The sequence below is a fragment of the Clarias gariepinus genome, chromosome 14, assembly GCF_024256425.1.
Source record: "Clarias gariepinus isolate MV-2021 ecotype Netherlands chromosome 14, CGAR_prim_01v2, whole genome shotgun sequence".
NCBI classification, from domain to species: Eukaryota; Metazoa; Chordata; class Actinopteri; order Siluriformes; family Clariidae; genus Clarias; species Clarias gariepinus.
In genome coordinates, this window is record NC_071113.1 from 27,084,689 (window position 1) to 27,216,839 (window position 132,151).

Here is a 132,151-nt window from a genome sequence, read left to right on the forward strand (position 1 = left end):
TTTGCTACAGTCAAGTGAAAATGTTTGTATCCATTAAAAATAACGTATTATTATATTAAAATGGAATAAGGGTGTATCCTGAAAGATGGTTTAAAAACAAGTTTTGCCTGCTAGATTGCCGACCTGATTACAAGAAGGCAGTGTTTAACAAATATTTCAAAATATAATGCAAATTAATGCAATTAAGCTCTTCAGAGGATTAGAAAGAGGCTGGAGGTTATAAAGGCAAAGCGTGAGAATGAAACTTACAAGTGAACATTTAAATGAGAGTCAGAAAGAATATGAACAGAAAAGAAATAATATTACTTAATGTTATTGTTTTCAGTATTATTATGGTTGTATACAGTACACTATGTTACCATATTTGTTACCTTGTATAATGAAGGAAATGTAAAATCGTATCTAGTAATATTGCTGTAAATGCATCTTTGTTTTATCCTAAGAACCAAACTGTGTCATTTGGCTAAAGTGGTAAATGTAGTGTAACAATTAAAGTGTCCAGCTGTACCAAGTGGTCCAATCTGTTATGTTGTGCAGTGATGGCAAGTCATAGTATTGAAAAAAGATCTATATCTATAAATACTTCTCGCACAGCATGAGGTAGCATCATAGGCATGAAAATCACTCCCTCACTCATTGTCTATATAGCTTATCCTGTACAGGGTCGGGGGAGGCCTGGATCCTGTCCCAAGGGCCTCAGAGGGGTTTACACGCTTGATGGGGTGCCAATACATCTCAGGGCACAAGTATGCCCATATTCACACACACTATGCCTAATCTGCATGTCTTTGGACTATAGAAGGAAACTGGAAATCCAGCAAAATAAATAAATAATAGCAGAAGCACCCTCATTAAATTTAGTGAATTTAGAATAAACAGCTGGATTGAAGAACAAAAAAAATCTGATGATGCAACATCTTTATCATCTGTTACCCTCGTTTCATGTAGGATGAGAAGAAAAGGCACCGACACGTGCACCTATGGCTGAGGAAATGATGCTGCAAGTTATTTTAAATCCAGAAGAAGCTAATCAAGGCTGGTTTTCCCCAAAAGGAAGAGCGCAGATTCAGGAAAAAGACCCTACTGGCATCTACGCAGATGTTACACGTACAACTCAGCATTATTCACTTTTTTTTATCTTTGTCTATGATATCACATGATGCACATTTGTCGTAGAGCAAAGAGAACGGAAGGTAAAGAGCTAAATAGAGAGGAAAGAAAAAAACGGAAGAATGTGAAGATAAGCGAAGCTGTGGTGCAGGAACTCGTCACACCCTGATTCATCGCTTTCCAAATTTCTACCCAGAAGGCAGGAATAGCCACACACATATACAAACAGTCAGGGGATTGCGCAACAGGATGTTGTTCGAGATACAGATCCTGTTTTTTTCCCTTTTACCAATAAGCAGCACGACTGCAGGTGCACAGAGACAACTTCCCCCTCCGCTGTTTCCAGCAGCCCAACTCATCTCTTCTCATCTGTGGAAACTGCAACTCTCGTAAGGACACACACACGCCATACAATGGCATCTATTCTTGGTCTACATTGTAATGTAATCTAATGTAACGACTGCATGTACAATTCACAGAATTTATGTACACACACACACACACACACACACTGATCAACCATAACCATATGCATAATATTGAGTAGGTCCCCCCTTCCACAACCAAAACAGTAATGATGTGTGTGAGTGTGTGTTCTGACACCATTCTATCACAACAAGCATGAACATTTTCATGAATTTAAGCTACACTAGCTCTTCTATTGGATCACACTACACGTGCCAAACTTTCACTTAAACTTTCACAAAGTTTCCAACTTTCACTCCCACTGTGCATCAGTGAGCCTTGGCCGCCTATCACGCCTATCACTGGTTCACCGATTTTTCCTTCCTTGGACCACTTTTGGTATGTCCTGACCACTGCAGACTGGGAACATCCATCAAGAGTTGAAGTTTTGGAGTTGCGCTGACACAGTCGTCCAGACATCACAGTAGCTGCAGTCGCAATAACGTATCTTGTTACAGTTGCGCCTGGAAGTGGGTGGGATATATTAGGCAGCAAGTGAAGTTGATGTATTGGAAGCAAAAAAAATTAAATAAAAATTGTAAGCATGAGGATTTAATCGACAATCGACTTTAACAGGGACAAATTGTGATGGCTGGATCAGCACAACTCTGTTATATCTCAGTACAGGTGCATCTCAATAAATTAGAATATAATTAAAAAGTTGTTTCTATTCATTGATTGAATTAAAAAAATAAACAAAGAATCTTGTTTTAAATATTTACTATTTAAATATATATTTAAATATTACTTAGGACTAATAAAAAATAAAAACTTTTAAAAAGATTGTCCAAAATGTCTTGGTATGCTATCACTGTTTTTACTTTCACTGTAACTAAGGGGCCAAGCCAAACTCCTAAAAAACAACTCCACACTAGTTCCAACATGACTGCGCATCAGTGCTCAAAGCAAGGTCCATAAAGATATGGATGAGCGAGTTTGGTGCGGAAAAACTTGACTGTGCTGAGCTCAACCCAACTATACACCTTTTGGATGAATTAGAGTGGAGACTGTGAGCCAGGCCTTTTCATCCAACATCAGTGACCTCACAAACGCGCTTCTGGAAAAATTGTCAAAAATTCCCCTAAACACACTTCTAAACCATATAGAAAGCCATCCCAGAGAAGTTGAAGCTGTTGTAGCTGTAAAGGGGGCGGGGCCAACATGGTATTAAACCCTATGGATTAAGAATTGGATGTTACTATACAATGATGTATAGTACATATACAGTATAAAAGTATTTACTTTATTTATATATATATATATATATAGTCAGCCAAAAAATGTATACACACTTCAGGTAAAAAACAATAGTTTGATGTATATTATATTAATAATATCATATTATACATTATCATATATATTTATATATATTTTTTCTTTTCCTGAAGTGTGTATGCTCACAACCCTGTATTTAGGATAAAGCAGTATAAAAGATGAATGAATTAAATTATCGATGTTGCTAATTTAAAGATTTTTTATTTATTACCAAAACATTTTTAAATGCTACATTTTGTGTTTTCATTAAAACATTAAATGTCCTTTTTTAAACTATCTAATTTATTCTATTCATTAATATTAATAAATGCTTTTTAATTTGCAATAAAGTCTTAAACATTTTTTTTATTATTTAACATGTAACATTATGTACAGCTAGTTGTGGATTTTATAATCATGACCCACTTTTCATTTTATTATGGTTATTTTAATTTTTAAAAAAACTAGGCACGTAATCTTGCTTACGTGTGCTTTTCAATCCTAATCACGTCACTCATGTGTCATCTGTCACCTTTACCAGAAGCTTTTAATTTTGTCCACACACCTATAAAACATTTACACCTATTCTAACTAATGTTCTCTTTATGCAATGGTATTTTGTTCGCGGCGGTTATGAGAAATCTCCATTTCCTAGAAGCCCCCTAAATGTTCATTTTATGTTTAGTCGGTGTGGCGTGAGAGTTTGAGGTTTGCGCATCATGGTTCAGAAACTCTTTTGTCCTCCTGCTGCTCAATAGTGCACATACTGAAAAGCAGAGCATATAAACCTTGGCATTAAAGCCTTTTGGTTAGCAAAGGCTCAATAAGATATAAAAAAAAAAAAAATCTTGTTTTGCATGTCCCAGATTCACTAAAGTGGCTGTTATGGGTTACGTAAAGACATAAAAATGCTCAGATGTCAAGGCTATAGCTCAGGTAGATGGACTTAATAAAGGCCGATGGGAGACGACCTCCGGACGACAGAGGGTGTGGGGGCTGCATTTCATTACGACTCACTCTCCCAATTTTTTAAAAAGCACACTCATAACAGTTTCCATGACATCATCAGCTGTCAGTAAGAGAAGCCAGTAGCTTAGATTGCGAAACTCAAACCAGGGCATGGAAAAAAAAAAGCCAACCAGCTGGTCACGCAACAGGAAAGCTCACACACATACACTAAAGTATATTACCATGCCATGCGGTATAGATCTGAATCCAATGGCTCAGATCCCTTTATCTAAATCCCTTAACATTAGGAGAGATTTAGCAAAGCCCGTCTCAGATCACAAACGAGGAACATCCACATGTGCTTGTGTGCATGAATGATGCCAGACAGATATGTAGAAAAGATCTGGAGAGTAAGAGAACTGAATTTTATGTTCTCACTGAGCCAGGAAAAGCTTTTAAATATCATCCATTATCTCACCAGTATTTCTAGTATTTTCTAATCTGCTACATTTATCTGTCACTCGCTTGCACATACAGATCAGGAAGAGGGATTTTCCAATACAAAAGATGAATCAAGGGAAAAGGATTATTACTGGAAATAAATACAGAACAGTGACTAGACTGTAGAGAAGAAATGGACCTACATCATCATTTTTACTGGTTTACCCAGTCTAACTAAGCCAAGTTCTAGTCATGTTATTTTGTGTTGCATTCTTCCAATGGTGACCTTTGGTGCTTGATTATCATTATTAAATCAATTAAAAATAAAAGAAGGAAGGTCCAGGTTCGATTCCCAGCCAATGGCCAAACCCCAGCCACTGGATGCAGAGCCGGGCCCATGCACAGATATAATTGAAGAGTCGTGTCAGGAAGGGCATCCGGCGTAAAACCTGTGGCAAATTAGTCTGGAAAGGAAATGTTTACTCATCAGTACAAATTCCTTCCGCAAATGACTAGACTAGACACCCCACAGGATAGAATTATTAACATTTATATATAATATCAACTTGTGCAAAAATTTATTTACATTATCATTTCTGTATCAACACCAAGCCTTGAAGATGCACACACAAGCATTGCTAGTCAAAACTAATGTGTGCGTGTGTGTGTGCATAAATACACAAATATATGCGAAAGAAATAGGCAGATGTAAAAAAAAAAAAATTTTAAAAATTTCAAAAAAATAAGCAAGAATGCTTAGTTAAAGTAAATAAAAAGGTTCTGAGAATGACCGGTAAAAAGTTCTTAAATATTAATTACATTTAGAATTCCTTTTTAAATTGCTAGCACTGCTAGAATCGCTAGAATGTTGCTTAAAATATGAAAATGTGAAAAAGAGTATGTCTATGTGGCTAAGAGTCAGGGTGGTCAGGGTGCCACGTCACCCTGTTATTGTTTAACTATGAGAGAACAACTCTAAGTGTTTTATTCCTTGCATAAAACATTAAAAAGTAGTGTATAAACCCTGGAAAGCTACAGGACTTACAGTTTACAATCTACGTCTATGAAAAGCTTCTGAGGTCTGCTTGTTTATATAGCAGCTCAAATCTGATTTTGTTTTTCCATTCTGAGGTGAGATTTGAGGCCACAATTTTACCAAATCAACAAACACGCAAGTGGAAAAAAGAAAAATATTTTTTTGAAGGTTACGATTTAGCAAGCATGCATTTCATACTGTAATCCCTTACACTCTACAGAGATCTTAAAAATGAGCAGTCTATGCAGCGAATTGAATTGAAACATCTCATATATTCTCCGAATCCTGGAAGTAGTAAGGACAGTAAGGACCGCGCTCCTATAAATAACCTCGTAATCAACAAGGCCGAAGCCGAGGCTGAGTTCAGAAGTAGAGGATGTGAGTCAAAACACTCGCCGCTTCTAGAACAGGTGGTCGTGCAGTAGAACCCTCGAGTCACAAGGAGTCTCGACAAGCCTTGGGTTCAAGGCCAAATCGTATTCATGGACATCCTCTGCCGCCAAAGCAAAGCTTGTTTTGACAGACATGCTTTTATTTCTGCTCATATATTGGCCTCCTCTCTTTGAGGTCACAGTGGGAAATTCAGGGTCTTCCTTTCTTCAATGCATGTGATATCCTCAGAAGTTCAACAAGTTCACTCACCCTGAAGGGACACGCAATGCTACGTGAGCACTCAAAAAAAAGGTCAGTATAAAATTAGCACATGGTTGAAACACAAAGTGTTGGTTGTTAAATTCTGACTCACACTGAGTTACTATCGTCATGCATTTTTACAAATGCCACCACTTAGTGGAACTCTCAGTAGAACTCGAGTATGGTGACAAAGTACAGTAATGGAGCCTCATTATGATTGGTGCAATGTTTTTCATTATTCTAATCAATCAGCTATAACACTACCAACCAACAGCAGTCGAACTGAATAACATTAATTATTAATTATATACCAGATCATGGCCACCCAAGGCCCTTCCAGCCCATCATGTCCACTCTCACAGAAAAGCCAATACAGCAGAAATCACAGAAAATGTCAATTCTGGCCACAATAGAAACATAGATAGAATGACAGAACAGAACATCCAGTGCACCACAGCCCACCGCAAGCCAAAACCCAATGCCAAAACCCAATTGATCTGCTGCCAATGCCCTGGTGCCAGATACAGCGGCACACCCTCAGAGGCCCTGCGGAGCCACGCCCAGAGGGGCCAGAGCCATCCCGTTGGCACGTAGAGAACCCAACTGATAGATGGTTTTAATGTTACTGGATTTTATGTGTATACAATACAGTAGGTCATGGCTGATTGGTTGCATTTATTGTACATATCAATGAACTCGTCAGTTTATGAGATGGAACAAACTGATTTTAACTAGTTCTGAATATTGAATTCCAAGTGCTGTCAGCATTTTCCAACCCCAGTCAGTCGTCAAGCTTATACAGTACATTATTCATTTATTCCGTCATTTATTTATCATCTAGAATCCATCCCAGGTCCACTGTTTGTCACCTCTAACGGGACACCAGTCCATCTCAAAGCACTACACTCATTTACAACTAGGATCATTTATTTCAGTCAATCTGCTGGCACATTTTTGGGATAAAGAAAGGCTACATGGATCCACATGAAAAACTCCACACAGACAGCAACTCAGGATCAGAATATAACCAGGCACCCTGGAAGACCCTCTGAGGCAGCTCTCAAAAACAAGCCTTGTTGATGCACATTGAGCATTCCAACTATTAGTTTGCTAATAAAGCAAGAAATTAGTCAATCATATGGCAGCAGAACATTGCAAGAGCCACCGTTCATGTTCGAAACCAATATGCGAATATCAGATCAGCGTGTAATGGTTGTTGGTGCCATATGGTTTGAATATTTCAGGAACTGCTCATGATTTCACACACAACAGTGAAAAAAAAAAAAACATCCAGTGACATCTAGTGACAGTTCTGCGGAGCAGAAATGAGTTGTTGAAATGAGCGCTTTTTACATCCATACTGAGCAGAAAAGCATCCCAGAACGCATAACACCTCAAATCTGGACTACAGCAGCCGAAGTTCTATTCCAGTCAGCCGAGATTGTGAATCTGACCCTACCGTAAGCACAAGATCACGGAAACTGAACAGATGATGACCACAAAAAGACCAGGCGACTTTTTTTTTTAGGTCTATTTTAGTATCATCTATGCAATTCTGCCCCCCTACCCCTTTCAAAAAACTCCTAGTTGGTATGAACCCTTAATTATGTCCAATTCCTTACATATTGGATATTGCAATATTAAAATCATGACCTATTTCAGCTTACATTAAACAAATAAACAAGAAGAAAAGGTGAGTTATCAGACGGGATGTTTTTTTTAACACTTCCAGGAAACCTGCTTCATATTTCCTTTAATTCTGTAGATTTCCGACCTTTAACCTCACAACACCTCTATGAATATAACCGCTGTGAATAATTACACGTCTAATCTAGAGTTCCAGTAAGAAGATGATGATTCGGTGACACACTTCGGTGAGTGCAAACGGTTCCTGTAGGGCTTCTTAAATAGGCAGCGACACTGGGGATTTTGATGTTGGATGGCAACAAGGTACTTTTTCCACTGTGACCAGGCCAACACTTTTACATCACTGTAACCAGGGCTATTTATTTTTATCAAAATATTTAGTGAGAGACTTTCATAACACCCTTTCATAAGCATTGCATAGAGTATAGGATTTATGAACGGGTCTACTTCAAAACTTATACAGCTGTATGTAGTAAGTGATTTGGCTTTAAAATAATTTAAAAAAAAAAATGAATACCAGTTATTAAACACAAAACACTAAGCCAATATAATTTTTTTGTCCGTACTAAAAGCTCTGACATCTCTCCTATTTCTAATTTATGTGCATTTATCTTTTTTAATTTGATGCTATGTACCTAACATAATTGCTCTTTTTAAACACTATTATTAAGCACCACAACAGTGTATGTTATGAAATAAATAAATAAATAAATAATTTTTTAAATATAGTTGGTCCCCTAAAAAAATAATAATAATAATAATAATCACTTAACGTGAAAATACACTGCCTGCCCAAAAATAATAATAAAAAAATAAATAGTCACACTCACTTTAACACAAAATTCAATTTAATCACTTTAGCGATCACACCTCGGGTCCTGGAACATGGCCGTGCCATCAGGGAGGAAAAACTTCATAGATGTGATAACTTGGTCATTCAGGTCGTCAGTTCATAACTTCGCTGAGCCTAGACCTGATGAACTAAACCCCAGATCAGAACACGATCATCGCTCTGGAATAGAGTCAATCATAACTCCTTAGACAACCTGACCTTCATCCATTGCTTCAAAGTCCAATCTTTACGCTCCATAGCCTTTGTTCAGTCTCACTAACAAGTGGACACACAGCTGTTTAGTCTCAATCCTGTGTGTGTGTGTGTGTGTGTGTATGCATACAAATGCTCTTTCTTTTACTATTAAACATATCTGTGGTTTGTACTGTAGATTTTTTACCATGCAACTTCACAATCATTTTAAGTGATCTCCATTTACATAATTTTTTCTTCCGCTCAAACAAATTTCTTTTATAGTTCTTGGAGTGTTCTTAACCTAGTTTCTGCAATTTCAAATCTCAATAGGTTTTTTTTTTATACTTTATGCAACCTAATAATTATATATCATATTTAAATATTTATATTTCTTCATAGATTATGTACAGTATATACACACTAATCATTAATACAACTGGTCAGGTAATTATATCCTAATCACCTGCAAAAGTCCTTTTTTATTTTACTGAATAAATTCTATGTACAGTACAGTGTAACTAAATGAAACTCAGGCTGGTTACCAGGTACCACATGTATACCATTCATATCTACTGTATATACCATATTTATATGCATGCATGTGTGTGGGAATGTTTCGGAAACACACCCATTACCTGTCTAAGTGCATCTTACCCCATTATATAGCACATACATTTACATTTTAAAACCACAAAAACTTCAAATTGAGCTTGTAAGCATATGATGAAATGCTTTCTGCTAAACAACCTCTCTTAGTGTAGCAGTTTCTCCGCTTTCCAACAATCTTTCAAACACCGCAGGGCTTATTACCGAACCTGAGTGGAATCAGCTGTGTGTTGGAGCAGCTGAATTGCAGGACTGGGCCTGGGAATTCCCCTCCCCCCCAAATATAGCCACAGTCCAACCAGACGAGGGTTCCATGTGCAAGAAACCACCAGCAAAGCATTCAGAGACACTTCTGGAGACATGCAGATTCCAACACAGGTCCTGGAGTTACAGTGGTTTCAGTACACTACACATCGCAGGGGCAGACACCATCACTCGGTTTGGTGCTCACCTGGGAAGAGAAGGCAAACCGGTGGAGGCAGCATGATGCTCCGCTCAATGACACACTGCAAACATTGTCCGGAGCATGAAAAAGTGATCAAGGTGTTGACTTGGCCTCCAAGTGCTGCAGATCTTAAACTGATTTGATTGATCGTGTCACTGGATTAAAACAAAGAACTAAAAAAAAGGTGGAGGTCCAGTGGAGTCCATGACACAATGAATTAGATATATTTTAACAGCACAAAACCGACACATGGCCTTCACACCAGATATAAACCATTTGAACATCAAAGAGATATCTTAGTGGTGTGTGTGTGTGTGTGTGTTCTTCCCTCCAGTCCCTTAGACTTGAATAATCCTGTTTTGTTTTTTTACTTCTCCTTTTTTATACTAGACTTGCCAAGTACATGTGTAGAGAGAAGTATGAGTATGATAATTGTGTAGAAGGGAGTTAATTGTAATTCAGGTGCAAGACATTATCTACGGTCTGTCAAACCAAATCAACAAAGACGTGACCTTAATTTATGCGTAATACGATAAGCTCATTTCAACTAATTGAATATTTTGATATTAAACGTCTTAATTCAACACCAAACTAAACACAAACATGTTTGGACATCTGTGTCCCAGGTCTAAATGAACTTAGTGAATAAACAGCCTTGACATAACATTTCTATAAGATTAATGAAAAACCTTGTGACCTTTTTTAGACATTTTTCCTTTGGGATTAATAAAGTTAATAAAATTAATATAGTACTCTGTCTAAGATGCATTTAACAACTAGGGGTTATTTAGGTATTTCTACAATACAATAAAACATTAAATACTGTGCCTTATTGTATTATATGCATTGTAGCCTTATTCAAGTATTGTGCGTGTCAAATACAACTTATGCAGTTCTGATACTTGAAATTCATATAGAAACTGGAGTCATTTCACTACTAACACTCATCTTTTCATGTCTATTATAAATCAAAGAGAAATTCCCGCTGAAGCTGTTCGACTTGGTTTCACATTACACATGATTAAAAAACGAACCAAAAAGAAAAAAAAAACTGCCCAAGGGATGTGAAAACATACTCGTAAACTCGTTCACTGGTCAGAAAGACGCAAGACAGAGAAAGGTAAACAAATCTTTTGCAGGTGCACGGAGGAATCGCAAAAGTCATCAGAGCATGGAGAACAGAGAGCTGGCGCTTAAGAAGTGATTAGGTAATTATATAAATAACCAGTTTAAAACACTGTTTATTTCCTTTTATGCTCAGTGATCCAAATATCCAGAACACATGGCATTTCTGTAGCATTACAGCTCAGTTTAGCAGTTCACAGCTACAGAAAGAAAAAAAAAAAAAAAAAAAGGCTGAAAACTAAAATACAGGATGTTTGATTCAATTCCTGCGAGAGTCGATTCAGAGTCGCTTTCTCACTGCAGTCAAACCGAATTAGAACGAGAATCGAGAGCGCCTCAATTAAGCCCCACCCACCACATTTTCCACCAAAGTGAACCATGTGCTAGTGCATGTCTGGAACCTTTAGAGAACCACCAATGCTAAAGCCAATGCCCTCAGCATACAATAAAGCCAGCAGCAAAAACAACGACGATGACGAACTTCAATTTTGCTTTGTGACTAGTTCTTCAAAGCTATTTCGTTAATAGAAAGCATTTGAGCTGCCTGTTGCTTATGTAGTCTATTTTTTAAAGAACAAACATTTGGTTGGTTGTGATAATCCAGCCCCTGACGCAAGTGGTTCTTTGATCTAGAAATGTTGGTGCCACCATGGAAGTGTGTTTTTTCTGTCTGAGGCCTGGTGCTTTGGCTGTCTGAAAAGGACTGGTTCAAAATACGGCATCGGCTTTAAACTATCTCCAGAACCGCCTTGGTGGAAAAGGGGTATTAGACGCCCGACCAGTCTCCAACTTGGACCATTAGGTGAATAAGTTAATCACACTAAAAAGGAAAAAAACACCATTTTTGCTTTAAATTAAATGAAATGTAAATAAGTATGTACTTGCTAAATAAATGTTCAAATGTGAAGAAAGAAGATGCTTCATGCATCACGTGTGTAAAGGGCAACCAAAGGGTAAAAAAAGATTCCTTCCAAATCCTGTAGCAAAGCATGCATCACACAAAACAGTATGGTTTTTGTCATTTTTTCTGTTTAATGTATTGTAGATCTTTTTTTTTTTCTATAAAGAGGCACAAATCAGGCTTCTGAGTCACGGTGAGACTTTCAGAGAAGTGTCAGCTACGTGTGTCCAAACTGTAATACAATATTCACACAGACACACACACTCTCACATGCGCACACACAAAAACACTCTTTCCCGCACGCTCACATAAGCTACATCCGTTCGCACACTCACCTTAAAATTAAAAAGGAAAAAAAAATGTCAAGTTTTCAATGAGAAAAAAAAAACAGCAGTTATAATAAATACAGAAACTGCAAAACACCTCAAGACGGATTAATACGCATGTTTTCATAATGTGGGGATATAATAATAATAATAATAATAATAATAATAATAATGATAATCATCATGACAATAATAGTAATAATTTCCAGTTGAATTGCAGTTGAACACAGAGCGAGAACTCTCTTGATTGGCTCAGAACAGAGGACTAGATGAAGCAACAGACCAAAAAGATACCAATTCCCCAGATAAACTTAATACAGATACAGACGCACACACTCGCACAAACTCACACACACTTCATAAAGGGTCCTGCTGGATTTCTCAGTGAGCCGGATAACTTATACCAGCTTTTCCCCAAAAAAGATGCGTCACATTTTTGCACCGTCCCAGATCCTGATTCAATTCATGGAGAACGCAGATCACATCACCTGGTGCAGGTGTGTTAGGAGGCGGCAGGGTGCAAAAATGTAGCACAGAATGACTGGATCAGGATAATTATATAATTTTTTTTTCCCACTTGAGAAAATAACACGATACTCACAACTTACTGCAAAAGGTGTTTTGTAAAATAATCCATCATTCGTGTTGTCTCGGATCAGTTCCGTGGAATTAGCTATTGACCTTGCATATTAACAGCACATTTAAAAACTGACCGGAGATCAGCTCTTAAGGCTTGACTTATCCGAAGCAACTTTAGCGTCTCAAACAACCATGATTTGAATCCCACCCTATATTCCTCACACCTTTTAATAGCAGACATTTATATAACATATAAATATATTTATAATCGCTTCTTCTTTATTCGTGTTATAATGCTGTAAAGTAAACTGGCATCTTAAATGTTTTCATATGGGAGGGGAAAAAAAATAAAAAATTCATAATGGGACTCGAACACCCTTATTTAATTAACACGTGCACACACACACACTCTCGCACACACATTAGCGCAGAACCCCATCCCCTGCCCATCATTTGTGTGTTCCTAGGAAATGCCCCACCCCTTTTGATTCAGTCTCTGCCCCTTTCCCTGGCCTCTCTCTCTCGTCCCTCTCTCTCTCCCTCTCTCATGAGCCCCCCCCTCCCCCTAAACTACTGCCTGAGGTGGGCGTGGCTTACAGGTGTCAGTCTTGCAAATGGGTGGTTGGTAGATTTTTTTTTTTCCTTTTTTTTTTTTTTTTGTGTGGAATTAGTCCCGCTTTGCCCCGCCTTCGCCAAGAAGAGGCACTTAGTCGCCCAGGATGATCTTGACAAAGCTGGCCACGTCCGTCTCTTTGGAGTCGTGGTAGGTGAAAAAGGGGTGTTGCTGCACAAAAATAGGGATACAGAAAAGAACATCAGTAATTAATAAACAAAAATTTGCAAATTATTTCTTTCCTGTGCTCTGTGGTGATTAATGCGGATGAATTGACCTCTGTTAATGATATGATGCTGACACCTAGTGGTCATAATGTGGGAGTGCAGGCACAATAAAACTTTAAGTGCAGGTGTGAAAACTCACCATGAGTTCTGTGTAGTTTGGCCGCTCTTTGGAATTCTTCTTTAAGCTAAAGTAAATGAAAGGGAAGAAAAAGAAAAAATAATAACTAAATGAAACGATCTTAAATTACTTGTGCATGCGAAGCAGTCTACAGCTTTTCATTACAATAATACGTCTTTTTAATTTCTCGTACAAGATAACGATCGAAATAATTTCATGGAAGCCAAAGGTGACAGGACATCAAAAGACTTATGCAAATCAACTATTTCTGTAATATTCTATTTGTTTACGGATCTTTTAATCACGTGTGTTTGTGAATGAGGCTCTAAATATGAGCAACGTATTACAATACAAAAACCCGCGTGCTTTTAGAGAAGTTGTGGTCACGGTAACACATGCAGTCGTACAGACACAATAAACCGTCGAGAAAAGGATTATTACTTAAAATGTTTTTTACAACAAGGGGCGTTTAAGTCAAACAGGGACTTGTCCAATCATGGCTTCGGTATACTGAGAAAACTCCCAACCTTAATTGTATCCAGTCCAAGCACCAGTGAAATGTCAAGATAAGTGGAGTTTTTACTCTCATAACTGTGTTCTGTTATTCTGTACAATCAAATATCCTGGTTTGATTTGAACGCCCGTTGTAAATTTGCTCCACAGTAATATTTATTATTTAAAGCAAAGAAGGAAAAAAAAATACAATTAAATTTTAATGTTATAAATTATAAGATTATAATTATTAATTTATATGTTTACTCTCTAACAACAAGAAACGTAGTTTATTTTACCTTTTATATTTAAAAGATATTAAAGGTTACCCAGAACAATATTTTATTTTGATATTTTACGGGCCAAGTTCAAATTAATAGCATTTTTTAATCAACATTTTAGTTAAAAGATATCGCAATATACACAATAAGTGCACAGCGACATCAATTAGCATCTTATCAATATTATAACCAGGTTGGAATAGATTTAACCTTCTTTAAAAAAAAAAAAAACAGTTTAGCAAAAGAGCTTGGACTTGTAATAATAAAATCAATTTGGAGTTAAGAATTTTTTCATCCACAGTACTGAGAATGTGTTAAAATTCCTTATTTCATGCGAATCATGCATTAAAAAAAAATGCTGGAGAATTCCTTTTTTTTTTTTTTACAATCCGAAACAAGAATATTTTTTTAAATAATGCACTAGTGTATTTAATATGGTCCAATTTAAAACATATTCCATGTATTTTCTCATGAACTAACGGGCTGCAAGTTGTCATCATCGGATTATATTCAGGTTTCTTTGTCACATATCAATTAATATGGATGTAAATTACTTTTCCAATACTTATGATTCATTTCCGAGGGTATAAAACACTTGGAGACGTGCTGCTTTAGAAGATTAATCAGAAGTGTGGAGGCACGATGCAACCGAGTGATTTATTTTCCAATAACCGTGTGGCACAAAGTGTTTTATCCCTTTCCAAAAAAAAAAAAAAAAAAAAAAACACCCGCTGCTAGCACAGTGACGATCAGGAGACTCACTGCATAAACAATAAATCAACATCTCCTTACAGAAAATATCATATGATTATCACTATTGAACTTCATTCTTATGCAAATCACACTCACACTTTTTTTTTGTTTGTTTTTAAGGTAACGTTAACTGATTTAAGGTCTGCAAGTTTAGGAAGCTTTAATAAAAAGCATTAGCAAAAACAACACAAAACAAATCAAGATGATTATTGGTCCAGGATCAAAGTCAATTATGACTTTTCTAGTCAAAAATACATTTTAGGAATTAAATCATGTGTAAAGCGTGTGTAAAGCTTACCATTGTGTCGTGAAGTCCACAAACTTGGGGGAGAAGCGGTCAGCGGGGAGCTGAGGGGACGGCTCCTCCACCACCTGCTTCAGCTGCTGGAATGGCGTCCCCCAGGAGTCGTACGGGAAACGCAGTATGGCCAACTCGATCTGAACACAAACCCATTATTAACGCACGCATTCTAGAAAAAGGATTTGTGCAATGCATCTTTCATTACCAATTAGTGTATTTTGTTTACAAATGACTACAGTGATCGCGGACGAAACTGTGACTGGCACTTACGTCAAATGTGTAATGTACATGTAATAAACATGTAATGACTATCATGAATGTTAAACGATGTCTCCCGGCAACAGCCTATGAAAATGCTTTACCTGATAAAGCTTTTAATACTTACATGTCAAATAATAATTCTTAATATACCTTCATTACCAGTATCTTATCCCTCACACTAAATTTTTCGTAAGTTGGTTAATAAAAAAAAAAAAAGTGTGTAAATGATAAAATCCTGCCAAAGTTATTACAGACATTTGCATGTGTATATACTGTGCACTTTGTTCATACAGCAATGTGTAAAAGTCATGCAAGTTACTGCTGTAGAGCAAAGTCTCTGCATTCAAAAAATAAATAAGCAGAAAACAAAAATATTAATGAAAAAAAATGTCAAGAATTGGTTTGATGACCCCCTTGTTTAAAATATAGTCTCGTACAATAAGTGTAAAGAAATAAGCTGCTATGTTTTACTGCACATCCTGCAGAACCAGCTATAGACTAAGGACTTCACACCTGCTGCTTTTTTCATGCTACAAAACCCAGAAGCTTTCTTTGTGTGTGTGGTGTGTTTTTATATAATATGCTGCTTTCTTTTCTGGCCTACAGATATTTTCCTGCAAGATTTATTTTTTTATTTTTTGCTGGAATACTAATGTTTAGAAATCAGATTTTTTTATATTTGTGGACAGAGCTAATAAGTCCTAAAACAAACATGCATAAAGAAAGAAAGAAAAAAAAGGGGGGGGGGGGGGGGTTGGCGGAAACACTGGGTGCCTAAGACTTTTGCACAGCACGGCTCGGTATATGTTGGTATAAAAGCAGGCCAAAGTATAAGGACTCTGACGAGACGAGACCTGTTCAAGCTGGTTTATCATCAGATCTGAAGCCGAGTTGTGCTGCTGCTTTATTCATTACATTTACCGAAGACCTGAACCATACTGTATGCCTCAGGGCACGCATCGCACTATTTAAAGGGGACCTATTATGCAAAATTCCCTTTTTAGTCATGTTTAGATATTAGGAAGAGTTTCCCATGTGTATCGAAAGGCCAAAGAGGAAGAATTCCTGTTTCTTGTCCTTCTTTCATTTCCCTGGGAGTTTAAACGAGCCAATCAGATGTTACAACTAATGTGACCTCATATTAAAAAAAAGAAATAAATAAAAATAAAGCCCCAGACCCAGCTGGTTGTTCTGCCCTGATGTTCTCTGGTGGGGTGTAGGGTTCAGCAGCATCTCATTTACACAGAGACTGAAAAAGTTTAATGTGTAAAAAATAAATAATATAAGTCCTTTATTGAGCTTTTTAATCGGCATATAATAATAAAATAGTATTTAGAATAGTAGCTCGTTTGGACATCTTCACGGGCACTTTATGTTGTCTTTTGCATTCTTTGGTATAGTACTACGAAAGTTTGTTAATTTATGGTGTTCATTAGTTTTGTCCTGGCTAGTCTGCTAATTAGGTGTCTTAGTTACCTAGATTTTTTTTTTTTTACTTGATTTAATAAATAAATAAAATAATTAATAAATAAATAAATAAAATGTAAAATGGTGCCTAAGACTTTTGCACACAACAGCAATAAAAGGCTTGCATGTGGTGGTAAAAAGGCAGGCCAAAGTTTAATGAGTCAGACTACTCACTCCATGTGATGCTAAACATACAATATAAAAGCAGAACTTTATCGTATTCAAATTTTGCGTTTTGCTGGAAAGCTGGAGGAAACCTTTGGCACTTTCACAAATTTTGTTTTATTTTATTTGCCGCAATTTCAGTTTTTCCTTCCCCTTTTATTACCTGTTTTTCAGCCACAATTGGTAAATTATTCACTTTTTCCTTACTACTGAACTTTAAAAAAATAATAATAAGAAATCAATCAATCAATCAATGCCGAACCTCCCTGCTTTATTGGGGTTTGATTAATAGAAATGCTCAAAAGCTACTATAGAAACAGTGGTCCGTATCGAGTGCTCTGTACTGTAATAACTCGAGAAAAGAATATATTTCTGCAAAACAATTAATACCATCTAAGGTAAGTTTAAGTAGGGTAAGACATAAAAACTTTAAGGATCTGTGAATGCCATGATATTGCATAAAAGTGTACGATTTACTACAGAAGCACTCCACAAAAATGTACAGGACAGGCAGGGTAAAAATGCTGTTCCCGTACGGCACGGCACCAAGTTAAACAGCGGGTTAATGTGTGTAAAATTAACTAGTTGCAAGTTGCGTAAGGATGTGCACACATTTAAATGCATGCATGAACACCTAGAAATAGGAAATAGAGCCGTGAATAAAAGCTAGACTGTGGATACGATTATATTTTATGCTACTGAGATTATCTTTTAATTAACTTTGATTCAACAGCACTAATACTTATGGTCTGATTAGCCGCAAGCAGCAATATTTCTTACAGCCTTTAAAGTATTAAAAAACAAGTAAATAAGTAGTGAAACGCTTTCTAACATCCTGCTGATTGTTTAAATGCCATGACTCATTCAAATTCGATAATTTTTTTCCCTGACCAGCTTCTGCTCCACACTCCAGTCCAGTGGGGGGGGGGGGGGGGGGGGGGGGGCGGGTTATTGAGCCAACTGGAGTTTAGCTCAAAAAGTAAAAAAAATGTGTGTGTCTTGTATTTTGCAAGTACTTTAAAATGCTGTGGTATATTTTTCAAGTTTGATGTTTTTCACCCATATTAACCTGAATAATAATATTAAAACTGAATTCTGGAATGAAAACATTTCAATGAGTCATAAAAACATTTAGAGTAAAAAACGAAAGCAAAAGAACATTCAGTGAATAGCATAGTGATTAGTATTCATGATCATAATGTGCGTGTGCGCGTGTGTGTGTGCGAGGTATAAACCCACCATGGTGATTCCTAAACTCCAGATATCAGACTTGACGTTGTAGCCCTTCTGATTGGTCTCTGGGTTTATCCGCTCCGGCTATCAGACAGGGAGTGAAAGAAGTAAAAAAAAACAAAAAGAAGCAGAGAAAGAAGGGCGAGAAAGAGAGAGAGAGAGAGAGAGAGAGAGAGAGAGAGAGAGAGAGAGAAAGAGAAGGAGCAAGAGAGAGGGAGAAAGAGAGAGAGAAAGAGAAAAAGAGAGGGAGGGAGAGAGAGCAAGAGAGGGAGGGAGAGAGAGCAAGAGAGGGGGGAGAAATAAAGAGAGAGGGAGAGAGGAGGAGAGAGGGAGGAAGAGAAAAGCAGTGAAAAAGACAAATTAGAAGAGGAAGTAAATGATGTCACTTCAGCATGAACAAAACTCTTCCTCAGACTACAAAGAGCTTCCCTTTTCATTCACAAAGCTGTCAAGCACATGCACACACACACACACACGCACCCACACACACTTACACAAATCCCTGTATGAAGCTTCTTTTCAGCGTTAACTCGTGTAGGCTGCCTTCATACCATCGACTCGTTAAAGGAGCGGTTTGTCAATTCTACAGACTACACGCAAACACTGAACTAGAGCTACTGGAAAGTGGAAGAGCAAGGGCTGAACAGATCTGTTGTGGATGAGGGTGGAGTACATTTCTGGGCCAGAAATACACATTAACAGACGTGCACACACACACACACACTGCTTGAACACAGATTGTACGTAAACGTGAACATACAGACACCATTTCTTGCCTGTGATTCTCTACATGATATAACACGTACAGCACAAGCTGCGTCTTTAACTGGAAATGCGCAAACTTACCGCCATGTAGGGTTTACAGCCAGCGTCCATGGTTTTGGCCACAGAGTCCACCAGGTAGCCGCTGATCCCAAAGTCACACATCTTCACCTGGCCCTGCATGTTTATCAGCACGTTGGACGGTTTCACGTCTAAACGCGGAGACAGAAAGACCACGGAGAAATTCAAAACGCTGAGAAAATCTAAAACTGGTGATCTGGTATGAATTTGGCATTAACTACAGTAAACCCTTGAGTACATTTTCAGAGACTTTTTTTTCCTTCTTTTTCCGCTAAGCACAATGTCCTCTTCTTTGAAGACGATGTGTCATTTTGTTATTTATCACAAGAACCACCTGGGGTTATGGTTACGGATTAGGATTTAAAAATAATCAAGATATATTTTCAAAACAAATTAAGCTTTTTTTTTTTTTTTTTTCAGACTGGAACTTGAAGAAGACTAAAATCTGCAAGTGGTCTATTAAATACTGTACATAAATCTGTGTATGACTTTCTTCTCTCCGCACCAATAAAAGGGCTGGAATTGACCTGATCTTGCCAAAAAGTCTCCTTTTAAACTTACATAATACAGAACAAAATATGAATTTTGCACAAGTGACATAACTGACAACATTACGGGTTTAATTAAATGTTTTCAATTAAATTGAACTTTATCGAAGCAGTTCAATTTTATATATATACAGTGGTGTGAAAAACTATTTGCCCCATTCCTGATTTCTTATTCTTTTGCATGTTTGTCACACAAAATGTTTCTGATCATTTAACACATTTAACTATTAGTCAAAGATAACACAAGTAAACACAAAATGCAGTTTTTACATGATGGTTTTTATTATTTCGGGAGAAAAAAATCCAAACCTACACAGCCCTGTGTGAAAAAGTAATTGCCCCCTGAACCTAATAACTGGTTGGGCCACCCTTAGCAGCAATAACTGCAATCAAGTGTTTGCAATAACTTGCAACGAGTCTTTTACAGCGCTCTGGATTTTGGCCCACTCATCTTTGCAGAATTGTTGTAATTCAGCTTTATTTGAGGGTTTTCTAGCATGAACCGCCTTTTTAAGGTCATTCCACTACATCTCAATAAGATTCAGGTCAGGACTTTGACTAGGCCACTCCAAAGTCTTTATTTTGTTTTTCTTTACCCATTCAGAGGTGGATTTGCTGGTGTGTTTTGGGTCATTGTCCTGCTGCAGCACCCAAGATCGCTTCAGCTTGAGTTGACGAACAGATGGCCAGACATTCTCCTTCAGGATTTTTTGGTAGACAGTAGAATTCATGGTTCCATCTATCACAGCAAGCCTTCCAGGTCCTGAAGCAGCAAAACAACCCCAGACCATCACACTACCACCACCATATTTTAATGTTGGAATGAAGTTCTTTTTCTGAAATGCTGTTACTTTTACGCCAGATTTAACAGGACACGCACCTTCCAAAAGGTTCAACTTTTGTCTCGTTGGTCCAAAAGGTATTTTCCCAAAAGTCTTGGCAATCATTGAGATGTTTTTTTTAGCAAAATTGAGATGAGCCTTAATGTTCTTTTTGCTTAAAAGTGGTTTGTGCCTTGGAAATCTGCCATGCAGGCCGTTTTTGCCCAGTCTCTTTCTTATAGTGGAGTCGTGAACACTGACCTTAATTGAGGCAAGTGAGGCCTGCAGTTCTTTAGATGTTGTCCTGGGGTCTTTTGTGGCCTCTCGGATGAGTTGTCTCTGCGCTCTTGGGGTAATTTTGGTTGGCCGGCCACTCCTGGGAAGGTTCACCACTGTTCCATGTTTTTGCCATTTGTGGATAATGGCTCTCACTGTGGTTCGCTGGAGTCCCAAAGCTTTAGAAATGGCTTTATAACCTTTACCAGACTGATAGATCTCAATTACTTTTGTTCTCATTTGTTCCTGAATTTCTTTGGATCTTGGCATGATGTCTAGCTTTTGAGGTGCTTTTGGTCTACTTCTCTGTGTCAGGTAGCTCCTATTTAAGTGATTTCTTGATTGAAACAGGTGTGGCAGTAATCAGGCCTGGGGGTGACTACAGAAATTGAACTCAGGGGTGATAAACCACAGTTAAGTTATTTTTTAACAAGGGGGCAATCACTTTTTCACACAGGGCCATGTAGATTTGGAGTTTTTTTTTCTCCCTTAATAACGTAAACCTTCATTTAAAAACTGCATTTGTGTTCAATTATGTTATCTTTGACTAATAGTTAACGGTTTTTGATGAGCAGAAACATTTAAGTGTGACAAACATGCAAAAGAATAAGAAATCAGGAAGGGGGCAAATAGTTTTTCACACCACTGTATCCCACTTTTCAGTAACAGCCAGGGTTTTTAACTGGAAGCTGCTGCCTGCCTGATGATTACTGTAAAACTCCACCTACACCCACACCCACCAGTTTACACCGTGACTGCACTGCTTGATTGTAGATTTGCTGACTGGGGCAAGAATGCGAGCAGCATTTCTAATGACTATTTCCATTAATACTGTTTGTAAAGGCTGAGGTTTTACACTTCATTCTTCATTAAACTTTTACTGCTTGGGTTGCAAAAAGTGCCATTTTACAAAGAAAAATGTGTGTGGCGTTGCATGCTTAATAAATAAAAGTAACTTTATTAAAGGTGATGTGAACTGAACACACTCAGGTCCATAAGTATTTGGACACCACCTCTGTACACAGCTGCAATGTATTTAAAGCAAGGAATCAATAATTATGATGCAACTGACTGCGAAGATTGGGATCTACAAGAGTTGTTCATGTCAAACTGGGACTTTTGATTGTGCACATCAACAGTTATGAGAGTTAAAAAATCCCTTTATTTCTATTTTTATTGCTTGGATACCATCAAGGTAGAACGTTCTCTCGGCATGCCGGAGCTATGATCGCCTTCTTGACATCTAAAACGTTAGCAGGAACTACTTTAAATGGCCCACACATGTAGAAATGGCTTGAGGCAAGGGCAGGACTGTACAGGTGATGTGCCAATAACTCCCAGCTGAGTCCTCATAATAAGCAAATAATCCTCGTGAATGACTGTGTACAGTTCCCACAGACAAACACGTGTTTTCCGCAACAAGTTGGTGACAAGTTAACTTTTGCTTTTCAAGGATCAGGCTTCCCGCTTTCTGAACGTTCACGGAAAACCACATGCAGTGTGCTCCGAGCCACCTCAGCCAGGATCGTCATGCACAGACGTACGAGCCTCTTTAAAACGTTTCCACCGCCCAAATATTTTACTGCAGCTTGAAGTCTTCTGTAAATGTCAATTTGTTCACAAGATATTAAGTCCCAGTTTGACACGAACACTTTCCATATATTAAAACAAATAGGACTGTCCATCTGTAGAAATGTTACACCTGAATTTAAAGTAAATAACTACCAATGTGACTAGAAACAGAACATATATAAAAAAAAAAAAAACATAATTAATATCTAAAATACCAAATAATATTAATGTTACGAACAAGTATAAAAAAAAAAAAAAAAAAAAAAATATATATATATATATATATATATATATATATATATATAATAAAAAAATAAAATACTAATAAAAATAAAAGAAATTTCCAATAAAAAAAAATCTTATTTTGAAAACTGCAGCAGATAAAGCAAGTGGTTTTTGTACATTTAAATGATGTACTGGTATCATCGCAGCTTTTCCTATAACAGCTATAAAACGACTATCCATAAATGTGGACGATAAGATACTAGACTGTATTTCCCTATATTTTTAGTTAGAAGTGTTAAAAAAAGAATATTTTTTAAGGCATATAAAAAAAAAACGCACTTGTTTTGTGTGTATGTGCGTGTGTGTGGAAGGGTTAATTTGTCATGTTATAAAAACTGTTTTGACTGAAAAATGTTTTTAACATAATTTTTTAACAGTTTAGCCATTAAAATGAGGGAAAAAATCTACATATGTAATGTATATGTGTAATGAGAAACTACGATTTGTTTATAAAAAAAAAAAAATCAAAGATCACAAAGCTACAATTAAAAGGTTGTGTAAAAACTGCTGTAATGAAAAACGTGCGTGAAAGAAAAATAAGACCTCTGCTGAAAAGACCTCTATATAACTGAAATCATGAAAAACTGATAGCGATGGAGAATATGTTAATTTTAGGAAACCAGAGGCATCTAAATGGAAGTTCAGAGCTGGACTTAATTCACAAAGACAGACAGACAGGGAGACAGACAGACAGGGAGACAGACAGACAGGGAGACAGACAGACAGGGAGACAGACAGACAGGGAGACAGACAGACAGGGAGACAGACAGACATGCTGCTGATTCTCACCTCGGTGGATCACTGAAAGTTTGCTGTGCAGGTGTTCCAGGGCTTTCACAATCTGCAACAGGAAACAAGATTCAGTGCAACAGATACATTTATTTCCTGAATGTGGAGGTCAGTAATTGTGTTTAATGGACACGGCTATGCGCAGGAGTGGGGAATGGAAACAGAGGAAGTCCATTTGTAATTTGACAAAGGAAAACAGGAAATATCTTATTTCTACAGCCTCATTGCTGCCAAACATTTATTTCCACTGTTAGCTGGGAAGGAAAATAAAATGATCTAAAATATAAAATTAAAAGTAAATATGTATAATATAAAAATATAATCTGTGGCAGATGGCTACATTGTGGGGGAAAAAAAAAAAAGAACGATGACACTTCTATTATACACTTCTATTATACACAATAAATATAAAGGGTTGTTCAAGTCAAACCGGGACTTCTGATTGTACAGAATAAAAGAACATTTTTATAAGAGTATAATCTCCGTTTATGTCTCTATATAATCTCCTGCTACACTAATGCAGTTATCCCAGTGTTTCACTAGTGCTTGGACACCATCAACGTAGTAAGTTCTCAGTACGCAAGAGACATGATCAAACTGTCTGATTCACGTCTAAAACGCTTGCCTCCCAGGAACTCCTTTAATGTCCCAAACATGTTAAAATAGCTTGGGGCAAGGTCAGGATTGTATGGGGGCTGTGACTAACACCCAGCCGAGTTCCTGTAATGTGCAAGTAGTGTTAATGAATGATTGTGTGTACATTTAACACAGACGGATAGTCATTTCTGCAAACTGGAAACAAGTTATTCTGCGCTTTGTAAGAATTGGGCGTAGCACTCACTGAATTAGATAGATAAACTCAGGAGATTATTGCAGACTATTGCTAATAATTTATTTCATTAGCTCACCCCAGAACCTGTAATGTGTCATAAAATATGCAGTGTGGCATGATTTATGACAATATTACATAATGCACTTATATTACATTATATAATCATTATCCGGCCGAGCCCTTAATCCCTTGATGTACAGAAAGGGAAATCAGTACCAGCAATCTGAGACCCATCCAAACCGTCTTCCTGTCGGTCTCACTGCTACAGACTTCCCATATTACTCAACACAACCATCTCCGTTCTGTCACCCGAGCGCTCGAGACAAGCTGTTTTTATTCTCACTTACACATACAGTACCATAAGGTTATGTAATGCATACAAGCCAACACTTACTGTAATTCTCTCTTCAAAAAACAGAACACCAGATTCCAAGCTACACTGGTGACTAAATGTGTACAAATCCACATGTATATTTATTCTTAATTATGAATATAAAAGAAAAGTGATTCTTAAAGTCAAAACGTGATCGCCCCATGACGTTCCTCTACATGTCAAAAAGTACAAGAGATGCACCAGTAAAGATTTATTAAATTTATAGGATGTTATTTGTATTTTGTATGTACTTATATTTGTGCTTTATTTGGGCTTTGCAAAAGCACTTTTAATTCAAACTTTATTTCGACCTTTAATTGAATGAATGATTTTTTTTTTTAAAGTTTAATTTATCCACCGTTTTGTTGGAAATACAGATTAAAGACTAAAGTTCCACAGACTACTTTAAGCCAGAAGAAAATTTCTCTGCTTGTATTTTTGTTAAATTCATCATTGTTTTTTTTTTGTAAATCATTTAATTTTGCATTTATTGTTGTTTTGCTAATGTTAACCACTTGCTCTTTTCTATTGCACCAATTTATCTCTCACTTAAAAAAAAAAAAAAAAAAAAATTTACTAAAATGTTAAAAGGTTAGAGCAAGTCTGTGCCAATAATACAAGAGTTATATGATATTCAACATGAACTTGTTATGGTAAATGTGCCAAAATATTATGACTACAACTTCACTTTTTGGATAGAGGGTGCCTGAATAAACAGTTTTATTTAAGTTTTTGCTGATGGCTTGATATCAAGTGGCATTGCAAGCATTCTTTGTAGTCATATCTCAAAACGATTCGATAATTCCTTTTACTGCAGACAGAACGACTTTTCTGACTAAATGAATAATACAGTTACAAGTACAAAATTAAGGAAATGCACTACTATCAGTGTTAAAAAAGAAAAAAGAAAAAAAAAGAAGAAAAGCATTTCGTTTTAACCGGTTAAATTGTTTCATAGATCAATATGAGACATTATTCTGTTAAGTTAATTGCATAAAATTTAGGAAAACTCCCTAGAAAGTACTCCATCATCAGATTGAACTTGATTATTACTTTGTTTTTAAAGATGCATTTATTTGGCTTACATTATCAAATTTTACACCCCTCTAAACTTTGAACAAATAAGCCGTAAAAATATAAGTGCAAAGTTATGTAATAAATGCAATGCAGACACTTTTTATTTACTTATGAAAATTAATTTAAACAAATTTTAGTCTTTCACGCTGCTGTTCTATGTGAGCTCTACTTAATGTTTAGTGCTATTAAGTCCATTCTTTGCAGAAACTGTTATAGTGGTACCTCGGCATACGACCTTACAAATTTTCGCCTTTTTCACAATTTTGCAATAAATTTGACTTGGAATACAAAGGATTATCAGCATGCTTAGACCAAGTCGTGCTCACGTCCGAGAGCGGTTCAAAACATGTTTGCGTCAGTGGAAAGCTAAGCGAAGTGAGTTTACGTATTTTTTGTGAATTTTTCGCATTTTGTTTAAGATTTAGTAAAGACATAGCACCATGGGTCCCAAGAATGTTAGCAAAGACAATAGCAAAAACAAAAGGGCGTCACTTTCAGTTTGGTTTTTGAAGCAGCCAGTGTCAAGAGGAATCATCATTTAAAATTAATGTCCATTAATTTCATATTGTACATAATTTACATGTCTTTTACAAACGTTTTAATTGCTTTTATCTGTAAAAATATGATTTATAGTTATGGAAATTAGTAATATTGGTAATATTTCTGGGTGGCTGGAACAGATTACCTGCATTTACATTGTTTCCTATAAGAAAGTGAGTTTCACAATACGAAATTCCGTTTCTAGAACAGATTCGTATGCCAAGGTACCACTGTATTGTGCGCTTTATTTATTTATTTATTTTTTTTTTATCTTTCTTTTCAACTCAGCCATGTTTTTTTTTTCTTATCAGGTATTAGAATGAGTCCTAGACATGAGAGACTAGGCCTAGACTAAAGCACACATTTTAAAAATAGTTGGAAGTGTGCGAAAAAAACATTTTTTTTTTAGGCATATTCAAAAAATAACCAAGGCACTTGTTTTGTGTGTATGTGCACGTGTGTGGGAGGGTTAATTTGTCACGTTATAAAAATTGTTTTGACTGAAAAATGTTTTTAACATAATTTTAAACAGTTTGGCCATTAAAATGCTTAGACATTATTTACTGTGACTCAGATAAAATATAAGCTGATTACATCTTTAATATGGCAGAATCAAAACAGTTATTAAGTGACTGAAGCACAGACTTTGAACATAAAAGGGCAATCAGATTTTGTATTTGCATTCTCATTTTGCCAGCCATTGTAAGTACAGTATATTACTGGGCCAGAAAAAATGCAAATAAAGGTTTTGCAAATCTGGATAATGTCTCAAATTCCTAAGCATGCTTATAATGAAAATACAATTACAATTTAAGCAGTTTCCCTCTGGGATTAATAAAGTTCTTTAAATCTTGACATAATAATAATGATAAATTATCTTCTAATTAGCATTTGATCCTAAATAAGGTCTGCCTAGAGCTGCATTCACATAAATTGATTTACAGGGTAACTGAATGTTTAGGGACTTTAACTCCTCTTGGCATAACAGTGTATATGTCGTATGACTAATACAATATAGAGACAATTCTTGTGTAAGATACTCACCGAGACGGCAGTCTTGCCCAGGATGTCCTCCGGGATGGTCATACCTTTCTCATGGACCTGCTTGTAAAACTTATCCAGTGAGGTGTCCATCAGCTCCATACAGATCCACACGTCACCCTGGCAACACAGAATTCATCAAACCAGATGAGATGGGCAAAAAGTGCCAAGACAAATGCATATTCCAATATAAGACTCTTGAAAAATGTGTGTGCATATTACATAATGTGAACACTAGAATGATTCTCAAAATATAACTCTTCAGAAATAAGCTTCATTCTGATTTTTATTTTCCTACAAACTGGAAACACTGGATAAATATCTTGAATACCGATATTTAGGGTATTATCAACCCCTATAATTATTCCAGAGCTTTCTAGGAACAGTACATAGTGCACATAATTTATCAGGAAATCAACTTAAAAAATATATATACAAAGGAAGAAAGGGTCTCTAAGAAATGTTGCAGCTGTGTGTAAAAAATGTATACTAGATTAAATTTACAGATAGAATTTAATTGAATGAAATAGAATTTCTTAAAAGCAACTTTCAATTTCACAAACTTGTTGAAAGGAAATCTTTAATACACAAACCAAAACTCTCAGTACCTGAGAAACCGTTTTCCATTCACGGGTTTCCCCTATTATTACTGAGGGCAGTGAGCTTTAGATATCTGTAACTGCTTCGTTTCTTAGAACTATAGGCCACTAATTTGAAGAAAAAGGCGAATTTTTTTGCGCTTTCAGCAGTACAAGGTAAATTTATTAAAACTGAGTTTTACTATAGCTGTAGCCATTATTTATAATTAAATAAAGTTCAAATTTTACATTTTTGTACATGAAATAATAAGTTACTGGTAAACTCAAGTTATAAGTTATAATGAAACTATAAGTTACTTTAACACCCTAAGTTTTCATAGGGCTATAAGTTACTGTTGACACTAAAACATGTAAAGACCGTCACTGTAGGACTAAAATGTTACTGTAAGACTATAAGTTATTAATACTGTGAGAGCATGAGAGCGTTCGCATTAGTTAAATTGTTGGTTACTATAATACTGTTACAGTGAGAGTAGGTTACTATTAAACTATTACTGTGTCCATGTGAGTGTTAAAGTGAGATACTCTTAAACTAAGTTATAATAATTACTATTGCTAATTAAATACAATAAGATTTTGACAAGACACTAAGGTGCTGTAAAACAAAGATATTGTTCAGCTCAAGTTACTTTGAAACTAAGTTAATGTAAAACCTTTACCGTAAAAACATAAGTTTTTAAGTATTTAAGTTACTGGAGAACTAAGCTACATTTAGGTACATATAGGTTACTGTAAAACTAAGCGACAGTCAGTCAGTTACTATTATAGTTGTGTTAATGTTAAAGTGCAAGTTACAATAACACCAAGTTACTACAAGCTTAAGTTATCAATAGACCAAGTTACTGTAAAATTTTAAGCTGTGCTGCGTTACACAAACTGCAAGTTTATTATAATACTTTAATTTGAGAACAAAAGTGTTTAGGATTCTGATAAACTGTTGGTTACTGTAATACTAAGTTAAAATAAGACGAAGTTAATGTTTAAGTATTACTGCGAGACCATACGCTAAAGTTTCATTGTACATTACCATTAATAGTAAGTTATAATAAGTTATAATAAAAACCAACATAGTGTTAAACTGTAGGTTACTGGTATACAAAAACTATGTTACAGTAATACTAAATGTAACAAAGATATTACTAAGTTAAACTTACACTGACATTTTATTTCACATTAATTAACTCTAAATATTTTTCTGTCACCTTGACAAAGCAAAGGCATCAGCCAAAAGATTACTAACATGAGTGTGACTCTTAACACTTATCATTATATCTAACCTCAAAATCCCATCGCTGTAGGCCTGCAAGACTAGGGATGGGCGATACATCGAAAAGTAATCGAAATCAACATTCAGAACCTATAATCGATCAAATTTTCCCACCTCGATTATTTTGATTACTTTCCCTTTAAAAACACTACCGCGTGTGGAGTCACGTGACCTTGCTCTGTTACGTTACAGTATTCCGTCGAGCATGGAGAGCTTAAACACTAAGACAACTGAGCAACAAGAGCAGCTCGTACCAAAGAAAAACGCAGTCTCCGTTGTTTGGACACATTTTGGCTTCAGTAAGGATGACATCGAACAAAATGAAGTCAGATATAGACACTGTAGAAAAACAGTTTCGACGCCCAATGGTAACACCTTTTAGGCCAAATCGCCCAGCCCTATGTAAGACTATAAGTTACTGTTGTTAAGTTGTGTGAGAGCACGAGTTAGCGTCTGTGTAACTTACCGCTATACTAGATGTCAGTGAAACTAAGTCACTGTTAAACTATTCCTCCGAGATCATGTGTTAGTGTTAAAGTCAGAGTTACTGTTAAATTGTAGGTTATAATAATACCTACAATATAATACTTACAATAAGTTACTGGAGGTTAAAAATAAAAAATTTAAACTGCGAGACTCTTATGCCAAAATTACACTAATGCATATATCTAGTGCATATTAATCAAAACGACAAATACAAAATTTCTAAAATACAAGTTTCATTTGAATACAAGATATATTGGAGGTAATTACAGTTCGGATGAGGTCTCAGACAACCAATTTGCTATTAAGCGGATTGTAATTATCAGCTAGATTTCCATGTAAATAAAAGTATTCGGTGACTCATGTAAAAATGACGAGGTTTATTTCCAAAAAGCTCACCTCTGTAATGATCTCTGATGACTAGTTTGATCTTTATAATCATGTACATAATGCTAAATAGGGAACTGCAAAAATATGGTATGTTTATTAATTAATTAACAGTAATTTTTATTACTGTTTATTTATTGTTTTTGCTATTGCTTCGTAACCTTTTTCTGCATTTCAGCAATATAATCTGTGTAATTTATTTACTGTGCAGTACTTTTTTTTATCATGTTTTAGTAGTTGAAATAAAGTCTGCTGTGTGAAAGTTGTCCAGTCTGCTATTTCTTATTTAGATTTTGTGATGAACTACAATGTGTTTATAGCTACCTCTCTGAACAGCGCGCCGTAGAATGTCACTGTGAAAAAGCAGTCCACCGTCCTCATTGAAATATCCAGATCCATCAGCAGCCGCTTTTGCTCCTGGCTGTTCACCGTCGCCCTGATTCTCTGGGAACACATGCATAAAATTCAAAGGTCACATAAGATGATTGGACAGACGTATGAAATATTGCTGCAAAGAGAGAAAAAACAATTAGGACTATGTCAGTTAGCGCTAACTGGTCAGTAATGAGCTCAGAAAGTCGACATCGGTGCAGCTCTAACCTTTACAGCCATGATTATGCCACTGGGCACGTGCCGCATCTTGTCCACCACTCCATATGCTCCCCTACCCAGCTCTCCGATCGGCTCCAGGTCATCTGCCTTCACTTCGAAATTCTACACAAAAAAAAAAAAAAAACAACACTTTATTTAGAATGACTCAACGAATCCAAGATACACTTAAAAAATAAAAAAAAAAGACACTAACAGATGACCATGAAGGAGACAGAACACAGATAAAGGATATTCTGGTTTTAAATAGTATTAATAAAAAGAAAACGTGTGGCTGTTCCAGGAGTGACTCCAGCTCTCGTGGGTGGTGAAAGAGCTCAAGCTTGTTCCTGCCTGCTGCTACTTGCTCTAACTGGTTAACGCCAGAAAGAGCTTGAACCTGAAGGCCACAAAAGCACAGCGTTCGGTAATCCGAGACCCTTTCAGCCCCTGCCCCCCTCATAAAATCCAACCGGCCTTTATCGGACAACCACAATTAAAGCGACATTAAATTGCCGTGACTTTAAAAAAAAAAAAAAAAAAAAAGAAGCCACCAGCTCTGCCAATGGAAAATTCCACTTACTTGACGAGTATAAAAAAATATTTTTACAGCTCAGGAGGCAGTAAAGCACATTCCTGTCTGCCTGCAATCAGTAGGATTCGATTGAGTTATAAAGTGCGCTGGGCCGTTCTTCAGGGCTCAGGGGGCAATTAATTGAGCCAAGCATTTAGAGGCGCTCCGTCAGAACCTTACATCACCAGGCATACAACAACGCATGTTATGAAATATGTTCTTACATATTCCCAGCTTGTAAACCATCACGGGATAAGAGCGCAAGTCTCAAGGATATAAAATTGTCCAAAAACATTGTGTTTTTTAGTACACACATAAGCACCAACTACAGCCACAGAAAAACTAAAAAAATATTCAATAAAAAATTCCTTACAGGAATTACATGATGTCTACACTATTACTGATTTAAATGTTTAAATTAATGTCATTTAAGACTCTAAATATAAAAACTTAAAATCTCGCAAAAAAAAACAAAAAAACAATTATACATAAATAACTATAACTGTATTAAACAGTATTACAATTGACCATAAATTGTTTTTTAAATAATAATAATAATAACTAGAGGATACGAGGGACAGGAATCATCAGGGGTCATCTGATACGATATCACGATACCCAGGTGCAGATTCAATTTGGAGTGCGATTCTGTAAGTATCGTTTTTTTTGTTTTTTAACAGATTTTGTTACAATTCTAGACAAATCATCTCCTGAGATGCTGTGCTGTATGAATAATTTAAATAAAAAAAACTGGCGGCATTTTACCATGTTAAATGCAAATATATCAACTAAAAAAAATAATAATGTGGTGATATACGTATTGCCACATGAATCGTGATACATTACCTTCATCTCTAATGCATTAAAATCAAAATGACAAAAACACAAAGTTTAATATGAATACAAGATCTTTTAAGAGATATATTAGAGTCAACTCCAGATTTGATGAGGTCTCAAATAACCAATTCGCTATTAAGTTGATTATAATTACCTGCTAAGTTTCCACCTAAATCAAAGGATTTGGTGCCTCAAGTAAAAATTACATGGTTTATTTCCAAAAAGCTTACCTTTGTAATGAAAAACCTTCATTATTACTAGTTTGATTGTTAGAATCATGGCGGTAATACTAAACAGGGAATTGCTAACAAATATGGCCTTTTTTTTATTATTTTCTTAAAAAAAAAAAAAGTTATGCATTAGTACATCATTCATTGCTTAGTAACCTTTTTCTGCATTTCAGAAATATAATCTTTGTAGTTTATTTACTGTGCCAGGATTGTATTAATTATTTTTTATAATAATTTTGCTGTTACATTCCTGTCCTATTCTTATTTCTACATTAACAATTTATTAAATATATTTTTTTATAATGCTGATAAATTACTCCATTCTTTGAATATTTTGCTAAATTATTCATTGCTCTACTTTGTTAAATTGTATAACTCCATTGATTTCCAAAAATTTTGTAATATTACTTTTCCATTAAATTATATTACTATTATATTACATTATTATATAACTATACAAAGGGGGAAAAAGTATTTGTGATCTTTTGTATTCAGAAGGCTAAATACATACATACATATATACATACAAACATACATAAATAATATATATAATTTGCAAAAAAAAAATATCATAGCAGTATAAAGAACAAATAAATCAAGTAAATGCATCATAATGGAAAAGCTTTAAAGCTTGTTTTTTCCTTTAATTTTCTAAAAAGGGACAGATTGAGTAACAGGACAGAGACGGACTGAGAGCAGGAGTCCTACCTTCTCTCCAATGGTAACGCACGCTTTTGAATCCAGGTCTCTCGGGGGTCTGAAGAGGAAAAAAAAAAAAAAAAATGTAATCTTATTTAAGGAGGTTAGTCATCTTTAATCACACCCTAACGGTCACTTGAAGTCAGTATATATATATATATATATATATATATATATATATATATATACACATATACATATACACACACACACACACACTGACTTCATCTTGCATCCTGAATCATTTCTTTATAACTGTAAAGCTACGCGAAGACTTTAAAATGCAGGTGTGTTTGGGTGGGACCGGTCAAATTTAAACCGCAACCACACGACTGGAGATAAGAATTAAGGGGAGTGCTTACGTAGCAGCGGCTGGTTGCTGCTCAAACGCCTCCTTAGGGAGCTTGGGCAGCTTCTTCTTAGCTGCACACAGAGAAAGACAGAAAGAAAGCAACATTAGGAAGGAAATATTAAAAAGGTACCTTGCAAACCAGTGCAAACAAAGATGCTGTAGTTTTATTTGAACTGACTGGACATGCACAAGAAGGACAGAAATGAGACGCTCCCCAGAATGACTCTCGAGCTCAGGAACCGCGAGAGCACTTACAATTGGACGGCGCCTGTGGCTCCAGGTCCTGGCTGAGTGAAAGTGACCGAGGGAGTGAGAGCGCGAGCGCACGAGAGAGCACCGGGTCAGCGCGAGTGTTGTACAGGAGCGAGCTGGGGAGACGAGCTAGATGTGATAGATGCATTCTCTCATTTACAGCATTACGCGGACTCCCTCAAGTGCTAGAGCTAAAGGCGGGGACTGTAAAGTGACTGACAGGTGGTTTGGCCAGTAGCAATCCCTAAAGGCAGGGCTACACATGTGATGTAGTGGCTTGTTTAACTCATGCGTCCCACTCCACTGAACAGATATATAATGGCAACGGATGCAGGTACGTTTTGGGCTAAAGCCATGTGTGAGGGGTGTGTGAGGCGTACTGCGGCACGTGTAAGGATGTAGGACTTTGGCCAGGAATGTTTTAAATTCTTCTGAATTAAATGAGTGCACTGTAATATTAATATTTACCTCCATTAAATATATTTACCAGGGACCTTCTGATACGATATTATCGTGATACCAAGGTGTGATTATATTTGAACAAACAGTTCTGTTAGTATCTCAATTTTATAAATATCCAGAATTAATATTCTATTTTTTCAGATTTTTGGTACAATTCTAAACAAACTTTTTTTTTTCTTACAATCCTACATAGCCTGCATGATTACAATAAGTCCCCTACTTACGAACAAGTTCCATGCCAGAAGCACATTTGTAAGTCAGATTTGTTCTTAAGTTTGACAAAGTCAGTCTTATACACCTTTGATATGGGTAAAGCATACCAATCCAATCAGCTAAATCGGAGTGGTGCAATTGAACAAACGGCATTTTGTCTCAGAGCTGGTTTCCACTGTATGGGACTGAATACCCTGTTGTTTTTTTGAGGATTTTCCAAAATTAGGATTATTCACCCTCAGGATAGCCTTACAGGACAGCCATCTTCTATCATCCTGCTTTTGGACTGATTCATTAAAACCGGTGAGGCCGACTCATTTCTCCTGCACCACAACACGCACATGTACAATACATCAGACTTTAGACATTTTAAACATTCACTTACTCACTGAAAATATTGTATATAATGGTGCGGTACAGTGTCTTATTTTTGTACAATGCACATGAGCTACTTCTGTGATTTGTTCACATCTATGAATGTTCGTATAAACCGTGGTCCATTCATATCTGCAGAAACTCAAATGTTCTGAAGTCTGGGACTTGTATAGAGGAACAGCAACTTTTTCCCACCTAATTGCTCTAAACTCTGTCGCTTGCCTTCTTCTTATTATCTTCTTCACTGGTATTATTTCTTTTACAGGTAAGCAACGCACACACCCAGCCATCCAATATGGTGTACAAAATGTCATGAACCCATCAGATTCACCGGTCACCTTCTTACACTGGCCCATGATCCAGTTCTGATGCAGCTATTTGATTTATAACAGCTCTTTTGGAGGGTTTGGACCATGCAATCTATTCTTTGCTCTTTACATGCAGCAATGTGCCTTGGGTATCCATGGCCCTGTCGCTGGCTCAGTGGCTGTCTGTCCTTGGACCCTTTTTAAATGCTACAACTCGCCATGCTCGGACATGAGTTAAAAGACTCATCCAAATCCTTATGCTTGCCCATTTTTCCGTTTCGATTACCTCAAGTTCAAAAGCTATTTACCTGCTGCCTAACATATCCCACCCTTTGAGAGGTGCCACTATAATGAATTCGATGCTATTCCCATTAACAGTCAATACTATACATAAAAACATAAATTATGGCTAAATTGATTCTTCTACTGTAACAATGCTTTACAAAACTACTTACACACAACAAAGCCATTCCTGCTACAATAAAAAAATAGACCACACCTTCACTGGATGTGACAACATAGATTTCACGTACAAGTGACAAAACCACACCTGCTTCACAAAACAGACACTAAGGCACCGCTTATTTATTCTAGCAAGCACTCTCGCCTTGCACCTCCGGGTCCTGGGTTCGATTCCCGACATCATGTCTGTGTGCACCGAGTTTGGAGACATGCAGATTGGGCTAACGAGAATTACTCGAAATGAGTGTGTGTGTGCTCTGCAATTAATGGGCACCCTAATCCATTGGTACCCCACACCTCGAGCCCCGAGTCCCCTAGGATAGCCTCCAGGCCTTCCACAACTCTGTAACTGGATAAAGCAGTATGGAACATGAATGAATGAATCCTTCATCTCATATTTACACTAAAAATATTATTAGTATGGTCAGAGCCGAGACAGTCCTTTTAAAAGTAATGTTTTAAAACTAAAAATATGGCCATGGCTCAAAGTAACAGAACACGTTCCATTAAGACTATTAGATTTGGTCACACTGATGCACTGCACGTACATTTATTCAGTCTGCAACTCGAGTGCATTAAGACATTATTATTCCTTATATACTATACCTATTCAGACTTTTAACAACGACATTTACGAAACAGCATCACAACTCTGGGTTCACGGCATGCATCTTACAAGATTTTAAAAAGTTTTCTAATCCTTATCCAGAGCATCTGTAGAGTATGTGCGATTGCTACAAATATTCCAGACATGTTTCCCCCGCACGGAGAAACGAGAAAATCCATTTACCCTGAACTCAGGTACAACCTAAGAGCAGCTGGATGGATTCCATCCACAAACATTTAAACATGCGACTATGTAATGCAAATCAACATCAGTTTCACAAAAACACTAAAAGGTCAAACAGTTCAACAGCCTATTGAAGCAATGGAATAAAAATAATCAGGTCATTCACGACTTCATGAGGTTGTGATATTAGTGTGAAATAAGGAAGACAATTAGCTGTTTGACTTGAGCGTCTCGCACTGACAAATTCACACCTTCTCATCTCTAAGAATGAGCAATACAGATTAGATATTAAGTTAATATTTAACTGAAAAAAAAGAAAACATTTAATAAAAAAATGTCAAAATTAGTGGGTTTTTTTTAGTTTAAAAAAAAAAAAACAATACAACATGTTTTACTCCTTTATCACCCTGCCTTTTTTAGGACCTTACAGGCAGCTCGTCATGTTGGTGAGGAAACAAACATCCCCAAGCAATTACTGACACTAGAGACTCCGTCAGAAAAGTACTACACCTGTCCATGTGCAGGTTACAATGAACGCTCATGATTTATTGATTAATTTCAGCCAAGAATAAAAAAAATTATAAATAAAAAAAAAACAAGATAAAACATTTGTTTTGCAGAATATTTTTCCGCAGCTCAAATATCTATTTGTACACCAGAAGAGGACACACAATGCAGGTGGGGAAAGTTTTACATTTTTACAGCCTTATGTTGGACAATGTAAAAGTATTTGGGCTTTGTTAATAATTTCTCACAAATTATAAACCTCATATTAGTCAATATTTTGTTGATGGATTAAATTAATTGAGGTTTCAAAACCTCAATTCACATCTATTGAACTATTTAACTTGGTAAACTATCAAATGTTAAACTCGCAAATATTTTAGAAATATATACAAAATATACCACGGTCTCTAAAGAAACTCTTGAGATACGCTGTACTTGTAGAGTTTACGAGCAACTGGTGCACCTACTGCCACCTACTGGACTGGCAGGACCAAAACAACAACAACAACAACAAAAAGATGACGACATTGTACGATAAACACACACATCCACAATCACCCTGATCCACAACCATCTCACAAGTGATCATACCTATTTACCTGAACTGCTCTTTGCAATATTTGCACAATATTTTATTTTACTTGCTATTTGCACACAATATTTTTTTAATCATTGCTGCTACTTCAGAAATGTCAATGTTTACTGTTTTTCACTACCTCAAAGCATACCACATAACAAAAAAAAAAAAAAACTGTAACGTGTTACGTTATTCTGTAGCTCTTTGCACATTTGCACGTGCACTTTCTTTTTTTTTCCCGGTTTTCTTCCTGATTTTAGTCGTATCCAATTCCACAGATCCACAGATCTCTTAGTTAGCTAGCTGGTTCCGGTAAAGTGTGCTAGAGGTCTGCATTCCCGCGGAACCCGACAAGATTTTTTGCGGCGCGGGATTAAATTTACAAACAAAACGCGGTAGCGGCCGGAAACTGGTGTAATTTGCACGGGAGCGGGCGGTCTAATAATATACCGTTCCCGACGTCCTTTCTGAACAGCATATCTGCGCTTTAGTCAATCTTATCGAGCACCTGTATGACTTGCGCTCATGACTGCGCTGCACGCATGGACTGCGTCACGCATTTTATTGGCAAGGTCTGTGCACGCAAGATTTGCATAACGGTCATCAGAGCGGGCTTTACCGAGGATGGCAGAGCAAAGTGTGGATGCGCTGTCCTTAAAGGACGTTCAGCTTGGACTAGAAAATGGTCAGTTTACCGTTAAGAAACCCACATTGGGCAAGTCTGTAATTTATGTTTTCAGCGACACCTTTCCTAAGCTACCGTGTTGACAAAAAATGTCACATTTATATTTTAAATAAAAATAATAAATATGCTACAATTTTGTACATTAATTCTACATTTTCCCCATGCAACACATTTTCCGTATTAACCAATAAGAATAAAAATTATTGTTGTACAACCTATAGTTTTTTTTTTGTTATCCCTCTCTTTCGGTTTAAATGTAAGATTCTGGAAATAGATAGACATTTAGCGGGATCAGTCGGGTCGGAAAGAAAATTATTCTAAGCGGGCAGCGGGTGAACAAAGAGTGATAGCGGGAGCGGGTGGGTGCAAGATAAAACCGGGAGCGGGACTAAAAAAAAAATAAAAAAAACAGTCCCGCACAGACCTCTAAAGTGTGCTGTTAATTTATGGTGTTGCATGTATGTAGCAGTTTGGTCTTGGAGGAACGTTGTTTCGTTTCCCTGTGTACTGAACTGTATATGGTTGGAATGACAATAAAAGCCTACTTGACTTGACAATTCTAAGAAGGTGGAAGTCTTAAGTGCTGATATACCATAGGCCACTAGAAACAACCTACAGAGTAATTATGAACATCCGTTGGGTCACAGTGTCTGGTCTAGCCAAATCCTACTCCAACACACCTGGTCTAGATATCACAGCCAGGTGCGTCGTAACTCAACTCTGTTGATGAATCTCTAGTAATGGATTTATTAATTATTCTAGGCAGCAGAATCAGTCTCTTAACTACTGCACTGTGGGCTGAGTGGAGTGGAACATGATCTATAAAAACAAACGAACAGAGGCCTGAAAACACCTACGCACTTCCTGTCCGACTCATTTTTTTAGATGTTGTCCTCAAAATATTACCTGCGCTCAGTGAAAGATCTGGTTATGACTAAACCAATAACTGTGATTAATCACAAATTATTTAGATACACCTTTAAATACTGCAGGGTGATTGAAATCCTGAATTGGTCAGAAGGTGTCGATTAAATTTCTATAACCCAGCTGTAACAATTTTTGTATTTATCATAATCAACTACTGCAACTTTTATTGTGCTTATTAAATTTCAGCATTAATGTAGGAATAATTTATTCCCTAGAACTTGTAAGGAATAGTCTAGATAGAATCTAAACTTCATAATAAAACAGACGGATCAGCTAAAAAAAAAAAAAAAAAAAAAAAAACATCTTAATGTTGACATGTTATTCAATTAACATTTTAGGAAGGAGTCTCCAGTGTCAAAATTTAACACTATTTTTAAGACAACCCTATTAATTTCTCATGATGATCTTAATTTTTTTTAATCCAATTTTTCATTTTCTTAACTTTTTTTTTTTGTGCCTTGTCACAATTTAAGTTACGAAAGCAATAAAAACATTTCAGGATGTGCCATTATTGGAAATGAATCAACTTTCCATCACACCGCCTTGGCACTGATTACTTTCCTATAACAACATGTCCTATTGTGTTTGATTCCTTCCACTACTTAATCATTCTTGCATTTTAAATCAATGGAAAACAGCCTCCTCCTTTGGCTCCCACACTACAACAGATTTCAAATATGCCAGGTTTATCTTCTTTTTTTTTGCCGTCGATCTGCACTGCTTTCAGTGACTAACCACATTCTCCATGAGGAGGATTTTATAATAATAATAATAATAATAATATTTTATAATAATAAAATTAGATATATTACAGACAACTGCAGGACTTTGATTGCTGTGTGATTCAACAAATCCAACATAGTGGAGGAGTTGATTCAACTGAAGTACTGTGCCTTTTTCTCAGAACATAGCAATTTGCTACAGCAAGGCATCATTCTTGAGTTTCTGATGAACTGAACACATACATACTGCTTACAATGCATTTTAGCATAAAATGGTATTCCCAAATGCATGTGTACCGTATAATTTATAATGAAGTGTATCTAACATTCCTAAATGTTAGTCACACATTACTTTTGTATGACTGAACAGACAAACTTTCCACAAACAGGTAAAGCGCACTGACGGCATTGTGGTAAAGACTGAAAGGCAGAAGTGAAATTTGTTTTGACTTTAATTCACTTCTAGGGCTGCACGATTAGGTTAAAAAAAAAAAAAAAAAAAAAAGCTATTTGTGATTCAATCATTCCAGACGTCAATATTGTTATTAACTGTAGCACTACTCATATCCATATAAAAAATGACTAATATAAAAAGAATAATAATGTGCAAGCATTATATACCTTGATCTTAAGAAATTGCACAGAGACCAACTCATTCTTATACCACTATATTTCTTTTAGCATATTCTTGGTTGTACTCTTAAGCTACGTTTACACTGTCAGTTAAATGTGACCCAATACCGATTTTTTGCCCATAGTGACACACATTGGATATGTTCTATGCCCATGTAAACCGGAAATAACGCATGCATTCCGATATTTCGAAATCGGTTTCAGGCCTACTTTATATGTGGAAATACATCAGATATGTGCTAACGTGATTGTCGTGTAAACAGACAGATCGGATTTTCTGAGGCATTGTATTTTGTACGTCATTAACACGGTGACTTCTTCGCGGTTTAATGATGTAACGTTATTCTCCAGTGGAAGCGCATGTGGAAGGATAACATCGCAGGTGACATGGAAGAGGAAAAGGGCCCCCGCCTTGTGTTAATGCTTATTTAGGCTAAATAGCATTAAGAAATTAGTATTTGGTGAATGAAGCATATGCACAGGCTGCAATTATGGCGTTTTTCCCTCCTTCTCTGTTTCAAAACCATGGTGACGTTTCGCAAACTTTGCATATATCACAGAGCTAGCGTCAAGCATATTTCGCCTTCGTCCATCTTGGCTAGCGTGTAGCGCAAGAACCTCCCTTTAAGTATGCGCAATGTTTCAGATGGTATGGCAAGTATAAACACTTGAATCGGATATGGGTCATAGTTGAAAGAACGTGGAAACAGACGGCCAAAAAAAATAAATATGATATAGGCATCAAATCAGAATTGGGCATCGAGACCTGCAGTGTAAACAGGTCTTTAGTCTCTGAGCTAGTAAAGCAGCATGGGCTATGGATAAGAACATTTGTAAACATAATTATTATTATTATTTTTTTTTTTTAAAAACAACGTACAATCACCCGGGACAACCCGACCCGATATCATAATACAGGTAGTCCCCGACTTAGGTTCTTGAGGGCATGTTCGTAAGATGGATTTGTTTTTAAGTCTGACAACGTGAGTCTTGTTTGCCTTTGACATAAATATACAATGTAAAGCATACCAATCCACTTAACTTAATCTCTGTCCACTTTTCTCACACTGCCATTATGTGGCCAAAAACCATAACCACTGCCTAAGGAAATGAATCTCCCATGTTAAATGTAACAGTGTTGTCTCTGCACCTAAATCGCGAGGGGAATCCCGGTGCGCCATTTTGTCTCACAGCTGTTTTCGACTGTATTGGACTGTGAACTCTGCTTTTTTGAGGATTTTTAGAAATGAAGATTATTCACCATCGAGACCGCTTTACGGGACAACCATTTTCTACCATCATGCTCCCATACTGATTTATTGAAATCGTTGAGGCCGACTCATTTCCTCTGGACTGGACTTGAGACATATTATACATTCACTTCCACACTGAAAATATTGTATACAATTGTAAATATTGGTATCTGGTGCCCTGCAGTGTCTATTATTTTGCACAATACATGTGAGCTACTTCCGGTAACGTTCGTAAAACCGTGGTCTAATCGCATTTGCAGAAATTCATGTCTCAAACGTTCGTAAGTCGGGGACTACCTTTCCCAGGTGCTGATTCGATTTGTATTGCAGTTCTCTTAGCATCATTTCAAAAGATCCAGATTTAATCCTAATTTTTACCTAGATTTTGTTAGAGTTCTACATACACGTATCAAATAATTCGCTTCTACCACACCAGGTTGCTGTCCTGTCTGCCAATGTGTGTGCATATACAACTTTACCACCTTAAATGTAAACGTACATAATTAAAAAATATTTTTTTTTAATTTACAGAGTAAGCGAGGCAAGAGGTACAATGTGTAGCTGAATAGTTTTTTTCCCCTCTCGTCTCTTAAAAAAAAAAAAAAAAAAGACGACTTGAAGTGCAGTAATTCAGGCAAATTTCAATAGTTTTCCTTCTTTTACACACACTAGTGTATAAAGCTTTTCTGATTTTTCAGGATTTTTATAAAGTTTTTGTGTAAATGCTTGACCATATGACTTACTAATAAATCCGCCCACTGATGTCAAACTTCTGAATGTCTAACTTTAGCACAATCTCATCTATAATAATAATAATAATATAATATAATATATATTTTTATAATAATTTTTATTATAAAAATAATAAAAAAATCTATTATTATTATTATTAGAATTAACTTTGTCACTCCAGTAGGAGACAGTTGATCCCAGTGAGGTTAATACAGACAACAGCACAGTGCAGTGCAGAAGAGAAAAAAGAGATAGAGAAAGAGAAACACTATCTCTCTTGGAGAGGAGATGAAGGAATTGTAGGCACAGGTCAGCACGCAGTGTGTTTGTTTTTGCCGAACCGGAGCAGTGTGTTCCTGCCCTTTTATTCCCACCTCCACCCCACACCCCCTCTCATGGTGGTGGCTCCTCTCGTTTTCAGTGCAGCTTTGTTGCCCAAAAGTGAGGAGGATCTCCACCCACCCACATTTACACACACAACAATAATGGCAGAAAACTGACACTCAACTACCCCCACAACCGTCTCTGTACACAAACATGCCCTGAGATATACACCCGGTGCTCAGGTGTAATATTTTGTAAAACCTAATATTTCATACTTTCCCAGACAGAATTTCTTTTTATTCCATTTTTATTATTTGGCACAGTGTTCTGGATTTGGGGCTCACTTGCTTTTACATTTTTGAAATACGCATGGTACCATTTATCATCATTACCTCACCTTCTAACAGGAATTATTTGCTACAATCGCACCTTTTTTTTTTAATACCATATAAATTTAATATTCAGGGTGTAATATAACAAGCAAAACAGTCTGAGATTCAGACACAAAACAGGTTTATTACGTGCATTTTTACACATGCTTAGATAAAGTTTTTTTAGGGTTTTACTCGGCTGTTTGCTCTCATCAATGTGAACATCCCATGTTCAATATTAAACAAGGCAAAAATAAATAAATGAAAATCATTTATGAATAAAACTTTGATTAGTTGGACAGAAAACCACTGACAAGTTCCTGCTAAATAAATAACTTTATAATTATATCAAAAGAGCTTCCCCTACCATCAATCCAAATCTTGAGATCCTAGCGCATATAAATATATTCCTTTATAAATAAATCCATATTAAAGACAAAGGAAGAAAAAATATACATATTTAGTTATACATAATCACAATTATTTGTGTGGCCATTCCTGAATCACCACACTGATTCAAATCTATTATCATCAATTTCTAATTTGAATACGTAATACAAGACGTGTTCGCTTGATAACGTAAAAAGTCGCTGCTCCTCCTACAGGTGGTGCACTCTAAACTAATCAACAGGGCATCTCGCATTGGTAGGGGACGATTATTTGGTTAGTTTGTTAAGAAATATTATAGCAGATGACACCAGCGGTACCTGCTGCTCAGGGAAAAGTTACCATTTTCTTAATCAATTAATTTTAAGTTACAATTTTAAGGCATTTTCTGTTGTTTAAATGCTGCCTTTGGTTTTTAAATGAGAAAATGAATGCTGTAAGGAACAAGATTCATTTAATCATTCGTGCAAATTTAGTTGTCAAGGTGTTAAATAGAACTTTAGAGACAACATTCTTAATGGTTCTTGTTAAGTAATAAATTAACAAATGTGATATTTATAGAGTCGTGACACTTGCACGTAGGATCACTATACAAATTAAACTGGCACAAGGGTATTGGGATAATATTGTATCGGGTGGTACCCTGGGTATGCAACTATTAAATGTACCATTAAGCCTAACAGCAATTAATAGCACAAATGATCACATTAAGAGGGTATTTGCCAATATTCATTTAGCACCTCAAAAAAAATTACATCCAAGTTATTAAAAAAAATACATTTCTGGCTGGGCCTGGAACAAACTGCAGCCTTCAGCAATTAGATAATTGCACGAGTCCATTATCCAATTGTTTGGGTTCTTTTTTAACTATTGATTGTGCAGCACAAATATATATTACACACACAAAAACAATACCACGGTCAAAGTAAAGTTACATAAGCGAAATGATGGAGCTGAAGTCATTCGACAGGGAGCAACTGTGACACGACCAGAGTATGACATCACAATACATATCCCCTCACAGTCACTAATGGAGCAAAGGTACAGACTCAACGCACAAGCACCAACTGTGATGGAGAATCACCACATCACAGTCTCTACCTTTATGTAACTATGATGTAAAACTATAGGGTCTGTGTGTAAAAACCTGTGTGTACTGAAGTCAGTAACACGCGAGACGGGAAAGCGCGTCATCTCGAGGAGACTGATGGTATAATAATTATACGAAGGACTGATTATCACTTGAATTTGAGTTATTTAATATTTGATTTAATTACTATAGTGCTAATTACAAGAGAAAAACTGTAACTTATGCACTGATTGTTTTCATGAATTCACAAGAAACGTAATATGACACGTTTTAAATGTTTCATGGATTAGCACGTGTTAAGCTTGCTTAAATAATTTTGTTGTATTTGTTTACATTTTATTTATCTATTATTAAATAAAAGTAGTGATTTAAGTATTATTTATTAGAAATAATGATGAACCCTTTTGTGGTTATTCATTTAAGGTTATCGACCACTTAACTGAATCCACTTTGAATTATTATTGCGTAACCTGCAAAACTGTCAGACACAAGAATTACAAGTGATTCCAGAGGTGATCCTCATGTCCCCTGTAGTTGACTAATAGCTTTTTTTTTAAGTTTGAAGCAGAAGCTGATGTGCAAATTCCCAGATAACTCGACAGTCAACGCTCTCATACTTGTTGCTTTGGTCCGCCCTTTGTAAAGAACCAAACCCAAGTGGGAAAGACTCCATAACGAAAACTCTAAGGAACACAACCCCACCTGGACATACGCAGGTAAAATGAGCTTGGATCATCAACTTTACTGCCAAAAAGTACTCCACGTAGCAGAAGGTAGCAGACAAGGCCACCTTGTTATCTACAGAAACTACCACTGAAGTGAACATTCCTAATCCTGACAATTATAACCTGTCACGGGCTGACGCCTAATAAGCTACTGCAAACTGTTATCTCAGAAGAAGCAAAACGAGAGGGGAAAAAAAAATAAAGTAAAGTAGATCAGCAGGCTTTAGGCATTCTGCTACTCATAGGGAGCTGAGAAACGGTTATGTAAGCATTAGCGAGGCCAGTCCAGAGCCTCCAAATATAACAGGCGGTGTCGTGCCATGTCAAACGCTACTCAGCTGTCGCTGCTTTCTGGCTACGCGGCCGTTTTTCCGTGCTTCCCTCATAAACCCAGGCTGCCTGGGTAGAGAGATGGAGAGATGAGCTGGAGACGCTGGGACAGGCAGTGGCATGCTTTAAAGAGTAGAGGACAGCTTTCATCTGCGCCCAGCCAGCCATGCAAATTACCAATTCACCCACACACACGTTCACAAACACAAATCAAAAACGACGCTCTCTCCTGCTCTCACACACACACTCGACCGGTACAGACGCTCTGTGATCTGCAGAGACTCTAAACAGCTCCATCTAAACATGGGAAGGAACCCAACCTGGTTGCACAGATGCTACTTAAAGTGATGAAAAGCGGCTCCATCCTGAATTCATTTATGCAACTAGTTTCAAGAGCCAAGATATATTAAAAAAAAAAAAAAAACACTGGGAAAACTGAAGAAAGGCAGATTTGTTTAGTATTGTGCAAAAGAGCTACTCAATTCACTTCTGAGATTCAATATTGCCACTGATTTGATCTGGTTTTTGGATCAAAACTCATCTGGGACCCTGAACATGGGACATTTTGACATCTGACGCATGTCACAAACACATCTGGCTACCGCTATTACTTACAGATGAACAACATGAACGTACCTTCCTTCGCACATGACACTTTGCATAATTTACCAGCAGAAACTTGCACAAAGTCAACCGGTTGCTAAGATGATGGCATTACCAGACTGGCATCGGTCCATGTCCTGAGCACGTGCATCGGTTTCATTTTCAAAAATTGGGGATTTGTGCATCCTTGCTTCTTACACAAAAAGCTATGAACTGGTTCACAGGACTATCCAGAGGCCAAAAAAAAAAAGAATATACTGCAATTAAGACAATGCAGGCTTTTCAGTCATTCAGGAAGCAGCAACTCTCCATGTCGTGCAGCCACACCTTGCATTCAGCGCAGTATCCATGCACAGCCACATGGTACTCGTGCCAAGTTGCCTTCAACCTAACATTTCACCTACAGTGTGTCAACCCAGGTCATGACGAACTTAAAACGAGCTAACTGGAATCAGCCTACACCAAGAAACGCCTATTGGTCAAGGCCTGGTGACGGTATTATTGTTGTTTGGCATGAGTGCGTCTTTTAAAAGAGCGTTCCCATGGAGGTAGAGCTACAAAACATAGCCTGGCCAGTGCGCTGTGCGTAGAAAGGACATGATATGATCGATGGATTATACAACTGCGCACTATTGGATAGAAACAATGGCTAGTGTGCATTGTTCTACAAGCACGGAAAAGGAATGAGACTGGCACTTCCTTAAGGTCTTCAAGAGAATGATGTTCTTGTGATTTTGCCAGTCAGAGTGCTAAGAAGTATATCTTTATTAGGAAGTGCGTGTAGGTATAACAAGCTATTCAAAACACTTCAGGCGTCAGGTCTACTGCTGTACCGAATTCTAACAAATTCTTTTGGGACTCACAAGTAATTAACTATTGGAATGGTTGGGTAACCAATAGATAGAAAACTCCTCAACAGGCTGACGTGTCAAACATGGACAAAATTGACTGAGGTCGTTTCTGATAACACTTGACCCCTAAGTCTGGTTCATCTTAAGCAGTGAGAACACAATCGTTTCAGGCTGGGGAACCCTTCCTGAGTCAGCTTGAAGAGGCGGTCTCAGGCACAAATCAAATCAGATGCAGAAGCCAGTCGTATCTAAGAATGTAAGTTATCTTCATGTGAGCCATGGAGAATCTCATTCTCTGACCTACACTGCCATAGCATCAGGATACATCAGGAAGGTACACAAGAGCGTTGCTCTTGGCATTTCTTCCTAAATATCAATATCAGAGAACAACTTCTTGTGTCTAACGGCACCTCCCAAACCAAGCTAGAGCATACTGCCACCCACTGTTTCGGAGATGTGAATACGCAAGCGTATCCAAGAACGGAGAACAAAAATAATCTGAACCCGGCCCGGTACAAATCAATCGTACCTTGTGTGAAAACTCTGCGTGTGGCTTTTCTATAACATGCCAGACAATAGTGGTTGGTAGCGCCAAACCACTTTTACAGCCGTTTGTACGGTAACAGTGATCCAAGGTCAGACTGAGTACGAAATGCTCACTACATTTATGGCCTGCATGGTGCACCCTACACCCTACATATCACATCATGTGGTGATAGATATAATAAGCAATTAAGGATTAAGCATGCTGTTCAGAATCTTAACATTTGGGTTTGACAAAGGTTGGCTTCTCGTCTGCCAGATAGAAGGCCCAGGTTCGATTCCCAGCCAAAGCCCCAAAACCGGCCACTGGATGCAGATCATCCCTAGTCCCGGTCCCAAGCCTGGATAAAAAATGGCAGGGTTTTTTTTTTTCCTTTCTCCTCTCTCTCTCCCGCTCTCCACGAAGGTCATCCGGTGTAAAACCTCTGCCAAGTTGAATATGTGGTTAGACGGTCCCCAGTGGCAACCCCTTAAAAGGAGCTGCTGAAAGAACATCATTCAGTCTTACCGTTCATATAAAAGAGTCTTGGTCATGATAGGAGCCGAGGTTAATCATTTTGTAGTTAGGCGACTGCTGCTAAGCCAATGTATGATGGGTCTGTTTATGTAAAAATAAAAACTTTTGCAGGGACAGCAGTTCTTTATCTGTGCGTGCTTCAGCGTACGAATTTGATAGGCTGATTTCCCTCAGTACTCCTCTACCAACATGGCAACTGGCTTCTTTTAAATCAACCGGCAGCCATGTTGAATGTTACACTCTGGCTCATTCATGCGTTAAGCAATGAACTCCGTATACTCTATACAGTCTCTGGACATGCGCCGAAAGTGCACACAATCCAAAGCAGATGGTGCCAAGACACAGTAGGTTGGCTGTTCTCGTGAAAGCCAAGCTCCAACTGTACACAGCATTTACATTCAAATGACCCCTAATTAAATCTTGCAAGAAGTCTCAGAGGGGGAAAAAACTTGTAGACTGAGGATAGTAGGTCTAAAATTGCAGCTCCTGATGATGTTGTGCATTTCTAAATGGCTGATTGCTGGTTTAACTTGTGAAGCATGGGAGCCTTTGACTGGCAACTAGCACGGCCTCGGCATGCCTGGAGTTCCTGGGCGAGGACCAGGCAGCTTGTTGTCAACCTTCACAATCCCGCTAACGCACTCTGCCCGGAATTCCAACAATCCCAAGAGTTTGGCTGTGGAATTTCAAGGACCCCGAGGAGGAAGGATGAATCACAGAGCGAGAGGAAAAGAGAGAGAGAGAGAGAGAAAGAAAGAAAAAGAAAGAGAGAATGCGCAGACGCGCAAATGAATCCATTCAGCGAGCAACTTCCAGAGTCTGCAAAAAGAGAGCGAGAAAAAGTCAGGGAGATGAAAATAACTCCTCTTAAGCTGCCGGCTGTTTGCCTGCTACCCCCCACCCCCCATTCCCTGAACACTCTGGCAGTCTGCAAGACAGTGCACACTTCCAAAGATGGCAGACCGTATAGCTGAGAATTGCTGGGGCTGCTAGTTTGGGAAGAGCGTCGTCACTGGCCTGGCTCCTGTCTGCCTGCTTCCTTTGCAGGTCTTTCTACAGAACTTTGATGTTCAGACCAACGCCTCTACCATTATCCTATTTAACATCTTCCCACAAAACCAATCCCTAAACCGTTTTAAAAGAGTCAGGCTTACGAATTACACATGCAAGAAAAAAAAATTCATTGGCTGAAAACCAACTGCAGACACAAGTTCTGCCAAAGATTCCCAGTTTGTCCTCTTTGGTAAGAGGCTTCACAAGGTTGTGCGAGGGGAGCTGTGGAAAAAAGAGGGTTCACTCGAGATCAGATGTCGTCTCCTTGTCCGCACTTCACTTTCAGACTCCTGCTGCTATCGTGAGAAGCAGAACGATTGCTTATTCGGCACTTATCGCATGCGGCGACCTGTAACGAACATTCAACAGGTGCGTTAACGGGATGCGGTCAATTGTGCGAAACTTTCACTTAGTGCTCATTAGACGCTCACCTCTCGCTCCAATCATTTCCTGAAGACGCTGCACATCCACAACCGGTCAAGTGCATCTTCTAACTAGGTCGCGGCAATGTCTTGAGTTTTCTCGACGTGAAATCTCAGAGCTGTTACGCGCCACCTGAATTATGCAAGAGGTCCCTGAGAGCAAAATGAATTGCCACTCTTGTTTCGCATGGAGAAGATTACTTCCTGCATGTGCAAGAGCTTTAGCAAATTGTGCATCTAGGGCCAAGCAAGTATGCCGCTTTAATATCGAACAGATTGTGTGCCGTTGCTCGATGATGACACAAGGCTATTTATTACCTCCAGCAGAGCTCAGGAGAAGGTCAGATGTCACAACGCAACCATCACATTTTCCCTTAAACACGGTATCACAACCTGCTGTTGCTTCTTCTTTCTTTTTTTTTACCGTATTTTGCAGGGCAGATTAAAAGTAGACACTTGTGGCTTTGTAATAAGTCTGTATGATTGGATGCAAAGTGCTATCGTAAAGAGACACCAGAATAGTTTGGAGGGGGGGATTTCCTAAAGACATTTATTCAGAAATCTGGAAAAAAAAAAAAAAAAGACGATGTCAGAACACGGCTTGCACAACCGTGCATAGCTCACACCCTTCACGGTGAGAGAGAAAGAGAGAGAGAGAAAGGAAGAACAGGCAGGGAGTCAGAGTGTGTGCTTTGCCCCCTCTAGGCAGGGCCTCACAGCCGGAGAGCCTGCATACCGAACAGGCTGACTACTCCCAAGAGATTCAACACCAGGGAGACACTATTTGTGCTCGTCTTATTTTCAGCACGCCTCCTCTTTTGCGTGCGTGATATGTGACGTGCGTCGGGCCTAAAATCCAGATCAATGATCAAATCGCTGAAAGCCTCGTGCAGATCCCCGACACGGATTTGCAGCTTGAGCGTTTCTCCCCGTTCAAGGCTGCAGTCGAAAGACATACAGCCTAATGTCACGCCTGCACAACGCAGGAAAACAATACAATTGTTCCTGGTGCATAAAACACTGCAGGGCCACAGAAAAGCCTGTCGGAAAAAAAGGCAGGTTTAGTAGCTTTGTGGCTAAAAACCCCATAGAGTCCATTTGCATGACAAATGCAACAATTGTGCGGCGTAACTTTAGGCCCGGCTGCAGGGGCGAGACATAGTGGGGACAATGAGAACACACAATCGTGGCTAGAGAGGCACATGCGATGTTGCAACTGCATGTAAAAGCAGTGGTCAGGAGGCAAGACACAAGGATATTAAAAAAAAAAAAAAACTGTTACCAAAGATTTGCACCAACCAGTTCCTTTATACAAATCACTGCTTGTTGCAAAATGTTCTGAAAGCTATTTTGTACTGGTGAAGTTGTCCCAGAGTCCTAGTCAGCTACTGTAGTATTTTTTTCTCTCTCTCCTTTTCAACGATGTGCTCATTTGGAACCGGTTTTAGCACGTCTAAAACATTGTGCATAGGCTGGTATTGATTAACTTGCATTAAATCCCGACTCCAGACTTAATGCATGCAAAAGCAATTTCTTCAAGCAACCTCCATATTAGGAATATTTTTGTAATATTCTTTTAATTAACCTTTTGGTCTCTTTAATTTTAGTGCAACACAAAGCATAAACACGTAACTGCTCGCTCTTTCTCTATGCATGTGAACCCTTTAAAACCTGACAATCCATCTTGGAAGGAAGTTTCATTTCATTTATGTAACTTCCTACCACTTGCAAAAAAAAAAAAAAAAAAAAAAAAGGCCCCATGTCCGAGCACTACACGTCTCGCACAGAAACCAAACATCGCACATCGCCTCTCGAAGTGAGATTTGAAATTATTTCATGTTGTTGCGCGAAACCAACTGGAGAACACTTTAGCCAAACGTTTAGGGTGAAGAAAACAGGTGCTGGGTTAAATTTAAACAACGTGCATCCGACTTTAGGTCGAAATCGGCTGCGTATAAAGCCGCCGCAAGCGTCACGCCTAATAGTAGTCAACCTGGTTCCAGTTTCTAAATGAAAATCCTGAATTTCCAGGTAAACAGCGCAGTCACTGCATGCAGCCGCTCTTTGCATGATGCCTATTCTGACTAATCACAGACGCTTTCTCCAACCAGGAAATCTTGCTCAAAAGGAACAAGAATCAGAGATTCTCTGTAAAGCCAGGGTTCTGAGAAATGCTTGCAGGATTATCAGGATTTAAAACAACCCTTTACGGATCTAAAAGAAAATGCCGAGAAGATCCAAGTTCATGATTTCAACTTGGGGGGACTCTTAAATTAAGCCATGCAACCTTGAGGTGCACACCTGAGCAATGCAAGTGTAAACTTTAACCATGTTAGCATAAAAAACTTTTATAATTATATTGCACATACACGTTTGATGGAATACTAGCATTTATATTCACCTTTAACAATCTCTGATTCTCACAAATCACTCAACCAGCCGCTTTACAGCTACACACACAACCAAAAAAAAGAAAAAGTGCTTATACAATGATGATGACACAGCAACTGGAAAACAGAAGCTTCTCAGGAACACATGAACGAAGCCCTGCCTTCCCACAATCCATTTCCTGGACACTCCCAAACAGTCCTTTTGCGCAGGTAAAGAGAGCGAGCAAGCGACAAAGAGAGAGAGAGGGAGGAAGGAAGGAACGCACGTTTGCGTCTGCGCACGTAACTCGGGCCACGGCTCAAACCAAATCTTAAAACCATGGAGCCAGGTGTGTCCCGGTTACGCATTAACAAAACCACTCCTCTTCCGACATGGAAAACATCATGGCAGGGCCCCACATTCTTGCACAACGCCTTCTACTATGCGAACATAGACTTCTGCTGTGGGACTGCAAGCAGGATCAGGATCAGACATGAGGCCATGTTTTAGATCTGTGCAAGCTGGGGAAATTAAAACAAGGGGTGGAATAGAGCATGCATTGAGGTGCAAGAGAGCCCCGAGGTCACAATCAAGTTGTAGAAATCTTGCAGCGTTGCATAGCTACATAGCTGCCTTCCTTGGAAGAGGGGTGGGGGGAAGCAAGCTAAACTTTCTTGCATTTTTTGTTTTGCATTTCTTCTTTAATAAAAAGTTCTCAGTAGAAACACTATATTTAGAATTCTTTCCTTTTTTTTTTGTTGTTGCAAGTCTTCCTATGCAACAACAGCCTGCTACTGGGCCAAAGCTCAGAGCTCAGGGCGTCCCAATCATTTTCCATTACGCACAGTCACAACAAAACTGGCAACTCATAAAACCGACTAAACTCCAGCGTCATTTTTCCAACCTCCTGATTATTAAGCCGTGCAACTATTTTACACAGATATTACACTTCATGTCTGTGATCCACCCCCCACCTCCACCCCTCCCCCTACCTTCTCCCTCCCCTCCTCTTGCCTTTCCACCATCTATCTATCTAGCTCTCCCTGTGCGTTGTTTGCAGGAAGAAATGAAAGTTTATGTACGCATTATTTCATGCACTTTGCATGCAATCTTTCAAAACGAATCGCATGCACGCTCTCCTGCAGCCCATGCAGCCATTGCAAAAGCAAAAAAAAAAAAAAAACTCGACCCACAGATAGGAAAATATACAGGAGATAGAGACATATCAGAAGCTTCTAACCACGCGAGGTCGATGCACAATCCGGTCGGTGCGTTGCAAATAATGATGGTGGTAATAATGCTATTAAAAACAATAATAAGCAATGCCTGTCGAAGCGCTTTGCTAAGGTTACTTAACACGAGCAAGCCCAGGAGGAGAGCGTTTGTCTTACCAGGAAACTCTGCAGAAAAAAAGGCAGATCTTAAAACAGGAAACGCAACTGACCCTTTTTTTTTATAAAACAGAAAAACACTTCCAACTTTGAGATGCATTAGTAATAAAAACCGTGCATGGCGCAAAACATGCAAAAGTGCGTGCAATAGCCGTGTTTTTGCGCTTTTTGTTTTTTTTTTTGCACGGTTCGCTTTTAAAGGCACTCACCTCCTCCTTTGGACACGGACATTTCCCCTTTGCTCCGGTGGGGGGGAGGGGAAGCACAAAAGACTTTGCGTTCGTTCTCGCTCCCTCCCTCCATCTCTCGCTCTCTCTCGCTCTCTCTCTCTCTCGCACGCTCGCGCCCTCTCTCTCCCCCCTCGGTCTCTCACGCTCTCGTGCTTCTTCTTCTTCGGCGGTCTGGAGGACTCTTTCTCTCTCTCGCTCTTTCCCCGCTTTTTTTCCTCTTTTGCAAAACAAAAAGGTGCAGAAAATATATCACAACCCCGTGATCCTCATGCACGCGTGCGATTTCCTCCTGAAGTCAGTTCCGTAAGCGCGAGTCTCAGCTCAGTGCACGAGCTAAAAAAGGTGAATTTCTGTAACCGTTCTGCAAAAAAAAAAAAAAAAACACACACACACACACACACAGAAGAAGGGGGGAAATTAGCTCGGCGGCGCTGTGCTACATGATGGGCCTGAAGCTAAGCTAGCTAGCAGCTCCGCTCACAGCTCCTAACTTGGATGTGCCCCCCTCTTGTAAAAGAACGCGTTCTTCCGGTTTTTAAAAAAGCGCAATGCTTTATGGGAGTTGTAGTTTACGCTCTCGTTTGTTCCCGCGATCAAGGCCATAGGACATAGGGCTTTATGGGAAAATGAGTTTTATTCTCTTTTCCGCTAAAATCGCGCAATGTTTCATGGGAGATGTAGTCTCCCTTAAAATGACCGTTGAAAAAGAACCACGCCTTCAACTACTGAGTTGTAAATGTCTGCCCACACACACACAGTCTGCCACAGTCTCTTTGTGTTTCGTTTATTTCTTTTAATTTAAATGACACCTGACCATCACAAACATGTACGGTACGTGGTTCTTCCCCAAAGTTTTTTCACAAATTTGGAAGTACACCCAATCCATCAATCCAGGCATTCACTTATACATCCATCTGTTAATTTCTCAGTCTGGTCCATCCATCCATCCATCCACTTTGTCCATTCTTCCATTCAACATCCGATTTTTATCTATCCATATCAATCAATATTTGATTTACTCATCCAAATATTGATCCATCCTTTCATCAGTAGTTGGATGGGTGAATGAACTCATCTTTCATCCATCCTTTCATTCATCCATGAATCCATCTATACATACATTCATCTATCTTCGCATCCAGCCCTGTGGTGTTTCATCCATCCATATTAATTCATTCATTAGGTCATTTATCCATCCAACTATTGATCCATTCAGCCAGCCAGCCATTTGTCCATCCTTCCATCCAACATCCATTTTTAATCCATCCATATCAACAAAATTTTGTTCATTTACCCATCCAATTACTGATCCATCAATCTTGTCTTTCATCCATCCATCCACCTAACTATGCTTCCATCTATCAGTACATCGATCCTTGCATCTAACCCTGTAGTGTTTTATTCATCCATATTAATCCATTCATTAATTCATCTATCTATCCAACTATTGATCCATCTGTCTATCCATTCATCCACTCACTTTCACAAGAGACCATTACCACAGAGCACAAATTTACATTATATTCTTTCAGGCACTCTGCTGTCAAAACATCAACTGCCAATCATGAACAAACCACCCACCCATCTATTTGTTTAATAATCACACCATTCATCCATCCATCCAACCATCCATCAGACAATAATCTAACCATGCAATTGTTCAGCTATCCTTCTATTTATCTAATCTATGTATCTTTACATTTACATTTAGGCACCTGGCAGACGCTTTTATCCAAAGCGACTTACAAAAGTGCTTTGTAGTTTCCATCATTGGATAGATCCTTACACCAGGTTACTACGTTACTAACTAAGTACTATCAGTCAAACACTGTTGGGGAGGTTTTTATTATTATTGCTGTATCTATCCCAAGTAATACTACAATGTTAATTTCCTTTTAACATTGTTTTCTTTTGTTTTGTCATTTACATCATGATACTCTTACCTGGGATTTCTGCAGTTGTCTAGGAATAAGGAGCAATAAAGTTTTGACTTTTAAGGTTTGAATTGTTTCCAGCAGGGGTCTCTGTTTTCTATCTGGAATGTTAACATTAATTTACACATGACACCTAAAGTAAATTCTGAAACAGAAGTTCAGCTCTTACTGACTTTCTTTTAGGAAGTAACAAAAAAAAAAGTCAAAGATTGATGAAGTTACAGATTTTCAAACAAAAATCATACTGAAATTAATCATTAAGAGTGTTAAACCTGTACATTAGCATATTTGCATGGCATATTACCAGATCTTGTTTCCTTGGGATTTTTCCGTGGTGTAATTTAAAACAAGCACATTTAAACAACATGTGAGATCACTGTTTAAAATCCTCAGATTGTTAAATCTTATTGACACCTGTTTATCTATTTATTCTACTGTTTTCAATTCTTTTTCATTTTATTTGTTTTCCATAATTATTTAAATTATTAATCAACATAATCAATGAATTAATGAATTGACTGATTATTTAATTAATATTTTTGCTATTGCATGACAGTCAATAATGTTTTGCTTTGTTCTTATATACTGTATAAAGTCAAGTTTGTCAAATGAATTTGCTAGCATAAGAAATTCCACGCTTGAGTCCCGCCTTTGTCTGTGTGCCTGGAGTTTGCATGTTTTTGCTACACTTGGTGGGTTTCCTTCGAGTACTCTGGTTTTCTACCATAGTCCAAATACATGCAGATTAGGTTAAATGGCATTCCCAAATTGCCTGTAGTGTGTGCGTGTGTTCTTGCACGCCCTGTGATGGATTTGGCACCCAGTCTAGGGTGTACCCTGCCTCACGCCCCAAGTCGGCTGAAATATTCTCCAGGCTTTCTTTTGATTTTAAACAGGAAAAGTGGTATAGAGAATTAGTGAGTGAGAGAGAGAAATAACGTCCATTTGGTTTTATTTCATAAAACATTTTATTTTCTCAAATTGACAGTGTGATTTTCTCAGGAAAATACTTTTGATTAGACCTTTACAAATATGCTCAGGTATCTCGAAATAAACATCTTTTTTTATTTTTTTACAAGTTCTGATAAATAACTTTGGATCATGGAAAAACTAAAATGAATTAATTATCATAGGAAAATGTAATATATAAGAAATCCTTTAACCTGCATTTATTTTATTTTTGTGGAGATCAGTGTCTGATAGACGGGTTTGATGATAACATGCAGGTGCAGCCAGCTATCCACCAAATACTCAGAAGTCCCCTGGTATAGGTCGCTCTCAATCAGAAAGTCGCTGTTCTCTTCTGTGCTTTGGTGGAAGTTGTACACGCGCCGTACCACCAGCAGGCCCTGCTGCCGCGCGCACACAATTACTGTTTTCTGGAAAACGACACCAGCGAAGTCTGGGCTGGAGGATGCAGGCGTGATTACGATACGTGGATTACCGTCTGAACGTGAGCGTGGTGAGAACACTGCATTCCAGATCACACGTTTGCTGGAGTCGTGGGCACTCGGGCCCAGCTGTGTATGGAAGGTAGCTGTGCGGTCGTCACGCGCTGGGCTGTTAATCAGCCACATGGTGCCCCACGCTGGTGCGAGGTAGTTGCGTGGGATGAACAGGCTGCAGTTCACATCGAAAAACTTGGCAAGATGTGGTGGGGACGCTGAATGGAACTGGTACGCCATGTACAGGAGGTCACGCACCGACTCGTAATAGCGCAAGAGCACCTGTGACTCACGCTGCAAGCGGAACAGCTCACGTGGCGGGATCATCGGGTAACGCACCGCACGCAAAACATTTTCCACTGTGAGCCTGTCTGGCTCGTTGTGCATCAGCCAGGTCTCAAGGGCCTTAAACAGCTCGAGTTCGCTGTGCAGAACCAGGTCTGAACGCTGCAGTAGCGCCATCAGCAGTTCGGAGCTGACCGACAACCACTCCGAGCTCCGCAACACCGATGTCACGTTGCTCAGCAGGAACTGCAGGCAGCTGGCACGAAGGCTGGCGTCACCCTCTGTGTTCGCATACTCGTACCAGCTCACAAGATGACCGCTCAGAGAAGCACTGGCCAGATTCTGGATCATGTACTCAGTCAGGCCATGCTGGAGAAACGAGACACCGTATGTAGTGGCCAGCTCATGCAGAGCAGTGGCTTCATCCAAATGCAAATGCAGTTCACCAGAATACAAATACCTGCAGAGAGACAATACTGTGTTAGAACTCTACAATAGGAATGCACCAATTACACATTTTCAGTTGGTAATACAATACTAATATCAGAGGTCAGAGGAGCTCTGCCAGCTTCTTCTGATATGTTTTGTGAACTACTGAAGGTTTTCTGATCTATGTCAAAACATGTTCAAAAGTTAAACCTTTGATCCTGAATCAGTATACACATTTTTGTCCCAGTGTCTTTGTGGGATTCTTTCGGTTCTTAATTTTGGTAGATGGACTAGCTACTCTGAATTATACATAGGTATAAACAGGTGTGTGCATGGTGCCCTGCTATGGACTGGTGTCCTCAAGGATGTATACTCATCCCACACCTCATGTTGTCAGAATAAGCTCCATCTTCTCCCTGACCAGGATAAAAAGCTCACTGAAGATAAATAAATCTTTGTCTCTTGTTGTATGAGACCACAATTATGTGGCTGACCACTTGCGGTTTTAGTTGTTACTGTAAGGGAATGTTTACATCTGGTAAGTGATTTAACACTCACAAATAATAAAAAGTCCTACATGGGTTTTTTTTGCGGCTTTCAGCGTTCTCATCCTGGACTTTGGTGTTATATGTTTCTTAAAAGGGCAGCTATTATGTAAAATTCACTTTTCATTTGCAGTCATTCAGACATGTCTCTAGTCTGCATTCCCTTTTATACTTTTTGACCAAGCAAATCAGTTTATCCCCCTATTGTGACCTCATATACAAAGAGACCCTCCCCCTTTAATGCTCTGTGTGCCATTTTTAACAGCTACAATAAATAAGCCTAGGCTAACTGGTAGCATCACAATGTATCAACTGCTAGACTGTAAGATTTCTAACCGCTATAACCTACAGTATCATTCCTTAGCTCTTAGTTGTCTCGCTACTGTGGATGTAGTCATGTATTTACAATCTTACATATATTTTTGGAGACCTCTATGTCTTATTCAAACTATAATATGTGACTTTTAAACCACATTACCCAACCAAGGCTACAAATCTATGTAAAGCCCTCCATCTTCAAAGATATACACATTTTTAATCGATGTGAAACAGTAAACATGTTATCTGCCTTCTAAAATTCAGATGGAAATTGTAATTCCCTTCACCTGATAAACTTGTCGAAAACACTGATGCACTCGGGAGTCTCCCTCAGTACCAGAGCGCTCCCGTTCTTCTTCTCAAGCAACTTCTGGAAGGTGAGGCTCTGCAGAGACAGCATGAGAGTGTGGGCTTGGATCACCTTGACTTCATCCCCGTCGGTCGTCTCTACACGCAGAGACACATCGCTGCTGTTCCCGTGCAACAATAAAGCCTCCAGCTGCGCCTTTAAATTGTCAGAGTGACTGATCCTGGATGTGCTCTTGTCCACTTCTTCATCCAAGCTTACCAGACCTGCATTGGATCGGGAAAAAAACATTACTTTATACATATCTTTTTACTCACCCACTCATTTTTTATACTTTATCGCGTGCAGGGGGTGGGGGGGATCCCAGGAGACTTAGGGCACAGGGCAGGGTACACCCTGGACAGAGTGCCAATCCATTGCAGAGCACACACATTTACACACTATGGCCAATTTCGGTAACACCAATTAGCCTAATTGGCATGTCTTTGGACTGTGGAAGGAAACCCATCAATCACAAGGAGAATATGCGAATTCCATGCACACAGACCCCGAGGCGGGAACAGAACCCAGACCCTGGAGGTGCAAGGCCACAGTGCTAACCACTAAGCCACCGGGCTGCCACCTTTTTTTTTATTTAAAAAAATGTATATACAGAATGTATTACTGTAAAGCTGCTTTCTGCCATTATGCCTTATTAAAAGTGTTAAAAAAATTATACAAAACTGAATTGAATTGAATTCACTGACTTGGGCCTATAGTGTCCACAAAAGGCATTTAAAAATTGGGAAAAGTCTGACTGCAAGATTTGATGGAATGGCTTCCATCCAAATGTTATTCTTACTTGCACCCTGACAAATTATATATGTATATATATCTTAGTACTGTACCTGACTATGTACACTAGATAAAATTTGTGATTTTGGGTTTAGTGTTGCACTAATAGTTTCAATACCGATTATGTATTATGTCACAGTAAACATCATATAGTGTACAGTACATGGTGTAAAGAAATATCGTGTATGTGTACGTGCAATTAAGAAAAACACATCCCCTTTCTGTTGGCACGGTGGCTTAGTGGTTACTCCTGTCAGCCTGCACCTCCAGGGTCCCGGTTTGATTTCCACCTTAGGATCTATGTGCATGAAGTTTGCATGTTCTCCCTGTGCATGGTGGAGCAAGTTCTCCCGGTGCCTGCATTGCATGCTGAAGCAGGTTTGTAACTGTTATTCTGCAATGATTTTCTCCTCAGTTTGAACCTGCTCAACGTTTTAAACAGGACAGATATGGAGCTACATCTCTGCTCTCCACTTCTTAAGTGCTAAAGATGGCTAGGTTAATGGAATATTGATCATTTTATTTTCTCCTTATATAATGTCCTTTTTTGTTAACCAGCCATTTCTGGTGTCTGCATTCTGGCTAGGGGAAAAACAAGAGTGTAATATGTGAACTTTAAATTTAAATTGTCAGCATAACCTTATGCATTATTTTAATGTAATGAAAAATAAACCTTTAACATTACACAAAATAGTCTAAAAACGTAACATCATAATTAAAACACTCACAACAAAACAGTTAAACTCTTTAAGACATTCAGGACTATAAATGTATTCGGCATGCCACATGCACAAAGTTTTCGGTGCACACATGCAAATGTGGTTTGAAGCACGAATCCTTCCTGCCCTTGCTGATTTTCATTGTTAAATTTCCCCCTCTTAAGTACAACTTGTCCTCGCACTTCCATATCTGATTAAAACCAAAACAAGCTTGACTGAACACCCTTCAGGCTGACTAGATTGATTTCTCTGTACTGTGCATGAAGTTTCAAAGTTGTGCACTGGGGTGTGTTAATAGGAACTGGGTCTGTCCATGGTGCATTTGCGTGTGTGTATGTGTATGTGTGTGTGTGTGTGTGCTACCACACCCACGTGAGCAAACTGTGCTTGTGTCCTAGTTACCATTTGCCTGTTATAAATAACCACACGATTGTCAAATAACCGCATGATCATGTCCTATAAAACGAATCATAAACTAATGATCGGGAGCAGCAGAAGGCAAACAGGATTAAATTAATGTCTATATATGTCACAGTTTATTTCAACAAGTCAAAGACATTTTTTTTAGAACTTTCTAAATTCCTATAAAAATTTAAAGGGTTATATTTTTGCTTTAGCGTGCGATGGATTGGCACCCTGTACACCGCCTTGTGCCTGTAGTCTCCTGCAATAGGTTCCAGGATCTCTGAATGGATAAATGAATGAATAAATGAATATTTTACTGTAGTATCTTCACACACACATTCACAGTACACATTACACACGTGTGCTTAAAGGAAAAATCTGCCTGAAACAAAAGTTTCCTACATTACCTACAAAGACTTGCTGATGGCAGTGATGCAAAGACACTTGACCCTTGCCATTCCCAGGCCAAAGAGTGTAACGCAGCAGTGCTTTAATCTTTTACTCTATCCACCTTCCTGGTCTGTTCGTCTTTACATTTACAAAAATTCATTTTTTATGCTTTGAAACAAATAACGATTTACCAATTTGCATCAGGCTCCAGCTTTGATGCACTTTTGCGGATGATGCACTGGCAGATTTACAATTTGGCTCTCATCACAAACTCTCCCATCAGATAAGATGTTAAATCATTAGTTGATAAAATATATTTTTTTAATTAAAATCAAAACATGTTTAATCAGATAATTTACATTCTGATTTTAAACATGTCAATTTCTGACCTTTTTTCCCCATATGTTGCTATTCACCTGTCATTCTGCTGCTACCTGTGCTGTTTGACGAGGAACTGAGCTTGCTGTATGTGTGTGTGTGTGTTTATGCTCACACCAGTGCGTTTCGCTGTTTAGCACATATAATAAAATCTGTGCAGATAAAAAATAAATAAATAAATAAAGGAATAAAAAAATTAAAATAAAAGACAGGAGTTCTCTTATGATGAAGGAAGGAGACAGGTGGTATATGTGAGTTAACGTTTATTTAAACACTCGTTGTGACTTCAACAGTTGCTTTTTAGCTACAGTCATTTATCACACACAACTGGGGTGCTGTGAATGAACTCCCTTTGGCGAACTCTGACATTGCATTACGTCTCATCTTGACCACATCCCTGCTGCTACAGTTAGATTTAATGTCAACTATAATAAACATAATATATTTACATCATGTACAGTATGGTGGCAGTCCAGGTCCGGGGATCGATTTCATTTCCGCTCATGTTCTGTGTGCACGGAGTTTGCATGTTATCTGTTTGTTTGGTTCTCCCCATGCTTGGTTGGTTTTTCTCCGGGTTCTCCGGTCTACAGTCCAGAGACGTGCAGCTGAGGCTAATTGGTGTTTACAAAATTGCCTGTAATGTGTAAATGTGCATGCGCATGTTAACCAGAGGTCCTACAATACAAATGTAAATACCATTGGCCTCCATGGTCCCTAGTTGGACAACAGAGGTTCCTGGCTAGATGGATGGATGGACATACAGTATAATGAATATTTATTGTGTTGATTTTACTGAACATGTATTTCATGTAGATGCTGCCTGAGATTAAATGTTCACTACACAAGCACTAGCATGGGCTCATATTTGACCAGGATTAACCCTGTATACCCACTGGAGGGCTGATAACCACAAATGTCTATTATTTTTGTCTGTGGGAAACTGTCTCCAGTGTTTTTAATGTTGTTGTTTGTGGCATCTCCATGACATGTGGCATTGTTAAATTAAAGACAGATTACTGGAAAAAATGACGGCTGACTTAACTTTACATCAGGTCTGACATCACCAGCAATGAAACATTGGTCATGCTAGCCAGTTGCATGGCATTCTGGGAGATTAGGGCCAACATTTGCACTAACATGTAGTCTAATTCTACATTGGGTTTTTCATTAATATGCTGTTGAACAAATTTTTAATTATTAGCTTGTTTGAATTGTCACTTTTTTTTTACACAAATTTTATACCTCAAAACAAGCAAGTCTATATTATAAAAATGGACTTTACAAATCAGAACTTTTGATTGTGCAGAATTATGTAAAACAACACAGTTATGAGATTAAAAACCCCCTTCTTTTCTTTATTTAATCCCCAGCAACACTAATGCACTTACCCCAGCGTTTTACTAATGCTTAGATACTATCAAGGGAAAAAGTTTTCTCGGTACACGTGATCCGTGATCTGAAATGCACGTCTGAAACGCTGCCCTTCCAAGAACATATTTAATAGACCAAACATGTAGAAATGGCTTGGATCGAGGTCACGACTGTACAGGGGTGGTGGTGTTTTTTAAGGAGCGGTCATTCCACTCGCTAAATGTTCAAGGGAACGACTGTGAGCTCTGTGCCACCTCGTCCGGGATCGCCATTTATGGACGTACGGCCTTCATTAAAATGTTTGCAACGTTCACATGTTTTACTGCGGATAAGAGTCTCATCACTGTACTGTGCGTGATGTCTTCTGTAAACGACAATAGTTTTTTACACCTTCATTCACGAGAAATCCTGTTTTTGACTTGAACGCCCATTGTAATTACCATTTTAATAAATGAGATGTTCAACTGGTAGAAAGTTTATTAAATAGTTAAATATTATCCAAATTTTTATGAATTATCTGTTCAACAGTTATATAGTTTATTAAAAGAGAACATAGGCAAAAACTTTCAAAAGGATGGAAATATAGTTGTTGAAAGAATAAATACATATTGGTGCTCTGAGCTCCTTTCTGGAGTAAGCTCTGATTCTTTCTGCATCTCAGTCATGTCTAGCGAATCCATCTGCGTTTGTTTTATTGAGAAAGTAACTAATATGATTCTCTTACCTCCAGAGAGTGTAGTGATGTAGTGCCACATGGCCATCAGCAGAAACAGCAGGTAGACATGTGAACAGATTCGAGGTCCAAACATACACATTATTCCTCTGTTTCGGTGTAAATTTTCTCTTCTTTCACACAAACTCTTGTTGGTGTTACCCTGGCCAGAATACCAAACAGCGCTCTTACTACTGGATGCTCTGGATTAATTGGGTCAGCTGTTCCCCTGCAACAGTCTAGTGTTTGAGCCTCCACTGAACAAGCAGAACTGAAATTTACTGACAGTTACCATAGTGACAGCTCTGATGAAGATTTTCCTGCCTGTAGGCATTGTACAATATTGATCAGTTAAGGCATCAGCTGTGGAGAGGAAATAGTATTAGAGGATTTTACCATATTATAGTGTATTAGAAGAAGTTGTTCCTTTATCTTCTAAAGCCGCATTAACATGTTTTTGGCCTAGAAGTCTAATTTCCCCTCGGACACTGACACAAATACAAAAACAGCTCAAGTTACCAGTTCGATTATGTTCAAATCCTTTCAATTGTATTGAAGTTTATTTGATTTGGAAGACATTTGGGTTTGAAATCAAAAGATCAGAATTTCATCTTTCAAATGTCCTAATATTTAAATCGAGGCTTGTTGAACAAATTTGAACAAGGACCCTTTGTTTGAAACCCAGCCATGATCTTAAGTGATCAAAAATATTGGAACACACGACTGACTAGTCCCAGGATTGTTTTAAACAATTAATACCACTCAGTGTGTGTTTTTTTGTTGTGAGCTTTTCATTGTAGTGCACATAAAATTGTTGATTATTTTTCTCCAACTGCACATTGCACCACGGTTTATTTTTCCGTTATGGTAAATTGGGAAAGTTTTTTTTTTTTTTTTTTTTAACCTTTTCTAATTATACAAATGCACAAGTATGGAAAACATAGGCTTAACTTTTTAAAACTTTTATTTTCTGCCTTCTGTTTCAGCATTTATTAAAAAAAAAATGAATTCATATATCACGTTCCATTGTATGCAGTTTTATAAGCAGTTATAGCAGACTGTGCTCTTCTTTCTTTTTTTTTTTGCATGTCTGTTACTGTGCTATTTTAAGCCTTACGCTTAAGTGGGCAGGTGGGAAGTCAGAGCTGAGTCAGTGTAATATCGATTTCCTGAGTCTAGTGTGTGTAAGGGTAGCTCCTTTTCTTCTAGTCAAGCTGAAAGAGCAGCAGCTGGAGGAAGCCTCTCTTTACACATAGAGCTTATGTTACTTGGTTACTGCCAGCTAGAGGATCAGAGATGTGCGCTGAGTAGAAAGCAGATATGACACCCAGTGGAAAGAGAGTCTTCAATAAGGAATGAATTGCTATAAGGAAACATAAATGGGACAGGTCTTCTCTTTAAGTTGGAGTCTGATCCAAATCCAAACAGATTTAGTTCTGTAGTTTCACTAAGTAGTTATGTGACTATCTGAGCATTGATTTGATTGAAATTTACTGACACAACTTTTAAGCTCACATTTATGCGTGTGTGCATGTGTGTGATTACATATATATGTTACATACATAAAATGCTAAACTCGATTCTAACGGCACAGACTAACATATTTTTTCATTATTTGTCAATAGCATAGCAGTGTGTCAATGTTCTGAATAATCTCCGTTAAATTCAGTGTAAACACTTAACAAATTAGCCTAGATTTTTAAAAATTATTATTCATAATAACACTTCCCTGGTTATGTTCTTTCACTTGCCATTGCTAAACGTGTTGTCATAAAAATTAAAGCAATTTTTATTAATGATACACAATATACTGTATATATATATATATATATATATATATATATATATATATATATATATATATATACAGTATATTGTGTTAAAGTTTTAAAAAGCGAAAAGAGTGAATTATTTTTAAAAAGTTTATATATATATATATATATATATATATATATAGCTGCACTGCCTATATAGTTTTGAATTGATGGGTCGCGATTTCCTGAAATAATGCAATATTTCACAAGAGGGCAGTGTTCTTTCAAGTAGGATTGGGAACCTTAAATATGCACATACTGTATAATAATATATCATAATAATATATAAGGAGAAGAAGAAACAAAAACGAAGAGGAACAAGAAACTTTTATTTTGTGTTAGTTGTTAATTTTTGTTCATTGTTGTTCGTTGTTCAGCAAGTAATGGTTTTAAATCCACTTCCACAATCCATAAGCACAGTATCCTCAAAGTCAGGCAGATGTGTGAGCACGGCACCCTTGATGCCAGACAGTGGCAAAAGCGGATTTCTTTTAAAGCCACGTGTCAGGGCAAATGCAACCTTCTGAAGCCAGGAGGTACTGACTGAGCAATCTGATTGAACGAGAGGCATTACACGAGAGGCGAAAATGGAACATAACACAACTTGGACGATTAACTATATCACTCCACACATTTAATAATAGTGTCTTCTTAAAAAACACATTGATTCATTAATAGTTGCTTCCAAGTTGTTCTGAATTTCACTGGAACCTGTCACTGTTCTTTTATTTCCAACTACAAAGCTATCTAGCTCCTAACACAAGGCTGAACCTCAGCAAACAAATTTAATTCGTTGCAGAGGCGAATTCTTAAGGAGAAAATTTGTAATGCGAAACGCAATTTTCCATAGGAAATAATGTAAATGCAGATAATCAACCAATATAAAAATATCACCAATATAATTTCTAACACTATAATCATATTTTTGCACATAAAAACAATCAAAACATTTAGAAAGGACATGTAAGTAAAAGATGAAATAAAGTCGTTAAACCTCATATAACGTCTTTATAACCTTAATTTATAATTGCTCATGGCACCAGCTGCATTTTTATTGAAGTTTTTTTCTTATTTTGCCCTGAAAGTGGTTCTCTTTTCTTCTTGCTACCATAACTGCTAACTTTCTTGGGACCCATGGTGCTATGGGTTTACAAAACCGTGGCCGAAATACAAAAATCCCACAAATAAAATTTTGTTTATATGACTAAAATGCAAAAAAAAAAAAAAATGCATGTCCAATCTTAGGGTAAAAATTTGTGAGGCGAGGCATTTGTATGCTGATGTTCCACTGTATTTAGGATTCAACCCTGAAACACAGAAGTTAATGGATCTGATATTCTGAAGAGAAACGGGCAGTTATAAAGACAACCTTATGAAATTTACAGGACTGTTCACCACCTCCATGGTTTATTCTTCTTTTGTCTACATAGTACCGGTAAGAATGTAAAACTACTCTCATACCTGTTAATGATACAAACTGTTGCCAGCTCCACCAGCCGCGGTTAATCAGTTCCTCCAGTTGTGGAAGGATATGTGTTGGCGGAGCAAAATAACTGGTTAACCCTTAAAAATCAGGCACCACAGATATATGCTGGCAACACAGCGTAGGTCAATGATGATTAGAAAACAAAAAGTGTTTATATGGAAGCTTTGCCTGTGTGTAACGGGGAGGCTTTAGACTTTATACTGTGTATTTGCGTTTTTTGGATGTCAGGTAAAACAAAAGTCAGCATTCCTTTTATAAAGGGTCAGTTTTACCACTGCCAGAATAAGAGGAGAGACATCACAAAAAATAACTCCCATATTCTTATTCTTTTTTTGGTCATAGTAAACATCTGAAAACAACCATAAAAACGTCATTTTTGGGTCCTTTGGAGACTGATAAAATTCAGTTTATCATTTTGCCTAGGTTGTGCTGAAAAAAAAGGATACATCACTATATACTGTACAATCCTGAACGATATATGTTTATTAAAAACAAAAAAAGCAAAACAAATGATTGCTAAAATAATCTAGGTTTTAAGGGCTAAATAAACAAATATATCATATGTTGATAATAATTGGTGTGTGCTGAACTGTTGTATAAAAGCAATATCTCACTGAAGAACGTGCTATAGTGGCCTATGATGCACTGGTACAGTACACGCCAGTGAGGATCTGTCTTTAATCTTATTAATTAGGAATCAAATTAGTGGTGGTTCGTTATGGAGAACTTTACTGAAACGCACCTTTGTTCTGCCCAGGAGGACCTTAGTGCATGAGATGGGTTTGGCATCGTCTATGAATAAGGGTAAAACTGAAGAAATGACAAACAGCAGGAAGAGCAGTGTGAAGAAGAAGCTGCACAATGTCACCAGCATGTCCTTCAGCCAGGAGTGTCTGGCTTTACTGTAAACTGTGGGCACTAAAGGAGATGGAGATGGAGGAGGAGGAAAAAGTGGAGAAGGTGAAGGAGGAAGAGGAGGAGGAAGATCCTCCTGGAAAGCCTCTCTCTGAAGACGCCCCACACGTTCCCATTGTCGCAGTGATTTCTCGGCTTCCTCGATGCGCGCTGCGTTCTCCTGCATATGCGCCGCACAGTTCTCAATCAGCTCTACCAACTCCCCGATCTCTGCATGTCTCCTCCTAATGATCTCCGACTTCTCCGTGAGACTCTGTTCCGTCTCGTGCGCGCCGCGATGCGCTCTGAGCAACTCCCGCTTGAGGGTTTCAACTCGTAGCCGCCGGTGATTTTTGGTCTGGATGAGGAAATCCAGATCGGCGAGGGCGTCCAGGAGACACGCGTTCTCGACCCACTCCTCCTTCAGGCGCTCCTTCAGGTCCCGCTCCCTACAGCTCGACTGACGGAGAGCCTCCAGCGTTCTGCGTTTCTCCTCCTCGAACTCCGGCAGGTCGCTCAGTAACACGCGCAGTCGCTCCACGCGCGCCTTCAGCTCCTTGTTCTCCCGCCGGAGCTGCGTGTTCAGGGAGCGAGCGCGGTGTGCGGGGCAGATGTCCGACGCGGTGTGCGGGTGGTCCATCGTCTTGATGATCGGCTGATCCGACAACAAACACAACAACAACATCTATACATATTCCTCACAGTAATCCCGCTTTAATCAAATAAAGCTCGTGTTAATTAATGTCAGTAGGGTTTGCGCACTTGACCGGGACCTTTAATCCACCGTCTGTGATGTAACAATGTGCGAAAAGGTGACATCATCAAGAGCTTTTTTTTTTATAGGTCACACAGGATGATAAATATTCATCTAAATCTGCTACAGGTGGGTAGCTTTTTATAAAGAGTTCTCGCTATAAACTTTATTTAACTTTATAAGTTTATCGAGTGTTAACTTTTATCATTTACTGACTGTGTGCTTGTGTTCATGTTTGAACTTACTATACATATAATTTGTTCTTTTTTATGAATTTGCTATGTCATATATGAACAAAACGCTAAATTTCATTCTGTTACATTTAACTCTACCCTGTTTATCAGTAATTGCATTATTGCTAACTAAGGTATATTTATCCACTTTGGTAAATTCCATGGTAGATAACCAAAGATCAGCTGGTATCTGATATAGTATTATTGTCCATACTCTACTGGTATGGTAAATCACAGCCAGTACTATATTAAATACTCACTGAACTTTAGTAGTACCATGGCATTCACTTATTCAATTATTGGATATAACCTTTTTAGAGGGAACTATAAAAGATAAAATGGCACTGCAGTAGTTATTGTATAAATATTACTATTACGGTACAGAAACATGCATCATATTTTGATGGTATCTTCAACTATGTTTCATAGAAGGGTATGTACTAAAATATGTGACATGGTAAAACCATGTACCATAGTGTGGTACATGTTCTATATCAGCAAATAAATACCAGGGTGCTGTCAAACATATTATATGCTATATACTATGGTAAATTTTCAAATTTTCTAATTGTCAAAATAAAGGTTTTGCATATTAAGTTTGTGTAAAAAGTATAGTTTTTGTGATAGCTCCCATGTATTTAAGGGATTTTAATGCCAATGTCAGGCCTTGGCCAGTATTATGTATTATGGGTTTTTTTTTTTATTACTGTGAAAGGAAACCTAGACAGATAGAATTAGATAGTGCAGACAGTAAAAGTACCAGTGCTGATATTTAATCTTCATAATCCTTGTTGTCCACTGAGCATTTATCAGCATGTTTTATAAAAACTATGTCTGTGATGCTTAATTGAACTAAATGCAAAATAAAAGGGGAAATGCACAAACAAGTTTGAGTCAGCATGGTGTTTTCAAAAAAGGGACCACTTGGATAGATCCGTCATGATCTGACCTATGCATCCCGGCTAATAAAAGATAACCCATCTATACAGGACAGGTCTGCACCCATGAAGAAGGAGAGCATCCTCGCTTCCCCTTGCCGTGGTCAGTCAGAGAGGAGGGGATGTTTTAGATACGACAGAGGTGCTTGGAGAATACATCCTGCAATTAAATAAAAGGGAAAGCCCTTCCGCTGGCTCTTTGAGAACGACATGGGGTATACCATATACACCATAAAGAATCGTCAAAAAGAAGAGGCTGTCGGAGTCTTTATGGCAGAAGGGCATAGCAAAGACAGCTTAGTGTTATTTTTGAGTTATGCTTATACGTTTTAAAGAAATCCAGTCTCTTCTTAACCATGTGTAAAAAAAAACAAGTTGCAAAAACAGCAGCAGCATCAGTGGAAGACAAGCGGACCTCTCTGATTCCACTGAAGTTATGGGTGGGTCTCAGTTGTCTTTTATTTTTCCAAAAGATGTACAAGATAAAATAAAAATATTTTGATACATCAAATAGGATTAAACTAGATAATTTTAATAGTCTGCAGCTTCTTCAGTCTGCACCACAGCGATGGAAGAGGATGAAAAGCTGGAGAAAGCGATGCTGAGCATCTCTCCTTCCAAACTGACTTTGTAGAACTGTAAATAAAAATGCAATTCAAATGAAAAACAGTTACAGATCATTTTGCCTATTATAAAATGTGCATGCTATGAAGTCTTTATTTTATTTTTATTTTTCCATGTTTCTTTCAGCTCCTGCGCTAGGACCAGGAAATTTTTTCCCAAACTGAATCTTCACTTAAATCTTTCCTTCTCATCCCAAATAGCCCACACATTCACACGAGTTTCCCTGGAATCCCATGGAAGTACATTATTGTCCTGTAAAAGCATTATCTTTGTACTATACAAGGATCTTGGCATGGATAAGGAGATGACCTGGAGAAAGTTTCAGGATTCTACAGTTTATAAGATGGAAAGACAAAGATGGGAAATGGATAAGAGAAAGTAAGAAAGGGGGAGACTGACAGTGGTTTCTCAAGTGTGTTTTTGTTCTTTTTGTTCTTTATAGTATTTTATATATTTTTTCACTAACGCTGCCCAAAAAGAAAAAGTGTCTGCTCATCTGATATTTATTTGTTTAATGTATCCATATGTTTATTTATCTGTTTTATCTTTCTGTTAAATCTGTAAGACACTCTGGTGGCCCCATTCATTTTAAACATTCATTCTTCCAAAAAAGGCAAAAGGCAAAACTTTTAAATATCATGTTTTGTAAATTGTATATATGATTAGAATTCAGTTTTATTGGAGTTGCTGTGTTATTGTTGCCAAAAGTATTCAACATTTGTTAAAAATTTTATAATTTCTGCATGCCTTATTAAGAAAAGTTAATAATGTATAGTGAGAAGTAAAACACAAATAAACGAGTGTGGAGTGTGGAGCTATTTCAATCAAAAGTGTTTCAGCTGAATAATCGTCAATGGCATTATTTAATAGCCTCAAGCCAAGTTTTGGATATAACCATGCCATTAAAATATCAAGTTATGCTTCACTACTAAATGCATGTTTGCAACTGAGAAATATTTTTTTCCTATGGTATCAAACACATTAGCACTCACTGTACAGTTGCTATAATTTAATGATAATCATAAGCAAAAAGTGTAAAACAACAGAATTTATTTAATTTTCACCCAGAGCAGGATTCAAACCCTGGTTAAAAGCCAGCCAGTTTCATTGGCTGTCACTGTGTTCCACCTGTACACAACTGGCCTTTGCATGTGAGGCAACAGTGCTTACCACTGAGCCACTGTGCCACCTATGCACACACACACACACACGCACACACACACACGTGTTCATTTTTGGTCTTTGGCATTTTAGTTTTAAGTATCATAACATCATCATAAAAAGTTATAGAGATTCTAGAATGTTTGGTTGTCATGGTGACGTTTATTTATACAAATTCACATTTCATACAAACTTAAATAATTCTTTTGACTGTGTAAAGCTGCTTTGCGGCAATGAAAATTGCTAAAAGCGCTATACAAATAAAATTGAATTGAATTGAATTGAAGTTTACTGTTTAGACAGAAGGCAGAACGGTGGTATAATAAAATAATAATTATTATAATTTTTTGTACTTTTTGTAATTATTATTTTAGCCTGCATTTTGAGGTCCTGTTTTCTGCGCTCTTGTGGAATGTAGCATTAATTTAGGAAAATTGTGAACAAACATGCACAGTAAATTCTCACTCTCAATCATCGCCTATACCACTTTATCCTGTACACTCCCTCGCACACTCATTCACACACTACGGGCAATTTGGGAAAACCAATAAGCCTAATCTGCATGTCTTTGGACTGTGGGAGGAAACCGAAGTACCCAGGGGAAACCCACCAAGCACGGGGAGAACATGCAAACTCCATGCACACAGAGCTGGAATCGATCCTGGCCAGGAATCAAACCCGGACCCTGGAGGTGCAAGGTGACAGTGCTAACAGACAATAAATTATTACATTATAATACTGTATATCCTTATTGTATAGTATTTTGTATATCCTTTCAGATTGTATAAAATTTCAATTTATGTATATTGTTTTTGGGAAATCCAGAAAAGAAAGAAATAATGTAAAAATAGAGAAAAAAAAGAAAGAAAAACTTTATCAGTTAAATTATCTAAATTTACCTAAATTACCTAAATGTCAAGTGTCACTGTTGTTGTTTGTTGTTGGTAAGGGGTTTATAATAAGAATAAATAGGAAAAAGAAGAACAACAGGATTTATATATTCATTTATTTGTTTGTTTGTTTATTTGCTTGCTTAATTAATTTAAATTCAGTACCCTTGTTTATTCATTATGTGACAGCCTCCCATCCAGGGTGTGTTCCCCCAGAGTGTTCCAGGGATAAGATCCACTGTCAACCGGATAAGAGTAAATTTCTCAATTAAAGTGAGTGAGAGAGTATTTATTGTTTATTGATCATATTAGTTTTAGTGTAACGGGGCCCTAAATGTGTAAGGGGGCCCTCAAATCAATTAAACCTGCAGGGCTTCGCTTCCCCCCTCTTCAGTTAGAACCGGAACTAAATTACCCCTCTGTTTGGATCAGATACGGCAGTTCCTGCAACACTGCCCTGAGCACTGGTTCAATGTTCACAAGCTGAATGTGTTGTGTAAGATATGTAGAAATTTGATCCGACTAAGCTGGTTGTAGTAAGGTAATGTTAGTTTGGATGATCAGGTCTCACCTGCTAATCTAATCTTTTTGCCAAGGAAGGCTGCTCTGTCCTTTATGATGGTTGTCCATTTTATCATTCATGTGCTTTAAACTGTTCTTTTGTAAGCGTTCCCTTTCTGCATACTTTAACATAGTGCTCTCTCTCTCTCTCTCTCTCTCTAAAATATTTGGATATTTTGGTATACGGAATGAAGCGGTATAGACGATGACAATGAGTATATTCATATTTTTCTTTGCTTTGTTTACTATATGGATTTATTATAAGTCATGATGATAATTAAATAGAAAGCTTGCAAAAAAAAATCGAACTATAAACTTAGGGTCATAAATCCAGCTGTTGTTAAAATGTTTTACTGATACAGCGGTGTTTTTTGAGCATGGTAAAATGTTTGTAATATAATGACAATTAAATCAATTATATGGATTTTTTCAGTTAATGAAGTGCAGCTGGTCCTCTGTTCAGTAGCTAATATACCCTATATTTGAATATACTGTATATTTAAGCATTTTATGCATTTAGATTTACTTCTAAAATAAATGCTGATAAAAGAGTAACTCTGCTTAACAGTTTTTAAAAAGCACAGTTTCTCGGAACATAATAGAGATGAGTCTAAAGTTGTTTTTAAACAGCAAATACTGTAGATGTGGAGTTTATCCATGTAGTTACAATACATGACTGTGTTTATATGGTACGGAAAGTGTAAAAATGAAGGTAAACTTTTGGATTTTGTTTATTGTTTTAATGCCTCATGTAATCAACAAAGTAGTTGACAGACACAAAATACAATATTCATATTTTGCTTCTATTTTTCTGTTAAACAAGCTCTTACTACTCTTGCTTTTCTTTATTCATATTTAATGCATGTTTTTTTAAAGAAAACTAAACAATGCATATTTTTTTTAGAAAACTAAAGGCAGTTAACAAAACCAACAATGTATCATCTTAAAACATTTTATCTTTGATTATGAGCATGAACACACCACTGTCTGTGTGCTACAAACTGAAAAAAAAAAAAAATTAAAAAGTCGAATTTCTACTACTGATACTTTCAAAATATAGCCAGTAACAACAACCAAACCTAGGAGGAGAAATGGTACCAACCACATGATTAGATTTTTGTTGACTAGTGCTTATTGTGCTTATAAAAAAGGCCCAAGCTGTATTGTACCTATCTACATATACTGTATGGACAAAAGCATTTGGCCAAACCTGTTAATTATTAAATTCAGGCATTTCAATCAGTCCAATTATCCCCAGTAAAGGGCAATTTAAATGCTTTAGCATACCAAGATATCTTGGACAATGCTATTCTTTTAACTTTGTGCCAACAGTTTGGGTAAGGCCCTTTTATATCCAACATGTATTCCAAGTAGAGTGGAAGCTGTCATAGCTGCAAAAGGGGAACCAACTCCATATTGAAGTATATGTATTTGGATACAATGTCATTGCAGGTTTGGCCAAATACTTGTGTCCATATAGTGTATACTACTGGGGTATTCATGTATTATATGGTAATGTAAAAGCATTTTAAAACATAACTTTAAAGCTAATTTGGGGTCAAACTTAGACCTTAAGGAATACTAATATACCCATCTGTAAAAATAGGCCAGTGGGGTCCAATACTACGTACCACTAAAAGATTCATTGGTGGTTTGTGGTATTAGAAAGGATGAAGAGAAAAGTACTGTAGCTGCCTACCCAAAACCCTAAAGGGGAATGAGTGGAGACATAAGGAGAAACTTAGGAGATTTACAGGACTATCCACAACGTCCATGGTTTATTCTCATCTCCTTTCGGCTACTGGCAAGAATCTAAAACTACTTTCATCCCTGCTTGTACCTGGATTTAAACTATTTTTTAATTTAAAATATTAATAAAGTCAAAGATACGAACTAAAGGTGAAAAAGATGCACGCTTAAGGGTACCAACCCAGGAACATAGAAATGTGTATCTACATATATTGTTTTGTTGTTCTTGTTGTTATTTTGTTTTTTTTTACACAATGAAAAAAAAACCTTGCTTGCACATGAACAAGAAGCTTTAAATGCAAAAACAACAGCAAACAGAATAAAAAAGCAAATGCATCAGTAACAATAAAAGCCAAAGCAGCAAAAGTGAAAAAAATGCAACATTCAGTTTTGTTGTTTAAATATTATACAGGTTTATTTCCCCAAGCTGTCATGCAACTATCTAAACTCCCAACAGGTGGATTTACATGCACTGCATTTTGTAGAAGAGGGCTGCAACAAGCGATCAGCAAGATAAATCAGCAACAGACGCAGATGTGCACATGCATCAAGAATCCAGATATGAAGATCTTTGGTTTGTACCATCTCTCCTGGTAAGGATGTCAATCATGTTTCCACACAGAATCCTTCAAAACCTAGTTCCTATCTCTTTTTTGCCACAATAATCATGTATTGCTGTCCGTTACTGCTTCAAATACTGTATATCCACATTCTTTATAACATCCAGTGTCAAACTTGACACGTATACAAACCCTTGAGTCCTTGGGTCAGTCAACGACAGTCACCAAGATCGCCTGAACATATTCATCTTTCATCTTCATCTTTCACAGTTCCATCCCTCTTTTTAATATTTTTTAACCGTTGCTGCCTTTTTTCGACTGCTTAAACAATGTCTGTGGTTGTTCCTTTTCTTGATAGATCCAGTTAATAAAATAGACATAGATAAAATATCCCAGTATTACCATCTTTCATCTTTCTTTTTTTTGCATTACACATTCACAGCAATAATAACAAGTGAAACTACAGGGCATTTCTAGATCAAAGCAGTAGCTATTTAAAGTGATGTACAAATATTTGACAAATAACTCATGTTCTAAAAAAACATTGTTCCTAATGTTCCGGTAAATGAATCACAAACAAAAAGCTGTGTAATACACCCGCTTCAGGCAGGATTGCTGATGTGGTTAGGGGTACACGACTTTTTAAAATGACAGTCTATTGCCTAATAGAGCCTGGAACCTGGTCTCCACACATTGGGCTGCAGCCCCATACTAGAGGTGCTAAAGCGTGGTCTAGGAACTTGCAGATTTTGGCTACTTGCAGACACTGCCGAGCGCATACCACTTGGAGAAAGGGGACTCAGATCTGGGGCACTCTTAAACTGTTTCCCTGCCTGGAAAGGTACATTGGCTTGCATGGGAACAGGTCCTGGGTTGGGCATTGCATTAGCTACTGGGGCAGTGGTAAGTTTGGGAAGAGCTGGCAGGGCTCCTGTTGGAGCAGGAGGTGGTAGGGAGAAGGGTGCAGCAGATTGTGGAGTAAGTGGAGGAGGTGAAGCAAGGTCAGAACGCCATAGGGGCTCTGCCAGAGTGGTAGCAGAGCGTGGAACAATCACAGTGGGGTTCAGAGATGTGGGTGCTGACATTGGGGTTGGAGTGGAAAAGCGTTTTATCTCATATACACGTGGCGCTTTGACAGGCACTTGTTTTGGTGGGATTAGAGTTGTGCTAAATCCATTTGACATTGATGGCTTCTGCTGTTGCTGTAGTTGATGGGTGGTGATAGTCTGGGGTCCCCCACCACCATAACTGAACAAGGAGGAATTGAGTTGATATGGCTGTCTGCTCAAGAAATCAAGGGCTTTGATGCCTTGTTTGTGCTGACCAGGGTTTGTTTTTGTTCCACTTCTTGCAGCTTCATTGGCCTTATTACCACGTTGAGCCACTGGGGGGCAGGACGGGGACAGCAATGGATTGTAGCTTATAGGTGGAGGGGCACGAACATTGGGGGAATATTTCCAGTGAGCTGGAAGAGATGGAGTGGGTGAAGGCTCTCGTGGCTTGGCTGGAGACTTGGGTTGTTTGTCCACCACATAGCGATCCATGCGACTCTGACGACGAGCAAACAGATCTGCTCCTTTTCCTCCCATCTGGGGGATATCAATTGTGCTATTTGCTGGCTTAGGTGCTACCAATGGAGGAATTTTGTTCCTTTGAGCCTGCATGAAGTTGCAAGCCTCAGCACCCAGGTTGAGGTAATCTTCTTCTGGACCTGACTCAAATCCAGGCTCTGCTCCAGGACGGGACCTATCATCCAAGTTCTGCACAAGAGAGAGCAGCTCAGGGTTGTAGGACATTGGTTTTTTCTCTTCAATCTTACTGAACATGGGCTTCTTAGTTCCACGGCGACGGGCTTCCTGCAGGATGCCGGTTCGGGCAGCTGGTACAGATATCCGCTGCTCTCGAGAAGTAATCCCTGTGCTCGGATTTGAAAGGGGATATTGGTGCACTATGGGAGAATCTGATGTTTCAGATGTTGTGGTTGCAACTGAAATATATGGGTTGAAAGAAACTTTGTGTGGTGATGGTGGTGGGTTCAAATTCTGGCTTTGAGTCACTGGTGTAGGTACTTGAACAGGGGCAGGAGCTGGGACATGAGAAAGGGATGAAGTAGGGGTATAAGTGGACAAATATGATTGTGATGACACAGAGGGTGGTGGAGGAGGCTGAGCAGTAGATGGAATAAAAGACATATTTTGTGTTGGTGGTGAAGAAAAAGACTGGGAATTCATAGCTGGGGCCAAGTTAAATGATGGCGCAGGGGCAGTTGTAGGATAGTGATTAGCAGATGTGCCTGAACTCTGTGGTGTGAAAGGTGTTGCATTTGAAGAAGCAGGGGAAAATGGACCAGAAGCCACAGAGGAGGCTGGAGACAAGATAGAACTGGGGCCGTTGACAGTGGATGGTCTAGGCGGGATGTATAGAGATGTACTGGCAATTGCTCTTTTACCATCAGAGCCAATATTAGAGAAAGAAGCTGGTACTGACACTGCTTGGGCCTGAAGTGGGGTCTTTTTTATGGTACTGGGTTTGAAGACGACAGGTGCTGTTGCAGCTCTGTGGCTTACACAGCCTGGGGCAAAAGGCCTTGCAGTTCTGTTAAGAACTGAGTTTCCAGAGCAAGAATCAGATTGCTCTGAAAAGGCTCCTGGCATATTGGGTACTGGAGCCTGGCCTGGTGAAGACAGCACTACGCTGGTTCTGCTCACTACTACAGGGTCTCCATTCACCATGCTGACCTGATGGGAGGACGTTGGGGTCATTGGCATGACAGATGTGTGGGTTAGCATGGTGTCAGGCTGTTGCTGGGGCATGGGAGTGGGTGTAACAGTAACTGGTGTTGGTATATGTTTCTCTGCTTTCTTCCTCTGCTGCTCAAAGAGCTGTGCCCCTTTGCCTGAAGTGCCGCTCAAGCCCAGGCTACCTTCTGCCTCTCCATCAGATAACACACATGCCGATGTCCTCTTCTCTAAAACATCCAGGTAGCCACTGTCCCATGTAGGGTCTGGTGTTGAAGAAAGCCTGTCCTCATCAATCTCTGATTCACTGCCAAGGAAAAAGCTCTCGTCCTCCGTCTCACAGTCTGTGCTGTTGCAACTATCAGCGTCAACACTGCCGAAGCAAGTGAGTGTATATTTTTTGGCTCTCTGCCGACGCTTTTTGAACATAAGCACACCTTTAGAGTGAGGGTTGCAAGCATCTGTCAGTAAAGAGGCAATGGTGCGACACTTAGATCTAGCCTCCTTCACCTGCTTGTCCTGTACACTCTCACTTCTGTGCAGTTCTAGGGATGAAAAGAGAAATTTAGAGTTTCTGAAATAGTGAAAACATATTACATATAACAATACAGTTTTAGGTTTTTAATTTTGTAGTTGTACAGCAGCAAGGCATAAAATATTTTGTACTGATATACAGTATAAGTACTAGTGTGTACTAATGTACACTGAATATTGCGATGTAAAGTGAGATAACTCCTGGAATTTGTAAATGACAGGTGCCTTCCTATAATATCACAGGAATTAATAAGCCCTAAAAACAAAATATATGGGTTTTGTAACGGACAAACTTTATACTAAGGATGAGGCTCAAGTTTAGTGCCTGTAGTATTAATGCCTGCCGATTTGTATTCTCATTGCCCTGATAACTAGAAAAAATCCCATTTATTATTTATTTCAAGTATACATAACATCAAAAAAATTTGTTTAAGCTGCTGTTGAAAATGATTTAAATATTAAGTTTAAAAGAAGAGCAGAAACAGGACATTGTAATGTGGTGAGGTAGTTGTTGAAAGTGTGTCTGGCAGAGATTTGCCTATGATAAATCTATGAGCTCACTCTTTACTACAAATAGCCCAACACATTCTAACAGTAGGAGAGCATGACCTCTAAAGAGAAAAAATTGACAAGCTTCACATTCAACACAACCTAAACATGTTTCCATAGATAAAAAAGGAATTGCCACATGTTGCAAAAATATTTTATACTATACTTTTATATAATACCTTCTGCCTCAATGTAAAAAAAAAGTGAGAATGCTTTAAAAAGACATTACATTATTTAATTAATATAAATCTAATACAATAAAAAAGAAATATTATAATACATATTTAAATTAAATGCATTACTTATCAAATATGGAACAAAACAAAACAACCGTACACATTTAAATGCCTCTGTATTCATTCATTAAAACTTCTATTTGGATAACAATCCCAGTTGTTAAAAAACTCATATTAATTTACATTAATACATAATCCAAACAGCTCCGTAACTATAATCCCAGTAGACAAAAATAATTGCTGTTCACTTAAATTCGGTCCAAAACCTTTTCTCAAACGTAAAAAAAATAGGTCCCCATCCTAAAGTATACCAGGATACTCAAATTTATTAAAGAGCTCAGGTTTTACCTGTGGAGACAGTGGGTGCTACATGCGCAAGCTCGGAAAGTGATGTGCGGTTCTTCATGATGTGTTTGTTCTCCTACCTTCCCAATACCAGTTTTGAATAGAAGGACAGACACACTCACATGCTAGTAGTGATCAGCCAGCAATCCATTGAGACTCCTGAATCCTTCTGCCTAAAGTCTGTGGTGCGACCTTTTAAAGAGCCCACAAGATCCTACCGCAGGCCCAATGAAACCCTATTATGTCACTGAAACTATTTCAGTCGGTGAGTAGTGCTGATGAACCCTGCCCACCTGTCCGGGCACACCACAGGGTACTGTCTGCCATGACTGCTTAGTAATACCCCACTGGCTTTAAGCATTGTTTGATTTGCAGTGTTGTGAAGAACAAACTGCTCATGATTGCCATCGTCATTCTTTACTGTCGTCATTGGTGCCTGTGTTGACACATGATACTATACTGCTATGCGCAGTTTCATCCACCCTGTCCCAGGCCTTGTAAATCAATATGAGTCTAACAACAAGTGAAGGATGTCTTTGAAAATAGAAGACTTAACATTATCTCTTTTCAACAGCATTTGGTCCCTTTTGTTATTCTCAGATGGATTATTCTAATAATAAAAATGCTTCGACTGATCTACATCTTCATTTACGACACTACAGTATATTTCATTGTACCAACTACCCTAACAAATTCCACCAATGTTGCTGATCTTAAATTGTCAAATATATCCGCATTATTTACTTCTAGCTTTTTACAATGGCAGCTGTTAAGGAGTGACATATATTTGGCAGCAAGTGAATAATTAGTTGCTGAAGTTGGTGTTTTGGAAACAAGACAAATTGGGAAGCATTAGAACATTATTGACTTTGACAAGGGCAAAATTGCGATGGCTAGACAACTGGGTCAGAGTATCCCCAAAAAAGAATAACAGGGTGGTCCTGGTATGCAGTGGTTGGTCCCTGGAGCAGGAGTCAGTATGTAAGACATCGAAAAGTCTGATTGAAAGGTCATAAGTTCAAATCCTAGCACTGTCAAGCTGCCACTTCTGCGTTCTTGAACAAGGCGCTTAACTGTCAACTGTTCAGTTGAAAAAATAAGAGAAATGCAAGTTGCTCTGGATAAGGCCATCTGCCAAACGCAGTGATGTAAATGTAGTACATCACTACATTGGGCACTTAAACATCAGGATTGGATGATAGAGCAATGAAAAATGCTAGTCTAGTCTGATAAATCATGTTTTCATTTTGATCTTGTGTATTATAGGAAGAAGGCAAGCAGGCTCAGGCAGTGTGCTGCTCTAGGCAATGGTCTCTTGAGAATCTTGGGTTCATCACCACCTACTTAAACATTATTGCTGACTAGATGTTGTTACACCCCATCATGGCTACAGTAAACAATAATGGCAGTGGCCTGGGGTCCGTTCTTTGTACGTCGCTTGATACATCCGAGATAAATTGACACATCTAAGATGAGATCATCGTGCTAATTACGATCTGGCTAAGTTGCTTCTTCGAGCACACCTGTTGTTGATGATTAGTATAGCTGGATTGAGTTGTCTAGGATTATTGCGTGTTCATGCGTTGGTTTAAAAGGCGATATGCATCGACAGTAGAAACACTGATCACAACCCCTTTGATTGGTTGACGAAAAAGCTGAAAATTTTTTTTGTTACACATGTAATGCGCTGAAATGCCCCCCTGCCATGGATTGCCCCCCCACATAATCGTTATCAAATATTATATTAAAACATAAATTCATAGGTTAATGGTTTACAAATTACATGAGACAATAAAATAAAATAAGCAATATGAAAATAAATATGTTGTATATGAAAAAATAGAAATATTAATATTTATTTCAGATACACGTGTACTTTTATATTGTTTATTTTATAATAAAATTAGTTTCGTCCAATTTTTAATTATAAAAAATATTTATTTTTATTATATTTAAATATTTATTTGCATATTCATGACATCCGCGTCAGTCGTGCTCTTTAACCAATCAGATGTGACCTTGCTATTTCAACCAATCATAACCTGCCAGCCTAAACCCTGTTTACATGAAATAAACCTGCACTCGAGCAGGTTCAAGCTTACAGACATGTTGCTATGACAGCAAATGCGAGAAGCGCATTGAAGAACGAAACAATCCAAGATCAGGACAAATCCACAACAATTAAATCCAGCTAACTGAGTACAAAGAACGGACCCCTGGAGTATTTGGAAACAAACAGACCATGGTTCTATAAACAGTTGTATATGTAAAAACAAATCACGGAAGTAGCTTAAAAAAAATTAGTTCACCTTACTGGTTTCAATTAATCAGTCACGATAATAGAAAATGGCTGTCCTGTAAAGCTGTCCTAATGGTTAATAATTTTAATTGAAGAAAATCCTTTACAAAACAGTGTTCACAGTCCGAAACAGTGGAAAACAGCTCTGATTTAAAGGCACAGAGGCAGCACTTACATTTCACATACCAGTAAAACTATGGATTGCGAGTAACATAGTTTGCGAGTGTTTTGCAGTATGAGAAAACTTTTTAATAAATTTTAACTTAATAAGCGAACAAGGTTTTGCACTAATATCTGAGCCTATGGCTCCTCCCTCTCTCTCGCGCGTGCTGCGGGATTTTGTGTGTGTGTGTGAAAGTCATCCTACACAATAACCTGCTTCCCCCATGTTAAATTTTTTGCGCAGAAAGATGGAATTGTACTCACAGCACTGAAACTCGCACTGAATCATGATAAACCGCGTAGGTCAGATAGGGATATTAATCAAATGGATTGGTATGCTTCACATTATATATTCATGTCAAAGGGTCCCTTTGTCGGACATAAGAACAAATTCGACTCATGAATGTGCTCCCGGAACGAAACTCGTTCGTAAGTAGAGGATTACCTGTATTGGTACTAGAAACCACAGTACACTTTCAGTGGTTTAGTGGGGACCATGCCTCAATGGAGCTATAGAGCTATAGCTGAAAGTTGAAAACCTTTTTAAAAAATAGCGAAAAACTTTATAAGATTTGTCGTATGAGTTGATTGAGGAGAAGAGAAAAAAAATAACAAAAAGAAGAAGAAACATGGTGACATCCAATCAAACTGTGACTGCATGAAAAGCATAATCTTTCCTTAAATTCAAAAAAGAAAATCTACCCAGTGAATCTATTCAGGAGACATATTCCACCTGTTGGTGTCTACCTTTAGGTCATCTGCTTACACAGTGATCTAAAAATACCTAAGGCATAGATTTTACTTTAAAGTGCCGAATAAATAAAATGACAAAATGTTGGAACCATAAATAGATAGAATATAGGTAGAAAATATGTAATTCAAATTTAAAGTTGTTCCAAAACAGAACAACATATGAAACAACATCATTGACAGTGGCGAAGCTCCTAAAACGTGCAACTGACATGGAACACCAACTGGACATGCCATTCTAGGCATGCAACAGAAGTACTTGCATTATAAGACTGAGTCAGATGGAAAATATAGCCTCAGGTTCTTCCTCACATCCAGCCAACCCCCCACCCCCACCCCCACCCTGGCTGCCTGAACCATGAAGCTAATTCAATAGGGTTATGGAGGAACCCCCACTGCCACATAGTACAGTATATGAGTTCACCCTTCAATCATACTCCGTAGTTAAAAAGTCAAAGAAACTCACAGAGTAACCACTTTCAAGCACCATTATTACTACAGGTACTCGAAACGATTTACAGCTGTGTATGAATCATTTCAGATCTTTTTTTTTTTTTAAATAGTAAGTTTCACTTGTACCGAAAGTGTATTTACTGTATTTAAACCCATTACTAATGAAAAACATGTTGGCACAAATGTAGTATTCTAACACCTGAAAACAATGTGTGTCTAGAGATAAATGCTTGTGAATGAGTCTGAAATTCATGGCTGTACTGCAAAATTATACTCAGCCTCTAATAAGTGGCCACTGGGGGGCAACATGAAGATCGCTTGTTTCTAATTACAGTTTATGAGGTAAGACAGGAAAAGACCAAGGGCCAGTCCTTCTCAACCCTGATCCTGGAGTGTTTTAGTTTTTTTCCTGCTCTACTAGACGCATATCAGCTTTGAAAGGGTTGTTATTTACCTGATTAGTTAAATTAGTTTTACTGGAAGTTGAGGAAACACTAACATGTGCAAGAAAATGGGTCCTTCAACCCACTGAAGGTATTATGGAATAAATGGAATTTATTTATTGCCATAGGTCGTTTTTTCACAAGTTAGCTTTCAGTACATAAAAGTGTAGAGAGACACGTGGATTTTACCTTTAAGATGCTGAAGGTTGTGGAAAGAAAAGTGGCATTTACTGGATGGATATACTCAATATCAATGTAATGTGTTCATGTACAGCATGTGTATAAGGATTATACTGTGGGTTTTGGTACTTACTAGCTTCCTTGGCTTTATCCATATACGTCATTGTAAGCTCTTCATCTACGGGGTTATCTACTGGACCCACCATTGGCACCAGTTGTGTGCAGGATGTGCGCATGAGTGCCTCTTTAGCCCGCACTGGGGACACAAGTGGAATCATAGGGGGTTCCTGGAATCCGCTATCCACTTCTATAGCACCTGGTGGGCTTTGATCAGAGTTCTCTGAAGAGCGCTCTGCCTGAAGAGACCACTCATCCCCATTTGGCTGGTACACCACCTCTCTTCGTGCCACTCCAGGTAAATTCTTCTGCAGTGGAAGCCCAATCCCCTCATGTATGCCATTAGGGATGGTCCAGCATTCAATCTGGGAGTATGCAGACATATCACATGTACTCTCATTGCCACTCATCTCAGAGGTGTCATCATGAAGGGGAGAGCTCCACCCAAAGACTTTGGCTGGGGAGCTATTGGGACTGCGGCGTTTCTGCTTGCGATGTCTTTCCTGAGTTGCAACATCTGCATCACTGTCTGTCTCACCATAATACGCTTCACTATCAGGAGGGGATCTCAGCCGTTCTGGGCCATTGGTGGGTGACATTAATGATCCTCTATGGACAGATGACACTTTCGAGGACACTGGAGGAGAGAAAGCTCGCAGTGCTGCGCGGTATTCTTTATCGATGCGAGGAGAAGGGGCTCGATCCAGTAGGACTACTGAGGGAAAACCCACAGGGGCCCTAAGATGGAAAAGTGAAGATTACATTTTGCATATTAATAATGGATAAATAACGTAAAAAATGCCTTACTCAAGCAGAATTGTAAATGATCATCTAACCAACATACAGTATTTAAAATACCACAAAGAAGAAATTAATTGACTCTATGAATTACACCGTGATTTTGGTTACTGATGGCAAATCTATTCTCTTTTAACTACAGAACCAAGAAATGTAAGAAAACAATAACTAATCCTGACTAAGTGTATTTCTCCTAGCTAATCAGAACGTAAGTATTGGAAATGCTTAGAACCTGATCATGTTATCAGAATTTTCCCAAATGCATTTTTGACAATCAAAAACAAGGTCAATATCGCATTAATTCACTATGACATCCTCATTTTTAGTGATACAAAAATTGAAACACAACCAAGAATCACTTTCAAATTTTATATATATACTTTTTTTTCTTCTATATTTCTATATTTTGTAATATTTTTATTATGCCTTTATTTGTACAGTTTATTTTACTAGTTAAATTTATTTTCTTTAGTATTTTCTTTTATCCATATTTATTTCTCACGTATAAGTTTTTATTTTTATTTAAAGGTCACGGGTGGTCAAATAAGCATTTCACTGCATATCGTACTGTGTATTACTGTGTATGTGACAAATGAAATTTGAATTTGAAGAGCCGAAAAAAAGTAAGCAATTAGTAGTTAGCTGCTAAATGCCGCCTGCTAGCCTTGCCCTTTTAAAGAACTATCAAAGGCTTATCTGTTAACGGTTAGGTACCTTCTGACACCTAACATAGCCCTTCTTGTGAGGTAAAAATGATTAAACTGCAGTGGTGTAATTCAAATGACAACTTTCAAATTTTTTTAGATTTGAACAACCATGCTAAATTGCTCTCACTCTGTAAATTGAGAAAAACCTCAATTTGAGAAAAATACACTGAGCTTACTTATTGCAGTGGGAATATATATGATGAAAGATTTGCTTCTTTACTGTCAAAAAAAAGGGTTCACTGAGAAAGAAAGTAAGAAAGAAAGAAAGATTGATCTGATTAGCAAGAGAGTTTGGCTTGTTGCCTTCTGAGAAAAAAATGTGTGTATTTTGTGACACACTACGTGTGTTTATTTTTTAGTGATTATATCTAATTTTATATATACTGTAGAGAGAGAGAGAAAGAGAGAAAGTACTGCTTAGCCCCTTTTCTACAACCGTCTCCATTTCTGATTGAAAAACCTGATACCTGATTACAAAATGCAATTCTACAAAATAGTCACCAGGTGGCGATATTAACGCCTAAAATAGGTGGTAAAAAAAAAAACTTTTTCGGTGGAAAATTTAGAAATAGCTATTCTTAAGTAGTCAAACACCATTATTTCTTTTTTTCCCTTTTTTGTTTTTTAAATACTACACAGTTTGTGAAGGCACTGGCTTCAAGAAGGTACAATCACAAAAGCTGGAGCATACAGTTTGGTATCTTTTTCCTGACAGTGACGTCACATGAGCCTTTATCATTGCGTTGCAGACACACTTATACCTTTTAATCCGTAAATGAAGGGATCCCCGGCCACTATCGATCAGATTCATGGCCTCAGCGTGAGACAGCTCACCACAAAACACATCGTTAATCGACACCAATTCATCGGCTTCACGTAGACCTGCCCGGCAGGCCTTGCTGCGCTTCCTCACCTACACCAGCAGGGGGAGACAATGTCAACACAAATTACACAAATAAAAAAAAAAAGTCCACATTTTTTGCTTTCCTTAGGAAGTCACCCATTTAATCACATCAGTAGATCAGTTCCTGCTATCCGTTATCACCCAAATGAGGATGGGTTCCCTGTTGAGTCTGCTTCCTCGCAAGATTTCTTTCTATTACCATCTCAGGGAGTTTCTCCTTGCCACGGTCACTGTCGTCCTCGGCTTGGTCATCAGGGACAATCTTATTATTTTGATTCATACATATTCACATTTCATACAAACCTAAAATCTTAATTTCATACAAACCTTATGATTGTGTAAAGCTCCTTTGCGACAATGTCAATTGTTAAAAGTGCTATACAAATAAAATAGGATTGAATTAAACTGAATTGTAAAAACAGATAAATTAAATGTTTTTTTTTTTAATATTACTATAATATATCACAAAAGATATCCAAGTCAAGTTACTTTGAGTACCATATGTTGGTCAGCTGTTTTCTCACTGTAGCACCATATGACATTCACTTTAAAAGCTATAATTAGCAACTCCCTGTGTGGATACACTAGAATCAAAATAAATGAGTGGCATTTATCACGTAATTGCCACATCTGATACCTGTAAACCCATCACTGGACTCTGTCAATCAACAAGGGACTTAGTGGAGATAGAATCAATCCAGGTATCTCATAAAATAATTTCAGCAAGTAGATGTTAACGCTATTCTCAGGTATCAGATGCATTGGCTATATAATAATTAAAAAATGTATGTTTAAAAGTCACGTTATTCTCCTTTTTGTCTTCAAACTGTGTTTTTTAATGTTCCAGCTGAAATGCTTGTTTTTCTTTCTGTTTCACCCCTTTTCCAAATGCGCTGTTTCAGTATCTGTAGCTGTAGCTCTTTTGTTTTGTTTTTGTTTGTTTGTTTTTCAAATATAAAGGGCTCAGGATTGTACATTATGGAGTGACATATCTTTTTTTCAGGCAATATGATGAACTGAACATTTTTATCCAACTATACAAACATAATATAGCACAGATACACATGATCACTTGTTTTCATGGGTGTTTTCAGTTGTTTCTTCGACAGAGTTCTGCATTTGTTTTTTTTTTTATATATATAACTCCTATTCTAGTTTTTATTTCAGTGCCAATATGTCATTGTGGTCATAATATTTTAAAATTTAAAAGAATATTTAAAAATAATTGTTCAATCCAACTCTTCAATCCAAATTTGAAAAAATACAGACATGCCTAAAACATCCTTTATATTTAGATTAGAGCTTAGATTATTCTTAAACAAGTGAAATTAGATTCCAAAAAAACTTTATTTTAGATAAGGTTATATGGTTAATTCTGTAACACCAAACAAGCTGTCCTGAAGACAAGGACATAAAGTAACCTTTAGATTACAGGCGGCTCTTTGCTCTGTTTTCCCTTTTGTCATGATGTGTTAGAATCCATCTGTCAGATAGGAGCATGGTATTCTATCACCCACTTCACCAACACATGCCATCATTATCCACCAGCCCTCATATTAGTATCTGCTTCTTACAGGAAGGACTTTTTTTTTTTACAAAGTGCAGCCGTGTGGTCGATAATCTATAAATAAGACCCTATTTTTAGTACTGAAGTATTTCTAGATGTTTCTTGAACAAATATAATTTTCTAAATTATCCAACATAACTGTTTACATAGAAGCCAATTTTGATATGATGTGTTGTTATGCGCTCAAATTATTTAATCAGAATAGGACATTCTTACATATGCAAAGTGGTTTTACCCACTGTGAAGTGTTTAATCTGCTGGGGAAATAATAATAATAATAAGAAGAAGAAAAAGGATTATGAGAAGTATTTTTTCTCTAACTTTGAGGTTAGGTTAGGCTTCCCATCTTTTCAGTTAATCCCACCTTCAGCATTAGGATTAGTTAAAAGAATTTAACCTCATCTGTGATTGGTTAGATGCTTTACTACATGTGAAATGTAAGCCAATCAGTGATCCTTTCTCAGCCAGAGAACAAATGGGTGAAATAAATAGTCCAACCCAAAACATATATATTCCAACAGGAGAAAATGATCAGATTAAGCAACTTTTATGGTTAATATTTATCTTTTCCATGGATTATCAAAGGTTTATACCCACCTCCATTCAGACTAAGGTGTTTTCATTCTGATGTAAATATACATATTGCTTGGCCTTCTTTGATTGTAAAAGATGCCCACTGTAGTATCAGTTTCCATTTTCAGCTTTTTCATTTGTGAGCAATTTGCATCTTATATCTTAAATGAGGTCTTTAACATTAGTTAAACATGCACTTCTGATTGGAAGAAAAAACATTATTCATCATTCACCTTGGCTTGATGTTCAGTTTTACCTAATGAGCAATGAATGTAGATGAAGTGAACAACACAGACACCTAGTGCCAAGGCAGCTGTTCCGTCTCTACATGGAGCATGTCATGAATTTACCATGTGTTACCCATAGGACCTAAATAAAGTTCTCAGCATTTTGTCAGAAGGCAGTTGTCAATCGACTACAACAGCTTGTGGTTTGAGTTGAGACCTGGAACAAACATCAAATGAGCAAAGACTGCGGAGGAATTTACATTGTCTTTGACTCATTGGCACACATCTAAACAAGACTAAAGACAAGGCTTCTTTAAATGGTATGAAAGTTGTTCCACATGCCCGTGTTAAAACAACCAATCAGGACAGCTGGAGGTGATGAATATTTTATTTAGGAACAGTACTGGAAGTAAAAAAAAAAAGTAGATGACCTTGTTTCTATCAAAGGAGATTTAAAAAAACAGAATCGGGGTGGGACGGGGTTCTTCATTTTTTTGGCTTGAAACTAGGATCATTGGAGCACAAGTGCACATTACCATTTATTAACATACAAGTGCAGACCTCAATATACCCAGCTATGGCTCACAACTCCAAAATAGCTCCTAGATCAGGGAAAATGTACCACACATCATCTAAGCCATCCTTTAGCAGATGTACCATGGTGTATAAATATACAAACACAAATATAAACCAGAGGCTGTAATTTTACTCAGTCCTGAGATAACATCCGCATTTAGACAAGCCATTGGAAAGGTTTGGGTTTCAGGGAACACCAAATAAAACGCTGACAATGTGATAAGAGCAAAAAGATATGCGGTAAAGTGCCTGGTTTATCTGGTGCACGCAAACTCTCTGACCCCCGCTCAAGAGTGGAACAAAGGTGAGCAAACACAATGTCCTTCATTTGTAAATTTGTAAATTAATCTGTTATCATAGACGATATATCATATGTACATTACATGAGTGTCCAACTCTGTGGTTCTTCTATAGTTTCATAATAATAATAATTTTACTTTTAATAATAGCCTATGGTTGTTTTTCATTTTATCTTTAAAAACTAATCATTATTAGCTCTCTGATTGACTGATCTTATCTACCTGTACTAATCGCTCTGTTCTTTATGTTCAGCAATATCCCAGGAATGTATAGAACACTGATGGATCAACTTTCATCCTTAAATGTAACACAAATAGCATGTGTTTGAAGATTACACCTGTTAGCTTTATAGATTAATATGAATGGTGTGGGCCTCACTGGTATGGCTTTCTCCCTATATCGCTCACACACACTAAAAACCAAATTTAGCAGGCTGAAACAAGATCTGCGTGCATTATAACCGTAAATACTTTTACAGTAGTGAAAAGGGAAATCAGTAATATTTTATGGCCTCTTACCTTCGACACTTGGAGAGGTTGCTTCTGCTCGGTTCCTCCTTGAAGTCGAAACCCCCAAGGAGCTCCACCTGAGAGGGTGACCACAACTTCTTCTGCCACCATTTTGCCGGTTTTTGTCTGAATACACACCTCTCTGATCTCGCTCAGCCTTCTCTTGCCATCCCTAGACCTGAGGCCGTAATCACGGGCCCTGTGTGATGTGCTTCTGCTGGTTCAGTTCACTATCAGTGTGAGAAGGCGGAATGAGAGGGGGTTAATGGAGCGGGTGGGGGTAATGAAGGATTTCCATGACTGCTCTCTCTCTCTCTCTCTCTCTCTCTTCTCTGGAATGCTGTGTTAGAGTGTGGCGTGTTGGGGAGTATGGTGTGGATCCAGACCCTCCTTCATGACCACACTTGTCCTGTCAATCTGTAGCTAGAGGATGCTGATAGACCTCTAAAGATAGCCTAAAAGTCACCAGTGGGCTTTGGGTTTTGTCTATGATAGCCCTGAGTTAGACACTGTGATAAGGTATTTTAAGTGGTTCAAAAGGCCATGGAGTGAAAACATGTTTGAACCTTATAATATATATTTTATACAGTTGTTTCTCATATTCTTCTCACCTTCTTTTTACTTTAACTACATTTTTTGGTGCCTTAGATAAGATAAGTATATTCACCTTCTTGAATATTTCCTAATATTTTGTGTTACAGCCTGGAACTGAATAGACTTTATTTTGATTAAACACCATTAATGTAATACTGTACATAATATATACAGATATATGGAGGAAAAGTTAAATTGTTTGCAAAAATTTTGTCAGAAAAGCATCTCAAAAGGCCAACATTGACAAAGCCTGAGAGATCCACAGCTGTTCACAGGAGAGCCGTATCCTAGGCACTTGACAAAGCCAGGCTTTTTTGATTTACTGAGGGCCAAGAAGAAATAAATTATTGGAAAACAAAAATTCATGACATCTATAGTTCAAAACTCAGCAAACATCTGAGAAACCTTTTCAGCTTTGTCACAAAGCACTTTGTTCGATTAAAAACACCCCTCATCACCATGAGAAGACAGTCCTGACAGTGAAGGATGATGGTGGCAGCATAATGATGTGGAAAATCATTTCATTAGCAAGGACTGGGAAAGTGGTGAAGGTTAAGAAAGTGTGTTGCTGGAAAATGGAGCTGGAAATCCTAGAAGACAACCTGATCCAAGCTGCACATAACTTAACACTGATGCACATGTTCACCTTACAAATGTTTGACCCTAACTGTATTGCCAAAGCTGCAATGGAGTGATTTAAAACCAAGAACCATGAACCTGACTGTGATCGAAAGCCTGATCAAAGCCAAGATCGCAATCTGATTGTAAATCTGTGCCAGGACTCTGTCTAATCTGATAGCTCTTGAACATTTTTTTCCTAAGAAGAATGGACAAATAATATTAGGGTTTAGATGTGCAAAGCTGATAGACACATAACCCATACATGCATATATCCCATAAACTATGGATTTCCAAAACTATACATTATTTTTTTAAATAAACATATCACAGCAGTAAAAACACATATACTTGAATATTCTTAGCTAAATTGAGGAAACTGACTGATTAAAAACAACAAATCTTAGGTTGTAACATGACAAAATGTAGATGGTAAAGGGAGTAAAAAGTTATGAAAGCTGCTGTAAAGCTCATAATGTTGCATTTGCATAAAAAAAGGCAAAGAAAATCAGTTTTTAACTCCAATATATTCAATGTTACATGTTTTCCTTTATTAACAACTAATAATTTGTTATAAACAACTAATAATTTGTTATAAACAACTAATAATTATGTTCAAATGGTGCTAATATAGACATTATAGTAAGACATGTAATTTCCTACTTATTACCTGACTGATTGGTCAGTTTTTTCAGTTTCATCTGTATTTGACAAACCCTAAATCCGAAGTATAACATATGGTGCCTTGCCCATTTTCTTTTGCTCAGAAATAACTGAGGATGCAAACATTTACTTTTTTTTTTATCTTAGGTGTGGTTTACTATTGGGTTAATAGTATAAGAGCAGGGTTCAAGTGGGACTTTTGATTGTGCAGAATAAAGATGCACAGTTATGAGAGTAAAAATTCCCTTTATTTCTCTATAAACTCCCTGCGACACTAATACCTCAACCGAGATTTAAATACATACGGCCTTCTTTAAAACAGTTGGTCTATTCAAATATTCTATTGTGACTTAGAGTTTTATGACTGTACTGTGCATAAATTCTGACAATTTTAATCAGTTTTACACCTTCAGCCACAATTTTTTCCCCACAAGTCCCTGTTTGACTTAAACGCTCCTTGTATTTAGCATTTAATGTTAGGGGACATTAAAATTAATGGAAGACATAAAACAAGACAAGCAGAAATCTCAGCTTAATCTAAGGTTCTTGTTTAAAGATCTTTTTAAATTGCTTCAATGCTTTGGTTTGCAATATTATTTTTTGATACATTTCAGTTTTTAAGTTAATTCATTAATTTATTTTTTAATTGTGTTTACATTAATACAGACTTTAGGCCCCCTTGGAAAGAAACTCTTGATTTTCAAAAGACAGGCATGTGTTGGTTCAGGGGTAAGTTAAGAAGTTGGTTCACTGTTATGAATTTATGCATTTGCAGTTCACCAAAATTGCAGCAGAGGGCTCTAAAAGGTAAAATAAAGTGCTGCGTCCTTATGGTGATTTTTTCTTCTTCCTGCTTCATATGACCTGCATGACAGTTATTGACTGAAATATGACAAGCTTTCAAAAAATAAATATACTTTGTATATGATTTGGATTTGATCTTAGGATCACGCCTGGGACTCTGGAGCTATGAGAAAAGAAATGACAAATAAATTATCTGTAAAGCATTCGGAGAAGTAACTTATTTATTATATTATTTCTGTACTTAACAGGTGAGTTCCAGGGTCGAGGGGTTGACTCCTGCCTTGGGGTCTGGGTGTGTGGAGTTTGCATGTTCTCCCTGTGCTTGGGGGGTTTCTTCTGGGTACTCCGGTTTCCTCCCACAGTCTAAAGACATGCAGATTAGGCTAATGGGTGTTCCCAAATTGCCTTTAGTGTGTGAATGTGTGGGTTAATGTTGACCTGAGGTCCTACCTCATAAAAAGTGGAAATAAATACAATGGTCACCACGAAGGTTCCTACTGTAGATGGATGGATGGAAATTGCCCCTAGTGTGTGAATGAGCATGTGTGTGCCATGCGATGGATTGGCACCCCGTTCAGGGTGTACCCCGACTCGTACCCTAAGTTTCCTGGGATACGCTCCAGGCCCCCTGCAACTCTGTATACAAGATAAAGTGGCATAGATGGTAAGTGGGTAGTTATAATAATAATAATAATAATAATAATGATGATAATAATAATAGTTAATGTGAATATGCTTTTCCAGGGCAAGTGATCACTTATGCCACTAGAGGGAAGGAAATAATGAAAACCACATTCAGGCTGAGAAGCTCAAACTGTGCCATAAACTTAGTTGCTCTTACTCTCGTAGTACAAGTCACTCCCTAATTCCAATCCACTCACTTTCCTGTTTTTGATCTGCCTACTTACTAAAACCTGAAGTAAGAGACAACTGATGTACAGTTAATGGAGTCTCGTTCGGTCTCTATCCACACGGGGTGTCCAGACTCCATCATCCAGCGTTTTTCTTAAAAAACATCAGAGACATCAGCTGTACAGCTGTTTAGTTATTTCTTCATCGCCGAAAAGCCGCGCGTCCCGGGCGCCAGGTGCGGAGATTTCACCCCCAAACGGACCAAAATGGCAAAAACACCGACGTTACGGATTTATTATCTCATCTTACTGTATTTAATTTCAGACCAGGTGTATGGTGAGTCTGTTGATCTTTTATTCCACATTCTGTTATTTAAGACATTTGAAATTATTGACATTTTTACTAGCACTTTTTTTTATTATTTGAACCAGAAGGCCCTTAATTTATTTTAGATTAATTACTGTTTATTCATAACTGGTTTTAAACTCTAAGTCAGAAGTAAACTTTCATACGTTTCCTAATGTCATGTATAAAATTGCAAAAATATTGTTATGAAAAATGTATATTTGAATTAAGTCTGTATTCTTGTAAAAAAAAAATATATAGGCCTATATATTGTTTAAGGGGTTTTGCTTGTTACAGAAGTTATACGTCTAAATCTTTCCTCATTTACAAACACAATATTTGTAGAACTTTACGAAGAACCTTTTAGGGTTTCTTTACTGAGACGAGCTAAAGAACAAGTAAAAAAAAAAGAACAGGGTGACTTAAACTTATTTATTTATTTATTTATTTATTATTTATTTATTTATTTATTTTCAATGAATATACTTACACCTAGGCTTTTAACACTTTTTTCCTCTTTCTTTACAAAACATCCTCTACATCAGAGTTCCACATCCCTGGTCCTGGAGAACCCCCTGATCTGCACATTGAATGTCAACACACATGATCAAAGCTAATTTCAGTATTTTAAGTGATTTTGAATTTTCAGTTTAAAATCAGTTTGTTTGTTTTTTCTTAATCAAAGTGAGTGTGAGAGAGCAAGGAAAACACTAACGTGTGCAGAACAGAGAGTCATATGTAAATATGTTTATAATTTTATATATGTTTTTAAAATAAATGCAGATTGATGTTATTTATAACATACTCAATCTTCTATAATTGCTTTGGCAAAAATTTTATTTCACACCAATAAAGGGCTGAACTAAGCTGAACTGAACTAATTCATCCAGGTCCAGGATTGGAACCTACTGCTATTCCAGAACATGAGTGCTTGAAAGCTATTTTTTGTAAGCTCACATAGCATCATCTCCCCTACTCGTGATGAACTTGTCCTACCACATCTAGCATTATGCATGGATTTGCCTAGTTATGTCGAGACGTTTAAGGCACCCTGTAGGTCTAAGATCTAGATTTTTTTTGTTGTTGTTTTTGTTTTTTATTCCGAGCAAACATTATTCCAACCTTCAATACAAATCTGACATATACAAATTATATATATTTTTGATGAGCATTTGTACTTGTATTTGGACAGGACAAATTGGTTAAACTAATAAATAAACTGAGGACACCCATTTACTCTAAACTTCAGAATTCATCCAAAAACCAGTCCCTAAAGTGGTAATTAGTGCATGTTAGCTCATATGGACAGAATGAGTGTGTTCTGCTTGACCGAGCTGCTATATAAGCAGCCAAATATAAAATGGTGATTCATGAATTCTAGAGGAAAATCCTTCGCACTCCCAGACTGGTATGGATTGACTGGGTGGATTTCAGGTCACCCATAATAGGTGTAGACTCAAAGCATTTGTTAAAGAATTCTTTCTCTATATTAAAGTGCAATTTTAAAATACATCTAGATGTTAAAAGATTCTATACAATCCTGCTTCTGTACAGCATCATCGGTTTGCCCCACCCTTTTATAGGTGGCTCAGCAAAGATCTCTACTGCGGTGTGAACTCTACTTTGTAGAACCATTTTAAATTACTTAAACCACTTTAAAAAACTTAAAATGTACCAAAAACACAGAACCACAACCACACTTAAAGAACACCTTTTTAATCCATCAGAGCTTCAAAGTGTCCCCCAGAGAAAATTTACAAACATGAATTAAGTTCTGTTATTATTTTCTGGCAATATTTTTGCCCTAATTACCCCATAGCAAATAAAACCATGACCTATTTAAGGAATTAAATAAACATCCCCTTACAGAGAAATGTAGCTCCATATTAACGAGACCATACATTTTTTAATCTGGTAAAGTTTTGCATTCAACATACAGTACAATTCTTTGTGAATGAGCTGTTACTATAGAAAACCATTAAATGAACTCCATTCAGCAGTACTAGTACATAGAAAATTTATCAACAATTTCAGTTCAATCCGATCTGAGCGTTCCTAAGAGCTGTGGGAAGGGTTTGTTTAAATTTACTTACATTATTTTAACTTGTACTGTGTATGTAGTAATGCTATTTATATATTAGTGAATTTACAGCAATATGTCCATGTTAGGTAAAGTTATTCTTAGGTCCTTTTATTTATGGCATCAGGCCAACCTAAAGAAACTGAACAGAAAAGAAACATCAACACTAAACCATTTATTTTGATAGCTCAGATCTAATCGTACTCCCATCTTTTGTTGTTATGCATTTTGCAACACTGTATTTTACTCATTCCAAGATCAAATAACCATTAGTGGGTTTAAGTGCATATTCGACCTTGTGATAGTTTAGTACCATCACTACCACAATCTGTTATTTTTTAAATCATCTGGCTTATCTCAGTTCTACCTCTTCAGCTCTTTTAAATACCACGAGAACTTGTACAAAATGTGCATAATGAAATGCCATTGGGTTTCTCTGTTAATGTATTTTTTTTTTCTTTTATCAAATTACTCATACATCTGGAGAATGTTGTTTGCAGTGGCATGGAGTGTTCCTGGAATATTTCACTCAAAAGTAGTTAAGGGTAGAGTGTAGATTAAGGCATGTGTAAAACAAACAGACTTCAAATGTTCTCTCATCTGTTTCAGGCTCTAATATCTGCACATCTCGGGGAGCCAGCACGTGTCAGCAGTGTTTAGCAGTGCACCATTCCTGTGCCTGGTGCTTCCAAGAGGTGTGGTACTGTACATGCTCACTTCTCTATCAATGCTCAATCATACTCCAACATCTGACCCTGTAAACCTGCAGATACAATATAAAAGCCAAAAAGTAGGAACTGATAAGGCAATGTACAATGTTTACACTGTGGTTCTTATCTAGAAAGAAATGTGATTAAAGATTTAAAGGTTTCCTCCAGGTATTCCTGTTGCCTTCCATAGTCCAAAGGCATGCATAGTAGACTCCCAAATTGGCCATAGTGTAATATTGGCCATAGTGTGAAAATGTCTGTGTGTGTGGTTGTGCAATGTGTGTGTGGTGTGGTTGTGCATTGGGTTTGCTTTCCATTCACAGACTACTTTGCCTTGTGCCCAGAACTTCCCCTAGGATAGACTCCAGGCCCCCTCCAAGTGAGAAGCAATATGGAAATTGGATGGATAATAAGCTGACAAGTTCTAATGCCTGTTTAAGTTTAATTTATTGTAATTTATTAAGAAATAACTTCTGTCTTCAAAAAAGCATTGAGTGAGATAACATGTTATCCCATGTTCCTATATAACAAGGAAAGCCTGATTTATTTATTATTTTAAAAGGATGATAGTATGAAAAAAGAAAAGACCTGTGTTATATTTATGCATTTAATACTGGCCAAAAAAGTCTTGTGTTGGAGTGCATCTACAGTCCAATACATGAATACCAATATAACATATGGTGATCACATTAAACTGTCAGACAGTGATCCAGGACTGCAACTCCCTTGAGCAGATTTTGCACAAGGAAGTGTTAGAACTACACACAAGAGAAACATATCACTGGCATGGCACTTTGTACTATGTTTGCAGCTATTGCTAAACTGTTATAATTCCTGCTTACTTCTTTAGCCTTGAAACTAATATCTTATACGCAGGCAGTGGCGGTTCTACACTGAATTGCTCCCTGGGCGAGACTCCCTCCTGGAGCCCCAAGCCACCTACCCATAAAAAAATATATATATTGTAGACTGTTGTCTACAATATTACTCTTAAAAATTGCAAATCTAAATAAAAACGCCCTAACATGCTTATTAATCTAATCTAATCTAATCTAATCTAATCTAATCTAATCTAATCTAATCTAATCTAAGGGAGAAACAATTAGCTCCTAGATTAATTTACTGCCTCAAATTATATGCTTTGTCACAAAGTTATAGCAAGAGGAAAATGTCTTTTAAACTATCTACACGGATGTAAATTACACTGGCTATGTACAGTCTGTAAATATATTGTAAATACTTTGGCTATAGCCAACATTAACATAACCAATGGAAATAAATAACTGTACTTGCAACAGTTGTGTTGCAAAGCATAATTTTGTGGTTAAATTTAATTAGATTTCATGTTGTATACACTGCTGATAAAAACAATAGAGCCCTGCCCAAAAATAATAGAAATTGTATTGGTTTTAATAGTTATAATGGGAATTGTACTGGTTTTAATGGTAAGTATAACAATGTCTGCTGGTATATGATGGATTCTATTAGTGGGTGGAATAAGGAATTTTGTAATAGTTTCACTGGAAAAAGTTAATGGTTCATAAAGGTATTTAATAGAAACCATTAGAATTTCTGTAATGATTTGTATATTAGGCTTTTATTGTGTGTGTGTGTGTGTTTTTTTTTTAGTATGGTAAGCATTTGTTAGTATGGCAAGCATCATAAGCAAGAAGGCTAACAAACCTAAGAGTTAACGTTATACCACTAATGAACATAATGACATGGATACATTAATCATACAGAGAGAACATTGTTGCATACCTTTTTCTTTTGCCCTGTTCTCCTCATCTTCTTTCTTTTTTTTTTCCTAAATTGGGCACCTGACAGCTTTGGCCTTATCACTCCATCACTGTGTTTACTTTATAATCGACGATTCGACAATCAACAGATTTCCCCCAACGCTGTCACTCACGACCAGAACTCAAGACTAAACCAATTCACCTCCACATCATAATCGTTTTTATTAGCCATTTCACACAATTAAATAAATGAAAAAAGTGCAAAGTATTGGTCTGTGTTTATAATATTTGAATTAAATGTGCGTTATTTGTAAGAAAGTCAGGTGTCACTGACATAATTTATCCCTGCTCCTTGTCCGCTTAATTTGGGAGAGGTGAACTGTGGAGTTTACATGTTCTTCCTGTACGTGTTGGATTTTCTCCAGGTACTTTTTTATCTCCCACATTCCAAAGCCATGCAGATTAGGCTAATTGGCCACAGTGAATAAATGTTGAGCGGAGGTCCTACCATTGTTGTAAAAATGGGAATAAATACAATCCTCACCACTGTCCTTCACAGAACCTAGTTGGACTAAAGAGGTTCCTAGATGGATGAATGGATGGATGGACCTTAAGCAGAATAAGGGTTTTGATGTCTTAATAGTCTAAAATGTCTAATTCTGTAGACTCAAATTTTATATTTTATAATCCAACAAACAATTTTCAAACATTTAGGACAAGGAGTTGTTTTTCCTTTCCAGTCAATCATGTTATCAATCATATCAGAGAGCTCTGTCTAGAATAGCCTACAGGTTTTCTAGCCCCAGACAGTAGACAGTCTTTTGTAGGTGTGACATGTAATGATAAATGATCATGATTTAGATAAAGAAATGTGTGACTGTGGAGCTTAGTCCATGTGTTTGTGTGACCCATCAGGATTTTGGGTTGAATGGGCCAGGAGCATCACGTTGTGATTTAAAGGAGAACCTGCTAAATGCAGGATGCACAGCAGAAGAACTGGAGTATCCCATCAGCCAGATGACTGTTACGGAGGACAGACCTCTTAGCGACAAGGCCTCGGGGTCCACCACTGACGTGACACAGATCCAACCACAGAAACTGCACATCAGCCTAAGACCTGGTGAGTGTTCAACCAGGACCTTCTAAACAATACCTCAACCAGTGGGACCCCACAGTCATGTTCGATTTCATCAGTTAAACAAATTGATTATAAATGTCTTAAAGTGTAGATAATTAAAGCAATTTTAAGCAATCGGATTTTAGAATCTTTTAAATACACTTTTTTGTTGGGCATGCCAATATCTGCGCCTAACTGTATATGTTGTTGTCATGACAATTCACAATTAGCAGATGAATGTTTCTCAATTTAATGTCCTACTTTCCACAGATGACTCGCGGACATTTACGCTGCAGGTGAGGCAGGTCGCAGACTACCCTGTAGATCTGTACTATCTGATGGACTTGTCCTACTCCATGAATGATGACCTGACCCAGCTGAGGAAGCTAGGAAATGGACTGGCGGAGGAGATGAGCAAAACCACCAGTAACTTGCGGATGGGTTTCGGGGCTTTCGTGGATAAACCGATCTCACCATATATGTACATCTCTCCACCAGAAGCTGTGAGGAATCCATGTTACTCGTGAGTGAATAACCAGAACAGGAGAACCTGGCATAACAAATATAACAGCTGCTACTTATAATGGCTGTCATGTAAATGTCGAATACTTTGGCTTAACTGGTTTCTCTGTTTTCCATTTTGTGGATGACCATAAACCTATCTAATGATGTGTGCCACCATTTACCATACTAGCAACTATTAAAGTTATACTTGAGCATGGTTATTTAAGGCATGACTGTCATGACTCAATGGCTTTATGAAGGATTTAGGGAATGACTTAGCTAATCTAAATATACTACTCAGTGTTTTTCCCCTGGCAAAACTTGTGCTGACTGTGTGCGGATAAACAGCAAGAGGCGTCTAATTTGAGAAAAGACAGTCCAAATACTGGTAAAAAATGACCCAATACAATGAAATCTTTTCACCAGAATACTAGCGGCAACAGATGCAAAAAAAACCCCAAAAAAAACAGGAGATTACCATTCTAAGATCCAGCCTCTATTGTGTACATTGCAATTTCTCCTTACTGTTTCTCCTTATTAGATGTTTATGATGGCCAGGGGTAGCTCAGTGGTTAAGGTATTGGACTACGGTTCGGAAGATCCCAGGTTCAAACCCCACAACCACCAAGTTGCCACTGTTGGGCCCTTGAGCAAGGCCCTTAACCCTCGATTGCTCAGATGTATAATGAGATAAAATTGTAAGTCGCTCTGGATAAGAGCGTCTGCCAAATGCCTAAATGTAAATGATAACTATGACCTTATTCAATGTCTTCAAACAGGAAGAATTTCGGCAAAAGAACAAGCCCTAATGATCATCACTATAACTGTGCTTATACTGTAACTCTTTGTGAATTGATAAAGATTCTAATAATGAGTTCTTGTTACTACACTCCTCTCCTATATATTTACTAAACAAGTCATACAATTAACTAAATTATTAACCATACATTCTAAGTTAAATAACTGAAGAATAGTGCAGATGTGTGGTTGATCACCTCTTCAAAATCATTGACCATAACTATAACATTGTAATATGCCAAACCTAGGGTTTGAAACAAACCCTAGTGAAACATTGCAACATTCCAGTTTGATCATTAGGTTACTAACTATGTGGAATTTCACAATGTCTCTTGGTTGTCTGGTTTCCTCCTACCTTTGAAAAACACACTTGCATATTTTCATTTCAAGGCATTTGACAGACTCCCTTATTTAGAGCAACTTAGAATCATTTTACTACATCTAATTATTTGAAAGTTGAAAGCTCAAGGGCGCAACATTGGAGCTACCCCTATCCATAGCTGGGCTGGATGCACACATGATAGGTGGTCTGGATGCACAAAACTGCCCATAGGTGTGGATAAGAGTTACCAAGCTCTAGCAAAACTAACAGCTCTAACAATTACAGAGTTTTTCTGTATTACCACATTTGTCTTTCTTGGAAATGTAACTTTGAATTTTATATGAAGAGCACACATAACACTGAACACAATCTGAAACTGTTCAGTGAAAGTATAAAATGATTAAAATTTAAATATAACAGTTCAATTCGATTTGATCAACAGTATTCCCAAATTTCACTTGTTGCTGATACTGACCAGATAGATGTTCGGCCGGGTCTTCTAGGCATCCCAATGGTCCTAGCTTGTTCACTTGGTTCTTATCAAAAAATGAGACAGAGAACAGATGAATAAACTCTACTACTTTGAAAAAAAAATCAAGCTGTTTAAAAGTAATTATTCTCTTTAAAACCAGTCCCAAACTTGCTCTATTAAAATTCAAGGCGGTTTTATAGTATAAAGACAGTGAATTAGAAAAGGTACCTTTGATTTTAAACTGCCACTTCATGGTCAATTTTATGTACACCCCCTACATACCTTATACAGTATAACTCATTTACTGTACATTGGTCTGCTGATAGCTGGACCAGATTGGTCAAACCCATTTCAAGTTATGAATGTTTGTTTGGGAACTGACACAAAAGCAATTTTCTTATAGGAATGCATTGACTTCTCACTGCAAAGATTTCTCCAAATTTTTTTTTTTTTCTTTTAGAAGCAAGCATGTTTTAAAATCATTCCTATGATCACATTTTTGGAGTACATACACCAAAGTTCATGTGAAGTTCATGTGAAGCAAAATAAAGCATTCTCTCTTAAACAATGAAGTAAGCAAAGCTGTAACCCTAAAGTTGCCCCAGATATCTACCTCTGAATCAGCACAGTCATCTTACTATACAAGCAAATAGAAGAGATAATGTTGCGTCCTATGTTTCAGCCCGCAGCCAGGGTTATTACTATTGCAACTGGACTAAACCACACCCTCTCCACTCACACACTCACCGGATTCATCGACTGCATAAAAAATGCTTATCCAGGAATTGTCTTTTTGTGTGGATTTAATATAACTTACATAACTTTATATAACTTCATCTTAAGTTTATTTATTTATTTATGTATTTATTAATTTAATTATTTGGTCACCAAAAGGCATTTCACTGCACATCATTCTGTGCATACAGTTGTGTGTGATAAAAATAATAATAATAATAATTGAATTTTGAAAAGTGTAATACTAAATATTAAAATCTAAAGCTATTTCTCTTCTAATGGTGACAGGATACCATACAAATGCCAGCCCCAGTTTGGCTACCGCCATGTTCTGTCTTTGACGGAAGAAGTGAACCGCTTCACTGAAGAAGTAAAGAAGCAGAAGGTATCTCGGAACAGAGATGCCCCTGAAGGAGGCTTTGATGCCATCCTCCAGGCAGCTGTATGCAATGTAGGTTAACAAAAAAAAAATACATAACACGCCACAAAAAGCTGCTGTTTGAATTTTCACATTGTTTTTTATTTTTATTTTTTTGGATTTTACTCTTGGCAGGAGAAGATTGGTTGGCGTCCAGGTGCTTCACACCTTCTTGTGTTTACCACAGATGCCAAGACTCATGTAGCACTGGATGGACGCCTGGCTGGCATCGTGCAGCCTAATGATGGCCAGTGTCACATGGACGCAGACAATGTATACGCCATGTCCACTATAATGGTACTTCCTTAAAGCACTTTGATTCTAATGTACATGACAACATTTAGCTTGATGTTAATGTAGGACTGTCTGCATTCTTTGCAATATTAATATTATATATTAATATTCTTAATAATATTTTTTTATATCATTCCACAGGACTACCCATCTCTCGCATTGATCACGGAGAAAATGTCAGAGAACAACATAAACCTTATTTTTGCTGTGACCAGCCCAGTACTTTTACTTTATAAGGTAGAATTAAAGACAACTGTTTTCACAAAATGTGTTTTAGTGACGAGTGCAGTTTAAAATTTCTTGCTTTTAAAGCTTTTGATAAGCAACTAACATGACTGGGCAGGAATATGAGTATTATTATTATTTTTTAATAATCATATTTATTCATGGCAATACATAGAACAAATTGAAGTAGTTTCACATGACCACTTGTTTAACGATACAGACTCATACATATGATACAGTGGGACGCTTGTTTTTCATTAGATGAGGTGAGAATAAAAGTATATTTTAGGTTCATTTGACTTTTTAACATCATCTCATCAGTTTAAGCCCGACTGGTTTATATGTTTAAAACAACGGTCATTCTGCTACAGCTGTTTAAGTACTATCTGCTGAAATACTAGATCCACTAGTTAATGATCCCTGGTCCAGAGTAATAAACAGCCAGGGGAAGGGATTCTTTAAGGATGGTTGGTCCCACTGATATTGTTTTCAATTCAAGACCAATTTAGCACTGTCACCTTGCATCTCCAGGTTCTAGGATTAAGTTTGCATGATCTCCCTGTGATGGTGGGTTTCGTCCTGGTACTCCGGTTTCCTCCCACAGTCATGCAGATTAGGCTAACTTAGGCTAGCATTTCCAAGTTGCCCGTAGTGTGTGAATGTTGATTATCCTATTACGGTTGTAAAAATGGGAATAAATAAAATGGTAGTCAGCATTGCCTGCCTAGTTGGATTACAGAGTTTCCTAGGTAGATGGATGGATATACTGAAATACAAAAAATTGTAGTGTTCTTAGTTATATTAATATATTTTAGATATATTAATCACTATGCTCTCTCTGTGTATCACTGTTTTTCATGTTTTTCTTCACAGAATTACAGTGATCTGATACCCGGTACTGTGGTGGGGACGCTGTCTCAGGACTCACGCAATGTGATCCAGCTAATCCAAGATGCCTATGCTGTATGTTCATTATAGTCACTGCTTAAAGTTGTTTCCATGATTAATTAATTAACTGTTTATTCCCACTTTTGTGCTAGTAGGAAAATCTTCATTATAAAAAATATTTGCCCTCTTTTAATGTTTTTAAGGTCTCATCCACACAATCTTTAAATGAGTATGAATTAAGTGAAATTTAAATACGAATTTATAAACCAACATTTAATATGACAATAGGCTGACGTCAGTCAACAAGTCAAATAAGTGCATTACCAGTTCTCATACATAATTCTCTGCACTTTAAGATCAGATCAGACTTTAAGATGACTCTACATGCTGTATATGTAACTCAGTGCTTAAACACCAATCTATGCCAGGTTGTTAAGTGTAACCTATTGTTCTTCTGTCTAACCATTTTTTTTTTTACTTTTTGAGACAGAAATGAACACAGCTACATGGTTGTCAGTGTAATAGTGCTTTGATAAAATAAAATAATAATAGATGATGATCAAATGAAAAACTGTAAATAATTTTTTTTTTAAACTCAGTATGGTTACTGGTTACAAATACAAAAATATATTTGACTTTCTGCTTCAGTTTTGCTCCAGTTTGTATACATTTGTACCACATTTCAAAGTTCATAAGCTACCTCATTTAAATATTAATGAAAAGGAAAATATATGATACAAGCACTGTCATACCAAAGTACATAGATGTCAGTGACATTTTGGTACAAATTCTTTCTGCAATATTTTGTGCAATATGTCAATTAAAATCTATGTGCAATATGGGTAGTGCCCATATACATGCAAGTGCAATATACATGAATTTATCTGAAATAGGCGTAAATGTCTAATTGCCTTTCATGGACAGAAACTTCGATCCAAGGTTGAGCTTGAGCTCCTGAACGTTCCTGAAGAATTGAGCTTGTCCTTCAATGCCACGTGTTTAAACAACGAGTTCATCCCCGGGCTAAAGTCTTGCTCTGGACTCAAGAGAGGAGACCAAGTCAGTACTTTATTCAAATTCCTAATAATTTTTTCTTTCTTTCATTCTTTTATTTTCTAATGCTTCTCTAATACTTACAGACTCCCTCTGTCCTCTTTATAGGTGGTAATATCCCTTAAAATTTCCCCTAACAAAAATGAATTTTTATTCCTCCTTATTTACTCATTGCACGTTTAGAAATTTGTTCTCAAATACCCCAAATAAGGAAGTACGCAAAAGAACAGGAAAGGATGTGCTCTTTCCCTGATAAATGACTTGCTTTAAGCTTTTTGCTTTACTGCTCTTTACACACGTTCGTGAATATGTTTCACACTGGAAAGGAAGGAAGCTGTTACTCATTTGGCAAACTGGTGTCTGTTTCCTTCGGTTTATCTTGTTCTTGTTATATGAGTCACTGTGTTCATGTGGCATGTTAGCTCAGCTTGTCTGTCGGAACGTCCTATCATGCCCTCGTGCACTCATGTCTGTAAACTGAGGAATAAAAATTTGTCACAGACTGCTTGCACTTTGATACATGGTTAATATTTAATTCAATTAAATTTTAACAATGGTTGTTTTTATAAAGCAGCTGTTGATTTCGATGCCTAATGACCGAGGTGTGCCAGACGTGACGACAGCGAGGAAAAACTCCCCGTGACAACATGACGGATAAAACTTCCAGACGAGATAGTGGGATTATGAATCATTGCTGCTTAGGGTTAGGCTAGATCATAATTAGATCACATGATCATAACATACTTCGTAAGATACTGTAAACCCAGTATACCCCAGCAGAACCCATAATGTTGGATGATGTTGTCGATTGATTTGAACTGTAATTAGATTGTGAAGTCTATCCACACACAACACAACATCAGGTCAACATTGTTAAAATGACTTTGATGAAATAATGTGGGGATAACATTGAATGAAGGTGGCATAGTGACATAGTGGTTAGCATTGTCGCCTTGCATTTCCAGATTCTGGGTACGATTCTCAGCTTAGGTCTGTGTGTGTGGAGTTTGCATGTTCTGCCAATGCTTGGTGGCTTTCCTCCGGGTGCTCTGGATTCATCCCACAGTTCAAACATATGCAGATTAGGCTAACTGCCCATACTGTGTGTGTATATGTGTGTGTGTGCCCTGTGATGGATTGGCACCATGTCCAGGGTGTACCCCGCCTTGTGCTCCTGGGATAGGATCCAGGCTAAGTGAATAACGATAATATTGAATAAATAACCCTAAAACAATGTTGTAAATACAACCATAAAACAATAAAATATCAAGACTGATAAAGGACAGTGAGACCTACAGTTGATGGTAATGGATTCCAACTGCTGTTAAACAACAAAGAAATACATCAGAGTTCAGAAATAATGACTAAAGAACAGGATGTGCACAATGGTTTTCACACTGGGTGTGTATCTCATACCTCATGCACACAAAGTTTTTCTCTTTACAGTGAAGTGCATTATGGCCCCCCCCAAGCACAACAAAACCAGTGCTAGTGAAACGAGATGGAAAATGAATGAATAGTTTTTGAAAAAAAAAAACTTTGGCTTGGACATTGCAGTATCCCATATAGATTTGCTAAGTATCTGTATTACTGTACACACTGTACAAACAGATGTTTACTAACAACGGATCTTAGACATTTGATGTTTTGTTGGGCTGTTTTTCCAGCTGTTTTCTGACTTAATGGTTCTGGTTCAACACAGCACAGATTTTTGGCGAATTTTCACTTAAAGAAGTTACGATGTAATCCAGTTTGTTTGATAAAGCAATATAGAACTGGAGCAGGGATAGCTTAGTGGTTAAGGCGTTAGCCTACCGATTGGAAGATCCCAAGTTCAAACCTCAGCACCACCAACCTGCCACTATGGGGCCCTTAACCTCAACTGCTCATATGTGAAAGGAGATAAAATGCAAGTTGCTCTGGATAATAACGTCTGCGAGATGCCATAAATATAAACTAGTAGCAGGTCCTCTGGTGAACAAGTGGATAGCATTCTGCCTGTTACCGAGTCCTGCTTAGGGCATTTGTATCTTTGCATCAAGAATGGACTAAATAACCATAAATCTTTGAACTGAAGTTATTCATATTTTGTTATCTTGTTTGCAGCATTGATTTGGGGTCATTCATTCATTCAATGCTATCAATCAATGTAATTCTTACTTTCAAAAATATTGTAATTCCAAACAATGGCCCTACATCTGTAACATTGTCGACTCAATGATCACTCACTCACTGGTATAGATAATACCATTTTATCCTATATACAAGGCCTGAACCCTATCTCAGGAGACTTAGGGCACGAGGCAGGTTACACTTTGGAGATGGTGCCAATCCATTGTAGGGCACACACATGTAGCTACACACTATGGGCAATTTGGGAATGCCAATTAGCCTAACTTGCATGTCTTTGGACTGTGGGAGGAAACCGGAGTACCCGAAGGAAACCCTCCAAGCACGCAAAGAACAGGCAAACTCCATGCACACAGAGGTGGGAATCGAACTTGGCCGGGAATTGAACCCAGATCCTGGAGGTGCAAGGCGACAGTGCCAAAAAAAAAATCATGCTGGGAACTTGTGTAAAAGCTTACTAAATGTTCTAATAACTTACAGTTTATTAAATCCTTTTTTTTCTGTAGAAAAAAGCAACATCACAATACTCCGGTTTTCCACCTCTGCATGTAAAGCTAATCCAATCCAAACAGGCCTTTACGTACAAATCAACATTTTCCAAAAGGGATTATTCACTAACACACACACACTCACAGTTTGTGTGTAAAATCTTATTATTGTGTGTTTGCTGCTATTATAGGTTTCTTTCAGCGTTGAGGTACGTGCTAGAGGATGCCCAAAGGAGAAGACCAAAACTTTCACCATTAAACCAGTGGGCTTCAAAGACACACTCCAGATCACTGTTGACTTTGAGTGTGAGTGTAAGTGTCAGGCTCAGGGGCAGCGCAACAGCTCTATGTGTCACCACGGCAACGGCACCTACGAATGTGGCATCTGCTTGTGCCATGCAGGAAGATTGGGCCCGAGGTGTGAGTGTGCTGAGGGTGATTACAGCCTGAGCGAGCAGGAAACATGCAGCGGCCCTAACAAAGTGATCTGCAGCGGGCGTGGAGACTGTGTGTGTGGTCAGTGTGTGTGTCACAACAACGATTTTGGAAAGGTCTGGGGGAAGAGGTGCGACTGTGACGACTTCAGCTGTCTGCGTTATAAAGGGGAGCTGTGCTCTGGTAAGACATTATCCTAAGCATAAGGGGTGTTCAGGTCAAACTGGGACTTGTGATGAAATCTTTTGTGAATGAAGGTATGAAACAGATTGACATTTACAAGAGACTTCAAACACAATACGGTGAGGAGATTCTTAGCCACATTAAACATTAAACAATGGTGAAAACATTTTAAAGGAGGCCTTAAATGAATGCGAACGAAATCCTGGCCACAGTGGCTCGGAGCCGACTGCAGTCGTTCCCATGAACAGTTCCACATGTTTGGAGTTCCTGGGAGGCCAGCGTTTCAGACGTGAAACAGGCTGTTTAAGCATGGCCCCAGGATATCGATTACCCTTGTAGTATCTAAGCACTAGTGAAACGCTGGGATAAGAGCAGTAGTGTAACAGGGGAATATATAGAGAAATCAACATTGTCCTGTTATTTTGCACAATTAAAAATTCCCAGTTTGTCTTGAACACCCTTCATACAACTAAATGGCTGCGTTTTTCACAGCAGTTCAAGTACACGTGTTTATTGACTTTGAGTTAAGGTTTATTTTTTTGTTACTGAGAAATATTGGTGAATATCAGATGAATATTAAACTCTGGAATTTGTGCATTTGAGCAGAAAGGGAAAAGTATGCAATACATTTTGAAGTTCTCAGCCACTTAAGAAAAACATATCCATGCAAAACAGAAGCTCACTTACAATATGTCCAACAAGCTACACAGGGATTTGCATGGCTTGCACTTTTGCATATAATACACCTGCAAAAAAGTTTCATTATTGTTCCTATTGTATTCTCACACAAAAGAGATAATTTAGTGATTAGTGGTTTCTTGGTAACATGACAGACTCCATATTTTTTCTTTTATTAACCTAAAGGTGAGAATAAAAGAGAGGCTGATGAAACAGTGACCAGTCATAGTTGCTATAATGTAAGAGAGACCAGAAATCGTGTTGTTTTGCATTCCACAGCATTAATTGCAACTACAGTATGAATGCATGCCATTTTTTAATCAGAGGATCGCAGGGGAACCAATAGCCTAACCCAGGAGACTTAGGGCGCGAGGCGGGGTACAGCCTGGACGGGGTGTCAATCGACGGCATTCTTTCACACACTATGCGCAATTTGGGAACGCCAAATAGCCTAATCTGTAAGTTTTTGGACTGTGGGAGGAAATCGGAGTACCCGGAGGAAACCCAACAAGCACAGGGAGAACATGTAAGCTCCATGCACACAGAGGTGGGAATTGAACCCTGGCGGGAATTGAACCCGGACCCTGAAGGTCCAAGGTGACTGTGGGAACCACTAAGCCATCGTGCCGCCATCAGGGTGTACTATTATTTATTTAAAAAATTAAAAATAAAAAAGCTTTATGTTTTTTACATAAATCTGTTGTGTTTTGTTCCTCATGCTTTGAATTGCTAGTAGTGGAATAACTACTATTCAGGTCAAAACATTTAGGCTTATTTTATGTATTTCAGTATGGATGACTAATTTTGACAGAATTGTTCTCAAAAACGTCTGTTTGTAGTTTAGTGTACTAATTCCATGAAGACCACATTAGGAAAGAGTTACTTGGAATATCACAATGGGCGTCTCTTTACATAGCAAACAGTTGAAATAAGCATGCGTTGAAGGGAGTGGACCCAGCAGCGCGAGTGTGCTACAGTATGTGTGTGTTTGTGTTCTACCTCGGTTGGAGGCAGTCACCAGTTCATGTATTCATGTCTATGTAACGTAGTGGAACGTCTCACTCACCAGCTGACCAGTCACTCAGCTGTGGGGTAGAAATATCAACTATACACATTCTTTCCCCCTTAACTTTACCTCTAAATCCCGTCTTGTCATTTTGTTTTGTCTGAAACCTTGAAATGGTATCTTACTATGTTTTTAATTATAAACAGACTTCCGTTGTGGTCCCTATTGTCACTCAGCAATTTAAGTCCTGTTTACCTTTTTCCTTAAAAGTCCAGTGATCACAGTGAACATGCCTTTCTGTATTACAACACACCGATGATGTCATAGCACTAAAATCGCCAGACTCAGTGAGGGAGGCTAATGGGTTTCAAACTTATTGAGCTGGAACAGGATTGAGGTTTTTATGTGGGGTGTGTGATTATAGGCTGTCTTGTGTTTCTCATGTGGTATGGACTGTTTTTTTTTCTACAGTGGTCTTGCAATTTTTATTATTGCATTATTATTATTGTTATTTAGCTGTTTTTCTGAATGTGGCAAACAGTGGCCTTGAATATGAACTGGAAGGAGGGGGGAGGGCAGGGGTTGGGGCAGAGACATACAAACTCCAGAGCAAATGTTTAATCAAGTATATCATGAATGGTGACATTTAAAAAAATTTCAATGTTTAAATGTGCTGTGGGTGCATAAATTGCATAGCCTTTCATTCTCCAGTCCTCGTCTGGAAAAACATGTATACAACAATTACCAGTGTTTTTTTTTTCGGCAATAAAATAAGCAATAAATGATAAACAGCTGTTCCCTGGATTACTCAGATTTCTGTAATGTTTTACTGTGATCCAGAACAACTCGTACCAGTTCTGTATTTTTCCAATAAAATATAATGCCAAGATATTAAATAATATCCATATTGCCTATATTCAGAATAAGCAATGAGCAAACCTTTGAGCTGACTGTAATTAGTATAATAACATAAACTGATCAGTTGTAAAAATTTGTGATTATGTGTTTTTAGCTGCACTTTGGCATCCGTTTATTTAAAACATTATATATATATATATATATATATATATATATATATATATATATATATATATATAAGAAATTCCAGAGATTCCATATCTTTTCCATTTTCATAAAACCATACCATGTACAGTGAGATTAAAGCATTTTGGCATTTTGACAGCTGCATCATACTTCTGGGATTTTATTCTGTAAACTAAATCCAGCCGGTCCGGGTATGAGCTTTGTTTCTGTGCATGTGTGGAATGTTCAGCTCGAACTATTAACTAAACACAGCTAAACATTGTGTAATTTCACAGCAAACGTTACAAGGCCGATGTTCTTCATGTCTAATCACTCTGCATATTTGCTGTGCCTTTGGGTATCAGGAAATCTTTAGCAGCTTTATATCGTTCACCTCCTGCGGCAAAAACGCTTTCTTTAATTTTACTTCAAACATATCCATGATCTCAACTGCTCAGAATGTGGTGATCTGATTTTTTGGCTGGCATGGCCGTGTTGATGTTGCTGATTTGCCTTTTACAGGTCATGGCACGTGCTCGTGCGGTTTCTGCCAATGTTACCCGGACTGGTCGGGGGAAAACTGCAACTGCTCCACCCGCACAGATACCTGCATGTCCAGCCTGGGGTTGCTGTGTAGTGGCCGTGGACAGTGTATGTGTGGAAGCTGTGAGTGTACTCAGCCTGGGGCATATGGCTCTACCTGTGATAAGTGTCCCACCTGCCCTGACGCCTGCACTATGAAAAAGTGAGTTACTATGACCCGGATTAGAGGATAAGAAACAAAAACAATATGAGTCGATTCTTATTTCCATCGCTTTTGGTAGAGTCGAAGTTGGGAAAACTTAGGACAAAACAAAAAACAAAACAAAAAATCTCATTATGGTAATATAAAATATATATATATACACTGACAAAGTTACAGTATAACACTTTAAATTTGTTAAATGCTAGCTTCATTTCATCAACAGTCATATGTTTTCCCACTCCTCTTCTATACCGCTTTATCCTGTATTCAGGGTCGCGGGGACCTATCCCAGAAGGCTTAGGGCACGAGGCAGGGTACACACCCTGGACAGGGTGCCAATCTATCGCAGGGCACACACACATACTACGGGCAATTTGGGGACATCAATTAACCTTACCTACATGTCTTTGGAATGTGGGAGGAAACCGGAGTACCCGGAGGAAACCCACCAAGCATGGGGAGAACATGCAAACTCCATGCACACAGAGACGGGACTCGAACCCGGACCCTGGAGGTGCAAGGCGACAGTGCTAACCACTACACCACCGTGCCGAAGTGATTTCGCAAAATAAAATTCTCAGTAAAGTGTCTTGCATAAGTATTCACCCACCCACAGTGTCTTGCATAAGTATTCACTCACACTTCACCCCACACCCCTTGCACGTCCAAAGTTGACTGTTTTATTCCCGCCTCATGGTAGGTGTACTTGGCAGTTCCAAATTACCCATAGTGTGGATGTATCCTCCAATGGATTGTCCAGGGTGAATCTCGCCTCGTCCTGATCCTTTACACAGGATAAATAGCTTAGAAGATGAATGAATAAAAACTAGCTGACATAAAAAGGTCAAATTCCCAGTTCTGGAATAGGTTTGTTTTAAAAAAAATACAAAATTCATAAAATGTCGCGGAGTATTACTAAATCCAGTATTAAACAATAAAAAAAAGAATATGTTAAAGGAACCGTAATGTTGTATAATGTATAGTTGTAATTGAGTTGCAACATCATCCAAATCAAGCATGAGACCATGTTTTTGTATATTATATATAAAATATAATTTATCAATATATATTTATATTGATAAAAAGACAAAATTGGGATAATGTTGAATAAATAATCTCAACACAATGTTGGCAATGTAATTTTATTTTACCCTTTATTTGTAGCATTCGTGCCACTTAATGTCCAACACAAATACTGACATGATGGTAACATTGTCAAATTAATGTTGCCACAATGTTTTTACAACCAAAATGTCCCCTTGTGACTCTGCCTAGAGAAGATCGTCCACCAAAAGTTAGGGAATGGTTAGACAAGTGATTAGCCTGATAAGCAAGCAAGATACCATGGTAATGTTGGAGAACAGAGATGATTCATTTTCTTCGTGGATTTGTTTTTTTTTCTTGTTTCTTTTCAGAAGTGAATTATACTGATGTTTTTCTTTGTGTGCTGTGTGATTTGCTGTGTGATTTCTACAGAGATTGTGTGGAGTGTAAACATTTTCAAAGAGGCAGGCTCTTCGAGGACGAAAGCTGTGCCCGAATTTGCAGAGACGAGATTAAGCTGGTCGATGATCTAGGTAAGAAACAAAACTCTAGTCCATAACATTATAGTCTAATCCAAACTATCTTTCTCATGTCTTCCTGTGTTTTTGGTGCTTTCCCGCTAAACAGTTTTGCATGATAAGAACGCTGTGAACTGCACCTACAAGGACGAGAACGATTGTGTCCAGAGGTTCCAATACTATGAGGAGAACAGTGGAAAGTCCATTCTGTCTGTAGTGAAAGAGCCAGGTAACAATCTCAGCACTTTTAGACTGTATTTTAACTGAGGATTAAGTGTGATTGACAGCCATGAAATGTGTACATGTGTAGAGAAAAAAAAAATCAAAGATGCAAGGAATTTTCTAAAGACAATCTGAAATCCAAATCTATTTTCATCAAGTTTCATCTATAAAATTCATAGAAATCAAACAAAAATCTTTTTTCCGTGGCGTGCCGTTCACGAGCGAGTGAGCTCTCTGGACGGACTCTTTTGACCCTAAGTGTTGACTCTAGTATATTATTTATGTGCTTAACTATATACTCCTTCTATATCTTGCAGTGTTTGTTCTTAGATTTTTTTCATTGCACTAGTAACTTCTGGTCAGTTCTCACATTACCCTGTGTGTACAGACTATATATAAGATATACAGTGAGCAATCTACAACCTTTCTTTGTGCTACTGTCTTTATGGCTGCTGGATATCTGGAATTTCCTTCTGGATCAATAAAGTATCCATCCATCCATCCATCCATCCATCCAACCATCCATCTATCCATCTATCTATCTATTAGAATATGTACTGAAGAAATTCCTGGAGAAATTGCTTTTCCTGACCAAAATTGTAAAAATGGCTTAAGCCAATTTCCATATCAGCGTGCCTCTCTGCATGGCTCACTCACATACAGACAATGTAACATGATCCCTTGCGTTGACTTGACCCGGCTAGGGGAATTTGGGGAGAATTTAAGCAAAATTAAGGACGAATCAGCAGTTTAGAGAAGGTGGTATATTTTTTTTGCTGACTCACTGTCTTTACCATTCATAAAACCTAATCATTTTCAATGGAGCTAGTTTTTTGGGCCGGATTTGAAGGGGGTTAATTCTTTTTGATGGACATAAAAAATTTTTCTAGAGTAGTAAAGATTTTCAAGCCATTTGATATGATTTAGTTAATTTTTTAATTATATCAAAAATTAGCAATCTAGGGACTCACTTGCAGGAGCAAAGGGGTTCAGCACAAATCGTTCTAACTTGAAAACGGTGCATTTTTTTTTACAAAATCTTAATTTTCTTTTTCTCAGGAGACCCAGCTGAATGTTTTTACATAGGTTTTAAAGGAGTGCACGCAAATTTGAGCAAGATATGTCCATTAAGTCCAAATTTTGGGGAAACTGTCAGACTGATTCCTTAGAAAAGGAAGGGGGGGGGGGCAACAACTAATCTTGCATTTTAATTTCATAAAAAATTCATTTATTAATAAACTTCCAGGAATATATAGTAAGGCAAGAAGAACAATAATCTTGTTCATTTAAATAAAAAAATTGGACTGTGGGAGGAAACCGGAATACCCAGAGAAAACCCATCAAAGCACGGAAGAGAACATGGAAAATCCATGCACAAAGAGGCGGGAATCGAACCTGGCCACGAATGAAACCCGGACCCTGGAGGTGCAGAGTGACAGTGCTAACCTGAGATATAACATTTTATCCTGAGGTGTAATCAAATCAAATGTTGAAGAATAGCTTCCGCAAAATGACTACCTTCCCTTTGGCTAGACAAATTTACACACAAATATCTGTTCCTTTAGATATATCATACTTGCATGTGCTAAATGAATCGATTTGCATTTGTTCTTTATTTTAGAGACCAAATCCTCTATAAACTTTTCAAAATTACTCCACACTTATAGAAGTTTAAGATTACATGCGCTTATATAAAATAAACTGTTGTTTAATCTTGGCCTTAGACCATGAGACCGTGGGTGCTTTGTTTAATCCTCACGAATCAAGAATGTGTACCTGCGTGCATCATGATATTTAAGCCGAGTTCCTCTGATTGAATATCAGACAGTGGTTTGTACTTTCCAGGGTGTCCGGGTAAACACTGTCGGGTGAATGTGTGTGAGTGTGTCTGAGCATTTCAGCTTCTGAAGCAGCAGTGGTGAGGGCGTGGGTCGTTAAAACAGCAAACGGCTGGAGCCTGCAGCGAGAGTTGTTCCCCCTTGCTTTAACAAACCCACATGTGAAACATGGGCTCCATTAAACACTCAAACACACAAGCCAGGAACACAGAAAGGAGCCTGGGCTAGTAAAGCAAGGCAATAAACATTAACCGAGCTGCTGAGGAACACGCTGACATGGCACAATGTGCAACATGTAATCACTCAGGAAGCAGAGGACACATGTCTGCACACACATCTGATAAAATATGATGCTGCAAGAAGGTTCATTCAGCGGATCAGATGGTTAGTTTTGAACCTTTAGACCCTATTTAGTGTCAAAAAAACATTATTTATCTCGATATATCTCATTATGCACACATTCATCATACATGACATTGACATTGCAGAAAAACAGAACACAGATATTAGAGTAAAATTATTTCTCTATATTCTCCCCCTATCCCAGCATTTGACCAGTGCTTGGATACCATCAAGCTAGAAAGTTTTCTCAGTACACCAGAGCCTTGATCTGACTGCCTGCTTCACATCTGAAAAGCTGGCCTCCCAGGAATTTCTTTAGTAGTGTTGGCGAAAGATTGTGTGTACACTTACCACAGACAGATGAGTCTCTTCCGCAAGTTGGTGACAAGTCATCCAGTGGGCTCCGAGCCACCTCGGCTGTGATCGTCATTCATGGACGTACGGCCTTCTTTTAAATGTGGGCACCATTAAAATGTTTTACTGTAGCTAAAAGTCTCATAACCGTACTGTGCTTACGTCTTTTATAAATAGCAATCGGTTTACACCCCCTTATACTTCTGCTCATGAGACAATAAGTCCTGGTGTGACCGGAACGCCCCTTGTATTATATTTCATTCAAATAAAATCCAACATGACATTATTTATACCAGTTTGAATCAAGTGAGCAGTGTAATTAAAAGAGGATCTAGAGCGCATATAACAAAAAAAGCTATTCCCAGGAAAAACAAGTGTAATATTTATTAATTATGTAGTATATTAATTGATATTCATTAATTAATTAATTTACAACAAAATACAAATTAATAGTATTTTTTAAACCTTAGCTTTATTTGCACAAACAGGTAGGAACTTTTCCCCCCCATTTTATTAATTTCATATATAAAGTTGTCAGTTGTTGTTAGGAACACCTGTTCAATTTTTCCTTAATGCAATTTTCTAATTAACCAATCACATGGCAGTTGCTTCAATGCATTTAGGGGTGTGGTCCTGGTCAATAAATTCTCCTGAACTCCCACCTGATTATTAGAATTTGAAAGAAAGGTGATTTAAGCAATTTTGAGCGTGGCATGGTTGTTGGTGCCAGACGGGCCGGTCTGAGTATTTCACAATCTGCTCAGTTACTGGGATTTTCATGCACAACCATTTCTAGGGTTTACAAAGAATGGTGTGAAAAGGGAAAAACATCCAGTATGCGGCAGTCCTGTGGGCGAAAATGCCTTGTTGATGCTAGAGGTCAGAGGAGAATGGGCCGACTGATTCAAGCTGATAGAAGAGCAAATTTGACTGAAATAACTGGTTACAACCGAGGTATGCAGCAAAGCATTTGTGAAGCCACAACACGCACAACCTTGAGGCGGATGGGCTACAACAGCAGAAGACCCCACCGGGTACCACTCATCTCCACCTCAAATAGGAAAAAGAGGCTACAATTTGCACAAGCTCACCAAAATTGGACAGTTGAAGACTGAAAAAATGTTTCCTGGTCTGATGAGTCTCGATTTCTGTTGAGACATTTAAATGGAGTCAGAACATGGATCCATCATGCCTTGTTACGACTGTGCAGGCTGGTGGTGGTGTAATGGTGTTGGGGATGTTTTTTTGGCACACTTTAGGCCCCTTAGTGCCAATTGGGCATCATATAAATGCCACAGGCTACCTGAGCATTGTTTCTGACCATGTCCATCTCTTTATGACCACCATGTACCCATCGTCTGATGGCTACTTCCAGCAGGATTATGCACCATGTCACAAAGCTCGAATCGTTTCAAATTGGTTTCTTGAACATGACAATGAGTTCACTGTAATAAAATGGCCCCCACAGTCACCAGATCTCAACCCAATAGAGAATCTTTGGGATGTGGTGGAACGGGAGCTTCATGCCCTGGATGTGCATCCCACAAATCTCCATAAACTGCAAGATGCTATCCTATTAATATGGGCCAACTTTTCTAAAGAATGCTTTCAGCACCTTGTTGAATCAATGCCGCTTATAATTCAGGCAGTTCTGAAGACGAAAGGGGGTCAAACACCGTATTAGTATGGTGTTCCTAATAATCCTTTAGGTGAGTGTATACAATATTATGTGTAATGAAACACTCATAAAAAAAATTATTGCACAATTTCTCTTGTGCAGATCAAAGCACAAATAATTCTTTATGTAAACATATGAAAGCAATGTTATTTCTATAAATAATAGAAATCTGGCATTTTTACTATCAGATGTAACAAGCATATATAAAGTATTTTCCCTTGTAACGTGTTTATTTATTGGCCAAATGCTTTTCTGTTATGCAAAATTTAGATTTACATCTTACATATACTGTAGGCGTTTTCTGCTTCTCCAATTTCTTTTCATCTTCTAATCCATATGGTCCGTTCTGACCTCTGCCCCACTTCCTGCTGTGTCCTAGACTGCCCTAAGGGCCCTGACATCATGGTCGTTCTTCTCTTCGTTGCCGGAGCTGTACTAATTCTAGGTCTCGTCTCCCTACTTATCTGGAAGCTGCTGGTGACGATTCACGACCGCCGTGAGTTTGCTAAATTTGAGGAGGAGCGAGCACGAGCCAAGTGGGAAACGGTAAGAACGGAACGTTGAACAAAAAGCTAATAATCACTAAAATGTTTCCTGTCATTATACCTTTAATCAGGGCTGCATTGACACTTGGGTTTATGATGCCTATGCGCCCTGCATAGTTTACATTAATGTCAAAATTAGCATTAGTCTTTTTTAAAAGTCATCTGGTAAATCATAGGTGTGGGCGGGATGATTTTATTGTCTCTGTGGTATGCTGTTTTCCATGCAGAACAAAGCATCGCATCCATTCCCTAAGGCACATTTGGCTTTAAATTATACTGTGCTAATTAGGCTTTCCTGGTGAGGTCTATGCGCTCGTACCCACACATTATTCCAACCACATGTGAAATTGTGTCTGCTTCAAATCTTTTCCTCTGCCCTCTTTATAGCATATCCATGTTCATTAGTACTTAAATCATTTTCCACATCCTTAGTTGTCGTGAAATATCAATTCCTTGTAAGCATTTTCTCAAACAGTTTGCAATGCATTCAAAATTATTAGTAAATTTCTTATTTTTTAAAGTTTTTTAAGTTTGTACAATTCTGAAGCTCCAGTATGAAGATCTTAAACTCAACTTGTTAACTTCTTTCTTTATCACAGGGTCACAATCCTCTCTACAAAGGTGCTACTTCTACCTTCATGAACATTACCTATCGAGGAAAGGAGTGATCATCACTGGAGCTACTGGAGTGTGTCTTTTTTCGTTGTTTCTTTTACGTTATGGTCTTCCAGTTGTAGCACTGTTGTTGTCGTTTCTTACAGTATGTGCAGGATGTAAATGTTCTTATGTGATGTAAATATAAGAGCTAGGTTTAGAGATAACAAATCATCATGACGCACGTTGAGCCTCTTTATAATTATGATGAAATTCTGTGAGAATGTGGTAACGTTGATTTTTTTCTACATGTTGACTGATTTTGGCTCATATGAAGGATTCCATATGCATATGTTGAGTATGGAGTAAAACAAAATAGTCAGTGATGGGTGAGCGTAATGAGGTGGAGTTACTACTGCCATCATGAAAATAGCACATCTGGAAGTGTTATTCCTGTTATTCTACAACAGCAGTTTTTTAAAGTCTTTAAAATTATGTTGTACTTTTTACCTGTTTATAGCTGAATTTCCTGTTATCACTTGCATTATAGAAAATTAAGAAAACTTAGGTACAGCTTTACCTCAGCCTGTTACAAAGCACTGACACTGGAGACTCCTTCCATAAATAAACATCTCCTTGCCTTTTGTTCTTCTCTGTCAATAATATAACATTATGTTTGTTTGTTTTTTACTTTTATTATGATGCTTCTATTATGTAGGGCATCCTGCAGACATATAAATGATCCCTATAAATGATTTGTTGTTAATATAAAAACAGTTACATATTAGATAGAGTGCATTAATATAAACCTGTGATTTATATTATCGCCAGATTACACACGTAAGGCTACGTAGATTATTACATTTGTTGTAGTAATCATTTCAAATTTTCAAATTTGAGTTTTGTAGGGAATAAAAGCTTTACTCATGTTTTAAGCTTTCTATTAAACAGTAAATCTTTTTCATATTTATTTTTGCTTATTTTTATGAAGAATAACAATAATTCTAGTGAAAGACATGAAAGCTGTGAACCCCACCCTGTTAATTCTAAAAAGCTTTAAAACAATACAATTCTTTGTAAAAAAACATTTTGTTGAATATACTGTATGTTTTTACAATGTTTAACATTAATCGCCTGAAGAATGTTCAGTGCTTTTAGTTAAGTGCTGCAAGTCTGTTTTATCTAATCTATTCCAGTTATAAATTTGTGGCAAAATCTTCATAGATACTTCAGTCAGCACTGGGTAAATGTTGCATTGTCCTAAATGTATTTCATTGACAATATTATATAGATGTAAATTAAATAAAATAAAAAAACCCTCATGTATACTTTTATTCTGTACATTGTCCAATTATTATGTACCTTTCAGACAAAATTTCATCTTTTGAGGGTACAGCCTAATGTAACATACCCAGCTAGACACAATTCAGTTTAATTCAATTAAATTCAAGTCAAGTCAAGTCAATTGCCCTAGAGGACAATTTTGTGTTGCAGCAACTGTAAATCAATTACATTTATCCATTAGATTGTTCATTTATTAATTTTCTATATATTTATTTTTCTCTTCTTTAATGACTTAAAGAACATTTCAGGACTGAAATTTCTGAAGGTTTTGTACCTGAGCCTCCAATAATGAAAGTGGACTTCTTATTTACTTCTCCTGTTATACTTAACTTCCAGCCTCTTAACACTCAATATATCTCAGGGAGTTTTTTTATTTGCCATCGTCCCCCTCGGCTTGCTCATTAGGGACAAACTGATCATTATAGTTTATAGTTCCTCACACTTTTTAAACTAATTTTCATAATTTTTTATTCTGTAAAGCTGCTTGATAACAATAACCATTGTTAAAAGCGCTAGGCTATATAAATAAAATGTTAATGAATTGAACTGGCCTATTCTGGAAGACTTCAGGCACAAGGTGGGTGTCAATCCATCACAGGGCACACATACACACAACTCATTCACACACTATGGGCAATTTGGAAACCCCAATTTTTGCATTGGTTTGATCTGTGGGAGGAAACCAGAGTACTCAGAAGAAGCCCACAAAGGGGGAAACATAAAAACTCCATGCTCACAGAACTGAGGTGGGAATTAGACCCGCGACGTTGGAGATGCAAAGACACAGCACTAACCATTATGCCACCGTGCCACCGAAAATATATTAATTTACCATAACTCTTTTAAAGCTTTAAAATTACAAACTAATTTTGCATTTTACAAAACAAAGTATTTAAAAACTCTCAAGCTTCATCAGCATGACTGCAGCAGGTTTAAAGATTAAAGAAATATCATATGTCAAAGTCAAAGTCAACTTTATTGTCAATACGACCATGCAGAATTTACACTTCGGATCGAAATTTCGTTCTCCAGACTCCAGGTGTGCACAAAAGGATTAAAAAAAAGAGAAAAAAGTAGTGCAAATAACTCACATATACACACACACACACACACACATATATATATATATATATATATATATATATATATATATATATATATAAATTTTTTTTCAGTAATTTTAGATTTTTTAAACAGTTAATACAAAATGCAGACAGTCTAAGTCAGATATCAGTGATGCTACTCTATTGTTATCAGTGAACAATAAAGTTGCTACTGGATCACTGCATTTTCACTGTAAAGTGACTTGTTGACTTGTTGATTATATGAAGGTGTCCCTAAGCCAGGCTTAAATGTAATGGCTGGTTTATTGTGCTGTGTCATTTATATTTGATGTAAAAAATGCAAACCAGTAATTTAACAAGATTAGACTAGGTGTAACTGTTATTTGTCACCACAAAGTGACACAAAGCAACTTATCTATCTATCTATCTATCCATCTATCTATCTATCTATCTATCTAGGAACCTCTGTAGTCCAAATAGGGACTGTGGAATCGTCATTACCTTTGTTTTTATTCCCATTTTACAACCATGGTACGACCTCCGGTCAAAATTCACACAATTTTGGAACGTCAATTACCCTAATTGCATGTCTTTGAACTGTGGGAAGAAACCCACCAAGCACAGGGAGGACATGCAAACTCCACACACAGACCCCAAGGCAGGGATCGAACCTGGACAATGGAGTTTTAAGGAGACAATGCTAACCACTAAGCCACCATGCTATCTATTTATCTAACCAAAAATCACCAAGTTTACAAAACATTGTCTGAGAATAATCAAAGTTCTAACTTTAATGTTCCTTAAAAGAAAAAAATTTAAATAATACAAAAAAAAAAAGAATTTTAATTTTACAAAAGTGCTTTGAAGTGTGTGGCATTGGATAGATCTTTACACTGGTTACTACAGTAGGCTCATAACTAAGTACAATTATTCAAACACTGTTGGGAAGGATTTTCTTTCTTTTTTTTTTTTACTTAAATATCTTAAAAACAGATTGGTCTATAGTTGTCGTTTAAAGACGACTAAACATGATTCGGCTGTACGGACATCTAGACAAAGTTCATTCCACCACTGAGGTGCCAGAACAGAAAACAGTCTAGATGCATGTCTTTCTCTATCTTTCCTCATTCCCTGTGGTTTACATCCTCCATCTACAGAAATATCTATATCCTGGTCTCATTAAAATGATCAATAATTATTTAATCTAGCTTTTAGTGCATATGCAAAATATTAGTTCTTTAAATGTTGGCCACATTTTCTACCACTGTTAAATGTAAACCTTTCCAATATGGCGAACACATTGACGTGAGCTAGCACGCGCGGCTAATACTTCTTGATCATTCATTGTAAGTGATACACGCCCTCGTGTGGTCGCCATACGTAAATACAACAAAGCGCTGTTTGGGGCGCGCCTTGATGACGTCTGTATTTATGGTGTTTGCATGGTTATGAGACTTTGGGGGAAAAGAAACGGTGTCGTTTGAGTTGTTTATATTACATTTGAGTGTTTAATTTTATTATGGAAATGAATTTTTAATTGAATGAATTATAAGGACTCTTAAAAGCGCGGCCTTAAAAGCAGGTATGTTCATTTTGTGCTAAAACAATTCAAAGTAGCTCGTGTCATAAATGTTGTTTTGATTTTCTTTCCTTTTTTTTTCTTGCAGGATAAAATTTCAGAAATAAAATGAGGATAAATGAGGACACATTACTGGAAGGCAGCAAGGTTGTGTTGGTTCCCTACACCTCTGAACATGTTCCCAGGTATCAGCATCTCTCTCATAAATCACATTTCTCTTTCACACTTCTCACATCTGTTTATTTATTATATCATATAAACACAGATGTTAATGTAATGTTCACAGTTAGCAGTGTATAAGTGGCTAAGAGTTCACTAGGGGTGTGTATATTTATGAGTATCACTTACCAGGTTCCACTGGGGTGCATTTACTTTTAGAGTTCTGGTTTGTTTTACACAGCTGTACATTTATGTGGTTAGAAAGCAGTTAACGATTATTCCTATCGGTCATTGCCGTAACATGATAGTGAGATAAATATTGATTGAGATTAAATGATAAGTCTTGTGCAAAAGTTTGCACACCCTTAGGATCAAGTGAAGAAGATGCTGTGATTTAAGAGATGTTGTTCTCTAGCAAATAGTGAACATTACGTGCAATAGAGCATAAAGTTGTTCATAGAAAGAAGGAAAAAAAATAAAATTATATCGGTTTAGAAATTTGCAAACCGAGTGTTACGCCGTATGATCCATGACGTGGTGTCTTACTTGAGGACAGTTATGCAGTGCAGAAAAAATAAATCTCTCTGGATAGAATTTTAGTGAAAACGACTGCCAGGTTTGAACCAGAGGCCATGTAAACAAAAGAGAGAGAGAAAACCCCTGAAGGAAAATTACCTTGTAATGTCTTCCAATATTATTATGGAAGAGGTTTCTCTTTCCGAACACTAACCTCCTCCTCCTCCTCCTCGCCCATCTTCCTCTCCTCAATCCCTTCACATCAGAGAATCTCCCTAAGACAGGTGCTAGAACAGTCCATGTACAGGTAAAAATGAAGTGTTCGCTCTTTCCTTTACAATTTTTTTTATTTTATATAAAATTTATTTTATATTAAGTATTTTTTATACTTTGTTTAATATTTTTTTAAAAATTATGTAGTTCATAGTAATTGGGAACAGATTAATTCTCTTTACATGTATTCCTTTGGAAAAAAACTTTAAGTTAAAGGCGATTTTAAATTTAGGAATAGGTTCCACTGTATGCAGGATCGTTATTTCACGACTACATTTTCAATATTTAGCGGCATAAAGGGTAAAACCAAATTAAGAGCCGAAGCAGTTATTCGCTTTCCAATAGACTAGCCCTGTTCACTCTAGCTCTTAAAAATGGTGAGCAGAGAACGGCAGAGTTTAAGTCCAGATCTCGTACAAAAGAAAAAAGGAAATACTGAAAATAAGTTATGTTTAAAAAAAAAAACATAATAACAACTGATCTCTAATCGTACAGGTATCACCAGTGGATGAAGTCAGCAGAGCTGCAGAAACTCACAGCGTCTGAACCGTTAACACTGGAGCAGGAATATGACATGCAGAGAAGTTGGAGAGAGGATGAAGATAGTGAGGGCTTTTTCTTCATTTTTTCCACATTGTTTAATGTCATTATGGTGTTGAATCAGATGTGTGTATCCCAAAGCTCACATATTATACTTATTTTTAAACAAGTTAAGATGTGAAACAACTGAAATACAACACAGATCATGCATTCTGGCTGTTTGTTTTGTTTTTTTTTGTCAAAAAAAAAAAAAAAAAATTTCCAAACGCACTGTTTCTGTGTCTGACCTGCCACTGACACCCTTTTAAAGAAGTGTATTTTGCTAGCCAATCAGAAAGCAGGGACCTCCATGTGTGAGACCTTGTTAAGCATTTTCAGTCTTTACCCCACATATATTTCCGATAAACAAACAAAAAAAAACCTTGGGAAACTTATTTTATTACTTTTTTCTCATGTTTTTATGTGTGTCAATGCAGACTGTTGATTTACCTGGCTGTAAAGTGAATTTTGCATATTAGATTCAGACTCTTTTCACATTTGTTGACTAAACAACAGGTATAATGTTTAATTACACAATATACATTTTATATATTTTTAATTACTTTATTTTTAATATTGTGCATTAAACAATAAATAATATTTATGAAGATAAGATGAGACAAATATCAAAAATGTTTATCATAGTAGAGAGATTTTTAACCCAGTCAGTTTGCAATTGTTTAAAAAAAATAATAAACGAATAAATTTATCACACCTGTGAATGCAGAGTGCACGTTCATCATTCTTGACAAACAGAGATGGACAGATCCGATGATCTCTGAGGAAGAGTGCATGGTGGGCGATGTCAACCTCTTCCTAACCGACCCCAGCGACTCGACGCTGGCTGAGCTGGAGATCATGATTGCAGGTGATGGTCCTGATAGTTCACATTCACATTTTATACAAACTTAAATAATTCTTTTGATTGTGTAAAGCTGCTTTGCGGCAATGACAATTGCTTAAAGCGCTATACAAATAAAATTTAATTAAATTGAATAGTTCAGTGCAATAGAATCTGGTAAAAGTCCTGTTATTTAATTACTTCATGTGATTCCCTTTTATATTAAATAACAGGTCTATCACCATCATTATCATAATGAATCAATTATTTAGTGTGACCTTTAGCAGAATCATAATAAAGCAGATGAGCCATACAATGAAGCTGTGGGAAAGAGTAGTGGAAGCTGAGTTAAGGGCAGAAATGAGCATTTCTTAGCAGCACTATGGTTTAAAGCTTAGAAATAGTACACCAGATGCACCAGTATTTGATTTAAGAAAGCTGATGGAGAAGTACAGAGAAGGTAATAGGGAGTTGCATTGTGTCGTCGTAGATTTAGAAGAAGTGTGCCAAGAGAGGAGCTGTGGTATGGGGAAGTCTGGAGTGGCAGAGAAGTATGTTAGAGTGGTGGACACGAAAGCTGTAAGACAGTGGTGAGATGTGCTGTAGGTGTGACAGAAGAGTTTAAAGTGGAAGTGGGTCTGCATCAATGATCGGCTCTGAGCCCCTTTTTCTTGTTTGCTCTGGTGATGGACAGGATGACAGATGAGGTTAGACAGGAGTCTCCATGGACTATGATGTGTGCAGATGACATTGTGCTTTGTAGCAAGAGCAGGATAAAGATGTTGACTTTCTCCTTGGGAGTGACGAGTGTGGATAGGATCAGAGGGACAACCCATGTTAGGTGTTTTAGAGATGAAGTCAGACGGGCTAGATTGAGGTGGTTTGGACACGTTCAGAGGAGAGATTGGGAATATATCGGTAGAAGGATGCTAAGGTAGGAGTTGCCAGACAGGAAGTCTATAGGAAGAACGAAGAGGATGTGGTGAGAGAGGACATGAAGGTAGTTGGTGTGAGAGAAGAGAATTAGATGGAAGAATTGTGATTCCCTATAGTGGGTCATAACAAGATAAAGTGCCTGATGACTCACTGATTGATTATAATTCAGTTAACAGTCCTGATAATTCACTGACTCATAATGGTACAGGTAGTAGTGGTAACAGTTCACTGATTAATTGATTTAAATTGAAATTCTACGGATTCATTATGATTCAAGTAGAAGATTATTTTTTTTACTGATTTATTATGATTCAAGTAGGAGTTCTAAAGGTTAACTGAGTCATTATGGTTTAATTAGGAATTGCACTGATTCACCGTTTTATTTTGTATAGGTCTCAATGATTCGCTGATGTATTATTTAAGTAGCTGTTCCAGTTATTGACTGATTCATTATGATTTATGTAGGGCTTCCAATGATTCACTGACTTATTACAATTCAGGTAGAGGTCATATTGATTCACTGTAAGCTGAAGCAAAAAACTTTTGAACTTAATCATTTTAATCACGTCTTGCTGTCTATAGAGCCTAGCTACAGAGGCAGAGGATTTGGCAAAGAAGTGACACGCATGATGATGCATTATGGTGAGCTTGATATAAGTAGTAATAATACTAATAATAATGTATATGAAGTCTTCACACTGTATTGAATTGATGCTTATTGGAATAAACCTCCACAGGCATCCACAAACTCGGAATCAAGAAATTTGAAGTAAAGGTCGGTTTGGAAAACCGGATCAGCGTAGATATGTTCAAGAAGCTCCAGTTCCAAGAGGTAATAAAAACTAATGGTATTTTAAAGTAATGAAATCACAGTGGTGTAAGGTGCTGATTATTTTCCATAACAGCAGCTCTGACCGTGGTACAGCTGTAATTCAAATCACTTGTGTATTGATTCACTGGATCTATTGAAATCATCATTACTATAGTAACAGCTCATTTATGGGGAGTGCATGCTCCTTATAATAATAAATAGATTTAAAACTGAAAGAAAGTGAACTTTCTTTGTGAACTTTCTACAACAGAATTGTAATAAAATGTATAGAACATGGGATGTTTCATTTTGTATTTCTTAAAAGTAACCAAATAATAAAAGTAACCGAGTACTGTAACTAAATTGTTTGATGTTGTATACGTGTATAATGTATAAACAAGACAAATGAAACATGAAGGTCAGCTGCTCTGGAATAGTTCCTGCAAGAGCAGTGTTATCAAGTGCATTTGTAAAACCCATTAAGCACCATGATGAAACTGTCTCTCATAAAGACCTTCCCAGGAAAGCAGGACTACAACTTACCTCTGCTGCAGAGGAGAAGTTCATTAAGAGTTACCAGCCTCAGAAATCACCAATTAACAAACAGCACCTCAGATAAGAGCCGTTATAAGGCTTTACAGAGCAGAAGTATCAGAAACATCTCAATATTAACTGTTCAAAAGAGGGGGTTGTTGCATTTTTGGATGCCTTCAGCATTGTTTTGTGCACTATGTATCCATCCATTCATCATATTGATTTGACCGGTCACTTCGTCAAGTCTGCTGCTGCTTTGTTTTAAATCCAGGGTTTGATATCTATCTTCTTCCTCTTTCAATACTCTTCTCAATACACTTTCTTCTCTCCTCGACAGCTCTCTCTCAGTGAGGTGTTTCAGGAAGTGACTCTCGGCCTGACCGTGAGTGAGTCATCATTGGAAAAGCTGCTGGGAAGCACGGATATAATGCAAGAGATACAGTATGGAAAAACTTGTGACTCTAGGCACAAAGAAAAAGAGTCGTTAAACACTGGAGCTGAGGGGAACTGAGATTGGAGACTCTTATTATTGGTTTAATAAGCGGCAGAGAGTAAATGGAGAAGCGGTTCAAGCATAATTTATTATTCTGCTAAATGCATTTCTGATTGGTTATATTGCAATTTGAATGCAGTCTTGATGTTCTGTCCAGGTCTAAAAAATCCACTGGAGCAAGTGGAACAAAGCATACATTAGATTTCTTGCTCTTTCAATATTTGCCTGGTTTAATTTGCGCAAAATAAGCATGTACTGTACAATCCTTATAATCATGTATTTTGATCTTGTCTACTTTTAAGAAGCATGTTTACACCATCGATGTGAATATTGTACAAGGGGAATCATTTCCTAAATGCATCACTTTAAACTTTTAACTTTACAATCTGATTGTTCTTCTCATGTCATCACATGTAAAATAAATAAGTTGTGTAAAATATAAAACAAAAAAAGACCTCCATGCAAACACACACACAAATATTTATTTTTTTTGTTTCAAATGTTTGCATTTTTGTCTCCACAACTGAGTAGAGATGAGAAATTCAGATCCTTAAACGGATTCGACTCCTTCTGAATCACTCACTAAACGGATCTGGGTCTCTTAAGTCTTTTGAGTCACTTGAGTCAGTAGGGTTTCTGACTGCATTTTTCTATGGTTCCTCCACTAGAGGGCGCTCACTTAATCCCGAGTATCCAACGAATCCTTGGACTCATGAACATACTGAGTCCAAGGATCCGGCAGTTTCACTCTGCGCTACGAGTCTGACCGATCCGCTGAATCCCTCGGTTTAGATAAATAAATCAGCCAGGTCACGTATAGTTTCTGACCATTAAATATAAATGACTGAGAATCAGGTCAAATATTTATTTTAATGACAAATGCACATAGAAATAAGTAGAGACAACAACAAATATAACGAAAGGATAAAATAATTATAAATATATCAGCGGTATCTGATATTTTTATTTTTATGGGTATCACACCAACATGTAACAAATATGTTTTTGGTGTTACTAAAATCAGATTATAGAGCTGAGCACTAGGGGTACTCAACACATCCTCAAATCCACCGAATCCTTGGACTCATGAACACTGAGTCTCCCGGATCCAGCTTTCACTACGTGCTGTGAGTCTGGAGGATCTGCCGAGTCCCACAGTTCAGATGAATCAGTACCCGCTTTTTTTAAATCTCTCACGTTTCTGACTGTGCAGGAGCAACTCAGTCACCTGTTTGTTCCTACAGTTACTAGCTAACAGCTACTTAGAACAACTCACTCTCACGCACTCATCCTCTATACCACTTTATTCTGTATCTAGGGTCGCAGGGACCTGGAGCCTATTCCAAGAGGCTTAGGGCACGAGGCGGTGTACACCCTGGACAGGGTGCCAATCCATCGCAGGGCACACACACACACACTCATTTACACACACTACGGTCAATTTGGGAACGCCAATTAGCCTAATCTGCATATCTTTGGACTGTGAAAGGAAACCCACCAAGCACGGGGAGAACATGCAAACTCCATGCACACAGCGACGGGAATCAAGCCCAGCCAGGAATCGAACTCGCACCGTGGAGGTGCAAGGCGACAGTGCTAATCACTACACCACCGTGCCGCCACTTGATCAAATTAATGGTGCAATTATCAGTTTGTAATTATGTATATTGTTTGCTTTTCTCTACAAATGAGTAATGTTTCCAGTGTGGTATCTCAAGGATAAGTGGATCAATGCTTGTTGGATTTACATGAAAGTATCATTAAAACCAGCACATCAATTAATTACATTCTGACGTCAATTAATCCAAAAAAGGAGTCAAGGCCAAAGCAAAGTTAAATGTTTAAGATAATACTCAATTTTGAAAAAAAAGTTTTCTATTAAAGGTGTAATCTACAGGGGTTTTTGGCATACAGATTATATAATAATAAGAACTACACATGTTGTTGTTTGACTTGTCACACATCCCCGACCAAAGGGCACTGCTAAGTAAAACTAACAATTAGCCAACTGTAAAACTACATAGTAAACTACATTGCACTACTTAAAATTTATTCAAACTATACAAGTAAACAATAATTAAGAACAATATTAATCAGAACAACTAGTGATACCATTATTGTCTTGGTCTCGAACATCTATCTATAAAAAAATATTCGTTGAAAATTGTTTTGTGCAGCCTGTACTGTACAGTACTTTCAATATGCTCATTAGGCCCAACCTCCCCTCTGTGGCACTGAGACCATGTGACCTGAGCCCTCATTATAATTTTCTTCAAAGCAACCACCATCATCAGACTTTTTACAGAATCTACCAAGAAAAAAAGAAAGCTTCGCTTACCAAATCCACTTGTTTTGGTTTCAAACATCATGGTGGTTTTGACACCTTGTCATGTGAACGTTTCATTAATATTCGTTAGCATCTGCAGCATTGAAGATCCCAATGAAATGGAAGAAGTTTGGAACCACCAGGACTCTTTCTAGGGTGGGCCACCTGGTCAAACTGAGCGACCGGGGGAGAAGGGCCTTAGTCAGGAAGGTGACCTAGAACCCGATGGGCACTCTGAAAGAGCTCCAGCGTTTTTCTCTGGAGAGAGGAGAACCTTCCAGAAGAACAACCATCTCTGCAGCACTCCACCAAATCACAAAAATGAAATATGGCTCTTACAGGGGGCCTGGAGCCTATCCCAGGGGAATTAGGGCATGATGCAGAGGACACACTGAATGGGGTGACAATCCATCGCAGGGCGAACACACACGAACATACCCAATCACACACGACAGGCAATTTACAGTAGGAACCAATTAGCCTTATTTGCATGTTTTTGGACAGTGGGAGGAAACCAGAGTACCCAAAGGAAACCCACCAAGCAGAAGGAGAACTCCATGCACACAGACCCGAGGAGGGAATCGAACCTGGATCCTGGAGGTGCAAGGCGATAGTGCTTACGTTTGTGGTTGTAACGTGACAAAGTGAAAAAGTTTAAGGACTGTGAATACTTTTGCAAGGCACAGTACATCACAATAAGATCAGCCTGAGTGAATAGAAAGTGGCGGAGAAATAAAACAGTGTGTGCTTACTCACTCATTTATTGTTTATCCTGCTTTAACCTGTATACAGAGTTGCGGTATGCCTGGAGCCTATCCCAGGAGAGCATGAGGTGAGGCACACTCTGGACAGGGTGCCAATCGAACAGAGGGGACTTGGTATGTCCTGTTGTAGGAAAATAATCAACGACCTTCTGTTGTTGCTTACATTATAGCAGCTTACTTACAGTCTAGGCGTACTTGCAGGCAGGTGTAGCTCAGTGGTTAAGGGGTTGGACCATGGTCTATAAGGTCCCAAGTTCAAGCCCCATTACTTCAAGTTCCCCTGTTGAGCCCTTGAGCAAGGTCCTTAACCCTCAACTGCTCAGATGTATAATGAGATAAAAGTAAAGGGAGACTGCCAAATATAAATGTTATAGACTATTACATAGCCTTGACACTAGGAACTCCTTCCATGAATGTTAAATATACAAGAAAAGGTATACTGTATATTCACTAATTCACTATAATTCATGTTAAGGACCCAATGTGTTAACCTGATGAGCAGGTTAAGGTCCTGACGATTCACTGATTAATTGTACAGTAATTAAGGTAGACGTCCTGATAGTGAGTGGCACGGTGGCTTAGTGGTTAGCGCTGTCGCCT

The 132,151-nt window shown here is 37.7% G+C and overlaps 5 protein-coding genes across 7 annotated transcripts; 2 read left to right on the top strand and 3 right to left on the bottom strand.

The window, feature by feature from the left end:
* Positions 1–11,746: 11,746 nt before the first annotated feature.
* Positions 11,747–54,079, bottom strand: map2k6 (mitogen-activated protein kinase kinase 6). Of its 3 annotated transcripts, none has more exons than XM_053511004.1 (12): positions 53,552–54,079; positions 33,478–33,538; positions 33,125–33,173; positions 30,788–30,901; positions 30,512–30,631; positions 27,455–27,571; positions 23,589–23,640; positions 19,301–19,428; positions 18,461–18,538; positions 15,326–15,465; positions 13,523–13,568; positions 11,747–13,327 (listed from the first exon to the last, which is right to left on the bottom strand). In XM_053511004.1, exons 1-12 carry the CDS (start codon positions 53,643–53,645, stop codon positions 13,250–13,252), a joined length of 1,077 nt encoding a protein of 358 aa, XP_053366979.1. In that variant the 5' UTR covers positions 53,646–54,079; the 3' UTR covers positions 11,747–13,249. The 3 variants fall into 3 exon arrangements, with proteins under 3 accessions (XP_053366979.1, XP_053366978.1, XP_053366980.1); XM_053511003.1 differs by lacking the exon at positions 53,552–54,079 and adding an exon at positions 53,343–53,457; XM_053511005.1 differs by lacking the exon at positions 53,552–54,079 and adding an exon at positions 39,665–39,670.
* A 2,596-nt stretch (positions 54,080–56,675) lies between these two features.
* btbd17a (BTB (POZ) domain containing 17a) lies at positions 56,676–68,481 on the bottom strand. The gene is made up of 4 exons (XM_053510841.1): positions 67,690–68,481; positions 63,660–63,810; positions 58,816–59,101; positions 56,676–57,696 (listed from the first exon to the last, which is right to left on the bottom strand). Exons 1-4 carry the CDS (start codon positions 68,479–68,481, stop codon positions 56,676–56,678), a joined length of 2,250 nt encoding a protein of 749 aa, XP_053366816.1.
* A 5,246-nt stretch (positions 68,482–73,727) lies between these two features.
* Positions 73,728–90,592, bottom strand: synpo2lb (synaptopodin 2-like b). The gene is made up of 4 exons (XM_053510998.1): positions 90,288–90,592; positions 86,384–86,535; positions 84,134–84,855; positions 73,728–78,594 (listed from the first exon to the last, which is right to left on the bottom strand). The coding sequence occupies exons 1-4, from the start codon at positions 90,387–90,389 to the stop codon at positions 75,974–75,976; spliced, it is 3,597 nt and encodes a 1,198-aa protein (XP_053366973.1). The 5' UTR covers positions 90,390–90,592; the 3' UTR covers positions 73,728–75,973.
* Positions 90,593–93,792: 3,200 nt separating this feature from the next.
* itgb3b (integrin beta 3b) lies at positions 93,793–120,666 on the top strand. The gene is made up of 15 exons (XM_053510999.1): positions 93,793–94,145; positions 96,844–96,929; positions 99,599–99,803; positions 100,071–100,323; positions 102,920–103,082; positions 103,185–103,346; positions 103,485–103,580; positions 104,442–104,531; positions 105,381–105,515; positions 108,319–108,745; positions 111,975–112,197; positions 113,674–113,774; positions 113,869–113,988; positions 118,573–118,739; positions 119,338–120,666. Exons 1-15 carry the CDS (start codon positions 94,076–94,078, stop codon positions 119,404–119,406), a joined length of 2,367 nt encoding a protein of 788 aa, XP_053366974.1. The 5' UTR covers positions 93,793–94,075; the 3' UTR covers positions 119,407–120,666.
* A 2,501-nt stretch (positions 120,667–123,167) lies between these two features.
* Positions 123,168–128,908, top strand: nat9 (N-acetyltransferase 9 (GCN5-related, putative)). The gene is made up of 7 exons (XM_053511010.1): positions 123,168–123,322; positions 123,408–123,504; positions 124,763–124,872; positions 125,574–125,714; positions 127,206–127,265; positions 127,361–127,455; positions 128,306–128,908. Exons 2-7 carry the CDS (start codon positions 123,428–123,430, stop codon positions 128,477–128,479), a joined length of 657 nt encoding a protein of 218 aa, XP_053366985.1. The 5' UTR covers positions 123,168–123,322; positions 123,408–123,427; the 3' UTR covers positions 128,480–128,908.
* Positions 128,909–132,151: the final 3,243 nt, after the last annotated feature.

What these genes read in the sequence shown, in the direction of transcription:
- itgb3b (XM_053510999.1), top strand. Translation starts at nt 94,076, where the DNA reads ATGGCAAAAACACCGACGTTACGGATTTATTATCTCATCTTACTGTAT. An exon ending in AATTTCAGACCAGGTGTATG is followed by an intron (nt 94,146 to 96,843) that starts GTGAGTCTGTTG and finishes CATCTGTTTCAG; the next exon opens with GCTCTAATATCTGCACATCT. An exon ending in GTGAGGAATCCATGTTACTC is followed by an intron (nt 100,324 to 102,919) that starts GTGAGTGAATAA and finishes TAATGGTGACAG; the next exon opens with GATACCATACAAATGCCAGC.
- map2k6 (XM_053511003.1), bottom strand. Translation starts at nt 53,442, where the DNA reads ATGCATCTCAAAGTTGGAAGTGTTTTTCTGTTTTATAAAAAAAAAGGG. An exon ending in ACGGCGCGCTGTTCAGAGAG is followed by an intron (nt 27,572 to 30,511) that starts GTAGCTATAAAC and finishes CTGTGTTGCCAG; the next exon opens with GGTGACGTGTGGATCTGTAT. An exon ending in TGGGCAAGACTGCCGTCTCG is followed by an intron (nt 23,641 to 27,454) that starts GTGAGTATCTTA and finishes TTCCTGTTGCAG; the next exon opens with ATTGTGAAAGCCCTGGAACA.
- btbd17a (XM_053510841.1), bottom strand. Translation starts at nt 68,481, where the DNA reads ATGGACCACCCGCACACCGCGTCGGACATCTGCCCCGCACACCGCGCT. An exon ending in CATCACTACACTCTCTGGAG is followed by an intron (nt 59,102 to 63,659) that starts GTAAGAGAATCA and finishes GATCCAATGCAG; the next exon opens with GTCTGGTAAGCTTGGATGAA. An exon ending in GTTTTCGACAAGTTTATCAG is followed by an intron (nt 57,697 to 58,815) that starts GTGAAGGGAATT and finishes GTCTCTCTGCAG; the next exon opens with GTATTTGTATTCTGGTGAAC.
- nat9 (XM_053511010.1), top strand. Translation starts at nt 123,428, where the DNA reads ATGAGGATAAATGAGGACACATTACTGGAAGGCAGCAAGGTTGTGTTG. An exon ending in GCTGGAGATCATGATTGCAG is followed by an intron (nt 125,715 to 127,205) that starts GTGATGGTCCTG and finishes TGCTGTCTATAG; the next exon opens with AGCCTAGCTACAGAGGCAGA. An exon ending in ACGCATGATGATGCATTATG is followed by an intron (nt 127,266 to 127,360) that starts GTGAGCTTGATA and finishes AAACCTCCACAG; the next exon opens with GCATCCACAAACTCGGAATC.
- synpo2lb (XM_053510998.1), bottom strand. Translation starts at nt 90,389, where the DNA reads ATGGTGGCAGAAGAAGTTGTGGTCACCCTCTCAGGTGGAGCTCCTTGG. An exon ending in CTTCATTTACGGATTAAAAG is followed by an intron (nt 84,856 to 86,383) that starts GTATAAGTGTGT and finishes TTTCCATCTTAG; the next exon opens with GGCCCCTGTGGGTTTTCCCT. An exon ending in GGATAAAGCCAAGGAAGCTA is followed by an intron (nt 78,595 to 84,133) that starts GTAAGTACCAAA and finishes TTTCATCCCTAG; the next exon opens with AACTGCACAGAAGTGAGAGT.